We start from the raw sequence: 144,179 nt of genomic DNA, 5'->3' as shown, positions 1-144,179 counted from the left end.
ATAAACGGTACTTTTTGGCCAGAAAGGGATTTTTTTCTACCGGAAAAAAAATACTTTTAGTTACTCCAATGCGCCCTCTACCGATATTGCCCAGAGAACTGCCTCATAGAGAATATTTTTCCTCCGGTGAAAAAAAATCCCTTTCTGGCCAAAAAGTACCGTTTATACGTGTGGTGGGGGGCTCAGAGTGCGTCCACTAAGGAAAGTAGGCTTTCTAATGACACAACCCGCCTTTGTTTTGGTGAGTAGCAAAAACGTTCTTTTAAAATACGCTAAAGAGGAGAGGCTGGTCTGATTTCGATTTGAGATTTAAAACCGAAAGTCCCATAGCCTTATACTGCAGGGCAGAATCGTAGAAGCAGTAGAAGGCTATGGACCAGAGCTAGACAGGGAGGCAACATTTTTCAGTTTTATACCAATTCAGCTTGACTGAGTTTATTTTCATAAAAATGTAAAGTACAAAAAAAGTCAAATACAATATGAATCAACTGAACCCTGACCTCCCAGTCAGGTCGGACACTCTAACGACAAGGCCACTGAGCTTGTACTTGTGTTTGCGTGTTGGCGCATTCGTGCGCACGTGTGTGTGTGTGCGTGCGTATGTCCACTGTATGTTTTTGAGGGCGCTAGCCCCTCCTATATACAGCTTTAATGTTTGTTTTTGATGCTTGTTTAAGAAAACGCCATAAACAATAAAGAGAAATTCAATGTTTGTTTTGAGGACTAAAACAAACATTAGCACCCATTGCTTAAACAAACATTATGTTGTTAATTGATGTTGTAAGATGATAAGAGCGCCCCTCACTTCACACAGGTGTGATTTTTAAATATTGAACTTTATTTGTATGATGGAATGGAGGTCAATGGCAGTGCATGGTCTGGAACGCAAGTCCAAATATGGATAGTCATAGATCATGCAGTAGATATGTCATACATGACTGACATCATAGATGACTGATGTCATTGACTGGACAAATCCAAGATCCACTTTGGGGGCGGGAACCCCTTTTGGTGTTTTTTTTAAGCATTAGGTTATACTTTAGCTGTTGAAAAATAGCAGATCTACAAGCTCATAGCACCGAGTGCCGTGCTACGAGCTTGTAGGTCAGCTATTTTTGAAAAATCGTGAAAATGTGCCACAAACCATTGAATATATATTCTTTCAGAGCCAGTTTTTAACTCAAATCTTTGCTTCTGGGTTGTCCCTGGAACATTATTTTCAGATGGGGGTCGGCGGCCAATTACACATAATCTTGGGGGTCCTTGACATGAAAATGTTTGAGAACGACTGACATAGAAACATGGGGTTTTTCAGAAAACTGTCAGGATTTAGAAGACATTTGTAGAATCGTTCCCAGGTCGAAATGGGTTAAATCCGGTTCAAAACCATTCCGCAATCAGGACGTGTGTCTCCTGTCCTGAAGTGTAATGGCGTGCGTGTGCATGTTGGCGTGCACGTGCTCGTGCAGCTGCCTCCATGTACGAGTCATAACTTCATTCCTCTCATCTCTGGACAGCAACCTTGAAGATAACAACACAAAAAGAAACAATATAGAGTTGAGAGCTACAGTATATCTGAACTGCAGTCACTGATCTGCCCGTCGTGTGAATGCAGCATGAGAACACCAACCTTTGCTGGAGGTGCAGATTGCATTCTTCCTCCAAGGAAACAAAGCTGCTTGCTTTCAGAGGACTTGGCAACGTGAGTTCATATGAATCAAAGATGGCTGCCTCTCCAAAATGGAATGCCAGGAGAAGACCGAGGCTGTCGTCTGTGGCAGCCTCACCTCGGCTGCAAAGCCGCTCACCTGAATGACAAACGGTTGGATGATTAGTAGAATGAAATGTGTAATGTGGATGAGGTGTGGATTTGTTCCGCGATCGTATTGCTTTATAGAGCGTCGCAGTCCCGCCCCCTTTCAGAACGACGAGTGGCCCAGGAAATTATTCCCCATTCATTTTCCCCATAGGCCGTTCAAAAAGTATTTATTTAAAGACTAGTTTACACCGCGGACAAAGCCAACTTGTGCAGCCCTGCTGAACTTGATTTGATAGGCAATGAAATGTCAGTGTCAAATGTTTTGTCACGGACTCACGGTACAGCCTTGCTGAAAGACAATCAGACACTGACAACACTGGCCACCTTACAGATTGCTGTACAAAACCTGTATATCCACACATTTTGGGGCTAAACAACTTAACGGATAAATGTAGGTCTGATAATGATATAGGCATACTGTACCATGCATGTTCAAATCATGGATACTTTACAGTATTCCCCACCATTACTTCATTATTGTTTTTAACACGTTGGAAACAAAATGACAACATTTAACATTGAGCTGGCCACCTGCAAAAAAGAAAAGAAGGAAATGGATATAACTGTATATTTCTGAATTACTGAAACATTGCACCTGGCTGCTATTGACAATGAATTGCAGAGCAGAGAAATTATCGACATCACAATGAATATACTGTACATGTCAATAGAGGGTATGCGCATGCATAAAGTCAATGCCAAATCGAGTGGCAAAGTGAGTTTAACATTGTTTAACATTGTTTAATACAATCAGATAGGACTTTTCAGTTTGGATGTATGGGCTGTCAAGGCCAGAATGTAGTTTTTGCCACTCAGTAGGCGTTCCTGCATAACTTCCGGGTATGATGATGATGATGTCACGCGCATACCCTCTATACAGTTTCTTACTGCTGTTAAAGATGGAGTGCCAATGTGCAATGGTATTAACTTTGTATTTAGGGTTTCTTCCTGGAGGCTGAACCCTTGACAGTCAAACAGGCCAATGAAATAAACAATAATATAGTGACACCACACTATCAGCCCCTCCCCCTTTATCATACAACTATAGCTGTGGGTGCGGCTTCAGTTCAGGTGGATCACCAACCAGACAAACCAGGCATACTTAATGAACTGGTGGGCGTGTCCACATAAAAGCATGATTTTAACAAATACTGTACACTTTTTGGAACAAGTTCTTCCTCCTTATATTATAATAATACCTGATGATCATGTTTTAGGGTGGAAGAAAATCGTGGCACTCCATCTTTAAAACATTCTCTTCTAACCTATATGAATCCTTTATACTTGGAGTTGAAATGAATAAATACCAGAAAACGAGTTACATTTATTTTGTAACATTTGAGATACTATGTGTATATGTGCAAGTTGCTACTGCAATGACAATAAATGTTCTACATATTGTGAAGCCCTATAGTATAGATTAGATAGTGTACCTCTTATGAAGACAGTTTGGTGTTTAACATCTAGAGTGATGACAGGGTTCCATGGGTTTGCGATCATATGACTCTTTGGAGGAATCAAAAGGCACACCAAGGTTTTGTTGATGACATCTTGAAGGATAATTCTTCCATTTTTCTGCACCAAGAGCACCTGTTGATAAACCCATGATGTTAGTTGTCTTTTAGCTGTTATACAGTGTGCGGACTGTCTTCCTTTTCCCTGTTCTGTCTACACACAGTTTTGAAGCTTTGGTGTGGTGTGAACATTGAACAACAGCTAACAGGGATCTTTTTCAAATAAACGACTCATATGATGCAACGAACGAGTCACTGATTAAAATGTAGATACTGTAGATGCACTGTAGATAACTAGAACTGCACTCTGTCGAGTGCCAACTTGCGCGTTGCACACAAGTAGTGCGCAAGCAGAGCGTGCAAGTACTACTGACCTCTACAAACTTACTATCACCCCCTCTATAAAATATTAAAATAAAATACTAAAACAGCAAATAAACCTTTAAACAAATCCGACCTTAATATAAAATACTATTCTTTTGCTACAACAAAACATTAGAGAGATAATACATATGACATTTCATTTCTATAAAATATCATGATATATATATATTAAAAAGATATGCTTTTTAGATGATATAATTTCTCCTCTTTAAAACGATTAATAATTTATCTTTAATTCAATGTAACCTGATCTGAAAAATGTATACGGATTGTTCAGAATTAAATATTCTATTCTACAAAATAAACAATGGAGGTATCTGCAGATATATTCGTATGTATGTATACTGTATGGTAGGCGTGGTAGGTATATTCTATGTAAGGGATAATATCTGGCTAGGTGGTCATTGTCGGGAGATAATTCACCGACAGGGAGTTTAACCACCGAGGCGAAGCCGAGGTGGTTACACTCCCTGAAGGTGAATTATATGCCGACAATGACCACCTAGCCAGATATTATCCCGCTTATTACATGGCTAACTAACATAAATTAATACATTGACCCAAAACGCAACAAAAAAAGTATTCCATAAGTTCGCGCTGGCTGCGTCTGCCCAGCTGCAGGGCTGCAGCACTGTCAGAAAACAAGGAAGTGAGTTGATCAAATAGAATCCATTTTCGGGTCCTGCTTCGTCTATTTCTCGCTCAAATGTTTTCAAAAACATTTTTAAGAGCAATGTTTAGCTGTAAATTACATTGTGTGTCACTAGTGTGTGTGTTTACATGGCTGTTATGTTGGAAACGGAAGTAAATCAAGCGGGGCGCAGCCACGCAGCTGGTGGTGCTCAGAGGGTTTGATTAGGCAGCGGTCATTATACAGCGGAGCGGTCATTATCATGAGATAACTCACCGCTGAATTAAGCGATTGACCAATCAGAATCAAGCATTCAACCAAGCCATGTAATAAAACTTTATAATTGGCTGTTGATGGTGACGTAATTAAGATATGTTTCAATGTCGGGTGGGTAAAAGGTAATGTATGTATGTATACATGTATGTAATCTGAAACCTATCTTAATTACATCAACAGCCAATTATAAGTTGGTAAATATACCTACCATACCATACATACATACCACTACTGGTCCAGCCGACCACAATACTTGTGCACTCTGCTTGCGCACGTAATTACATCAGTGTGTCTTACCAGCCCTTGGAGAAATGGTACTGATGCTATGAGAGACGGGACTGCTGCAGGGTCTTTAGGCCTAAAAGGTATAGGAGAAGAGAATATCTGAATATACTAATGTAAAAACTATCGATAATTTCATTAATTTGGTTCTCGGGTGATGCCCGGCCACAAAACGGCCTGGCCAATCAGCAGCAGCTAGAAGCTAGAAGCTGCTGCTAGAAGCTGCTAGAAGCTGCTGCTGATTGGCCAGGCCGTTTTGTGGCCGGGCATCAAGTCTGCCTGAGAGTTCCCAGATGGGAGCAGGAGGGGGGAACCCAGTGTACTCTCTGCTGCCCCATCTGGCGGAGTCAGGTTAGTAGCTAAATGCTCCTTCACCAAATCATTCTGGTAATCATGTTGATTCGTTGATAAGAAACTCAACTCGGATAACCTTTCGGGGAGATGAACATCCCAGGACTGTGACCCTCGTCCCGCGGTGATGACATGGGTTGCTCGGCTCTTACAAACCACCAGAAGGTGTATTTTAGTGTCCGCCAGACCCCAGAAGGAGCATGGGGAAACCTCACAATGTGCAGGCCTGTAGCGACATTATTAGAGTGAATATTAATATGCAATGTTATTTGCATTAGTGGTTCTCAAACAGTTTCATGTCAAGAACCCCTAAATTGATAACTTATTTTGCCGTGGACCCCCATTTAAATTAATTTTGTGCCAAGGACCCCCATAAAGAGAAGATTTGGCTTACATTATATTTGAATTTGATATTGTGTCAATATTTCATCACATCGCCACAGATAACTAAACTAACAATAAACTAAAATGATTTTTAGAAGAAGAAAAAAAGAAATAAAAAAATACAAATAAATGCTGGTCTTATATACAATTTACAATTTACAATTTAGGCATTTAGCAGACGCTCTTAATCCAGAGCGACTTACATTAAGCAATAACAAAAAGCATGGCATACATCACATGTATAAAAAGTAGTTATCATGAATCATGCGTAAACTAAGAACGTAACAGTGGAGTATCTATGTAAACTATACATACTATACTATATAATATATTATACATGTGTACTATAAAGTGCTATGACTACATAAAGTGCAATTCTAGAGCTGTCTACATAACAAGCTATAAGTCTGTTTAAAATACTATCTACAGTAAGTCTACATAATGTGCTATCTAAGGGGGTAGGCTAGGGCAAGTGCTACGGGCCATGGTGGAGTCTGAAGAGGTGGGTTTTCAGACTACGGCGGAAGATTGGGAGTGAGGCTGCAGTTCTGACTGCAATGGGAAGTGCATTCCATAGTTTTGGAGCCAGAAGGGAGAAGAGTTTGGGACGTGTGGAGCGTTGTCCCGGTGTTTTTAGTGAAGGTACCTCCAGCTTCCCTGCGTTGGCTGATCTGAGTGAGCGGGAGGGTTTGTAGGGTACGATCATACTTGTGAGATATGGGGGGGCCATGCCTTTGGTTGCTTTGAATGCCAGCATCAGAGTTTTGTATTCTGTGCGGGCAGCGACCGGGAGCCAATGGAGCGAGCGGAGAAGGGGGGAGACGTGTGAGAATTTTGGCTGGTTGAAGACCAAGCGTGCTGCGGCATTTTGGATCAGTTGGAGGGGCTTAAGTGCACATGCCGGTAGGCCAGTAAGGAGGGAGTTGCAATAGTCAAGTTTTGACAAGACTGTTGTCTGGATTAGGAGCTGGGCTGACTCCTGGGTGAGGAACGGTCTAATTCGTCGTATGTTGTAGAGTGTAAACCTACAGGATCTAGTGACAGCTGTGATGTGTGTTTTGAACGAGAGCTGACTGTCCAGGACAACACCAAGGTTCCTGGCTGTCGGGACAGACTTTACCAGGGCGTTGTCTACGGAGATAGTTAGCTCCCGCATAGGGCAGGACTTAGCTGGGAAGAACAGAAGCTCAGTCTTGTCTGGGTTCAGCTTGAGGTGGTTGGAAGACATCCACTGTGAGATGTCAGCCAGGCTGACGTAAGTAAACCTCAAACTAAAACCAATATGAACTAAACCTAATCTAAGCCTGTTCACAACTATAGCAAAACTCTAAAAAAAAAAAAAAAAAAAAAAAAATCTATAATAACCTTGAGTTGTAACCCATAAACAGTATTCTGGTGAACACATCTTGTTCTGCAGCAGAGACCAAGATAACAGATAGCGGAGCTCCTGAAACAAATAGACAACATAACATTTTATAATAATAATAATAATAATAATAATAATAATAATAACAACAACAATAACAATAATAAAGGAGAACAGGCAGTGGAGCTCCAAAACAAAGAGAAGAGATTCAACTACAATTCCAACAACCCAATAGAGCGTCGCAGTCACAAACAATATTTTGGACCAAACAAATAATTAGAAAGAAGAAAAAAACTGCACTTTTTTTGTTGTTTTTCTTCTTTGTAATTATTTGTTTGGTCCAAAATATTGTTTGTGTTGTCATGAGTTGTCACGACTCGAGTTGGCTTTGTCCGCGGCGTAACCGTCTTTAAATAAATACTTTAAGAAATGTCTATGGGAAAAATGCATTGGGTTTCATTTCCTGGTCCAGGGTAGGAGGCGGGACTGCGACGCTCGATTAACTTTAGCCGCATGAACCCTACAGTACCATCCATATACTGAGCATGGCATGACTCATAATAGGCAAATATTTGGCTAGAATAAGTGGCAATAGCAGATTTAGCAAAAAATAAAACATTTTTCATAAATAAAAACCCATTTTCAAAAGCATTTCATGAATAAAATAAAAACAATCAAAGAAATGCCATACTGTAATAATATAGCGAAACTAGCAGATCCACAAGCTCACAACATGCTGCATCACTTTCACTATTGGGTCCCAAGCTGCAGGGACATACACATTTCTCTTTTGGGTCTCGAGCTACAAAGTTTAAGAGGGAGTGCCACAATTTGTGTATTTTTCCAGTTTTTCATGTGTCTATGAGGTGACAGTACTTCATTAGACACCCTGGAGTCGTTTGTATGTGCAGTGGTGTATTAACTTTGTATTTAGGGTTTCTTCCTGGAGGCTGAACCCTTGACAGTCAAACGGGCCAATGAAATAAACAGTAATATAGTGACATCACACTATCAGCCCCTCCCCTAACCCCTCCCTCTTTATCATACAACTACAGCTGTGGGTGCGGCTTCATTCATTTGGATCACCACCCATCACCACCCACCAGGCAAACCAGGCATACTTAATGAACTGGTGGGCGTGCCCACATAAAAACAACATTTTAACAAATACTGTACACTTTTTGAAAAAAATATACCTCCTTATATGACAATAAGACCTGATGATCATGTTTTAGGGTGGAAAAGAATCACGGCACTCCATCTTTTAGGAAGCAAGTGATTTCTAGAGTTCCTCATCTCACCCAACAGCCTGTCCCAGACAGTGACCAGAGCGTTGTCCAGGCCCACAGCCACGTGGCGGTTACAGTCACTGACGGCAGAACACACGATCTGATGGGCGTTCTGCCACGACACATCTGCCTCGCGTTCCACCTCTGTTACATATGCAAAGAAACACATTTATTTGACATTTTACTGTCAGGTGTAAAGGAGCAACTTGGACACTCAGACATGAGTTCAAGTCCGTTGCTCTCCCCATGTCCCCCATATATGGGGACTAGGTTGGCAGAGGGTGTGTAGAGCCCAGGATCACATTAGATAATTGACACAGGGCCCGGGGTGAAAAATGGGTTACAAAATCGTGGGATAAAAATCATATAAAAGAAAAAACACATTTATGAAAACAGGGATTCAAGCTAAAACTAATCTCCCCCACAGAAAACAGATTACACAATACACACTGGCCTTTACAGGATGCTGATAACAAGGCACACCAGCCAGATCATATCATATATATTGATATACGGTAGTTTATGTAATGAGAATTCTGCATAATAAATTAATAATCCCTTGAATGAAATTAACAAAAAATAACAATTTAAGTGGTCATGTATATCTCTGCTGTGAAATGAAAAATATAAATTTTTCAGGAAATTAAGAAAACATTATATTTTGAAAACAAAGCAATACAGAGCCTAGTCATTCCACACGCCAGATTGATCTACTTCACAGTCCCGGCAGAGTAGTTCCGGAGCAACGGATTGTGTGGCCCTGGTCTTTCCCTAATGGGACTGATCGACGGTAGCTACTGGGACCTGAGTGAGAGGTATGATGTTCAAGAGACCCGAAACCCTGATGACCTTGGGATACATCATATACGTCCCAGGTGCATTCATGCAATGTTTTTTTCAATTACTTGCAGAGGGGGAGAGAAGGTGGAGTTAGTTGCTTTAGCAGACATAGTTTGAGGGTCCAATGGCGTTATAAGAGGTTTTACCCGAAGCGCTTTTTACTACTTTTCAACGGTTCAATATTTTTTTAACCAACACATGTAAAGGGTGTTCAATAGCATTGATTTATGGAAAAAAAGGTGAGTTAGGTGACCCCCCCCCCCCAACAGCAACGTGGTTGCTGTTGTTTTTGTGAAAAGAGTCAAAGCTTTTCTATGTTTTTTTTATAGCTAGATCTATGCAACGTGTTGTGAGCTATTTTCAAATAGCTAAAGTATAAATCAGGGTTAAAGTGGTTAAATTATTCCTCATTTTGCTGGGGACCCCATGGATCTGCTTCAAGGACACATGGGGGGGCTCCCGTACTAACTTTGAGAATCAGTGATATAGAGGATATATAGATGTATAGTATATTGGATGAGAACTTTCAAAATAAATTGTCTACCCAGTTTGTCCTTAGGTGCTCTGCAGAGCCAGTAGTGAAGAAGATCATGAGTGCTGCTCCACCACAAGCACAAAGAGACAGAAGACCCTGCTGAGAGAAGATCACGTTAACAATGAAATCCTTTTCAATTAAATCAAATTGTTTTGTTGTTATATTTCATGTCAATACATTGACAGGCATATTAAGTATTATCCTACATTAAAATTGGTCGTAAAAAGAAAAAGAAAAAACGGAACATCCTCACATCCGATCTGCACCAAACATATGACACAAACACTGTTCCAGGGGTCTTCCATGACAAAAGCTACAACGGGGGAAAAAAACTAAATTGCTTAATGCGCCCAAACAATTTGGTGGTCAAAGAAATAACGTTTCCGTTAATACTTCAAATGGCCATAACAGTGAGTAGGCCTATTATTCTGTTCAGTTGTGCAATAGGACTAGATTTTAAGGCCCTGTGACGGCCTGTAAATCGAGTTGATAAATACAGCCCTTCAGGCCCCTCTACATTGCATTGGGTTCTAATCACCTTCAAGGGTTTACATGTAGGCCTATACTGAGCAGCTGACTGTTCATTATCACTTGCGTGGTTCATATTTAGTCCTGTATATGATTCAGATTCAAGCTATCACAGCCACAGGCTGCAATCACACTGTGCATGAAATCTTATAGAGAAACATCAGTAAAAATGTGATGCTGCTATAGCCTATAAATATTTGAAGTTTTTCAGAAAACTTAGGTCAGGATTGGCATATTTAGAATCGGCCTCAGGCCAAACCTGAATGAGTCGATCCATTAAGTCCAGGCAATGCAGCACAGGGCATCAGGAAGTGCATGGTGCCGCTTCTGAAAAACAAAACCAAACACTGCTGAAAGTTTTCGATATGGTACAATAGGCCTATCTCACAGCCCGCTTTCCACGCCCACTTCCGGTAAATAGTGGTGTCTTTAACATTAGCATTTACACGTTTTTTTCTCTGGAGAATCTAAGTACATTTTCTAATGTAAAAATGTGACCAATATTATTATGAAGCAAACAAGATGGTAAATCAGCTCGAACAGATAGAACAAACCTTACCTTGAGAAAACAAAAGTTGTGGACTTCTTAAATTAGCTCTGTTAACATGTAGCGTCTATGGAGTGACGTCACGCTATCACCACTAACCCCGAAAGGGGGCGTATTAAGGGGGGCGGGGAAATTCTGTGAGATAGGCTTATTATGACCTAAAGATGATTTGAATAGCTAGCAATACACAGTGTTGAACCTCAGCATTGTACTCAAATATAAACCTGAATGCAGCATCCTGTCCCGTGCTGGTCGAGTGGTGGTGTGCAGGGTCCAGGGTGTTTGGGGGTTTGATTTTCATCATTACAGTAACAGGAGACCATTTCACATCTGTAACTCCAGACGGATTATGATGTGCCTGATGAGAGAAGACAACACGTCTTATTCAATTAAAACCGGGAAAGCGTGGCCTTTTATCTAATATTTATATTAGGGCTGGGACTCGATTAAACATTTTAATCTAATTAATTAGAGGCTTTGTAATTCATTAATCTTGATTAATCGCATTTTAATCGCATATCAATATTAGACCTGGGAAAAGTGAGAAACTTTTTTTTCAAATGGATTTTGGCATACGATACGAGTGAATCAATGAATTGTGACTGTATAGGTTTAATCGATAAAACTTTTTTTTTTGCGTATTACTAATAATAATAATATCTCGAATTTATATAGCGCTTTTCTGCATACCTAAAGATGCTTTACAAGGGGGACATGAGAAAACAAAAAAAAACTTTATTAGGGGAAAAACATTAAGACTATAGGAATAAAATCAATTAAAACAGTGGAGATAGCTGGGGAAAGCAACATTGAAGAGTTGGGTTTGAAGGGCGGTGGCATGTCTTTTGGGAAGTGCATTCCAGTCTCCCCGAACGCGTGCCTATGTCAGACCAGCTGACACGAAGAGCATCCACTCTGGTCTGGAAACGGCACTTTTTTGACCTGTGACCCCAGTAAAAAGCCTGTCACTTTTTATTTTACACCTCTCCCGCTTAGCGGAGTGTGGCGTTGTAGATGAGGTCTCCCCGAACGCGTGCATATGTCCAGAGGCGGACTTACCGTTGGGCTAGGGTGGGCTGCAAAATATATTTAAAAAAAAAAGGTTATTGTATTTAGTTGTATTATAGTTAAACTATTGAGAGCTCCTGCCTGCCTGCCTGCCTCTCTTTTTAGGGGCCTGGGTACCCCAAAATGAAAACAAAATAGCCCAATTTGCCCCCGCGCGCCCCAAGGGGGGCCCTCAAATTTGCTCTAGCCCGGGGGCCCTCAGCATGGTAAATCCGGCTCTGCATATGTCAGACCAGCTGACACAAAGAGCCGTTTAGATGTGTTTTAGTGTGCAAATAAACAGTTTTTCAATTGATTCAGAGGGTACTCTTATTTTGAAGAGATCGTCCACCGGAAGTCTTATATTCGCTAGCTTAGATTCGCCAAAAAAACACTGGTGTGCATTCCACAGGGTTGGTACGCAAACTCCGTTCACTTCATGGGGCCAGTCATATACTCTATGGGCCAGTCCAATGGCAGCTCTCCTACAAGATCGTTGTGTAGTAATCGTACAACATAAACATTACAGAGACTTTAGTTGTTACTGTACAATACTTTAAAACAGTTGGCATGTTGCACACATGCCTAATTAGCCATTTAAAATTTGCTCTTATTTGCGCCGCCCTCGTTGAAAACAATGTATGTCCAGCTTGTCCCAGTTCAGGCTGCATGAACAGCGCTCGAGCGCTCGGTTTCTGCCCCCTCAATATCGTAACATTAGATGGCTCAGCCTCTGAGTGGGTTGGGGCTGCAAGGATATTTCAAAACAGACTACTAAACACGGGCAGAGCCGCGGCGCAGACGCAGTCTAGCATTCATTGTTAATGTAAGCCAGCGACATGACGATGCAAAGACGCAGCTAGACGATCCTTAGCTCTAGTACTTGGTCCTCTCTCACCAAGTCACCGAAGCAAGGTAGGTAAACCAGCGAGACAATATTAATATGCTATAACTTATATAAACTTAAACGTTCTGCAAACGAGTCTTATTTATTAACAGGATGCACTGTACATTGGCTAACTGGCTCTGGCCAATGTGTAGCTTAAGATTTAGACTCTCGTATAGCCCGTCTCCGGACCCCCCGGGTTGAGCTCCTTTGGACCCTAAAGTCAACAAAATGTCAGAAACTTTAACGTAGGGTTCCGAAAGGAGCTAACTCTCGTAGAGGTAAGAATCGAAAAATACCTCTACGAGTCTAAATCTTAGGCTAGCCAATGTGCATGTCAGACATAAAGAGTTTACATCGACATGTAAATATGAAATACATGTTTAAACAGTAGCTAAAGTGTAAGGCTATTCATTAGCAACCGCTAGCATGGCTGCATACAACACCAGAAGTTCCCTCCAAAGTTGTGCAAATTCGCGCTTATCCCGAATTTCTACCCGTATCGTTTTGAAAGCTAGCACTAGTCTGTTGGCTTGTGTCTAATTTAAATCTCACAGAAAGATCTATTAACAATGATCTTTTGTAAAAACTGTCTGTCTGTGCTATGTCAAGTTGTTTAGAGATAGTGCTCCAGCAGACCAGTGTCGAGTGAGCTAAGATAAGACTTCCGGTAGACTCCAGCAGAGGTAGTGGCGAACACCCATTGACTTCAGTTGTATAAACTGTAGTTTCAAAAATCTAATTAACCATTATATCGTTATTTTAAACCAATACAACATTATTTTGCTATGCTTCTTTCATGTGACATGATGACATGAAAAAAAGCCAAGATTTACCAAGGATTTGGAATTGGAAAGTTACAACATGTGAGCTACATTGAGTTATCTATTCTAGCTAAACACACACTGCCAGGTATGAATCAATTAATACTAATTATTTAGCAATCAGCCATAAATAAAGCTTGTAATGTAATTATCTACCATGATAGATTAATTGCAAACACACATCCTTGCTTCTGGTGACAGATGTTTTTAAAAATAATTCCTGTTATTGGTGTATGCCTGTCTACAGATGCAGATTATCTACCTTATCTGCTCTGCAAATTCAGTGTAATTGTTACTGTAAAATAGTCTTTTGTTTCTTTTTTAACAGATGCATCATTCCATATTGACCGCCACTAAGTCTGTACAGCTCAGCAAATGTACAACCTGCTGTACGCTGTACCACTGCTGTTGGTGTGGACACTTCAAACCAGCCAGACTTGGAGCATTGCAGAAGCATATAAATGCTCATATTAGAACTGCACTCACTTTTGAAGGTATGTATAAGGTATTTTCTTTAGAGAGTGAAGACAATGTATGTCAGAGTGTACTGGAGGCATTCCCATTATCTGTCAAATTGACATTGGGACTCATTCAGTATTCAGACTGTTTGCATTGGCCCTGCAGGGTGTGTTATTCATGCACTCATTTCATCCAGATTGAACTGTAACTGTAACTCTCTTTATATTGGCATTGATAAATCACTGCTTCAGCACTTGGAGCTAATCAATACATTTTGAGTTGAGTCCACGTTTCCCAGGTTCCATCCCTGCAACGCATGCAATTTGTGTTGTTCAGATTGCCAGTAGTCTATGACAGATGGCTTGCCCCTTAACCCATTCTGGGCGGGAACCCCTTTTGGTGTTAGCGTTATGTTATGCTTTAGCTATTGAAAAAGAGCAGATCTACAAGCTTGTAGGTCTGCTATTTTTGAAAAATCGAAGAACGACTCACTGACATAGCTTTTTCAGAAAACTGTCAGGATGTAGAAGACATTTTTAGAATCTGATCTCAGGTCAAAATGGGTTATGTACATTTGAAATGTAAGAACGCTTCATGAGTTGGTGCTGTGTGTGTGTATATACTGTATATGTATTTATGTCATAATATTGTATGTCTCTCCCCCCCCCCCCCCCCAATCTCCTAGATCATTGCATCATTAGATGCGGTCTTGATTGCAGATCAGCGGCACACTATCATTGTCCCTGGTGTGAGAATACCCTTTTAAGGTCTGATGCGATGAAAAAACACCTTCTGAATTGCAAACTCCAATCAGGTCAGCTGTTCAGCCCTCCTCAGTCGCCCAGCCCTGCGATGCACAGCGGTCAGTCCCCCAGCCCTGCGATGCACATCGGTCAGTCCCCCAGCCCTGCGATGCACATCGGTCAGTCCCCCAGCCCTGCGATGCACATCGGTCAGTCCCCCAGCCCTGCGATGCACATCGGTCAGTCCCCCAGCCCTGCGATGCACATCGGTCAGTCCCCCAGCCCTGCGATGCACATCGGTCAGTCCCCCAGCCCTGCGATGCACAGTGGTCAGTCCCCCAGCCCTGCGATGCACAGTGGTCAGTCGCCCAGCCCTGTGATGCACATCGGTCAGTCGCCCAGCCCTGTGATGCACATCGGTCAGTCCCCCAGCCCTGCGATGCACAGTGGTCAGTCTGACCACTGTTATGGCATGCACAGTGGTCAGTCGCCCAGCCCTGTGATGCACAGCGGTCAGTCCCCCAGCCCTGCGATGCACATCGGTCAGTCCCCCAGCCCTGCGATGCACATCGGTCAGTCCGCCAGCCCTGCCATGCACAGTGGTCAGTCGCCCATCCCTGTGATTCACATCGGTCAGTCCCCCAGCCCTGCGATGCACAGTGGTCAGTCGCCCAGCCCTGTGATGCACAGTGGTCAGTCCGCCAGCCCTGCCATGCACAGTGGTCAGTCGCCCATCCCTGTGATTCACATCGGTCAGTCCCCCAGCCCTGCGATGCACAGTGGACAGTCGCCCAGCCCTGTGATGCACATCGGTCAGTCCCCCAGCCCTGCGATGCACATCGGTCAGTCCCCCAGCCCTGCGATGCACATCGGTCAGTCCCCCAGCCCTGCGATGCACATCGGTCAGTCCCCCAGCCCTGCCATGCACATCGGTCAGTCCCCCAGCCCTGCCATGCACAGTGGTCAGTCCTCTAGCCCTGCGATGCACAGTGGTCAGTCCGTCAGCCTTGCGATGCACAGCGGTCAGTCCTCTAGCCCTGCGATGCACAGTGGTCAGTCCTCTAGCCCTGCGATGCACAGTGGTCAGTCCGTCAGCCTTGCGATGCACAGCGGTCAGTCGCCCAGCCCTGTGATGCATAGTGGTCAGTCCGTCAGCCCTGCGATGCACAGCGGTCAGTCCCCCAGCCCTGTGATGCACAGCGGTCAGTCCGTCAGCCCTGCGATGCACATAGGTCAGTCCACCAGCTCTTCAGGTCAGCTGTTCAGCCCTCCTCAGTCCCCCAGCCCTGCGATGCACAGCGGTCAGTCCACCAGCCCTGTGATGCACAGCAGTGGTCAGGTGCTCAGCTCAGCTCTGCCCTCCAGCAGTGGTCAGGCGCCCAGCCATGGTGACCCCTCTACCCATTCCAGTGCTGCCAATTCCAAAATCCAATGCCTGCACTGCTCAAAACTAATGTACCGGAAGAATCTCCGTCTTCACATTGCACGCGCACATTCAAAAACGGACAAGGACATAACTGCCGTAAGCCACCTTGCAGGTGTATGTGTAGATGCAAAGAATGGCATTTCAGCTGTCCAGAGAACTGGCCGTGGCTTTTCTACGCCGATACATGTCCAACGGAAATGGTGGGGGGAAATACAGACAACACGGTGTGAATTGGATGAATGCCTGAACTACCTTGATCTGTGTGAACACATCCGTTCACTAGATTACTGTGATCGCATAGCTACTGAGGAACCTCTGGACAAGTCAATCCTGGACAACATGGTTGCTGGTCAATTCTTTGGAGAAGGGAAAAAGGCGACATGCATAAAAAGGCAACAAGATGCACTGAGCGGTGGTGTCCCTTTCTCTGTTTTGGTTGAACTTGGTCACTCCTCACGCCGCATCCATCTGTCTATCCATGAGCCTGAAGTTACACAGCATAGTAAACTTGGCAGGATCATGGTGACGTACAACAAAGCCGACAATACTTGGCATTGTCCATGTGCCAAGCCACGGATGTCCTGCGCCCACCAGAACATTGCCAAATGGCACTTATTTCAATTCAACGGTGAACTGTTCATCACAACACCACCAAGTTCTCCAACAAAGCAGCCAGAAGAATCTGACTGTGATGCCTATCCTCGTCCAAAAGACTTGCGACGCATGACAGAATACATATTGTCAAGAAAGAAGATTCCGTTCAATCTCCCAGACGAAGTCATCCTTAAACGCCCAACCGAGTATCCCACTTACTTATATCCGGCTGAGACCAAATGCCTTCTGTGTCCAGACCAGCCACAGCTTGAAAGTCCAGTGGAAATCACCAGAAAGGCAAAAATAGTCACCATGGGTGGAATAATCGCCAGTAAGTGGGCAAATCATTTTGACATCATCTTTTGACATGTCGCTTGAAGTATGAGATTGATTGTATATCGGTGCAAGAGTTGTCTAAATGGTGTGTTATATACCGTGACAGATGTGTCGACCTTTACCCGAAGATGTGCAGTGTGCCAGATGTTCTACAGATACCAGGAGTGGGAGCATGGGCTACATAATTTCAACGACCACATTCTTCTCAGTCTGGAACTGTGCGTGTATCTCAGACACAATTTGCAGGTGCGTATGGAAAAACTGTTCAGTCTGTTAAACACAATGGGCTGTATTTTGCCTGGAGGCGTGGTCAATGCTCTTTGGCCACTCAGAATAGCCAAATGGCATTGATCACGCCTCCAGGTCTTAAGTTAAGTAATAAGACCTGGTACTTAAGACACGCAAAATACAGCCCATTGTGTGCCCACACAACACTTCTTTTTTTTTTGCAACAACGTCCACAGACGTCTTGGGCACCCCATATGGGGAATTCCCAGGACGTCTGTGGACGTCTTGGGCACACAAGCTGTTTTAAGTTAGTCTTTAAACATTATATAAATGAATATCCAAGTATGCTTATGTGACAACGTTCTTAATTCCCACCTGGTAATCTACCATTACACCCCACTCCCCAGAGTCATGTGTCAGTGTCTAGGGTCATAGACACCTTGGAGAGGTTAAGAAAAGTGTCATTCCCACCCAGAGACACAATGCTTCATGCCTACTGTCACTTTGAAACCTTGTCAGACATCGATTACACATATTCTTGTGTGGCGTGTGGCGACCACCCTCCTGTTGTCATCATGGACCTCCACAATAAAGGGATTTTCACTATGGCTGGTAGGTCATAATGTAATGTTTTGATTTGAATCCAAAGACAATGTTGTTTTGGTGTTAACATTCAGTCAATTTGCTTTGGGTTTTACAGTGAGTGAAATAAAAAACCCTTCTGATGACTACAATGGGGAGCAGAACATCACAGAGTTTTGGAACTCTGTGGAGATGGAGTTGATCTGCCGTGGCTTTGTTCCCAGTAAGTAAACCCTAGTAATTTCCTGTCTGAAGCTCTTTGGACAAATAATAGTGATGTTGTAAATCAGTGCTTCTCAACCTGTGTGGTCAGGACCCCAAAGGATTTTGTCGGATCCTCTGATGATTAGCATAATGTGCAACATTGTTTTCTCACTCAACAGCAAATAAACCAACATACAGTATAAGACCTTTTTTTGAAAGAGTCAAAAGTAATCAACAAGCCATACTATTAAAAAAAATTGCACTTGTGTGAAGTGAGGGGTGCTCTTATCATCATACATCACATTCCGTGCTCAGCCAATCAAATCATCACATTCCGTGGTACAAACACACAAAGCTGTACATAAAAGAGGCTAGTGCCACTCAAAAAGGTCAAACATATGAAAGAGCCAAAAATGTTGACATTTTGTGAGGATTTGAGCTTGTAGATCTGTTATTTTCACAATATGTATCTGTAGAACCGAGTCAAACTAAATGGAATACCTCAACTCCTACATTCACTCCACTCCTACAGTGTTTATCAGGTTGGGGGTCTCCAGTTCTAATAGAATTATTTTGGGGGTCACGACCTGAAAGATTTGAGAAACGCTGCTCTACATTACCCATATACTAATACGTGACACATTTTAATCTATTTTGTAAAACACCCACTTTGTTTAGCATGTTGAATTGCAACCACATTTATTTGTTTGTCCTGGTATGTATCTTGCTCTTTTGAAACATCGAATTTTAAAGTAAACTAATGAGCATTTGTAATCCTTTTTTTTTTTTTTTTTTTTTGCAGGCCATGCTAAGAATCCGCTGGCAGTTCATCCCAACTCCGAGCACTGGGCACCGTGGATAGGCCAACAAACAAGGAAGAGTGACGTAGTGCCGAACACTGAGTATGAGAAGATGTCTTCTGTAAAATCTGGAGTTGAGGCTGAACTCCAGAGTATTACAGAAGAACGTCTGGTAGATGAACTCATGAAGCAGAAGGTACGTGTTTGCTTTTGCCCAATACATTCAGTTTATGTTAAATTCAGAGTTTGTGTCAAAGTGTCCTTGAGCATTAGTCGCAAGACCCATTGCTCCCAATGTTCAGGTTGGTGCCTCGTCTGGTTTCCTCGGCCATTGGTGTATGTATGTGTAAATGTAAAGCGCCTTGGATAAAGGCGCTATATAAATGCACCATTTAACATTTAACTTGTGCTGGTGTGACACAGTAAAAAAAAAAAGAAAAGGGTGAACTTACAGTTGTTTTTAATCGATGCACACGCTCCTAAACAATCTACAGACCCCCCCCCCCCCCCCCCGCCGCAGAGGCATGGGAGGGTCATGACTGCGCACACCATGTATGTAGTGTAGGCCCAGGGCCACCTTGTATTGTCATTGAACACATCATTGTTACATCTTTCAGGTTGGAATTGTGCGGAAACTGTGTAAAGCATGTAAAGTGGATGACAAGGGAGCGAGAATAGACCTCATTTTAAGGCTGAGGAAGGGGATGAAGAGCAGAGAGACGTATGACAAGGTCTTCCAGCAGATCTGGGGTGCTTCCGGTAAGGACTAGTTTTTGAAGGGCAATATGTGAATATCTGCTAGTACATTCTTAAACGGTTGTACGGTGTAAAGGGGCACGGTGGCACAGTCTGTAGTGCTGTCGCCTCACAGCACTACAGACTCCTGGGTCCTGGTTTCGATTCCCGCTGTGGGCGCTGGGGGCGTGTTCCCTCCTCCGTGTCATCAGTTTGCATGTTCTCCCCGTGTCCCCTAGGGTAGGTACCCTCACAAAAACATGCAGTAATCCTGGTCTCTAAACTACCTCCCCCTGGCCAGCCGGGGCATTTGATGGAGGGGAAAGGAACTGGTCGGAATAACGTGTTCCTTCCACGCGCTACGTCCGGCCAGGGAAATTCCCCCCTGTCAGGTGAAAAGAAGCAGCTTGGACTCCTCATGCATAGAAGGAGGCATGATGTCAGTCCGCTGCCCCCCAGGTTGGCAGAGGAAGTGTAGCGCCCAGGATTACATTAGATAATTGGCACTGGGTGAAAAAAACTGGGTTGCAAAATCGTGGGATAAAAAAAAAAAACATTAAAATAAAAAATCCCCATCTTGACATGTCCTCTTCAGACATTCAACTGATACAGAATGAAGGACTAAAAGTAAACCGTGAATATGAATGTTTTACCCAGGTGGGTGGTCCGTCATCCTCTGCCCTCACGGCGTTGCCTACAGCGTCAAGTTCAACCCGAGAGCAGAGAGCCCCAGAGACCTGCTCTTCTCTTGGAAGCACTTCCCAAACGTTGTCATGTATGACTTCGCCCGTGGTTTGGCCACACATGCCGACCAGCAGCGCAAATCGAGTTCCCTGCAGTTCCACCCGCCATTCCAACCTACGGCTGACACCCACGAGGCTGCAAAGAAGAAGAAGAAGTTGACTGTGTCCCTTGATCCATGGCTTCTTAATACGAACAACTCCGACCCTAATGCTCATCCAGTTCCGGAGCTCCAGGGTTCACTTAATAGTCGGTTGGCTGAGCAGTTCTTTAGAAGCATGAAAAAAAACAACTACTTCCTGAACAATATGGCACCATCGACTCATGTGTTCGTCATGAGGAACATCGTTCAACACCACAACACGGAGACCAATGCCAAACTGCAAACCCTAAGTCTAGTATCAAGCCATTCAAGAACCTGGTGATGCATGACCATTAGAGTTGTCCCGATACTGTGTCGGTATCGGAAAAGTATCGGAACGGCCCTCATTTGATCATATCGGGTCATATCGGTATCTGCAAATATGCCAGTCTAACCACCGATCCGACACCGGGGTAAGCGGTTGACACTATGGCAGGTAAATACAATGTTGGGGCATGTGGAGTTTGCTTTCGAGTTGCCCAAACTGCAAGTGCACATTTGAGTGAGGAGTCTGCTATAAACACAACACGAGATATATAGCTAGATAGCTATAGACACTATTCCTGGTCGGTGGACTTCAAAATAAGATCTTTATTCTTTTTCTATTATTTAAATATTATTCTCTGGTATCGGCTAACACAAATGATTAAAAAAAAAATCAAGAGTGTCTCCCTTGTCTTTTTTTACCTATTTATTTTACATAAGTGATGCCAATTATGCTAATGAAGAAAGGTAGCATGAGTTCACCAGTTGATAATAGATGGATTACTGGATATCACAAACAAAGTTAACTGGATGCAAAATGATAGCCATTTCCAGTTATAGGCCGCTTAAATTTTAAATTTGTTCTGCGCTGTGAGCTAGTATATCTGATATTATATATATTTTTTTAGATTTGTTTTTGTCTTTTTTGATAGTATCAAGTGAAGATGGACAGGAAAGAGGGAGAGAGACATGCAGCAAATGTTGTCATGAATAGGACTCGAACACGTGGTGCGCTGTCAGGCCAAAGTCTGTGGCATGCGGCTGGACCACTTGGCCAGCGGGCGCCCCTGAAAAATCTTGAAAGTGTTTGAACACTGGCACAAAACATTTTCAGATGGGGTTCCACGGCCAAATTAATCCTTCTTTCGATACTTAAAGGTTTAGGTTTGAGAACAAACTGATTTAGAAGGCAACATCGGCCTCACAATCAGGTCTTACACACACACTGTAACCGTATATAAAATGCATGATTACGGTAATGATAGTTGATTGACTAGTGACAAACATGTATATTAGTAATTACATGCTGTATCTAATTCAAGCTCGGGTTCAAACGCACTGGGCCGATTGAACGATCATACCTGTTTTGGTGATGTCATCAGCTGTAAATCTTTCATCCATGCTTCCAATGGGAACTGATAAACCTGCAGCCAAACTGCTCCATTACCTGACCGCATGGATGAAATTATTATTACATAATATAGAAGCGTGTTTCTGCGTGGTGTATGCCATCTACGTTAACAATCTATTTGTGATTATCATGTTGTAGATAATCAAGTCTTTCGTTTTGTTCTAGACTTCTTTATACTATGCAATCATGCTATCTGTTAATATGTATATTGCATTCAAATCCTGTTTTGTTCTTGTACACAGGTCATCTCATAATAGTAGGGATGTTATTGTTAACAATTAATAGAACATTCATTAATAGGCGTTAAGAAATTCTTCAATTAAACTTAACAGTTAACAATTAATTGCAGTTCTATCATTGGGTGGTTTTCTGTGAATGTAATGCTGCCTGCGCACGCACACGGCAGAGGAACGCAATGGGTCTGAGCACACTTTAGATTCCATGCGCGGACAGAAGAAGCTGTGTTTTACGTCATTTCCAGCTGGTAGATGCGTCGGCCAGATTCCCGGAAAAGCTTGGCCCAGCGGCAGAATGCCGCGTGGGTGGAGCTTCCTTTCCATCCACCAGCTGTCTAAAAAAAACGCAAATGACGCAAAACACAGCTTCTTCTGTCGGCGCATGCCCAGGCTGATTGTGGGCCGGCTAAAAAAAAGGTTCCCTCCCCACCTTGGTAGAGAAACGTCTCTGCTTTTGCATGTGATGTGACAGACAAGACACTTTTCATTATTTTATTCCTCATAAAAGATGCTATTGCCTGCCCCTGTATCTCAAATAGTCAAATGAATATTTGATTAAGGAATATAATATGCCTTTTGTATTCTTTGTAACATAAAAATGTAGATTTAGATTATTGAGTCTCAGATAAAAAATTGAATAAATGCTGCTTAACAACTAACCGGTTAATCGATTGATAAGGTTATCAATTATCAATTAATGAATTAATCGATAATTTGAATCTCAACATAATATGCCAACATCCAGTGAAGATTGCTGATCTACAAGTTCTTGTGCAGATAGGGTGACAGAAATGACAGGTCTTACAGCTCATAGACGCAGCTCCAAACTCTCCTCCTTTAGAGAGTTCAAACGTTGTGCAAATACTCCTCTTATTAACATCCTCCTGGTAATTAAAAGGGACAGTGTTTTATCATGAATTGCTTCAGTCTATCTTTTAATTAAATATTAAAATATAACAAGACATAAATGCATATAATGTCACGGCAGACGGCATACATTTGCACAAACAATATTGTTCATCCCATAAAGGTCAATTTAGTTCCAGTTGCACACTACAATGAATAAATTATAGTGTTTTTACTGTGCATGTTCAAATATCATTTTAATAACAAGATAACGATACGCACCAGCTCATTAATAACTCGGATTAGGTGGATGGTTTCATCGTGATATGCAAACACCCTCGCAACACCTGCAATGGCAAAGAGTTGAATAACACTAAGCTTTGTGGCTTTAGAACAGTGGTTCTCAATCTGTGAGACCTGAGGATGTTGCGTGGGCTGTCAAATAATTGGCAACGACACTACAATTTTAACGATAATTTGATATTCAGTGATACCAATAAATAAGAATTTAAAGTATACTGCATTAGTTCCATCAATCTACTCTGAAACACAATCGATGAAAGAGATATTTCACTTTTGGCAGCCAAAAAAGGCTGCCGTATTAACTGGTCAGATGGGTGAGCCACGGACAATATACACTATTTGTTACAGTACAGATATAATCTGGAATCGCATCAAATAACCGTGCTTTTGTAGGCCTAATAATAATAATCCAGGTCTACACTATAATGCAATGTAATGCAAGTATCGAAGACATCTTAAATACCCAGGTCAAATAATAGTACGTCAAAACAGTATACTTGGAGTAAATAGTTACCTCCTCACGCTCATAACACAGCATAACATGAAAAGCAGAATGTTATGTCAACCTACCCATGTCATCGACGGTGGCCAGCAGATAGGTGTTGTCATTGTCACCCACGCAAGTGACGTGGATGTGGGTGACATCCGTGCCGTCCTGCAGCCATGCTGTCACAAAGCTGAAGGATGTGATAGAGGTGACAGACAGGCCCCGAGCGTGACCCACGAAGATGACCCCGCCGTCCGGCGAGCACGCCATGCAACTGGTGCTCCCAGGCAGCTGAACAGGAAGTGACAACATAACTGTAAATAAAATGGTTGATTTGCTAAAAGTATACGTTTGGTTACAACAATGGCTTCTATTTCAGCATGCTAACTTTCTATAGGAAGGGAAAGGCTGTAACCTAGTTTGTATTATACTGTAGCTTGGAATCCCCACGATGACATTGGGTTGGCATGTTTCTGTGCTGTGACAGCACACACAGTGTATGTGTACACACACACTGTGTGTGTACACACACAGTGTATGTGTACATACAAGGCAGCATACAAGGCAGCATTAATTGTGTCATCTTATAATGCACTTTAAGACCAATACATATATAAATGCAATGGAAATGCACCATTTACAAGCAGGGCATGTTTGGAAACAAGTGTAATTAAATAAACAAACATTGAACAAGAACATTTTCACACAAAAGGAAAGTGATTGAAGTTGGGGCATGGTGTTTAGTATAATTATTTTTTGTCTAGTAGGTCTATAGAGAAAGAGTGTGGTGGGGCTCCTCCCTCTAACTCCGCCCACATTTGGCCAAGTACGGAGCCATGTTGTTTGTTGACACTGTAGTCATAGCTTGAGCTTCTAGTCGAGCAAGTGCTGAACTCGGGCTGTGTATACCATCTTCCATCTCTCTACTATCTTTGACGTCTCTGTTTAGAAGATATGCTGTGTGACCGTTTAGACAGTGTCATGGTACAGTATAGGTGGCCTATGTTAAAGTAGGTCTATACCTGTGTGACAGGGGTACATGTGTTTGGTCCGACGATTCATTGATCCGATACCCCTCACCCCTAACCTAACCATAACCGCAAGCACGGGAGCAGGCGCTAGTCCGAGGTGCGGACGCATATCGAACCAATGCTCCGTCGGACCATAGTATGCCTCCCGTGTGACAGCAGACAGAGTCATGGTAGGAGGCCTATGTTAAAGTAGGCCTATACCTGTGTGACAGCAGACAGAGTCATGGTAGGAGGCCTATGTTAAAGTAGGCCTATACATGTGTGACAGCAGACAGAGTCATGGTAGGTGGCCTATGTTAAAGTAGGCATATACCTGTGTGACAGCAGACAGAGTCATGGTAGGTGGCCTATGTTAAAGTAGGCCTATACCTGTGTGACAGCAGACAGTCATGGTAGGTGGCGTATGTTAAAGTAGGCCTATACCTGTGTGACAGCAGACAGAGTCATGGTAGGTGGCCTATGTTAAAGTAGGCCTATACCTGTGTGACAGCAGACAGAGTCATGGTAGGTGGCCTATGTTAAAGTAGGCCTATACCTGTGTGACAGCAGACAGAGTCATGGTAGGTGGCGTATGTTAAAGTAGGCCTATACCTGTGTGACAGCAGACAGAGTCATGGTAGGTGGCCTATGTTAAAGTATGCCTATACCTGTGTGACAGCAGACAGAATCATGGTAGGTGGCGTATGTTAAAGTAGGCCTATACCTGTGTGACAGCAGACAGTCATGGTAGGTGGCGTATGTTAAAGTAGGCCTATACCTGTGTGACAGCAGACAGAGTCATGGTAGGTGGCCTATGTTAAAGTAGGCCTATACCTGTGTGACAGCAGACAGAGTCATGGTAGGTGGCCTATGTTAAAGTAGGCCTATACCTGTGTGACAGCAGACAGAGTCATGGTAGGTGGCGTATGTTAAAGTAACCCTATACCTGTGTGACAGCAGACAGAGTCATGGTAGGTGGCGTATGCTTGGACGTCTCTGCGTTCCGGACGCTTTCTCTCTGGGAGATGACCTCCCAGGTCCTATCCAGCAGTCTGTCCACAACCTTATCAATAATTAGCCATTGGTTAATGTATATGTTTGTATCAGGCTACCTTATATTTACCTAAACATTGTTGCTGCATGTCGGGTACCTCATATGTCCAAAACTGTTACTTTTCAGGAGAAAAAATAAAAAAAGAACAAAAACATTTATAGCAGATCTACAAGCTCAAAATGCACTGCGGCATTGTAGATCTGCTATGTTTTCAGACAAATTACAAAGTAGGGCAAAAGACATAAAAATCAACATCATATTTATTTATATTTATTTGGTAGGCTATTTACCTTATATTAAAGGGATATTTCACTTTCAAAAAACCTTTTGGTCATTTCATCATCTACTCAGGCTTATGTGAACACCCCAGACAGTTTTTAAGTTGCCTCAGTCACTATTTATATATTTGATATTCATTTTAGGTGCCCCGCCCCCTTCCTATACAAACCAATTATAACTTAAAACTCCATTTTAACCATGATAGATTCATCGAAAACACCCGACCTATTTTCTGTTGACTGATAATGTCCTTCTAATACGTGAGGGGGGCGTGGTTTGTCATTTTACTGTTTTAATTTATTTTTAATTATTCATTTTGATTTTTTTTGAGGAGCTGGAGCTGCAGGAGGTTCTTTTCCAAAATAATTACTAAAAATAAATGAAAACAGTCAATGAAAAACCACGGCCCCCTCACGTATTAGAAGGACAATATCAGTCAACAGAAAAAAGGTTTAGGTGTGTTTGATGAATCTATCATGGTTGTAATGGGTTTGTATAGGAAGGGCGCGGGGCAGCTAAAATGAATATCAAATATCTAATTACTGAATCAAGCAACTTAAGAACTGCCCGGGGTGTTCACATAAGCCTGAGTAGACGTTAAAAGGACCAAAAGTTTTTTTTTAAAGTGAAATATCCCTTTAACGGTACCCATTTAGTCCTGACGTCGAAATAAAAAAACGTTCGCCCTGAAAGAATATATATTCAAAGATTTTTTGCCGCATTCTTACGATTTTTTCAAAAATAGCAGACCTATACAAGCTCATAGCGCACCACTCGGTGGCGCGCTATGAGCTTGTATGAGCTTGTATGACTGAGCTGCTATTTTTCAATAACTAAAGTACAACATAATGCTTAGTTAAAACAGGGGGTTCCCGTCCAGAATGGGTTAATTTCAATATAATACTATATTTATATGTATGTGGTATATGTTTACCTTATGGATCATGCGGTATGGCTGGGGCAGCCTATCTCTGAGCTGATCAGGATCCATAAGGTAGCTGCCTTCATCATCATCATCATCATCATGATCCTCACCCCGGCCATGAACTGACATGACTGAGATAACATTCGTTATTAATTGATTTATTTTGAACAATATATCAATAATCGTTAATATATTTTAATTTAATTTATTAAACTAATTATTAAAAAAATCTATTCGATGGGCTGAACAATTAGGCCAATTGAAAAATAATCCAAATCACAATATGAACTAGGCCTACTGCAATTTCCAAATAGCAAAGGCTAGAATTAATGATATTAAAGAGATGGGAGTTCAAAGTAGACTATGAATAATTTTCTTTATTTTATTTTATTTTTTAGCTCACTCATCTAGAAGTCTTATAGCCTAGTGTATAGTCCTATAGAATTGCAGGTTTCCATTAATTTCAGAGTGGTACTGTATGTAAATTGTATGCAATGGGCTAAATAACAATAAATTGTTCCTTTACATACCGGTATCCTTTTATTTCTGTTGACAATTACATTATGTCATAATGTGGAGGTAAGCAGTAGGCTATATAGCCTACTGCATGTTAGCAGTAAACGGAACAGAACTTTGAGTTCAAAAAGATAATTGTAAATTGAATCACAAATCGAATCACTAACGAACGAACACTATAAAAGAGGTTTTGAACATTACCGTGCTTGCTGAAGTTAACAGCGTTGTTTATAGAGTCGTCATGACAACGGAGCTTCCTCCTCTCAAAGCAGGTCTTCCATAGAGCTAAGAGATCTGCCAATCGGCCACAGGGGGGCGCCAGAGATCTTTGCTGATCAAGACACGTCTTTGCTCTCCATTTATCTCCTTTTGCTCTCGTGTTTATCAACAGATTATACAATACATCATTATACTAAATGTTGTTGAAACATCCCAGAACCAGGATATGTTCTGTATAAGGTGGCAATGAATAGTGGTCCCCAACTGAAGACCCTGCAGAAAAACTTTCTTTTTTGGTATGCAGTCAGGTAGGCCTAGCTATATTCAGTGGCAGCGGTGGCCGAACGGATTGCGGAGCGGTCTTGATACCGGAAGGTCGCCAGTTCGAATCAGCGGTCCGACACGTTAAAATTACCACCGCTGAAGTGCCCTTGAACAAGGCATTGAACCACTACGATGAAATGTTCTATGAGCAGGGCCTGGCTGGAAACAAGTTATTGAGCTTAGCCCAGATACCCTGGGTAAATATAGTAATCATTTCATTTCATTTCATAGCTCAGGGAAGAGGACGCCCCTCTGCCATGCATAGTCCACCATGGGCACTGTTGGAGGTGCGACAGGCCTATCACTAGCAGGAAGACAATCCTTCTGTATGAAATTGTTGTTGTTGTGCTAACCCGGTCAGACCAAGTGCAGGTGTCTTATGTCAGACTTTAAGTTACACATGTAGCCTATGTTAATCTTTATATTCCAATAGGGGTCCTGCACGTCTCTCCTGCACTTTAGTAAACAGAAAATACATTTTCAGGTCGGGATACCTATTTCAGTACAGAGAGAGAATCCCAGAAAGAAAATGTATCATCACCATCATTTTATTGTAGTTTATTCTGTATCCTGTCTTGTACTTCTCTCTTCTGATTTAATTTAATTGGTATCTGTAACAGAGTGGTCCTCTGTTGCTTATTTTGCACAGCATATTGTCACTTTTTTTTAACATGATTTCATGATTAAAAAAGTGTTTTTATTGGGGGGGTTTTAATTGTTGAATACTGTTTCCTGTTTAGCTGAAGATGGTCACTCAGCCAACTAATTCCACCTGTGGAAATGCTTGGTGATTAACAAACGGGGCAAGTGCAATGTGGGTTATAGGTGCAATATATTTTTGGGAAGTGCAATAATGTGGGACCATGTCAGGATAGCAGGGGGGGTTAAGAAGTGCTGTTGTGATTGCGTATTTATGTTGTAGTGTGAAGGACTAATTATATAACTTGTATAGTTCATGTAGTTCAGGGGTTCTCAACGTTTTAGGCTGGGGACCCCCGGAAATGCTTTGGCCATGTCTCGCATTTATTGTATGCTTATTTATGTATTTATGGTATGTTCTCATTTGAAGACACCCTGGTGAAATGAAATGATGAAATGATTACTATATTTACCCAGGGTATCTGGGCTAAGCTCAAGAACTTGTTTCCAGCCAGGCCCTGCTCATAGAACACATTTCATCGTAGTGGTTCAATGCCTTGTTCAAGGGCACTTCAGTGGTGGTAATTTTAACGTGTCGGACCGCTGATTCGAACTGGCGACCTTCCGGTATCAAGACCGCTCCGCTATCCGTTCGGACCACTTGGTAAAATGGTATAGTCCAGGCTCATTATCTCCAGCTGGGTATAAAAGGCTTTTTTCCCCCCAAAGTTATTAGTGCAGCTAGAGTTCTCAACAGGCCCGAAAATTAAGATCTTACCCCCCATGCCAAAGCACCAGCACTCGCCCAGCAGTCTGCTGTCACCCAGGCGGATATGTTAATCTGACCCCCCCATTCCAAAGCGCCAGCGCTCACCCAGCAGTCTGCTGTCACCCAGGCGGATGCGTGCACATGTCTTGCCCTCAGGCATCTTACTGGTTATTATTATTATATGACTGTAATTGGGACTATACATGAAAACACCCTGTTAAACTTTGAATCCTGTTAGGTCTCTGTAGGTGCTTTCTTGACCCATAACGCCTTACAATCCGAATACTGTGTCTGCTTGTCTAACCAACTGACCAGAATTGTAGTATAATCGGTCCCTGGTCCGGGTACCTCCAGGGATCCTTGGAGGTTTTCCAGTGGGGGCAGCGGCGCAAACGCTAGAGGCGAAACTTCGTCCCCCTGTCCCCCCGTCCCCGCAGGGGACAAACCCCCAAAACGTGCGGCTATGGTTAGGGTTTGGGGTCGGACTAAAGAGACGTTGGAACAGTGCCACCACGCTACCCAAACCCCCCTGCAATGCACATACAAAACTGCATTTTGGCACAGTTATTATTATTATGAATTGGGTCCAGAAAACCATGCCCACTGCTATGCAGTATCATCATTGGTAAAACCTGTTGCATGATAGAATGCAGATAGTAAGGAAGGCCCAATGTTTGGACAATATGGCTGCACATGTATAGAAGCCATTAGCCACATGGCCACCGCCACATGAATGTACAAGAGAAAACATGAAATAAAAGTTACAGGGCACAGAAGGGCCAAGCCACAGCGGCCTTGTCATTGCACATCTTCCACTGAAGAGTGAAGATTTTACCAGTGTGTCTAACAGCCTGCGGACTGTGTTTATTGGGCTACTGGCGACAGAAGCAAACCAAAGCTTGTCTGCTCTGCACTCCGCACGTGCACGCACGCACGCACGCACGCACACACACAGCTGTTTTCAATGAGCATGTCCTGCTTAAGCTATTTGTGTCTCCCAGTGCAATTATCACCACCTGCTAATCCTGACACTTCTGACCACTTCTGCTCCAGACACTTTTAATAAAGGCTAAAGCTGTCCTAAGTTATAACGGAGTATGGTTGCTGAAAACCTCATAAGTGACTTTTTGCAAAATGGAAGAAAGAACCTTTGTTTTCCGTCTAGTAACCATGAAGCTCCCGAGTTCCGGCCCCAGTCTACATGTCGAAGTGTGGTCAGATTAGTGCAATTTAAGTCTACATTGGTAGCCTTGAATAAAAATGTAATATGTAATAATAAACAAAATATATATTTTGTCTCATCAATGTAGTTTAAAAACTACATAAAAGTGTTTCTGTAAATGGAAGCATACAGTATAGGGTATGCGCGTGACACCATCAAACCCGGAAGTTATGCGAGAAAAAAAACTACTGTCTGGCCTTGACAGTCCTTGATTGCATTAACCCATTTTGACCTGAGATCAGATTCTAAAAATGTCTTCTAAATCCTGACAGTTTTCTGAAAAAGCTGTTTCTATGTCAGTCGTTCTTCGATTTTTCAATAGCTAAAGCATAACATAATGCTAACACCAAAAGGTGTTCCCGCCCAAAATGGGTTTTAAACAACGTTAAACCCACTTGCCACTCGATTTGCCAGAACCTCGAAAAACAAACACAAAGAAAATGCTCAGGCTATGCTTTTCCAAAACCAATAAAACAGACTTAATGGGAAGGATACCCATTTTTCTTTTTTCAGTTGCCGGTGTTGGACCCCCTCACCCCTTTCCTGTGACCCCATTTGGGGGTCCCGACCCATAGTTTAAGAACCACTGTTAGCTCATCCATCGCCAAGGACTTATTTAACTTCTTTTTCATGATGTCCTGGAGCGCCAAGGACGTGTTTTTCGTGTTTTATAACATGGTAAAAAAAAAAAGACTTTTTTTTGAAAAAAATAAAAATATATAAAATAAAATAAAAGATATATGGTGGCGGTCAGGGCCTTTTGGCGCCCCCTAGTGGCGATGGATGAGTTAGTTTGGTCTGGTTCATAGTTTAAGAACCAGACGTCTAGACTCCTGCCACGCCATCATGTTGTAAGGATGCGAAGATGTGTGCATCGCATTGTGCTTCCCTCCTTCCACATTAGCCAAAAAGATCTCATAACCTTTATAGATGCTCCTATGGGAACAACCTGTAGGGTTATGCAACCACAGACAGTTCTGTGTTTCACTGGGTGTGTGTGTCATAGCCTACTCACAACAACGCAAAGCTTGGAACAATATAGACGCACCACACAAAGCTTGTAACAATTAGATGCGGCTCACATTGTAAAGGCTAGCATCAAAGTAGGTTAATGTGTTACAGAGAGATATCACAAACTGGGGCATGCTATAGGATGATAATGAGCTGTTTCATGATAGTTTAAAAAGCAGGTGGCTTTGCGCACATCCAGTTCCTCGCTGGTGCTGGACTGTCACCTGATGAAGGCCGCTCACGGCCGAAATGTTGTGTCCTGAATACTGTCGGTGTTAAATAAACACTGTTGGAGCAAAGACTGCACGGACTTCTCCTTCTCTGTGTGTTTCATGTTAGGACACTAGAGCCAAGTTCCAAAACACTAACTTAAACTGCTAACACTGGTAGTCCCGCCTCCAAGCGAGGAGGAGAAACGAGGAGGTGAGAATTCGATACCTTTAGATATACAAAAACATTTGATTCTGTGAAAAAAAGAAGAAAACCACAAAAGAGAGGGTATTTATGAATTATAGTATATCATAGAATTAAATATTCTTCTTATTATTATTTTCTTTCTTTCTTCTCCTCCAAAAGTAAATTACCATTTGGGACGCAAACGATTTCCGGGTCAAGCTGAAGGACTATGAGTCCGGACTGAGGAGTGAGCGAGTGAGCAGAGATTTGGCTTAGAAGGTTTGTGCCACTTAAACCACACACATCTTCATATAACCCAGGGGTTCTCAACGTTTTTGGCCGGGGACCCCCGAAAATGCTTTGGCAACGTCTCGGGACCCTCGCCCCGCCCCCTCCCGACCCCCAATATAAATTGACTGCTACAATAACCTTAAACCATTTTGGGCGGGAACCCCTTTTGGTGTTTTAAGCATTGTTATAATTTAGCTATTGAAAAATAGCAGATCTACAAGCTCATAGCGCGCCACCGAGTGGCGCGCTACGAGCTTGTAGGTCTGCTATTTTTGAAAAATCGTGAAAATATATATATTTTTTAAATAATTTGGGGACCCCCTAAAATAATTTGGCGACCCCCCGAGGGGTCGCGACCCACGGGTTGAGAACCCCTGATATAACCTACCATGTTATGTGACTGTGAAACAACACAAAACACTGGCATGCATGGACCACCCTGCATTCTTTCGCAACCCAATTAAACGTTGCGCCCTGGTCAAAATACTCAGAGAGGCGCTTCTATGTTAATATTTGTCCTAGTCCAAGTTTTTCCCAACGTGCACCTTAAAGAAATCGCTTCGACCTTTGCGTCGCATAATGGAAAGCGACTGAAAAAGTTCTGTTTCTTACTTTAGAACGAAAGACATGATTCCCATGACATGAGCATAGCGGAGAATGACTGATTTAAATGACTGGACTCGCGTAGGAACTCAAAAACATAAACACATATTAGACATATTTATATATTTGTGTGTCAAATGTCAATACATTGTTATTCATTGATCATTGGACCAATATGCAAGAGACAAGAAAAGCTCCAGCTTAACAGGAAGAAACCTTGACTAGGAAAAAACACATCTTATCTATGAATTCCATGAAACTTTGTGAGGGAGTATGTCTGGCTTCGCATATCTGCAAAACTGTCTGACCAATGGCCTTCACATATTTGGTGTGTGTGTATTAGTGACATCCCAAGGGAGTGTATTGTCGGATTTGAAGTTGGCCTGATCAGCGGTTCTCCGGAAAAAGCGTGCAACACAACAATTATATTCAAAGTCAATGCAAACAAGAATAACAGGCATCGCCCGATGGGTTACAAATGTCAACCAATCAGGAGGATTTAGGAACCCTAAATTAGAAAGATAATTTATCAGCACGTGTTCCAGTTCCAATTTTGTCTGCTTACTTCTTGTTTTGTCACATCCAGTTCCACTTCATCCTGATTCCCTGTATGAGTTCTCTCTCCTGGATGGATGCAGTTGGTATCACAGAGAGACAGAGAGACACCTGTTACTGAACAAACATACTATAGCATTATAGCTATGGGAATATAAGGATAGAACTATACACAAAATGTAATTTTCACACAGCACCTTTAATGCACAAATCTGAAGCATGTCATGTGTAATGTATTTGTCTACAGTCTACACTATACAGTATTAGAGCCACAGACCCTTGGGAAGCAGAACTAGAATGAACCAGAACACAGTGGTGGACTCCACCCTTCATAATTGTCATTGCGTCTCAGCCTGTGGGGAAAAAGCACTGAGGATATTTGTTACACATTGGATGAGCGACCAATGGGCATTAAGCCTTGTTTATACCTTTACTGTCATACGATTGTGCCGCACACCGAAAACAGGCGACCTATACAAGCCGGCGACACGTCGCAATGCGACACGTCGCAATGCGACACACCAGCAAGTATAGATCGCGTCATTTCAGCGAGTGACAACATACGACAGAATATAAATGAACCATTAGTCTGCAGATTTAGTCTCGTCTCCTGTCTCTCCCCTGCCTCCCTCGTGTCCCACAGAGGCCTCTCTGCCCCCTCTAGACAACCGTCTAGAGGGGTCCCTCGTGTTCTAGCGCTCTGCTAATTAAGGCCCAGCGAAGCCCACGTTACCATGGCAGAGGGCCCCACACCTGGGATGCTATTTTTAGTGTCATCGTTCCAGGAATATTGACAAAGTACTGCTGCTCAACCTCTTACTGTAAGCTCATGACCGGATCCTAAATCACATCAGTGTTTTTTAGATGAATTGCTTTTTGTACACCAACAGACACCAACACCAATGAACCTTTCGTACAGAGCTCTACTAGTGCTTAAGTGCTAGATGAAATGCACATATAGTACAGGACATAAAATAAATTAAAAAAAGACATGGGAGAGGAAATTACAGTATAAGCAAAGACATTGTAACTGTGGTGTTGTTGATGTGTCCAGTCTATGTCGGTCATCATCACTGTGTCTTGACAGCAAACAAGTATTTTATTGCGAGTAGGCTAACGTTTCGGTCCAACTGACCTTCATCAGGTAGGGTCAAATAAGCAACATAATGGAATAGAGGGTATGCATGCACGTGACATCATCATCATACCCGGAAGTTATGCGGGAACGTGGCCGCCTACTGAGTGGCAAAAACTACTTTCTGGCCTTCACAGCCCCTACATCCAAACAGATCATGTCCTATCTGATTGTATTAAACAACGTTAAATTACCTTAAACTCACTTTGCCACTCACTTTGCCACGTGATTTGCCATTCACTTTATGCATGCGCATACCCTCTATATATGGAAGCGTTTAGAGAGGCGAGGTCCAATCAGGGAACCACGCCAATTTGTTACCATGGAGATTTTTTTTTTTATTGGCGGTCAGACCAATCATTACATATACTAGACCTGTACGTGCCTGTCGGCCATTGGCCTACTTGAGAACCAGCGTTGTCAATTTGTCATAGCACTCATTTTGCAAACTGACTGTGAAAAGTGGACTGGTTATATTGGCTGAGGCAGAGTAGAGAGGCTAGAAATTGCACAGGTGAGGGGACTTGGGCTCATTAGGTCCACTGGCAGAGCCTAGCTGACCAGAGCCTTTTGTGGTGTTTCTGGACAACGGTGTATGCCACGGACTCGAGGCCGGGCACTGCACTCCTTGTGGTGGTGTGGAACGCGTGTATCAGATTTGAAGTCGTGGGGCAAACGGTTCTCGAGTTACGTGCATTACAACCGCACGCACACACACACACACACACACACACACACACACACACACACACACACACGCACACGCACACGCACGCAACACACACACACACACACACACACACACACACACACACACACACACACACACACACACACACACACACACACACACATCATCATCATCATTTTTCGACCGCGGTCGAGATTGTGGATTTCACAATATCACGCCAGACTTCCCGGTCCTTCATTGCCATCCCCATGCAGTTCCTGCTTACTGGTGCCTGTGTCCCTAGCGATGACATCAGGGAACGGCAGTTTTCTACCTCTGGTCTGCTTTGAGGCACTGCTCTGTAGCAGTGGCCGGAAAACTGTGTTCTTCTGGATCGGACTAGTGAAGAAACACGGGGAAGGTTGCCACACACACACACACACACACACACACACACACACACACACACACACACACACACACACACACACACACACACACACACACACACACACACACACACACACACACACACACACACACACACACACACACACACACACACACACACACAGAGAGACACACAGAGACGTGGCACATTTATAGTTAGATAGGGGCCTTGATATAAAAATCAAGGCCTGTTGAGTAAGGATAAATAACAACAATCACATGCAATGGCTGCCTCTGCCTGCTCCTACGCACCTGTCCCAGTTGGTCGTGTGCAATTTTCACAAAGTCGTCAATGACAATCACTGTAAAAATGACACAGCTAAAAACACCAAAAACACCAAACACACACACACGCACGCACGCACGCACGCACGCACGCACGCACGCACGCATACACACATTAATACAGGTCAATTCTTTCCACCTGACTACCCTCTAGCGCCATAATGTCTGTGTTAGGGTTACAGGTGTCCTGGCCCTGGCAGTGTTTGACCTCAGGTGTGAAGCGTCGTTCCCTGGGGTCAGAGTGCATCAGCAAACAGATGGCGTCGTGCACACTGAGGGTGAGACATGGTCGAAGGTGAGATGGGGGAGAGAGAGGGAAGTAGGCTAATCCTCCCCCATTACTTGGACTACTAGAAGAACATGCACGCACACACGCACACACATACATTTGTATAACTATACTTGTGAGGACATCAACATATACAATTTCAGATTTTTCCATTTTTAACCAAGCTCACAACGCGCCGCAGCGTCGCACATTGTGAACTTGTAGATCTGCTCGTGTTGGTGCACGACACCAGGGCATTAACCTCAACCTAACCTCTGAATGCCTTATCCTAACCCTGACCACAACCTGAATATTTTCCTACAGAACTATTTTGAAATATATGATATTGAAACTTTACGTTGATAGTATGATTAGGCTATTATGATTATTACAATTGTATGATTGGGCATTATAATATACTGGCCCTTCAAAAACGTCTGATTCATGAAATCAAGGCATGACATGTAAGGATTCACACAGCCACCTGTTCTCTGTTAACCTGCATTAACCAGAGCCCCCCCCCCCCCCCACATCCATCCACTCTCATACAGTCAAGGAGTAGCTTAAGTAGGCTTAACTAGTCAGACGCATCTTCGCATTATCTCGTACCTCATACAAACACTGCAATCAGGCTGTACTGTAGGACAGGGGTTCTCAACCCGTGGGTCGCGACCCCTCGGGGGGTCGCCAAATTATTTTAGGGGGTCCCCAAATTATTTTTAAAAAAAAAGAAAAAGATTTTTTTTAAATTTGTATTTTCACAATTTTTCAAAAATAGCAGACCTACAAGCTCGTAGCGCGCCACTCGGTGGCGCGCTATGAGCTTGTAGATCTGCTATTTTTCAATAGCTAAATTATAACAATGCTTAAAACACCAAAAGGGGTTCCCGCCCAAAATGGTTTAAGGTTATTGTAGCAGTCAATTTATATTGGGGGGGGGGGTCCCGAGACATTGCCAAAGCATTTCCGGGGGTCCCCGGCCAAAAACGTTGAGAACCCCTGCTGTAGGAAATACTTTGAGGAAGGTCACCTTTCCTATCACCTTTAAATTAAAATAAAAGACTTAAATGTCTGATCTGCTCCAGTGTCCTATCCTTCTTCACCAAAATATGCTGTTCAGTGGTTCTCAAAATGGGGTCCAGGGACCTTTACAGGCCGGTAACTCTGAGAGAGTCCAAATTGGATTCTTTCCGAGTTATACTCGAACTCGTACTTGACATTAAAAAGGTTAGAGAAGCACTGGTTTAGTTTAATATCAGATTTCGCTGTCCCAGTTCTCAGGAAATGTCTTACTTTCAAAGAGTATATCGTCGGGTGGAACTGGACGCCTCATATGTCCAAAACTGTTACTTTTCAGGATTCAAATTCAAAAACAGAAGTACAAGAGTAGCAGATCTACAAGCTCGAGAACGAGTCGCTTTGCACCGTGTTTTGATCTGGGGGATCTGCTACTTTTTATATTTTTGTGTGACACTATAGTTTGATCATGTTAGGACACAGAACGTTTGAATACGGAGATGAGAGGTTAGTTTCTGCCCGACAGCAACGATATGAGATGAGTGTCAGAAAAGTGGATAACTAATCCCATTAACAATCAGGATAAGTATCTTTGCTCTCTGGGATTATACTGCTTGTAAACTGACCCACTTTTCCCCCTTGGCATTGCCCTTTAATTTCTGCTTTGACTGTCTCTGTTAACTTATTACTATAGGCATTGATTTACTCAACTCACGATAAGATTCCAATCACGATACTATAGGTTCATGATACGACTTCTCACGATTCTTTAAACACACAATTATTTTCCAGACAAAAATCCAATATTTTCTTTCTCTTTTAATTTTCTTCTCCTCTTTTCAATACAAAAAACTCATTTTTTAATTAATTATCTTACAAAGATCCTGTATTTTCTTCTCTCTTTTTTAACGTGCCCTCTGCCGTTTGCGTCACAATTCAAATTGCGATTTAATCGCAATTTAAATTGTCACCAGTTTGAATCGATTTAAAATTTGCATGCCTACTTATTATTGATTAGCATCATAAGCTGCTACTCACATAACATACAGTTGGTGTAAGTATCCCATGTATGTTTTGTAATGAAACCATGTTGTCAGAAGCCATGTGGTATCTTCACAATGTAGGCCAGTGGCTCTCAAAGTGGGTGGTCCAGGGACCGCCAGGGGTCCCCAGCAAAATTATAATGTAAAAATCAGTTGCACCACTTTAACCCTATCCATTGGCTATTTGAAAAGTAGCCTCGGAAACCCAGACGTTTTTATTTCCTGCAGGGACGATCTACACGCTCACAACACATTGCATCGTGTTGTGAACTTGTAGATCTGCTATTCAAACAATCTTGGGGAAAAACTTAAAAATGTGGAATATTTTTGAAACATTTAACCTATAAATATTTTCAGATGGGGGGGTCCGCGGCCAAATCTAAAGAATACCGGTATAATTGTATTGTAATTGTAATTGCAAATACAGCTGTGTCGCAAGTTCAGCATGTATTCTGTACCTGTGAAAACCGCACTTTTAAGGCATATTGCACATCCTTGTATACTGCTCATTTTGTGGTGTCGGTATAAGCAAGAGGGCATGAGAAAAATCAAGGTGGCGTATAATGATAGTATGAGGCTGCTGCTAGGAGCTCCAAGAAGCTCCAGTGCTATAGCCATTATGTTTGTAAGTGTCGGGGTTCCAACTTGCCCTGAAGTTTTAAGAAACTTGATGTATTAATGTATGTGCAGAGCAACTGAGTCAGAAAATGATGTCATTGCTGCTGTGACTATAACCATGTAGGCCTATACAGTTCGTATAGATTATATTCCAAATTGTGGAACTTAAGCACTGGCGGACCTGTCTGCATGTTAGACACTGAAAAACTGTATTTGTATTTATTTTTTTGTACTGTGTACTTTGTGTGATTTGTACTGTTTTATATGTATTTGTACTCTTCTGTGATATGGATCTCCCTGGGTCTGAAATAAAGCATTGATTGATTGATTGATTGATTGAATCTGTGTATCTGTGTGTCACACAAACATTACCCCGACCGTTCGCTCTCAAATTTGGCGTGTCTAGACTGTGTCTCATATAACCCCGAGATGGGCATGAGCCAAATAACAATTCATACAGACCAACGGTTTCGGAGGACCAAAAGATCACGAACATCTGTATCTGCCGGCCCACAGGTCTGAGAAAGAGGCAGAAGTTATCTGTGTGTTCGGGGGATTGTTTTATTGGCTTCCCCTGGTAACTGGTAACCCAAACCTCACGGATTGGCGTCACGTCACGTTTGTGCAGCTACAGTTGGGTGCCACCGATATTGTCCCTTATCATTTGACCCATTTAGGCCTGACCTCAATTTTTTTTTAAATCCTTCTAAATCCTCCAGTTTTCTGAAATAAATATTTTCACGATTTTTCAAAAATAGCAGATCTACAAGCTCATAGCGCGCCACCGAGTGGCGTGCTATGAGCTTGTAGATCTGCTATTTTTCAATAGCTAAATTATAACATAATGTTTAAAACACCAAAAGGGGTTCCCGCCCAAAATGGGTTAACTGTGCTTTTGCGCAGATCACGCAAACCTCAGCAAAAAGAAAAGGACAATATCGATGGCCTCCAACTGTACGCCAGTATGTCCCTGATTGGCTAACCCGACCTGTCGGCTTAACTGATTGGCAGAGATTCAAATAACATTGTGCCATGAAGCAGTAGGCTACATGGAATGACTTGCATCGTTCGCGACATGGTTGGACGACCCCATAGAACTAGTACATTTGGGGATCCTTGACATGAAAAGGTTTGAAAAAGAGTTACTGCACTACAGTAGTAGTGTTTTCAGACCTTTTCATGCCACAGATCGCCAATCTCCAAACCTACTCCATCAGGACGGGCCCCCCATTTCAAATGATTCTATCATAGGACATGAAAATACGTTTTTGTTTAAATTACATTGAATTGCCATAATTGTGCGTGAATTGATTAATCTTGGTGATTTTTTAACATTATTTATAGGCTACTATCTATGGTGGTTCGGGCATCGTGGTTATAGGATGCCTCTCGAGCGTCTCCCTAGGGAGGTCCTCAATGCACGCCCCACTGGAAGGAGAGGAGACCCCCGGGCAGACCAAGTGTGAGATGGAGGAATTATATTTCCAAAATCTGCAGGGAACGCCTCAGGATCCCCCAGAATGAAGTTACTATAATGGTGCAGTGGAGAGGTACTCTGGATCTCTCTGGTGGAGCTGTTGCCCCGGCGACCCGACTATGGATAAGCGGTTGAAGATGAATGGACTATTGATTTTGAATAGTGCACTGACTCAATAGTCGCACTTTGGAAACCCTAATGGGGTTCCCCCTTGGAAACCACAGGCAGCTGGGCACGCAGCCCCGCCCACCAGTCCGTGACGTAATGTCGTGGTCTGTCTGAGCTCTGAGCTGTGCGCTGTAGTGTACTACTAATCATTAGACACAAAGTGGTGGTGGTGATGGTGGTGATGATGATGATGGCTTCACTCACACAGCAGCACCGTTATGGCTTAAAGAACAACCAAGAAAACAACGGCAACAGCAACACGCTATTTCACGTCAAACTCACCGACAGCGCCCTGCGCTCCCTGGAAGCCTTCCAGAACCTCAAGGTAAAAAGATCCGTATTTTTGCTTCATATTGGCTTGTTGTTAACGGTTTATTATAGTCTAATTGTCAAAGTTGTTGCCCTGTTTTTATGTTTTAAGGTTGAATGTAACTTATGACGCTGTGTTGTTGTTGTTATCGTGATTGCAGTTTTTTTTTATATTTTGTTCGGTTTTTTTTATTGGCGTGCTGCTGTGTTAAGTTGCTGTCTTGCTCACTGTCGCTCCAACAAGTTTTGCCACAGCAGCTCTTCAGTGCGTTAAGTCCGATCTGCAAGCCCACAGTGGCTTGAAGGAGCATTTCGTTTTCTGTACAGTGAAAGAAACGGTTGTGTATTTTAAGGCTACAATGTATAGGCATTTAGACGCTCTTGTGACTTGTCCAGAGAAACGTGCACGTGTGAGATCAGAATAAGCCGCGAGTGTTTATTTACGGCTACGTAAACATAAACGGTAGTCGGTAATCAATAAACAACAAGGTAATAAGTGCAGAGACTCTGTTTGCTGTTTGTTTGGACATAGCCTATAGCTATAAGAGGCATGCTACTACTAAAGTATTACAAATTACGAATTACACTTTTCTTATATGGCCAATGCTTTGCCCTACCAACAGTCATTAAGACATGCAAATCCCTTGACTCCTTCAAAACCGCTCTCAAAGGGCACCTATACGGACGGCTGCAATTCGAAACTGGCCCCCGTAAAAATCTGAATCGGAATTCCTGTTCTGTTCTTTGACTATATAGAAGTGTCTATTTGTATGTCTCTAAATGTTTTGATGAATTGAACATGGTGGACCCTCTTGTAAACAAGTGTAATGCTTAATTGGGTCGTCCACTCACAGTTAACAGTCTTTGTATTGAGTTTGTGCTTGAAATGTACTGTAATTCTGCAAACTGTTAATACATATTTCAATCAATCAATCAAAAGTGTGGAAATGTAGAAAATAGTGAATATCATATCTGCAATTGGGCTCACAATGCGTTAGATCAGCAGCTATCTCACTTTGATATAGGGCTGAAGTGCAACATTTTATTGTAGAGTGAAACAAAAAAGAAGAAAAAAAATCAAGTATGTACTTAGTTAGTAGGCCTACATGTCCACCACTGGTTCATATAAGTTAGGCTATGAACATTAGAACATTTGAGGGTGCTTGGTGTGATTTAACCTAACCCCCATGCACTTTAAAGTCTATTCCAGGGACTATTGGACCTGCACGTATATAGTAGACAGTATTTACCTTGTATCCGCATAATCCATATTTCAACTTTCTATGTTTATTGTTTTTCTTAAATGAATAAGTAGACGACCTACAAGCTCTGTTGCAATGCAATGTTTTTAAGTGAAAGTTGAATAACGGCACCATATAAACACACCATTGGCTCAGGGGTAGAGTGACTGGATGGGAACCGCAAGGTTCTCAGTTCGAACCTGGGCTCCTCCCGAGTTGGTGTCAAAGTGTCCTTGAGCAAGACTCTGAACTCCTAATTGCTCCTGATGTGCAGGTTGGTGCTTTGCATGGTTTTCTCCGGCATCAGTGTGTATATGAATGGGCGAACGTAATGCACAATCTCTGTAAAGTGCCTTAATTGGATAAAGGCAATAAATGCACCATTTAAAGTGTTTGTTTTTTTTACATTTCCTGAAAAGTTCCACCTGACAGCAACAATTTATTCTACAGCACTATAATACCCTCTGCTTCCACATGAAAGATAAAAACTCATGTTTGAAAAGTTGACTTATTTATATATGAATCTTGTGCTGAAACGTGTCTCTCTCTTCTTGTCTCTGCAGGGATCCTTACCAGGTCAACCCTCTATTTGTTTCAAAGGAAACCAAGGGGTAAGTTCAAGGGAAAAGGGGGTCTTTATTATTGTTTCCACAAGTGTTACAACACTGCTGCTACTTGGCTGTTTTTTGACAGATACTGTACATACATGGCACTGCACATTATCTTTACTGTCTGTCTGTCTATATGTGTCTGTCCGTCTACTGTATAAAAACGTACAATTATGTGCAGTTAAAACTTTTTGAAATGCTTAAAGCCAATGTTTTTGTTGAACCAGATATTTGTTGAAACTGGACCAGTGGTGTTGACATTAATGAATCCTCTCTGGCACTCCCTCTGAATTGAAGGAGGTATTTTCAGCCCGAGACCCAAAAGAGGTGTTTGTCAAATGTACAAAAATACATTATTATTATTTTAAAACAATAGTGAAAATAGCCAATCTACAAGCATACCAATTTTTTAATGTTTTTTTTTGTAGGAAAGAAAAAAATAAAGATTTGCTACACATATACAAATTGCTCAACAACCGTGTGTGTGTGTGTGTGTGTGTGTGTGTGTGTGTGTGTGTGTGTGTGTGTGTGTGTGTGTGTGTGTGTGTGTGTGTGTGTGTGTGTGTGTGGGGCGCGTGCGTGCGTGCGCAGGTTAGTGGGTCAGGGTCATCCTGCAGGCTGTGAAGAGGCTTTGTTAGATGAGCGAGCAGCGCTGCCTGGGAAAATGAGACTGGAGGGGGCAGGGTGGAGAGACAGACAGAGAGAGAGAGACAGACAGACAGACTGATATACATGCAGAGAGAGAGAGAGAGAGAGAGAGAGAGACAGAGACAGAGTGGCTGGTGTTGTCAGAGAATAGTCTATCTATAGTACACAGTATGGTGGGGTTTGTGATGTGGACCCTATATGTAACCTAATCTGTACACAGACATAACCCAGATCATCTGCAAGGCTAAAGGCCTGAACAGTAAAATCCAATTGGAATGAGTTCACTTTTGTCTCATAATTGGACAATAATATTATTGACTGAGTAGATGGAAGCTTTATGAGTGGACTGCTGTCATTTATAGAGCAGTGTTTCCCAAACACTGGTTGGGTTGGGACCCACTGTAGATATATTTTCACTATTGTAGGTAATTATATTGTCATAATTTTTCTTTTTAAGTTTGGTTCCCGCGGGAAGACGAAAACTATTTATTTTGGGTGCATTTCTTCCTCAGCCTAGTGGGAATATACTGTACATGCACACTGAATATACTGTACATGCACACTTGCACAGTTTGTTCTGCAAACATTGGAAGGCAAGCTTAGCCATCGGGATGGAGTATGAAACATTTGAAACACTCGTTTAATGTGTGCACAGTTTGGCTGCGATAAAGCCAACAGTGCCAAACCTCCTCCTCACCTCCTGCACCCTGCTAAACCTCCTCCTCACCTCCTCCACCCTGCTAAACCTCCTCCTCACCTAGCTCCTCCACCCTGCTAAACCTCCTCCTCACCTCCTCCACCCTGCTAAACCTCCTCCTCACCTCCTCCACCCTGCTAAACCTCCTCCTCACCTAGCTCCTCCACCCTGCTAAACCTCCTCCTCACCCCCACCACCCTGCTAAACCTCCTCCTCACCTAGCTCCTCCACCCTGCTAAACCTCCTCCTCACCTAGCTCCTCCACCCTGCTAAACCTCCTCCTCACCCCCACCACCCTGCTAAACCTCCTCCTCACCTAGCTCCTGCACCCTGCTAAACCTCCTCCTCAACTCCTCCACACTGCTAAACCTCCTCCTCACCTATCTCCTCCACCCTGCTAAACCTCCTCCTCACCTCCTCCACCCTGCTAAACCTCCTCCTCACCTAGCTCCTCCACCCTGCTAAACCTCCTCCTCACCTAGCTCCTCCACCCTGCTAAACCTCCTCCTCACCTAGCTCCTCCACCCTGCTAAACCTCCTCCTCACCCCCACCACCCTGCTAAACCTCCTCCTCACCTAGCTCCTGCACCCTGCTAAACCTCCTCCTCAACTCCTCCACCCTGCTAAACCTCCTCCTCAACTCCTCCACCCTGCTAAACCTCCTCCTCACCTCCCCCACCCTGCTAAACCTCCTCCTCACCTCCCCCACCCTGCTAAACCTCCTCCTCAACTCCTCCACCCTGCTAAACCTCCTCCTCAACTCCTCCACCCTGCTAAACCTCCTCCTCAACTCCTGCACCCTGCTAAACCTCCTCCTCAACTCCTCCACCCTGCTAAACCTTCTCCTCACCTCCTCCACCCTGCTAAACCTCCTCCTCAACTCCTCCACACTGCTAAACCTCCTCCTCAACTCCTCCACCCTGCTAAACCTCCTCCTCACCTCCCCCACCCTGCTAAACCTCCTCCTCAACTCCTCCACCCTGCTAAACCTCCTCCTCACCTCCTCCACCCTGCTAAACCTCCTCCTCAACTCCTCCACCCTGCTAAACCTCCTCCTCAACTCCTCCACCCTGCTAAACCTCCTCCTCACCTCCCCCACCCTGCTAAACCTCCTCCTCACCTCCCCCACCCTGCTAAACCTCCTCCTCAACTCCTCCACCCTGCTAAACCTCCTCCTCAACTCCTCCACCCTGCTAAACCTCCTCCTCAACTCCTGCACCCTGCTAAACCTCCTCCTCAACTCCTCCACCCTGCTAAACCTTCTCCTCACCTCCTCCACCCTGCTAAACCTCCTCCTCAACTCCTCCACACTGCTAAACCTCCTCCTCAACTCCTCCACCCTGCTAAACCTCCTCCTCACCTCCCCCACCCTGCTAAACCTCCTCCTCAACTCCTCCACCCTGCTAAACCTCCTCCTCACCTCCTCCACCCTGCTAAACCTCCTCCTCAACTCCTCCACCCTGCTAAACCTCCTCCTCAACTCCTCCACCCTGCTAAACCTCCTCCTCAACTCCTCCACCCTGCTAAACCTCCTCCTCAACTCCTCCACCCTGCTAAACCTCCTCCTCAACTCCTCCACCCTGCTAAACCTCCTCCTCAACTCCTCCACCCTGCTAAACCTCCTCCTCAACTCCTCCACCCTGCTAAACCTCCTCCTCACCTCCTCCACCCTGCTAAACCTCCTCTTCACCCCCTGCTAAACCTCCTCCTCAACTCCTCCACCCTGCTAAACCTCCTCACCTCCTCCACCCTGCTAAACCTCCTCCTCACCTCCTCCACCCTGCTAAACCTCCTCCTCAACTCCTCCACCCTGCTAAACCTCCTCAACTCCTGCAAACTGCTAAACCTCCTCCTCAACTCCTGCACCCTGCTAAACCTCCTCCACAACTCCTCCACCCTGCTAAACCTCCTCCTCACCTAGCTCCTCCACCCTGCTAAACCTCCTCCTCACCTCCTCCACCCTGCTAAACCTCCTCCTCACCTCCTCCACCCTGCTAAACCTCCTCCTCAACTCCTCCACCCTGCTAAACCTCCTCCTCACCTCCACCCTGCTTAACCTCCTCCTCACCTCCTCCACCCTGCTAAACCTCCTCCTCACCTCCTCCACCCTGCTAATCCTCCTCCTCAACTCCTCCACCCTGCTAAACCTCCTCCTCAACTCCTGCACCCTGCTAAACCTCCTCCTCACCTCCTCCACCCTGCTAAACCTCCTCCTCAACTCCTCCACCCTGCTAAACCTCCTCCTCAACTCCTCCACACTGCTAAACCTCCTCCTCACCTCCTCCACCCTGCTAAACCTCCTCTTCACCCCCTGCTAAACCTCCTCCTCAACTCCTCCACCCTGCTAAACCTCCTCCTCACCTCCTCCACCCTGCTAAACCTCCTCCTCACCTCCTCCACCCTGCTAAACCTCCTCCTCAACTCCTCCACCCTGCTAAACCTCCTCCTCAACTCCTGCACCCTGCTAAACCTCCTCCTCAACTCCTGCACCCTGCTAAACCTCCTCCTCAACTCCTCCACCCTGCTAAACCTCCTCCTCACCTAGCTCCTCCACCCTGCTAAACCTCCTCCTCACCTCCTCCACCCTGCTAAACCTCCTCCTCACCTCCTCCACCCTGCTAAACCTCCTCCTCAACTCCTCCACCCTGCTAAACCTCCTCCTCAACTCCTCCACCCTGCTAAACCTCCTCCTCACCTAGCTCCTCCACCCTGCTAAACCTCCTCCTCACCTCCTCCACCCTGCTAAACCTCCTCCTCACCTCCTCCACCCTGCTAAACCTCCTCCTCAACTCCTCCACCCTGCTAAACCTCCTCCTCACCTCCTCCACCCTGCTAAACCTCCTCCTCACCTCCTCCACCCTGCTAAACCTCCTTCCTCAACTCCTCCACCCTGCTAAACCTCCTCCTCACCTAGCTCCTCCACCCTGCTAAACCTCCTCCTCACCTAGCTCCTCCACCCTGCTAAACCACCTCCTCACCTCCTCCACCCTGCTAAACCTCCTCCTCACCTCCTCCACCCTGCTAAACCTCCTCCTCAACTCCTCCAAGCAAGCTTATTATTTATAGCCTAGTTTTACATTGTTGGTAAAAAAAATAATCATTTTCAGTTTAGTTTTAATTTGTTTTTAAAGTGAGTTGGCTTAGTTTCTTTTTCGAAAGACACATCAGCGCTGGAAGGGGGGTGCGCAGGGTGCGCCAGCACCCCCTGCTGGTGGAGAGGAGAATTATTTGACATGTCTATCAGAGCGTGCAGATTGCACAGCGAGTGAGTTGACAGACACAACAACATGACGAGACGCTAAATGTATTGTAGTTTTACTTTCACCTGCACCAAGTGGTTTAAAGAAATCTAACCCAAACAACAACACAATAAGAGTCACATACTGTTATTATGATTAACTCGGTTACTCGGAGGAGGTGGAAATAACAACACAACGACAACTAATAGTAAGTATAACAGGTGTGTGTGTGTTAGAGATGTTTGTCGAGTGTTTGTGTTGGAACGCTCAGTGCGGCCGCACAGTTCATATACAGCTTCTTCCAGAGAGAGATCATATATGGAGAGTGGAGAGTCGAGACACTACACTGCTGTGTGCGCGTGTGTATACTAGTCTCTCTCTCTCTCTCTCTCTCTCTCTCTCTCTCCCTCTCTCTCTCTCTCTCGTAGGCTACATGATGCTGCGGTGCTAGGTCCTAAATAAGTCATTATTAGGCCATATATACCCGAATAAGACCCGAAATTTTGAGCTTGTAGGTCTGCTATTTTTAAAAAATAGTGAAAATGTGGCGCAAATCTTTGAATATATATTCTTTCAGAGCAAACGTTTTTAACTGAAATATTTGCTTCTGGAGGGTCCCTGGAACAACATATTTTCAAATGGGGGTCGGCGGCCAATTATAAATATTTTTTGGGGTCCTTGACATGAAATATTGAGCACTATAGAAACATAGGTATTTCAGAAAACTGCCAGGATTTAGAAGACATATTTTAAATTTCGACTTCAGGCCTAAATGTGTTAAAGAACAGTTGCAGTTAACTCTCGTTTTGTTTGTCAGTTAACTTTAATGTTTTTGAGCAGTGTACACCACTCCAATGACTGGCTTTGTGTGTCCCTATGTGTCTATATGTAACAGTCTGTCTGTTTGGGGTATGCACAGCTGCAATACCGCTGGGTGACCTAAAGTGGCACTGTTGAGCAGCCTACAGGCCCATTCACACTGAGCACTATAACAATAAAAGTAATATAGCTGCAAGCAGCGATAAGGCGGGACCAAGAAAAAAGAGAATAAGCAATAAGAACAATAGTACAAATAAGACTCATGGGCTGAGTTGTCAGTACCCAGATTTGAACACACAAACTTGTGATCCAAGGGCAAGAGCTCTACTGGCTGAGCTACACTGACACAATCAGTTGTTCCATTGTAAACAGCAAAATCATTCAGTGTTTTTGATAACAATCATCATTGTCCATTACTGCAGTGTGTTCGATGTTCATGTTTTCACGTACAAACTTCTCTTCAACCGGGATTTCAGATAATGGTCCATAGATTGTGTGTAGGATATTTCACGCAAATTGCTCAAAAATCCAGGCAGAAAATCAGGTACAGTATAAGCATTTTTCAAACTGCTCAAAATGGCGGAAAATCTGAGGGCGGAGCCTACGGACATGTTCGTATATGGAAGCGGTGACCGTCAATTTACCTTTTAGCATTGCTCCGGTTGCTATGGAGAGTCTTTTTTTTTATATTCTTCTTCTTTTTTTTTATTCCATATTTTGAAAATTCCTCTAATCCGGTGTGCAGGTGATGACATGCACAATATAATTTAAATGTCTTTCTTTTATTTATAATGGGCTTCGGTGGCAACGAGGGCCAAAACTGGTGTCCACCAGGTGGCACTGAATGTTAAGCTGTTTATAAGTGCATTGAGTATTCGCACCTTAATATTCCATTCAGCCAAGACCGGTACATGCATCTGCTTCTGCTAAAACTCTGATGATTGTTTGTAAAAAACAAACCGTTTGGTTAATTTGAAATGCACGCACACTGAAGGGACGAGGAGAGACGAGACTTTTTTTTCCTCTCTCACCCTCTACTGCACCGCGCAGCCTGCAGGGAACCTCTCTCTCTGTCTGTCTGTGTCTCTCTCTCTTTCTCTCTCTCGCGCTTTAATCATAAAATGGTAATTGGTCAATACGTTTATATTATTTCTATATAGTCTACATGTATGTCTGCCTGGCTGGGTCGGGTCTCTCGGAATGTCGGAAATAAATAAAATGTCACAGGTTAATTTCGGATTTCAGAACCATTTTTTTGGACCCGTGAAGAGCTCTACTGTGTAGTGTGTGTCAGCTAGCTAGCTAACGTTAGCTATGTTTTTTGTCTTTTAACCTGTATAGCACTAGCTAGCTATACTCAGGCAAATATTGTTTTGTATAAGTTATTAAAAAAGAAGCCTATCCATCATTGCCGTAGGGAAAACAAATATATATATATATAATAAAAACGACTCATCCCAAAAATGACAGCCAACCGGAGACCAAACTATTATTTTGTTAGGCCTTAGGGGCAGAAGAAGAATTTTCACAAAACAGCAATTTTCATTGGCTTATAAAAATTTCATTTGTTCACTTCAAAAAAGATTTCATATCCGTATGGGTCCAAAGTTCACGTGTAGAAGTTTTCGTGCTTTTTGATCAAAGATCCTGGGAGGAGATAACCTGACTCCGCCAGATTGCGGCAGTACTGAGTTCACAAGTTCCCTCCTCCTGCCTGCATCTAGGATCTCTCAGGCAGCAACGATGAACCCGGAAGCAGCGGGACAAAAATCTGATATCTCCATAATAATTTCGAGTTGTAGTCTTGTTAGGTTGTGTTTACATTGTGCTGTGGCACAGCTTCAATATATCATAAGTTTCGCGTTGATCCCGCCTCTAGCGGCCCCGTACAGCCGCATATCGCTCCGGCCAGAATTGGTCCAGAGTACATCGTCTCTGCCTGAGAGATCCCAGACTCACCCTTAGCTGGCAGAATGCAAATGTTGTCCAGCAGGGGGAGTGGTTCTACCAGGCTAGGGAGGGATAGTTTTTCAAATAATTCAAAATGGCAGGTGTTCTAAATGTCAGAGGTCAAAAGTCAGAACACGAAAGTTGTTCGGCATGAGGAGACACATATGTGTATCAAAGTTACATTGCCAACGGTCAAATGGTTCATGAGCTATGCGCGTTCAAAGTTTGCATTTTCAATTGAGTGCTATAGGGCCACCCTTTGGCCAATGGTCATGGGCTTCGTATAGTCACCGTTTGGCATGGCCCTCTACCAGATTCCCACGTTTCGCGGAAACCGACTGCACGGTTCAGCCAGAACTTCTATTTTTGGCGGAAGAAGAAGAAGGAGGAGAAGAAGAAAAAAAGACAAAAACATCAAGTGACCAAAGTCCCTTCGGGACTTCTTGGTCCCTTAATAACTTAACAATGAAAAGAGTAGTCTATACACTCTACAGTACAGTAACCATCACAATAAAAATATAGTTGCACCTCTCAGTTCACACAGGTGTGTTTTTTTTCTTCTCTTTTCATCAATTTCAGTTTCGGCAATGTTGTTAGTTTTAGTCAGCTACAATAACGTTGAATATGTGACGCGAGCTGGCTTCAGTCCGAGCTCAAGCTGTTATGTTGCAGCGGGGCAGTCGTGCTTTTGGAGGGTGTGTGTGTTTACTTGTATTACACGTGTACACACACACGCATAGTACACAAGTATAGTAGAATTGAAATAGACATTGTGAGGACAATTTCCCTGTCCCATTTAGGCCTGACGTCGAAATAAAAAAAAAGTTTTCTGAAATTTTCTGAAATACCTATGTTTCTGTATCAGTGGTTCTCAAACATTTTCATGTCAAGGACCCCCCCAAAAATATATGTAATTGGCCGACCCCCATCTGAGAATATGTTGTTCCAGGGAGTGGGACCCCCCACCAGAAGCAATGCTTTGAAAGAATATATAATCAAATATTTGCGCCATATTTGCGCCAGTTTAAAAAAAATAGCAGACCTACAAGTTCATAGCGTGGCACTCGGTGCCGCGCTATGAGCTTGTAGATCTGCTATTTTTCAATAGCTAAAGTATAACATAATGCTTTAAAACACCAAAACAATATTTTTAGAGTTATTACATTTAGGAAACTGGCTAGGATTAGGCATTCATGCGTTAGGTTTAGATGTTAGTTTAGGGACATGTCTAGTTTGTAAATTACAGTGGAAATGGCCAACAACAATGAAGACAGCACTTCAGCTTTTTCCACTTTTTTTTTCAAGAGCTGGCGTTTCACTTTTACTCTCTGTAGAGTTCTCAAATTCTGCACAAACCCGAGCAGGCCCGACCCGACGTTTTAGGGCCAGGTAGTCGGGCCGGGCCGGGCCTCGGGCCTGATCAGTTAGGGCCGGGCCTTAATTTTCGGGCCCGATGAGAACTCTAATGTATGGGGATTAAGCTACTAATTTAGTTAATTAAAGTGGGTCATGTTTGCATGTTTGGAATTGTAACAGCTGAAATCAATAAAAGGAGACTTTTACAGGAAAAAAACCGTTTCTGCTTACCTAATCATTAAGGGAACTCTCCTGCCTACCAGTAACATAACATTGTCAGGCTCCCCCTTTTTCCCTTTTTTTCATTAACACCTTGGAGGCCCGGGGCGGAGTTCTCCGTCAAGTTCAAGGTCATGGTCAAGTGCCCAAGCCGGAGATTGATAAATAGGACGGAGATTAATGATAACAAAACCGTTCGCATCGCTCTAGAGCCTAGGAGCGCTTGTTGCCCTATCCGATGACGTGTCAAAAAGTGACACGTCATCGAAAATGTCCCCTGCCTGTTTAGCTGACGAAAACGAAAATCTTAAAACGATCATAACTCCCGATCTAAATCATCCCGTCTAATTCTGAAAAAAGATCCTGTGTTTGACGGCCTTCCACGGTCCAGTCGCTAGTCACGATAGATTTATTATTACCTCCCGTTGTTGTCGATCGACTCTAGAGTGGTGTGGCTATTGTTAGCTGCTAGACAGACATGCACACCAGCTTCCGGTGCGCCGGTAAAAGTGGTCCGTGCGCTATAAATGAAATGGATTAAATAGTTCCGGGCCTCCAAGGTGTTAATAACATGTTAACTTCTGAACTGTCCACAGCCTCCATGGTTGAGTGGGGAACATAGAACCTTTTATAGAACCTTTTCTTAGTTATGTGGGGAACATAGAACCTTTTTTGAGTGGGGAACATAGAACCTCTTTTTGGTTGAGCGGGGAACATAGAACCTTTTTTGGGGGGCCGGGTGAGTGGGGAACATAGAACCTGGGGAACATAGGGATGACCCCCTTTGAAAGCATAAAACAGGGCTTAAGTTGTAGATACACACTACACATCATCGTTGTAGTGCTCTTTTCTGTCTTTCTAACAACTGAGGTCTTCGGACCTCAGTTCTTGACCAAATTACTGTCTAGAGCTAATTACAGGATTGTGTAATCCTGTGATTATACTATCCTAACTACAGGATACTGTAATCCTCTGATTATAGTATCCTAACTATACAGTCTGCACTCAGCAGCAGCTTTCACTGTCTGCCTGACTCATAAATATCATATACTGTAAGTCTGACCTGCTGCTTCCACATTGCATTGTGTGTGTGTGTGTGTGTGTGTGTGTGTGCGCGCGTGTGCGTGCGTGGGTGCGTGCGTGCGTGCGTGTGTATGCGCATACACTTGTATCAATATACTGTACATGTGAGCGCCCCACAGGTATATTCGAGGATTAGACATGTTGAGGAACGATTTCCTGGTCCTCACAAGAGAAATGGTTGTTTTTATGGTAAAAAAAATATTTGTATTTTCCTGATTTATAGGCTACTTAGTTGCACACCAATGACGTGCCCTGGAAATAACAGATCTAGAAGCTCACTGTGTGCTTGTAGATCTATTTCAGGCTATTCCAGCGGTAAAAATGGCATTAATGAAAATCGGAATCCAAAGGCACGTGCGTGCGTGTGGTTGTTGTTGACACTTTAGTTTGTGTGTGACTTGTGTATTTAGCCTGCCTGCTATCTCCCTACAGTGCAGTGAACTGTGTCTCTGGCCTACCCCCGTCAGGTCTCCTTTCCACTTCAATAAGTGTGTGTGTGTGTGTGTGTGTGTGTGTGTGTGTGTGTGTGTGTGTGTGTGTGTGTGTGTGTGTGTGTGTGTGTGTGTGTGTGTGTGTGTGTGTGTGTGTGTGTGTGTTTTTGCGCGGGAGTGTGCGTGTGTGTGTGCGTGTGTAACTTGTGTGGGGTGGTGAGGGTCACAATGTGGACTCTTAAGTCAAAGTCGTGTATTCAACATTTACTTGGGTGAATATTGGCATCAAAATATACTTAATCCATTTTGGGCGGGAACCCCTTTTGGTGTTTTAAAGCATTATGTTATACTTTAGCTATTGAAAAATAGCAGATCTACAAGCTCAACAAGCTCAGCTATGAACTTGTAGGTCTGCTATTTTTTATTCTTAAAAAAAAAGAATCTGCTATTTTTGATTCTTGAAAATGTGGTGCAAAATCTTTGAATATATATTCTTTCAGAGCGAACGTATTTTAGTCACATTTTTGACAGAAAAAGGTTTTTCAGAAAACTGTCAGAATTTAGTAGAATCGTTCTCAGGTCTAAATGGGTTAAAGTGCCTGTCCCATTCCACAGAGCTTTGTAGATCTATGCTATTTTTAGTAGTATTGTAGTGGAGTGGAAGGTGCAATATTTGCCTATATGAGATGTAGCATAGTATTAGTAAGTACTGAAAATGGAAATACTCAAGTAAACGCACCCCAGAATTGTACTTAACCCATTTAGACCTGAGGACGATTCTACAAATGCCTTCTAAATGCTGACAGTTATCTGAGAAACCTCATGTTTCTATGTCAGTGGTTCTCAAACAGTTTCAGGTCAAGGACCCCCAAAAATATATGTATTTGGCCGCCGACACCCATCGGAAAATATGTTGTTCCAGCGACCCCTCAGAAGCAAAGATTTGAGTTAAAAACGTTCGCTCTGAAATAATATATATTCAAAGATTTGTGCCACATTTTCACGATTTTTCAAAAATGGCAGACCTACAAGTTCTATGAGCTTGTAGATCTGCTATTTTTCAATAGCTAAATTATAACATAATGTTTAAAACACCAAAAGGGGTTCCCGCCCAAAATGGGTTAAGTGCAGTAATTGAGTATGTAGTATGTACTAACTTTACCTTCCACCACTGCTTGTCACCCTCCTTGCATCACCCAAATTGATAAAAAATAAATGGTAGGTGCATAAGAAAAAGAGGTTGCATCAGCAACGGTTTTCAGTGGAGTGCTAGACCCAAACTCCAGTATGTTTTGGTAGGGTTTTTGTCCATTTAGGTCCGGATGTGTAAAGGTCCGTAATCCATATACAACTGGGAGCGTTTATTTTGTGTGATTATTTTTGCATGATTATTTTGCATGAATTGAACCCATTTGGTTTTCTGAAAAAGCTGTTTCTATGTCAGTCGTTCTTCGATTTTTCAAAAATAGCAGACCTACAAGCTCGTAGCACGCCACTTGGTGGCGCGCTATGAGCTTGTAGATCTGCTATTTTTCAATAGCTAAAGCATAACATAATGCTAACACCAAAAGGGGTTCCCGCCCAGAATGGGTTAACAGAGACCCTAAAAATAGAGAATACATCATCATCATCATTTTTTGACCGCGGTCGAGATCGTGGATTTCACAATATCACGCCCGACTTCCCGGTCCTTCATTGCCATCCCCAGTTCCTGCTTACCTGATGCCTGTGTCCCTAGCGATGACATCAGGGAACGACAGTTTTCTACCTCTGGTCTGCTTTGAGGCAGGACTCCAGAGAAGAAGGGAAGATATAACCTCATTGTCAGTTCTGTAGCAGTGGCCGGCAAACTGTGTTCTTCTGGATCGGACTAGTGAAGAAACACAGGGAAGGTTGCCGTATATTAGATTAGTTGATGGGTGTCTCTTCCAAGACAGATGTTGCGCTCTCATTAGAAGGCGGGTGTAAGTGCCATCCAACCGTTTCTCTTGTTTCTTTGAAAGTGTCTCTGAGCCATAGAGTAGAATCGGCTCAACGGTCGTCCTAAATATTTTAAGCTGGGATGACCAGATCTTATGCATGTCATTGCAGGCTGACCAGGCCATACCCTTAAAAATAGCAGATCTACAAGCTCATAGCGTGCCACCGAGTGGCGCGCTATGAGCTTGTAGATCTGCTATTTTTTAAATAGCTAAAGCATAACATAATGCTAACACCAAAAGGGGTTCCCGCCCAAAATGGGTTAAGCTACTATTTGTGATTGTGAGTATACATTACGGGCACACAAGCGCCAATATAAGGAGGCGATGAAGCGACGCCATAATCTTTTGAAACCAGGACGATTTTTTTTTACACACTTTTAAATTATTTCGATTTCCTGCACACCACACCATCGTAGGGCTTGTCCTGTAGCACATTGTGTTTCAGCTTTGGTTGTGTTTTTGAAAACCAAATCTATTTTTTCCCCCCTTTTTCCCCCACTCCATGGAGACCGAGTGTCCTGTGCTGTCAGACAGTATTATGTTGGGATCCTGCCTGTGTCACTGTTTTGTTTACTGTAAACATAGGCTACAGTGATAAGCAATCCACGTTAATCACAACGGCATTCCATATTGTCAGGATAAAGGGAAACTGTTGAGGGATTACACTCCTCTGTGCTTCAGTGGGCAGAGCTAGCTGCTAGGTTGTTGTCAGGCAGAAACCTTGCATCTCCATTTTATTGATGTTGTAAATCTTCATGCAGAAGTGGCCAAAATATCAAATAAGACGATATACAAGCTCACATTGCGTCGTACATCGGCTATTTTTGTGACAAATTCTTAAAGTGCAGGTGACTTTCACACATTTCTTGTGTGTGTGTGTGTGTGTGTGTGTGTGTGTGTGTGTGTGTGTGTGTGTGTGTGTGTGTGTGTGTGTGTGTGTGTGTGTGTGTGTGTGTGTGTGTGTGTGAGTGTGTGTATGTGTGTGTGTGTGTGTGTGTGTTGAATACTGAATGAATAAATTAAGCTTGGAAACAGTACGGCAGTACAGTTGCAAAGGTTATGCTAAAAAGAGGAGGCTGGTGGTCAGCAACAACACTACAAGCAATACTAGATATATTTACAGAACAGAGGGTGGTGGGGGAGAGGGGCAGAAGATGGCACTCTCACAGGACTCCTTCGGTGGAGCTCGATGAGGGAGTACATGGCTTGTACTCTCTGTGGGCAAGATAGTTTGGACCATGGGTATTCAACTAGATTAGGTCGGGGGCCACAACTGTAGAATGATTGTGTGTGGAGGGCCGCATGGCGTGCGCGCACATTTTTTTGGATTCTACAAATGCATTTTGTGTTCACACACAAAGATTTATGTAGGCTAATACATTTGTGCACAGTATGAGCACAGGGTGATATGTCTATACAAGTATATGCTATACCTTAGAATAGACCTATTTGACAGAACGAGCGTCAACGAGCACTAGCTGAAAATACACACACACACACACACACACACACACACACACACACACACACACACACACACACACACACACACACTGGCCTTTAGGCCAGTCAATCTATCTAAGCTAAAAAGGGGAGTGACCCAAAATTGCAATAGTAATCATTCAAGGTTTTTTTCATGATCCTTACGGTCACCCAAATAACATTCAAAATTGTTGCATTGAAAAATTGTAGATCATGGTAAATGCAGGGGTTGAAAGTTGGGGTACCATTAAAAACCTATATAAGGCAAACATAATTCATTTTTAATCATGCTTTAAGTAGCATGTGAGTTTGTTTTCATGATTCTGAACCCATTCCAAACATTAGTTTTGCACGAAAAACACTCCTTGGGTTAAATTCGGCCATAGCCACTTGCCCAAATGTGATGACCTCATCAAATTTGTGATGACCTCATCAAATTTGTGATGACCTCATCAAATTTGTGATGACGGCTATGGCTGTTTTTTGTGCAAAACTATTATTTGGATGACCCTAAGGATCATAATCGATTACTATTGCAATTTATTTTGGGTCAAACCTTAGATTGACTAGCCTACTTGGACCCACAGAAATTTCCACCACTAATCCGAATGAAATAAACTATGTCTAAAAAATAGTCAAAATGAGTTTTATTGTTGGTGAGAATGCAGCTGGAAAGTGCAAGTGTGTGTAATGCAGCAACAATGTGCTCGATTGGCTGTTGTTCAAGGTGGGTGGGTGGGTCAGTTGGAGAGGTGATTCTGGTGGAATAAAAGGCGTCCGCCATCCAGCATGGCTTTGTTTACATTCTGCACACATCACGTCAGGTGGCTCGACAAAAAAAGGTCAAAACACTGAAATACAGCAATGGCGGATTCTCTCACCCATTTGCTTACAATGTGGGTCAAATATAAATAATGTATTTGTTACTGCCTGGCTGTCACTCTGAGGCGGCTGGGAATAGTCCGAAATAACCCCATAAATACGCACAAAACCGCCAAAATCTTGCGAGCACGAGGGGGGGACCCATTGAGCTTCAGTGCCCAGGGGCCCTCAAAGGTGCAAATCCAGCCCTGCACACACACACACACACACACACACACACACACACACACACACACACACACACACACACACACACACACACACGAACAATCTGTTGTTTTGTCTCTTGCCCATCACTCTTTGTCTCCGCCAGGCTGGATACTATGTTTTCGCCTCTGTGTGTCTGTGTGAGCAGCTAATCTCCTGCACCGTTCAACTGAACTGTGTGAAACAGCAGAACCTCTGCCTCAAAATGTTTACAACGGCACACCATTACTGTGCATTAATGTGATAAAGACGTATGTGTCTGATTTAGCATATTCCAATTCTGATTGGCTTCCAAAGTTTGCGGGAGTGATGCATAAGTCCAATTTATCAGATCCCATTCCAATTGCCTATATGACTGCCTTCCAACGTTTGCAAGTCCTGGACTAGGCAACCTGGCCCGGCGAAGACGTGTCCTCCGAGGAACATGCCCCCCTCTCTCTCTTCATGTCACAGACAGACACATTGTGCGTTCCATTGTGGTGGTTGGTGGTTGGGGACACTCCATTGTGGATCAGCTTTTAATGTCATGTTGAGGCCTGGTGGCTCTGGGAACCAACACAGCTCTGTCTGCTTTGGTCTGCCATGATGACACGGAAGACAATTACTACTTGGTGTGTGTGTGTGTGTGTGTGTGTGTGTGTGTGTGTGTGTGTGTGTGTGTGTGTGTGTGTGTGTGTGTGTGTGTGTGTGTGTGTGTGTGTGTGTGTGTGTGTGTGTGTGTGTGTGTGCGTGTATGCGTGCGTGCGTGCAGTTGCACCCAGTTTTAGCCCTTGCCCGCTGCTGAAAGACTTACCGAAAAATAAAATAATAACGTCTCTGCTCAACGATAGATGGACAGGTCAGCAGATTACCTTCCCCCAACAACTCCAAATGTCTCCGTGCTGTTGGAGCATCACAAACTGCATGCTAAGTTCTCTTGAGTGCTGCCGCGGTGATTAATGGGCCTTTGCTAAACAAAAGATCACTGGGAATGTGGGCAGCAATTAATTCACGCCCTCAACACCACCTTCATCAGAATCAGGCCACACAAAACTAAAAGTCAGTCACCAAAAAAAGGTTCCCCCCCCCCAATCCCCCATGTCCTTTCATATTATTTAATTACACTAGTACCAATGACAGATGTGTTGATGTGTGTTAATTGCTCTTGGACTGTTAAAGGGATAGTTCAGATTTTTTTTACTTAAGTTTTATGAAATACTAATATGCCATTAATATAGTGGTTGCAACTGTATTAATTGATTGCCAGAGTCCTGTGGTGGGAGTTCTGCTCTGGTTTTGGTGAAATATCAAGTAGTTCCGGTCATTTTGTGGGGGGCACTGGGGGCCACGCAGTAAAAGTAAATGAATCCACAAAACTAACGTAATTTGTATTGTTGACAAGTATTTCATACAACTTAAGTTCAAAAAATCTGAACTATCCCTATTGTGTCTATTGTTTTTGCGCTTTGTGGATTAGCCTGTTATGGAGGGTACGTGCATGCTTAAAGTGAATGGCACATCGAGTGGCAAATCGAGTGGAAAAGCAACAGGCAAAGTGAGTTTAACATTGTTTAACGTTGTTTAATGCAATCAGATAGGACTTCTCTGTTTGGATGCATGGGTTGGCCAGAAAGTAGTTTTTTGCCACTCAGTAGGCATTTCTGCATAACTTCCGGGTTTGATGATGATGTCACACGCATACCCTCTATTGTTCTTTTGTACTAGCTGTTACTCTGACATATTTCTTTTAGTGAGGCTGTCGGGGAATACTATTCAGGATTAATCAAGATGAACAACATTAGACATGCTTGAATTTGGTCGGTACTCACCATTAAGTTAAGCTGTCTTTTTGTGCACCTGCACCTTAATTAGGTGTTGTGTATATGAAGGAACGTGTGCACTTTTCCCATGAGGCTGCCATAGGCCGGTGTTGCGCCCCCTGGGGGCGGGAGTTTGCATGCCATGCCAAAATGTTAATCCTAGCTACTCCCCTGTCGTGCGTGCGTGTCTGAGATGTTTTAGACCCCTCACACATGGCCCGACGTCAGTGTGTGTGTGTGTGTATGTGTGTGTGTGTGTGTGTCCAAAAAAAGGTGATTGCTGCAAATCATTTCAAATAAATTATAATGGTAAAATCGTACATGCAGTGCAACTTTTACCATTGAAAGTGTGTTTGGAGGTGTGCTCTAAGAGGAGAAACATGATATTCCAATTACAGTTAGAGTGCATCAAAATAAAACAAAACACAACAAGACAGCGTCTGATAACGCTACAGCTTCCCCATGGATTGGGAGCGATGAGGGGACGGTGAATGTGAGATTATGAATAAACAAAATGTGAAAGATGTTTTGGAATCCTCTTCCATGGCCTGTTGGCAGCAGCGTGCACAAGACATTGACACTGATCAGTGTGGTTAGGGTTGTGTGTGTGTGTGTGTGTGTGTGTGTGTGTGTGTGTGTGTGTGTGTGTGTGTGTGTGGGGGTGGGTGGGTGGGTGCCGGGGGTGGGTGGGTGTGTGTGTGGGGGTGTGTGTGTTTTGCCGGGGGTGGGTGTACATGTTTGTGTGTGTGTGTGGGTGGGTGTGTGTGTGTGGGTGTGTGGGTCTCAAACAACTGAAGACATTCACTTCATAATGTACGCATGCAGCTTTACATCCTTAGTTTCGCTTTTGTTTTCACTGTGGCAAGCCCGAGGGAATTGAGCGTGCCAACATGTTCACGACATGTTTGTTAAAAAACATTAAAAAGGAACTAACATCAACCTCTGTTTAGCGCCATCGACATTCGCATTCAACAACTTTTTCACCTTCACGATTTAGTGAACGTTGACAGTACTATGGACAAAACAAAATTGTCTGCTTTAGGTTCATAGCTAAATTTCGAAAGTCCTCCTCACTCCCCATGACACACGCACGCACGCACGCACGCACGCACGTACGCACGCACACACGCGCGCACGCACACACGCACGCACGTACGTCGCACGCACACGCACACTAATGCAATCCCCATGCAGAGTGACTCAGGGGGGTTCAGAGTGACTAGACTAAGCCCCCCTGTTGTTAGCAGGCAGCGGTCGTGGTGATGACGACAGCCATGGCAGACAGAGCAGGATGTCATGGCACTGCTCCTTTCCACTTTCTGCGAGGAGACAGGAGGGAGGGGGCTAGAACAAAAGACAGACTGTTTGCAGAAGGCCATTTAGTCAGTCTGCTGAGGGTGTGGAAACAATATATGATGCACGACATGTTACACCAGTGTCTCCCAAACAATGGGTTGCGGACCCATTTCCATGGGTCATGAGTATAGTATACATATTTTCAAAAATAGATTTTGTTAGGAATTAGGATTTGTTTTTTTAAAGATTGTAGACTGTAGCTTGTAGATGGCCTGTTTTTGAAAAATGTCTTGAAAACGTTTGAAATCGCAATGACATAATTATGCAAAATAGGGAACTTGGGAAGGCAGGTTGAAATCATAATCATTGGCTGCATAACTGCCAATACCCATGGCATGTCGTCAAAAAGACAAATAATGGCCAATATATACCGGCTAAACCTATGGTGGTTGTCGGGAAGAAACCTTTGTGTCATATGAGGGTTCCACCCAACAGTGACAATATGCATGGGTTTGGCTGCTCTAACCAATATTACTAACCCTAACCCTAAAAACAGTACGCGGATTCCAGGGGTGAGTCTTAACCGGCCACGCCGGACTAACGGGACGTGGGACTAGCGCACCCCCCCCCCCCCCCACACACACACACACACACACACACACCACCCACACTGACGGCACTCTCTCCATTTTTGTTCAATTGCCTTTATGGTTCGATGAAGGTCGGGGAAAGTGACCCCTGTGTTCCCTGTCCCGTCTCATAAACACTTGAAGGTATTTATGACATTTCTGGGCTTGTGAGCCCTGGCTCGTTCATGAATAGTCACCACCACTCACCAGTCACCGGGACCGCATGCTGTTGTACACCTAGAAAGGCAACAAAAAAATAATTATCAATCAACATTTTGAAAACATTCCAGAGATGCAGTAGTGGCTCAGGTCAGGAGGTAGAGAGGTCGCTTGGATATCGGAAGTTTCCCGGTTCAGGGAATTTTTTACGAAGGACCCCAATGGAAACAAGCTATAGGCTTTCTTGGGTTATTAATCTTCTAGCAGACCATGTATTGAACTGTACTTTCCTGTGCTTTTTTCCCCCTTTTATTTTTTTTATTTTTTTTACAAACTGTTAATAAAGTAATCAATCAATCAGTCAATCAATTTACCATTTATGAAATTTCAGCGATTTTGTGTCAACCTTCCCAGTTCTAGATTCATACCCTCTCTTCTTTGGATTGTAATTGGTTGGTTTTTGGCATCATTACACAGGATATGGCACAAGATGTGGCCTTAATGAGGAAATTAGATCTGTCTTTCTGAAGGTGTGACTGTGTGCGCGTGTGCAATGTGTGTGTGAATTAGTTTTTTCCTGTCTCCCACAAAGTGACAGTAATTAATATCTACTCTCAAACTCAACTGCCACATTTACACCTAAACGTTGCATTTCTTGTGGTCTCTTTGTTTAACAGAGGGACACTGTCATTATTGATGACATTACTGATTTTTTTGTGGCGTAGACCGTATGTGGGGCAGCATTATATGAGGTCAGGTGTTACTGTCAGGTGTTACTAAAGCCCTAACAGCTAGGGCACATTTGGGTAAGTGTCTATGGCCGTTTTAGCCCAAGGAGTGTTTTTCGTGCAAAACTAATGCTTGGAATGGATTCAGAATGATGAAAACCCCCTAGTTTGACACGCCACATGCGCGGGGGGGGGGGGGGGGGGGGGGACCCACAGGAACGCACCCAGGGTGCCGGACCGATTCCGGCGAGCCACCCCGCGTCCGAAACGGTTGAGAAATGGCAGAGTTACCGTGTGGGGGTCCCTCTACTGTACCCTCTACTGCACTGTACTGTCACTGGCACACCCAAAATCACCATATATACAGTTAATATGTGCGTGTGTGTTAGGTTGCGCACAGGTGGTGAAAAACAAACATGCTGTTTTCGTGCTGAGACGCACCCACCCACCCACCCAGCCAGCCAGCCAGCCAGCCAGCCACCCACCCACACACTCCGTAAGGGAGTGGTTGCACCACTCAAAAAGTGTCCCTGACTAAGATACTTAACCCCTAACTGCTCCCCCGAGGACTCAATCATAACCAGCTAGGTGGGAAAAAAATCTAGTGTGTCCTCCGAGAGTGTACAAAATGGAACCATATGGACCCGTAACTTTCTATAATGTGAGTTAAATGAACACTGAGGACTTGTCAGAGAAGCCCATGCATGCCATGCGTCCCTATCACTGTTGCCAACTCTCGTGAGAGAAATAAGCCAACCCACCTCCAAAAACAAGCCAAAAACAAGTCAATTCTTGCGAGAGAAATAAGCCAAATCTCCCCTTGAACAACAAGCCAAACAAGGCCAATAATATGACCATATAATCCTAATAAAAAAGATTTGATGCCTTATTATAGAGGCTATGTATGTCTATAATAATTAATGTTTTGGTCATTTTTTATACTATTACACACATACTTTACTTTAGCCAGGGCTTACTAGAGACATCAGACACCAGCTTCTGTCACTCAATGTGATTCAGACTTCCCCAAACCAATGGGTATTTTATTTATAGTATACATATATAAAAAACAAATTGGCTAAAAGTTGTGGGAAATAAGCGGACTTGGCAACCCTGGCACCTATGACATCTGCCGGTGACGAGGATGGAGCCACCAGCCAGGACCGGCCTAACCTCCAGTGACATTGATTACAATGTGAATGGAGAGCCAGAGAGAGAGAGAGAGACGGGTCGAGGTCGCTGACGGCTCCCGTCTGGGAGCGGATGTGTAGTCACTAGTCAGTGTGTGGGCGTAAGAGGGGTCAACGTTTATCTTAAAAGAACGACTCGGTCTGCGGTCACCTCCAACCCTGCCTCTTTCAGCTTTACTCCTGACCTCTCTGCGGGGGAGAGGGGGGGGGGATCACTGAGCATTATTGAGGTGTTAGGGTCATTCCCAAGTCTAGGGGAATAAGCTCTGGTCAAACAGCAGTTCTACACCTACAAGCTACAATAAGTGAGCTTGTAGATCGACTATCTTTGACGAAGACATTTGGTGTAGACTCATTTGGTGTAGACTAGTCTATACCAAATGTCTTCGCCAAAGATTCCTGCAACTACAGTAGCATCTCCAGTCCGTTTCACTAAGACTAGAGGGTTAAATAAATAAATATGCGTTTCAAACTATTTAAAAAAAATATTTTCGTCGCCCATTTTCTTTTTCCAAAATTCCATTCCAAAAATCATCAAAGATCAAAAGCGAACCGCAGATTCCCTGAATATTTCACTCGAAAGGCAATAAATGTTTAATTATTCATGGTCAGTCGGATTCTTTTAAGTGCCAAGTCCTTTTGTTGAGAGCGCCTGGTCGTCTTGCGTTCAGAGTTGCAGTGTTGTTGTTTCTCTCAGGAGAATCACACTCAGGGGCCCTCATTGCCGCCGGGGGCCCCGATGGCTGGGAATGAGACACGCTCGGAGGCTTTAGGTCTGCTAGGGCCCCCGATGGCTGGGAATGAGACACGCTCGGAGGATTTAGGTCTGCTAGGGCCCCCGATGGCTGGGAATGAGAGAGAGAGAGACAGACAGCCCAGTGGGGGGTCCCGACTGGAGGGGTCTGCCCGCCTGTGGATTTGGAAGTCTCCCTTCTGGCTTCACTGCATGACCAGGCCACACAGCGAAATCCTCAGTGTTTTATATATACTTTATTTTTTATTCTTTTGATTTTGAGAATAGGCAGGTTCAGTCAGGACAACTCAAGAATGGATGGAATATATATTTATTGAATATAAGATATAAGATATAAGAGCAATATATTTATTATGGTTTGGCGATGTATTGGATCTGCTTTTTAGGTACTCAGATCAAGCTCATCAGTCCCGACCATAGGGACTCCGAATCCCCCGTACCTAAACAGTAGATCCAAAACGACAGGTGGTAGCTGGGGTGGAGGTGGGTGAGCAGCAGGTTTGTATACAGCAGCGCGCTGATACAGCAGCAGCAAGCAAGGAAGGAAGCAGGAGGAGGAATGCAAACCTCCGGTTAAAGTAGCCGGTATGAAGATGGAGTGATTGGCTGAGTGAATCATGTGAATGAGAGCGTGATGCTGAGGCGGCCCAATTAACGGCCGGCAGCGACTGCACTGAGGTTCCCTGTCGTAGACTTGCTCTGCGCATGTCTACGACAGGCACAAATGCTCATTTATCTCGGGCACCACAGTTCAATATAGATGTTACATTTCAGTTGTTATTTGTTATACGAGTCATCCAGTCCAAAAAGCGTGCAGGGTCCTATATATACTAAGGTGGCTTCAGTCCTTCACAAAGTTCTCAGATGATCATTTAGAACGGTAAAGTCCATGGTTTTTACACATTGATATCATATGTCGTAGATTCATTTCCATTATTATCATCAAGATGATCAGATTTTCATGTGTAACGGGAAAGAAAAGTATTAACAATAATAGCATTACGCAAACGTTACATCAACAGCAATAACAACACGAGTAATTACAGAAAGCCAAATGGATACACGAACAGGAGCACACCCGACCCGTGTACCCCCGCCCGTGTCCCCATCCGGCTCTACAGCATACACCCATATGTCATCATCATTGGAATGCCTTCATACAAAGTTCGGTTTCACCTGTTTTCTTTTACACAGCTATCTTCTCACTTATATCCATTATCCATACACTGAGGTCCTTCACTAGCCCGTTAACATTGAGTGTAATTATACTAATATTTTCATTGTGAACCCAAGTAGACCATCATTTCTCACCTTATGTCCAATAATATAAAGCTTTGAAATACAAAATAAAGTCTAAACATGTAAACACAGAAACATATAAACAAAGACAAGACTTCCAACATTGAGGTTTCTTTTGTAAAGCAATACCTCAGATGGAAAGGAAATCTTCTGCTTTACAGGAGGCCCTTCCACCACCAAGTATCTGCTAAAAAACAGAATCTTGGTGTCAGTGACATGACACCAGGTGGGACCTGTGGTCCCCCAGAAAAATGGTTTGTACTATATTCAATTGTTTGAATTGGAACCGATCTCTCAACCGAGTGACTCAATTATTCAATCAGGTGTATTTTTTTTTTTTTTACAAAAAACAACTTCTGAAAGTGTTATATAATTCAAAATAGAGTTCTCAAAATATTACCAATATTAATCCTTGTATAGATCCTAATAAACGTAATAGCACTTATTCAGTCAGGTATAAATCCAAATAAGATTATCAACGTGTTACTGATATTCAGGTATAAATCCAGATGTACTTAATACTGTAGAATAAAGTTAAGAAAAATAAAATAAAAACATTTCCAAGTCCCCATTTCCACGCACGCACACACACACACACACACACACACACACACACACACACACACACACACACACACACACACACACACACACACACACACACACACACACACACACACACACATTTTAACCATTTATTTATGTCCACACAAAGGATATGCATACAAGGACACAAATATTATAGGTGCATTAAAGTTACATCTGCAAAGTCATGCCATGTGTTTTCATGATACAACAGGCATGTCACACAGTACTCTATGGGTATAAGTAACAGCGTCTCCGCCATATATGACGGCTGCCAATTATAGCAGAGACACCACAATACTTTGCCAGCCTTTTTGCCTCCTTTTTGGGCATCCCAAGTTGTTGGAACCCTCTAACAACCAGTCTGTGCATATGCCCTAGGCTGCCAAATATAAAGACAAATAGTCTGCACCTACTGTATAGCCCAGCTCTGAGATGTTATGTAGAAGTGGTTGGTATTTTATGACCTTGGTCATAAAGGCTTCCTCTAGGCTGTGGTCAAAGGTGCAGGCTATCTCTAATACAGACACTTCTCTGGACTCTTCATCAACCACAACAATATCTGGTGTATTAGCTGCTAGAGATGTAAAGGTATCCGAGTTATCACTGAGTTGGAACATGGATGGAATGACCCTGGAATGTTTGTACATTCTCACTGAAGATGCATGGTATTTTGATATATCCTTTGCTATGAGTTCCACTATTCTATCATGGCGTGCTATGTACATTCCTTTGTATGCATAACACCCATTCAAGATGTGTGACAGTGTTTCAGTGATCTGTTCTGTGGTGTGGTGCAAGCAATGAGGGACCTGAGTGGTGGGGAACCAGATGGATAGATTGAGTCTGGTGGGAAGGACTTGTAGTCTGGCCTTAACTGTGAATGTGATAATGTCCTCATTGAGTGCAGTGTTCTTGATGAATGCGTGTGAAACGGAGTGATCAGCATGGGGAAGACATGCAAGCTTCCCTTGGAGTTTTAGTCCAGTCCAGTGTTGTTGTTGTTGTTGGTGCTGGTGTACATCCATGAGGACTCGTCTGGCACCTGTAGCTGTTAGCAGGTGACTGTGTCCAGCATAGGTGACCGTTGCCCTGACCTGGGTGAGGGGGTCAGTTATGATATCCTCGGAGACCCTCACAGTCAGTGAGTCAGACCGCACCCACTCCAGGGACACTCCAGTACGGACACAGAGGTCATTTAGGTCTGGCCAGTCCGACCAAACCCCAAAGCCAGCGGAACAGGTGTCCAGTTTCCCGTTGGGTTTCCTCCGGAAGCCAAGGAAGTGTGGCTCTAACTCCCTGGCCAGTGGGACCTTACGCCTCCTTAGGTCCAGGAACAGGGAGGATCGAGCCAGCTCCCTAACATCCTTGTCGTCGTTGTTTAACATTTTTAAGAGGTGAGAAATCCTCATGCTGGTATAGATCCATTCCACGTTTGGGACTCCCAGCCCTCCCTCCCACTGTGGATGAAAAATGATGTCGCGGGTGCTGTGTGAGTTTAGTCCAAAATGTTTTCGCACTAGGCTCACTGTCTTGTCATTCATCTCACACAGACCTTTCTGTTGAATGTGGACATTAGAGAACAGGTGTTGAACTTTGGAGAGCGCCACCACACACACACACACACACACACACACACACACACACACACACACACACACACACACACACACACACACACACACACACACACACACACACACACACACACACACACACACCCTCACACACACCCACCGCGTTCCCTCCAAGTATTACCCAGCCAAGGTCCAAACATGAATCAACATACACATACAGTATATAATCAAAGTATGTCGAATGGATAGACCTGTATGTACCGACAGTTATTGACATGTTGACTAATTCTCACTAAGATCCATTATTTGCATCCACAAGACACTTATCCATCCTTCCTGAGTTTACTTATTAGCCTGTTCATTGTCCGTTCTTTGATGGTATGGGCTGGTTACCAATTGTATGATTCAGTGATAAATAGCATTACTGTCTCTATGTCTGGCGACATTTGTGTGGTGTTGGTGCGACGCGGTGGAATCCTCTGAGTTTTCCTGCCATTCTCTCTCGTTATGCGCCCTGGGTTCGAGGCATCATGATGGTCGTTTTCCAAGGTATTCTTTTCAGCCTCTCCAGGTTATCTGCGGCTGTAGGTACTGGTTGACGAAGGTCCCCGTCGTCCTCTGAGCGCACCACCCTCCTCCTCCTCATGTCCTCCGTGGCTTCTTCTGCACTGTTATAGGTGACGCTGGGGTGCCCAATTCCATCGTAGAGTACTCGTAGTTTTGTCGGTGGAGGAGTATGGAAGGCGAGTTCCTTGGTCTTTTCTTTGAAGCAAGTTGGGGGTGGTTTGGGGCCTAGCGATCTGTTAGCCTGGCTAATAAGCCAGACTAATATCACACAACACTGTCGCGGTATATCAGTCTGGGCTGGCTCCACTTGGATTTCATTTCCCGGGGAACATTTTCTCTTTGACGCAATTGGTCAGAGCTACTGTCAGTCAAAGGTCTCAAGCATTGAACGTCACTGTACCAAAGCCCGCCTATATTGCATACCGTGTCCCGATTGGTCCGACCTGTTCTCTGCTGTAGGAAAGAGGCGTGCTACTGAGCCTCGCCAGACCGTAATCCGCTGGTAGGCAACTTTTTTTTGCCAACGGCTGATTCGGTCTGGTTTATTAACCAGGCTAGCGATCTGTAGCAACGCTGCAAGCCGAGATCGATCTCGATGGCCAACTCTGCTTCAATGAAGTCATTAATAAACTCTGTAATGTTGTTTCTTTCACGTTCTTTAGGGACCTCGTATAAACTTAGTTTGCGTGAGTTTATCTCTAAACTTAAGAGCTTTGACTGCATTCTTTCTTGTTCTTGTAAGACTAGTTTGCAGAAGGTGTCCTTAGCTTCGGTGCCCCCCTCCTCCATGTGCGCCACTCCCTTCTCTGTCTTCTCAATGGCGTCCGTCGTGTCTTACAGGTCAGAGACGAGTCTGGTTGGCTTGCTGTTAACGTCGGCTCGGATATCTGCTACTTCTTTGCTCACCCGTCTGAAAAGGGAATCTTTGAAGTCGTCCAGTTCGCTTTTAACGTCGGCTCGCATGGCTTTTATGTCGGAGTGTATCGTGTTCATGGTGGTTACAATCCCCCGCCGTCGTCGTGTTTCTTAATCTTTTCGGGTCGTTTTTCTTTCTTTTCTTGTCTGGTAGTTGTTCCTTTAGTCTTTTGTTTTAATTCCCCTTCCATTTTTGTGGTTTTAAACTTCGGTATATATTAAATAATAGGGGAACAAATAATCTGGGAGCTGATGTGAAACAGCTTCCCCTGCTGGTGTCAAACCGGAAGTCATCGAAATCCTCAGTGTTTGTTTAGAAAACACTTAAAGGTGGTGTAAGAGACATTATTTTGTTAAAATAAGTGCTAAAGCGGCACAACTTTTCTTTTATTCATAAAAAAAGAATTGAGACATTTACATTGTGTCAAAGGTAATGTTTCACCAAGGCACAGGATCTGACACAAATTTTGACCTGATGTTCAAGAGTCAATGCCCTGAGCAAGCTCTATTAGTTCACAGGTAAAAATGTCAGAACTTCTGCAGGAGACCAGGTTCAAATCAACAGATTTGAGTGAAAATCAACCGATAATTCACAGTAGGTTACTTATCAAGCCCATCTTATCGACCTACTGCATGTAGTCTGGGATCCTACTGGCTGCGATTGGCATGGAAAATCAACCGATAATTCGCAGTAGGTTACTTATCAAGCCGATCTTATCGGTCTACTGCACATGCTGGGAGCCTACTGAAAACGACAAGCCTCTTCATACCCTAACCTAAACCACAAGCACGTAGCAGCGCGTGTTCGCCAACCTTAATCCTGTCGTTTTGGTCTACTGCCTACTGAGAAACGACAAGCCTCCTCATACCCTAACCTAAACATAACCGCAAGCACAGAGCAGCGCGGTCCCAACCTTAATTGTCGTTTTCGTTTTATCAATGCCAATCGTAGCCAGTAGGCTCCCAGACTACATGCAGTAGGTCGATGTGTGGAAGTTACATAGTGCAGCTTTAAATAGCACTGAATTGTGATTTTTTTTAAACAGGAGTTCTTCAGTAAACATAAAATACATGCTATTTTCGATTAAAGTATAAAATAGGGCTTCATACTGGTTAATGTATGTTTTGTAATTATCAACATTTAAATGGATGATTTGTAACTAAGATTTTCTAATAATTGTAGTAAGTAAAAAATACATTTGCGTCTGAGACGAAGTGGTAACTGTACGTATAAAGTAAAAAAATAGGAATTTTAACCAAAAAGGAACGCTTACGCGTTTCGGCTATGCAGCCTTCATCAGAGCATAGCCTATTCATAGGCTGCATAGCCAAAACGCGTAAGCGTTCCTTTTTGGTGTGTGCCAATAAAGAAATGGAAATGTGAGTACTTTGTCCGCCGGATGTGCTACCTTTTTGGATTTTTTTTAAATTCCTATTTTATTGATGTATATTGGATTTGGGTTTGGCACTCCACTGAAAACCATTGCTGATGCGCAACCTCTTTTTCTCATGTAGGGGAGAACGGGGTAAGATGAACCACTTTTTGCTTAAGTTGTCCTGGAAGCAAGGCAAAATGAGATGGCAGTAAAATCTAATGATCTACCCATATTTCAGGATGTCTTCTATCAATTGAAATGATGACTAAGCATCTATGACAAAGGGCCATGAAAATATGACCTTTTAAAAAAAAGTGGTCATGTGGCTCAATTTGCCCCAGGTAAGGGGTAAGTTGATCCAAGTCGAGGGTAGCAAGTCGAACCACATGATATTTGAATGTTAAAAGCTTAAACTTGAACAAATAATGTATTCACTTATAATATAATAACAGTTTTCTTATTTATTTGTTTATTTATTATTTAAACAATATTAAGACAATTAAATAAAGTTTGTTATTCAGAATCTTATATTTGCAATATTGTTAATACAATATTGCAAACTTATCTTAAATGAGTATGTACATGCAAATTAAAGGTCATTCAGTATAATTTGAGTAGCAAAGACTTAATATATATATATATATATATGAATAGTGATTCCCATTGACTCAATTTACCCCCGGACATTGGCTCATCTTACCCATAGCCACCATTTTAGAAAACAATGACTAGAATAAGCTACTTCAGACAATTGAATTGCTAAATGATTCACATGGTTCTATCCATTGACAAATCATCAACATGTATGATATTACATTTTAGACCTAGGTACATTTTACATGATGTGTCGAAATTTTACTTTGACCGACAAAAACAGTTTTTTGTGTAAAATAATGTTTTCTACTTTCCCCATGTGCTTCCCAACTTCACAGCCAGGTGTAAATTATGGATGCTTACTAGATTTAAGGTCACATGGCAACACAGGTTTCTAGTTTTCTAGATAAAGGGGGTGGTTCAACTTAAACGCTGGCTCATCTTACCCCGTTCTCCCCCTACGTATAAAGTATTGGAAAACAATGAACATACTCGAGTAAAGTAAAAATCAAATAAAAAAATCAAACCTATTCTTGAGTAAATGTACTTTCCACCATCCACCATGGGCACTCGCCCCATGGCACCATCCTCCTGTGAACATGAGGTCCATCAATCATGCATTGTGCTTGGTGAAGAGGAAGCAAGTGAAATATGGTGAAATATCTCCTGAATGCTTTCATGCCCGACTGAATCCTGTCCTTTGTTGTTTTTAAATCGATGCTGGAGGATGATGCCAGCGCTACACATCAAATATTTACGCTGGCGTCTGTCAGCAGAGAGAGAGCGTTCCCTTTGCACAGCTCGTTAAATGTCTCAAATTAACTATTTCATTGAGCCGCTGATTTAAATACAGAATTTTCTGAATCCGACTCAACTTTATTATCACATCTCAGGTTTACAGGTGTAAAGATGAAGTGTGTGTGTGTGTGTGTGTGTGTGTGTGTGTGTGTGTGTGTGTGTGTGTGCGCGTGCGCGTGTGCGTGCGTGCGTGCGTGTGCGCCATAGCTGCATCAGCTATGTACATGATAGTACCAGCACTTTGTGAGCAGGTTCAACTTCAGAAGTAATTACTGTGGTTTCCCAACCATTTTTCACAAAAGCTGAGACCCCCCCCCCCCCTCACACACACACACACACACACACACACACACACACACACACACACACACACACACACACACACACACACACACGTTTATAATAAGCCCTATATACCTTTTTTTTCTTTTTTACTTTTTTAAAGATTTACATTTTTCTTTTCTATAAGACAAGTTGGATTGATATCACATTGAGAACGTACAGGCAGCAGTTATGCTACCCCAGGTTGGAAAACACTGCGGCAGAGTTGTCAGGATTCCCCACGTCAGCAGCTCAGGGGCCCTATGGGGCCCTCAACACTAAAATGCACTAATGCATCTCCAGCTGAGAGGTGGCCTCATTCTTACAGTTAGTGTAAACTGTGAGGGCCATTCTTTTCTTCATGTTTGCGTTTGAACAAGACCTTTGTAGTTTTATGACTGTGTTGAGTTGGCTCTTAAATGTTTACAGATCGGCTACCATACGTGGTTGCCGTGAGAGTGAGATGGTGTGTGTCATGAGATCACTTGGGTTTTAAGTGAGATGGTGTTAATTAAGTTCAGGTGGCTTTTAAGTGAGAGACACGGCCGCCCATTTCCTCTGCTTTTTCCTCAAGAAATATGGACCTTCAAATGGGTCTCATCATTGCTGCTTAGTGCTTACCCACTTAAAGCTCTTTTGTGTAATGTGGGGTCATTTTCATATAGACAGATTCTGATTCATTTTTTAACCCGGTACAGGCTTTAGTTTAGACATACTATTGGTCTGACTGTCATTAGACCGACAACCTACCTCAAACCCTAACCTAACCGCAAGCACGGGATCAGCGCATGTTCGACCGCATGTCCGACTGTTGTTTCCGCATGTCAGTCCGTTGGTGTGTCTAATCTGCGTGTGCATCCCTTCGTTTGTATATATGACTCGTCCATGCACTTTTTATATGATGTAGTACAAACACGGAGCCATTCCGATTTTTAATTATATGCATCCCAGTAGTGATTTCCGTTATGAGCAAATTATGTAGGCTACTGTTGCCCCCTTATGCGTAGATTAAATGACCTCCTTTCGAGAGAGGGGTGGACTTTAATTGAGTTTTTGAGACGAGAGGCCTTAAGACACGCCCTCTTTTAAAACCTTAAAATGTTTTTGCTAGTGGGTTTTGTTGCTCTACCTTTCTTTTCTACTAAGAATAAGCCTGTTTGTAGCCTCTTTGGCACCTCATGTGTGTATACTAGTTGTAAAGTGTATTTTTCTGAGTACTTAACCCCCTCCTCTTTAAGGACTCAGCCAGTGATGCCCTGTGAGCCTATGTAATAATGTTGGATATATATTATGTATTTGTAACATGGACCAAAAAATTTATACCAGCAGTTGGTGCCTTATGAATTACCGAAGTCTTATGGACATACTGACTTTTTTGTTAATCATTTATTTTCTGAATATGTAAATTAATTGTGTTTGCACTTTCGTTGTGTTGCTGCTTGCAGCTTATATACTTAATACTGAAGGGGTTTAGCTGGTTGTGGTGTGTATCTACCCGGACAGGGGAGGATGTCGCACTGTCTGACAGTATAAATGTGACACACTGCTTTGTTTATAGCATTTACAACGCTGACGAAGGCCCCTGGCCGAAACGCGTTCGTTGTGTTGCTGCTTGCAGCATACCTTCCCTTGTAAAGATGAAACAATAAAGTGCCTTAAAGGACTACTCTGTGAGTGCTGGATTCTCCTTCTTCTAAAATGTGTTTCCTGACCGTGCACCCGGTAAAATGTTCCAAGAGCTGAGATAGCTGGAGTTGTGCGTGCTTCTTCCTTTCGAAAACATCCCTTCGTTTGGAACATATTTTTTAATGGGTGTGGCTAGCGATTCAGGGGCTGAAGCCTAGACTGTCACTGTTGACATTATTTTCAAATGCTTCTGACTAACATTCTGTGCAACGCAAGCAGAGCGCTGAAAATTCATGGATCATAAATCAGATGTCCTGTCTCGCCCCACCTCCTTTCGCCTTTGCAGTCGCATAAATAAGATGTCGATTTTGGAAAGACAAACCAACAACATATTTAACAATGCCGGTTTTATTGCAATTATTTCATTTAGACAGGACACAAACATGGCCGCTTCCCTTCCTGAATTGGCAGGGTTGAAAGGCAGTTGACCCTGACTCTCTTATGAGACATCCTACTTTACTCCATAAACAATTTATTCCAAACCTCAGTTTATAGGGAGTGGAGAGAGAATAATGAAAGAAAAAAACCTTTTAATAAAAACCATTGGTGCCAGCTGTTCTTCTAGTTTCATGAGTGTTTGCACAACGAGGAACATGAGATTGCTTTGACATATTTCGTAGGTGTTTTAAGATGGGTGGCACCAAACAGAAAGGGAAATGGTTTTTTTTTAGTGTTCCATTTCTTTTGTCAGAGCGCTTGTTGAAATGTCAATGTTGTGAACCTTGTTTTACAGCTGTTATGCTAAATGATTTAGCATATTCTTTAATCTTTATTGACAATATGTGCATCCATTGATGTTAGGACATCTCCAAAGTGTAAAAATTGTTGATGACCAAAATATGTCAGAGACAAATTAAATGAATGTGAATTTGTCCATTTGCAATAAGAGAGTGAGTGTACAAATGTAACCAAATGGATCATTAAGGGTTCAATTTGGTTACATTTGAACATGCTCAGAGTCAACACTGAGGATTTCCCGTGCAGAAAATCAAGCCACCTGTGCAGACACAATGAAGGCACCCTTCAGTACTATCAGGGCATAGAAAGGGTTTTTATTTAGTGTTGTCTCCTGCGGAGAAGGCCTGCATGCACAGACATGTGCTGTGGTGTGATAGGAGAATACAGTCGACTAGGCGTGTCTCTGCTGCTCTGTTGCCACTGCTGCAAGCCTGAGAACAAACACCTGAATCTGAAATATACCACTCTGGAAGACGGTGTCCTGGTCAACACATGTTGCATTATAGTGTTGCGTGTAGTGTTGTTTTGTGTCATTTTTTTGTGTTAAGGTGCTATATTAATGTACCGTTTATTTTTCCCTGTACACCAAGTATCTTCCCAGAAGATAGGTAATCTACAAGCTCACAATGTGTTGCGAGTGTGACACGTGTGTGCGTGCGTTTGTGTGTGTGTGTTCGGCCCACTGGCCCTGGAGGTTGTGCCGTGCTCCAGTGTGTCTGCCAGGGGATCTGAGGCACGCCTCACTGGAGCAGCCTCTTCAAAACACTGTTTACCCAGGGGGATTTATTTAAAGATGTACTCGTGTGTGTTTGCGCGTGCGTGTGTGCGTGTGTGTGTGTGTGTGTGTGTGTGTGTGTGTGTGTGTGTGTGTGTGTGTGTGTGTGTGTGTGTGTGTGAAAGTTCAAAACACACCAGCCTATGGTGCATATTCTACGAACTTAGAGAAATGGTCTCTTTCTCAACGCCTAACATTAAAATAGAAGCAGTATTTATCAATGTGTGGCTCCCACACTGGGCTATATGATCCATTGATCTGTGCATTACAACAGCTATGATGCAGCTGGCAGCAGAGAGCCAGCAGCGTCTCACATTATGCTGACTAGGTCATTTCTTTCCCTCTGATGAGATGAAGACAGTGAAAACCAAAGTAACAGATGCATGGTGCTGTCACATCACTCACTGACCAGTTAAAGGAGCATTCAGTGATTTGGATGATTTGGAAAACCATTCAGTCCGCCCCGGTAACAAAATGTGCACATGCACGCTCTACAGTGGGGGGAAGTGCAACAGGCCAACAGCATGTGCACCAAGGCCCGCCCCCAGTCGATCATGATTGGAGGAAGGCCCCTCTCATCCTGATTGGATGAAGGCTTTGCCACCCGCCACCAAAACTGAAACTAGGGTTTTTTGACCCCAGTGGCTCACTGGGGACAGGGAGGAACTCCTTATATAGTCAGCACACTCTATAGTAGGGAGGATTATCCAGAAAAAAAGAAAAAATAAGTGATATTTGAATTAAGTCAAATCACTGAATATACCTTTAAAGGTGTAGTGAAATGAAAGACCATATCCATGGTCATCATATGGTCATACCTAACAATGGATGCCAAAAAAAAAAAAATCTCATTTTTGTGTGTTTTTATATCAAACGTCCATAAAAATATATTTTTTATTACTTCCTGAAAACGAAAACGTGCTGCGTGATGACGTGTCGAGGCCAACATCGATAAAAGCCAATAAAAATGAAGCTCACCAGTTTAATTCCCCATATCTCCGCATCCGTCCAGCACAGGCTGCACAGCTGCTACTGATTACAGAAATCTTCAGTTTTTATTCCCATTCAAGATAACATCCAGAGAGTGTATTACTCGGTTTCAACTTAATCATCACGCTAAAAATGTATCTGAAAACATTATAGGGTAGAAATAAGCCACATTAAGAGTAAACTGGTAAAGCTGGACGACTATCTGATTTGTAAACAAACATCCACACGCTGTCCTGCGTAGCATAGCTACACGTCCCTAGCTACCGTCCCATCCCCTGAAGGGATGCGACGCTCTGATTGGTTCAGAAACTTCATAGCGGTGTTTCAACTTGAGACCGTCTGAAACTTCAAAATAAAATGTCCACCATTTCCGTTTCACTACGCCTTTAAAGACTTGAAACCAAACACTGGCTGCTGTTCAAACTGTACACAATGGGATCTGTTTTCCTACTGCTTCTCAACATCTGATACCATACCATACCATACCATACCATACCATACCATACCATACCATACCATACCATACCATAGGAAAAAAATAAAGTCTGCAACATTGGTATGAAAACTCAGCTCCACTGGTTTATTTGACTCAACGTTTCGATCCCTTAGGATCTTCTTCAGGAATAGTGTGACAGGGAATGGGTGTGCACCTTTATACAGGAAGGGGTACAACAGATTGGCTCTAACGATGGGTGGTGACTAATGCCACCTAAGCCCAAACCAATTATCCAATTTCCAATATCACAATAATAATAATAAACATGACAGGTTTAAATATACAAAGATACGACAGGTACAGAATGTGTACACAATATGCAATATTTAAGCACAATAATACACAGGCTAAATTCAGGATAGGACACAAAACATGCATGTCATGGATAACACAAATCTAATTTAAAATTCCAGATGACTCATTTATTTATTGTTTGGTGTTGAAAATAAAATCCCAAAGCTCCTAGTAAGGAAGCTGAGACCATTACTTTAATTATCACCAATTGTGTCCGATGCTGAGAACAAATGAGGATGAGGACTAGTAGTTCTTCAGGAGGGGCACTCCATCATCAGAGTCCATCATCTGACAACCTACAGATAGTAGAGAAGAGAACATGTGAGATACAAATAGTACATCAGGTGAGTACCTAAACATAATAAAGTATAGGGCATACACACTGTACTACTGCAAGAGTTAAAATCAAGTTAAAAACCATCAAGTAAAAGGGGATAAATTCATCACAAATGTACTCAAAAGTATACTGGATTGAGAGACTCATAATCAATGTACAATTATAGGAATGGTCTGATATCGAAAGACTCATTCAAGCCCTTATTCACAGTATTGAGGGTTGACATCCAAAAAGTTTCAGAGTAAAACATCAATGTCTCCACCCCTAGGTGGCAGTTGGACCCTTTCAATACCAATATACCTCAAGGAGGAAATACAATGTTGGGCTTGGTGGAAATGTAGGGCTACAGGATTTTTGAATTTTTTGTTTCTTATGTCACTCCTATGTTCCGAAATTCTGGTTTTAAGGGGTCTTAGAGTTTTGCCTATGTAGGCAAGCCCACACACACACTTAAGCATATAGACCACATTATTTGTCGTACAGCTGATAATGCCCTTGACTTTTAAAGTCTTGCCTGTAGTGGGGTGATTAAATGTATGACATTTTGATGTGAAACCACATTGTGCACATCTGCCACACTTGTAATTACCATCTGGAATATCAGACAAAAAATGTGTGGGTGTCTCCTGACGTAAATGTGACCTGACCAAGAGGTTCTTAAGATTTTGCGAGGAGGGGCAGAGAAGGTTCTTCCTAGGGTGGGATCTGACCTCAAGATATGCCAGTGCTTTCTGATCGTTGCTTCGAATTGTCTACCTAATGGAGAATACTGTGTATAACAGTTAATTTGTTGTTCTTTATCAGTCTTCTCCTTTGTTTTAAGACACTCTAATTGGGTACATCCACTGAATTTGTCTATGGCAGGTCTGATCCATTCATCTGGGTACCCACGTTGTTCAAAACGATTTTGGAGGTCATTTGCATGTGTAGTGAATGATTGATCTGAGCTGCAGATCCTACGTACCCGTTTGAACTGACCCATAGGGATGCCCTTCTTCAATGGGGTCGGATGATAACTTTCACCATGCAACAGGGCATTTCGGTCTGTCGGTTTCCTATACAGATCCATGTTTAGTTGTTTTCTTTAATGACAAGAATGTCAAGAAAATTCATTCGGCAACGATCAGAGGCCATGGTGTCCTATCCTGAATTTAGCCTGTGTATTATTGTGCTTAAATATTGCATATTGTGTACACATTCTGTACCTGTTGTATTTTTGTATATTTAAACCTGTCATGTTTATTATTATTATTGTGATATTGGAAATTGGATAATTGGTTTGGGCTTAGGTGGCATTAGTCACCACCCATCGTTAGAGCCAATCTGTTGTACCCCTTCCTGTATAAAGGTGCACACCCATTCCCTGTCACACTATTCCTGAAGAAGATCCTAAGTGATCGAAACGTTGAGTCAAATAAACCAGTGGAGCTGAGTTTTCATACCAGTGTTGCAGACTTTATTTTTCCTCTTGTACTGCCTTTTGTCCAGCACCTGGGCTAGAGTGGAGGTGCATGCTCTATTACCTTTACCTTTACCATACCATACCATACCATACCATACCATACCATACCATACCATACCATACCATACCATACCATACCATACCATACCATACCATACCATACCATACCATCTTTATTTATATAGCACATTTAAATAACAACGTTGTACCAAAGTGCTTTACAGTAAAACATTGGAAAAAAAACCACAACTTCATTAAAAAACATACAAATACACAGTGTCACTTTAAACATCAGAAAACAACTCATGCTGTGCTTGGAAATGCCAAAGAATAATGATACAACTTGAGGCGTGATTTAAACACCTGAAGGGTGGGGGCTTTACTTTTAGCTTGGGAGCTGCCACTGCAAAAGCCCGGTTCCCTCTGAGCTTCAGCCTGGTTTTTGGCACCTCCAGGAGAAGCTGGTCAGAGGAGCTAAGGGTCCGTGTGGGAACATAGGGTTTCAGCAATTCAGAGAGATAAATGGGTGCTAAGCCGTTTAGACACTTAAAAACGAAGAGCAGGATTTTGTTGTGATGTTGAGAACAACTGTTTTAGACTACATATACTAGTCAGTACTCATATGACAGCCATTGTTTGAACCATTTTCAGACAAAAATGATCACACATTTAGCAAAATTACACGTGAGCTATGTTTGCAGAGGAATTATAAAATAGGGAATAAGTGGTTGACATGTATTTGCATATTCTGATCTTAAATGTTCCTGTATACACATGAATATTGCCAACCCTAAATAAATCTCTTAGCTGCCGCTGACTGTACATCTCCAAACACAGGCCTGTACTGGGCCATGGCTCAATGGTCCAGGCACCTTGGCTGGTAATCCAGTCTGGCAGTGTGCCGTGGGTTCGACTCCCGATCCTGACGGCCTTCACTGCATGTCTTCCCCCCCATTTCCTGTCAGCCTACTGTCTGTCCCTCCATAAAAAATAAAGGCGAAAGCCACAAAAAAACACAGGCCTGTTTTAGTCTGGAGTTATTCAGTCCACAGCCTAATGTATATTGTTCTTCTTTTTTTGTTGTTGTTGGTGTACATAACGCAATGTAACATTTGTGTGTTTGTGTGTAGGCCTACACCATGTGTGTGTTTTTAATTTATCCGATAACTAATTGTGTTTGTTTTCCTCTCACAGTACATAAAGATCCCAGTGTCTGCGGGCGTCGCTGATACGTCATCTACTGTACGTGTGTTCTCCTTCTACTTGTCCACTGACAGCAAGGACCAGCCTCAGGCTAGCTTCGACTGTGTCCACCAGCATGTCACCAGGTAAGAAGATGACCACTATGTCCAAGGAAGAAAGAGACTTCCACATTCAGATTCAAATACTTTCTAAAAAAAATTAAGTATAAAGTTATTAGGTCAACCATTTCTTTGTATGTTTAACCCATTTTGGGGCGGGAACCGCTTTTGGTGTTTTAAACATTATGTTATAATTTAGCTATTGAAAAATAGCAGATCTACAAGCTCATAGCTTGTAGGTCTGCTATTTTTGAAAAATCGTGAAAATATTTATTTCAGAAAACTGGAGGATTTAGAAGATTGCTTTTTAATTTTGAGGTTAAGTTATTTGTCCTATCTGCCCAGCGGAACTTTTGTGTAGGAAGCCTACAAGACATCGTTGTCTTCTTGTTTTGTCAGCCTGTAGTCAGGGATCATGTTAATCCCAGTTGGTTTTCCACACATTAAATCCTGCATTGAACCCGTCTAGCGTGAGAGCTATATCTGTACAGTGACATAACATACACACAGGACCACAAAGCCACATGATTGACACTCTGTTGGCCTTGGTTTATGGCAGCTATATAGGTTGAGATGGTTGCACGCTGTCCTCAGCTGGCCCCAGTAAAAGTTGCAATTGGATTGCGTTTTAATCTAGCACTGCATCTATCTATTTATTTATTTATTTATTTATTTATTTATTTATTTATTTATTTATTTATTTATTTATTTATTTATTTATTTATTTATTTATTTATTTATTTATTTATTTATTTATTTATTTATTTATTTATTTATTTATTTATTTATTTATTTTTAAATAAATACATTTAGACTAGCCAATTATTATTGAAGCATTATAAGTGCATTATAATGCATTATAAATGTTAGACCCTGTTACCTGGTATTTATAATGTGCTGAGTTTGCATTATTACCAGCACTTATAAATTGTATAATTATAATGTATAGTACAGTACTTCATAAACCCTGTTATAAGTTGTTAATGCATAACAATAATGCATTATAAATGTGGTTTTAACGCATTATAGCCACGACCTTAAAGGTCTTATACCAACATTTTTATAATAATGGATGAATGAATGATTAAATTGATTACTTTGATGAAGTGCTCATGGATGAAGGTTCATGTCATAATAACTATATCAGAGACAGTACGATCATTGTTTAGGTGGAGTCATGCCTTGCTCCTTTGTTTTCAGCAGGGTCTGTAACAACAGGTGGCTAATTTGTAGTCCATTTATTTTGAACTTTACATAAAGGAACCGATAGGCTGTCTGTAGCAGATAGGTTGTAGGTTGCTGTAGGGACAGTTAATTTACTAATAATACACTGCTTGTTGTTTCCTGTGCTTATTAGTGTATCCAAAGTACTTATCAGCAAACATTCAACAGCCTTACAGCAGCTTTCAATGTCCTGTGTCACAGCCTGATACAAAATGAAGCATATGGACTGGCACACATTCACAGTGAGGACAGTAAACATCAGGGAAACACCATTTTATAGTCATGGTCATGGAGAACAGGGAGCCAGTTTAGTTGCACCACCTCACACTAAGTTTAAACTTAGCCTAGTTATAGCTTAAATGGCTTTTAAAGGTATAGTAAGCGATATTTTTTGGTTAAAACAAAAGGTATTTTGTTAAAAGGTTAAATCACTATATAGAGGGTATGCGCATGCTTAAAGTGAATGGCACATCGAGTGGAAAATCGAGTGGCAAAGTGAGTTTAACATTGTTTAATGTTGTTTAATGCAATCAGATCAGATGTATGGGCTGTCAAGGCCAGAAAGTAGTTTTTTGCCACTCATTAGGCATTCCTGCATAACTTCCGGGTTTGATGATGATGTCACGCACATACCCTCCATAGAGACACACGGGGACTACAAATGTCACGCCCCCAAATGAGACAGCGGCCCCAATTCTGGTCCGTTTCAACGGTGTACTGCAGCTGCCAATGCAATCCCTATGAGAGGCATCATGAAATACCCTAATTTCACTGGTTCATTACTGAGGCTGTAGCGATATTTTTTGTGTTCTAATAAAGTGTCCCATATGTTTGATTTGTCCCTTTCAATGTCACATACCTGCCATCTCAATATACATCCCACAATGTACTATAATATACTCCATCAGTTTGTGAAAAGTGCTAGCATTGTAAATCTCAAGTCAAAGTGGTCGCACGGTATATATGTCACGATTGCATCCCTTGAGGTTGTCAATACCCAGATATATTTGTTGTATTTCGTTTTATATGCTATGTATTTGTTGAAAATGATCTAAACAGCATCTTGCAAGATCTGGAGAATTCACTAGGTAGTTGAAAATGTCAGGATGTCACTCCTCCATTTAGCTGGGTTATTTTCCAATGCAACTTATTCAGCCAAGTTCATTATTAGTTGACAGCGGTAAAACACACCGTCGGAGCTCCGCGGTAGGTAGAACATAATTATATAGTAAGCCTGTGACATGTTCAAAATATAGACATGAATAACAAAGTCAGTCGGGATCGGGATGTATATCGAGAATTTGACTCTTCAAAGTCGGTGCTCGTAGCCTCGTAAAGGCAGTGACGTCCCTTAAAAGCGACAGGTTCTCTGTCTGCCGTCTCCCCCTCTGCTCTGTATATAAAAATACACCATTTAACAATATGGGTAACTCATTCAAGTGGTAAATTAAATGTGAAATACATCCTCTATTGAGAAAACAACAATATATGTTGACAAAGACACTTCATACATTTGGAAACATATTTTTATTCAAATCAATATAGTCTTCAGTTAATTTCATATTATTTTAAAAGTAGGCTAACTACAGTTGAATTTCAATGGACTTCTATGGGCTGGCCTGCAGTACAAAGTGGGGACGCTGTCTCATTTGGGGGCGTGGCATTTGTAGTCCCCGTGTGTCTCTATTCTGATAGTAATCATTGCTATAGAGTGTTTGTTCAGTAACAGGAGTCTCCCCGTCTCTCCAGCTTGTTAATAAACACCTGCATTTTCATGTAGGTGACAAAGTTTCAGCCAATCAGGAGAGAGTAAAGGCCCTTAAAACCAGGCTCCAGACTTCCCAAAACAAACTGGTCAGGCTCCTACTTGACCTAGCCCCCCGAACCCACCTCACCCCTGCCCACTTCGACAGACTGGAATGGCTTAGGGTCGACGACAGAGTACAGCATCTTGCAATGGGTCTGGTCCACAAGATTCGATACACCACCAAGATACCCATGTACCTGTCTAGATACTTCCTTAATGTTAACGAAGTCCACACCCACAACACCAGAGGGAGTGCAACGAACCATGTACAACCCAGATTCGGCACAAACAAGGGACTAAATTCTTTTCGCTCCTATGCCACCAAAATGTGGAACGCCCTACCAACTGTCATTAAGACATGCGAATCCCTTGACTCCTTCAAAACCGCTCTCAAAGGGCACCTACGGATGGCTGCAATTCGAAACTGGCCCCCGTAAAATCTGAATCCCCCCCCACCGCCCCCCCCTCTTTCCCCTCACTGTATATGTTTCTTTTCCCTTTTTACCTCCTTTATGATGAATTTTACCTCCCTTATGATGAATTCCTGTTCTGTCTATAGAAGTGTCTATTTGTACGTCTCTAAATGTTTTGATGATTTGAACATGGTGGACCCTATTGGAAACAAGTGTAATGCTTAATTGGGTCGTCCACTCACAGTTAACAGCCTTTGTATTGAGTTTGTGCTTGAAATGTACTGTAATTCTGCAAACTGTTAATAAATTCTTCAATCAATCAATCAATCAGTAGCCATTTATCAGCTTAGTTTCCAGTTCCAATTTTGTTCCAACTTTGTGTCATCACTTCCAATTCCACTTGTTTAATCGGTATCCTGACTGCGTTCTACATCCTGATTGGATAAAATTGGTATCCCGACCTGAAAATGCATTTTCTGTATAATAAAAAGCTGGAGAGACATGGGGACTCCTGTTACTGAACAAACACTCTAGCAATGGGTACTATTTACAATTTAGGCATTTAGCAGACGCTACAGTAAGAGCAATTTACAGTAAGCAAGAACAAAAACATGGTAATACATCATGTACATAAAAATAGTCATCATGAATCATACGTAAGCTAAGAACCGTGGAATATGAAACTACCGGTATGCATTTATACTATAGAGTGCTATGTCTACATAAACATGCTATCTAAGTTACATTAGTTGAGCCTTTGCATACGCCTGTAAGGTCGTCGAGGCTAGGGCTAGTTCTAAGGCAAGTGCTACGGGCTGGAGAGGAGTCTGAAGAGGTGGGTTTTCACACTATACTATCACAATATAGAGCTTTTTAACACTTATTTTAACCAAAGAAAATCACTTACACTACCTATTTAAGTCAAGAAAGACTTATGCATTACTAAAAGCCATTTAAGCCATAACTAGGTTAAGTGTGAGGTGGTCCAACCCCCTACAGATGTCAATAGCCTAACCATGTGGTATTCCCACACCAAAAAGTGGTGCACGCGCTTGCCGCGCACCCTGTTCTTTCTTGGTTTCAGATGTTTTCTCTTATAGGGGATTCACACTGAGACGGACTGAGTCAGTTTGATTCGAAGTTTTGCGAACCGTTCCCGAATACGGTTGCCTGATCCCCGCTGGCCATGATTCACATTGGCAGAGATTCAAGAGCGCACGCGGGTACACTTCATTCAACGTATGTGCCTCAGAGGGGTGCTGTGGACTATGGGGCTTTGAGAGACAAAGTTATAATAATAACATAACAACAATACACAACCAAAGCGGTGTGCGCTGATGGTCTTAAACAGCGCGATGTAACATTGTCTCTCGTCTGTATGACGGTGACATCATGTACTTATCCTTGGTATGTTAACAGTGACGTCACTGACTAAACCGTATGTTTGTCCTAGCTGCAGCACATGCCATGTGTTTCTTTGTTTATGGGTTTTTTTCCACGGCTCGTGCTGTGCTACTCAAACACTAGCGGATTATCAATCATTCTTTGTCAACATTCAAGTACCAGAAGTACAACCCAGGTAAAATAATGTGTCATTATAAAAAAATATAAATTATGATTATAGTCCACTTCCTCCTTTTAGTACGAATGGCTTTCACATTGCAGCAAAACGTATCCAAGACTTGACTGATTGCGATCCCAGGTACGGTTGGGAATGGTACGCATCATTCACACTACCACAACATCTGCAAAGTGGTCCCGAGTGCGCACCCGGGACCATAGTGTGAATCCCCTATAAGATACACTTTTATCTGTGTTTAGGAAACGGAACGCTAGAGTTTCCTTTCATGCCATTTCACAAATCACTGATTGGGACTCTGGACATTTTGCTTTGATTCCTTGGACTGCTTCACCCCTATTTTGTTTTCACAGCGATGGTCGGGACCGTCTGGAAGGCCAGGGCAGCATCCAGGACAAGATCACAGTGTGCGCCACTGACGACTCCTACCAGATGACCCGGGAGAGGATGAGCCAGGTGGAGAAGGACAGCTGGAGCCGCGCTGCCATTGAGATCAAACCGGGGGCCACGCATCCAAGTAAGACCACTCTACTACTTAACTTAAACCCTATCAAACCAGGGGCCACGCATCCAAGTAAGACCACTCTACTACTTAACTAAACCAGGGGCCACGCATCCAAGTAAGACCACTCTACTGCTTAACTAAACCAGGGGCCACACATCCAAGTAAGACCACTCTACTGCTTAACTAAACCAGGGGCCACACATCCAAGTAAGACCACTCTACTGCTTAACTAAACCAGGGGCCACACATCCAAGCAGTGTTGTAACTAACGCCCTTACATCACGTTACGTTACCTAACGGCGCTACTTTTTGCAGTAACTTGTAACGGAGGCTTTACATTTCCCTATTCCATAACGGCCTTATAGTTATTGTCCGAGCGTTACCCGCGTTATAGCGTTATTATGTCAACGTATGATCCAAGTGAAAAGTTTCCCCATACAGCGCCGTGAGTCTGTCATACAGGCTCTGTGCTGACTGCTGCTGAGAGAGCGCGCCGCTCTCTGTGTTGTACTGTGTTGACAGTTTTGTTTGTGCTCTCATACTAGCCTCTGAGCCTACATGGCTACGCACCCTAACTTGAACAAAGCATGTCGCAGAAGAGGTCATTGATTGGCTAACGTAGGGACAGATTTCAGGGTAAGCCAATCAGAGACAGTCTGACAGAGTAGGGCGGGTCTTTCGTATGGCTGTGGTAAACAGTTCTAAACTCAGACACACAAACCCTCGTAACGCATAAACAGAAAACGCCGGTTGAACGAACATTATTACCACACGCTACAATGGCAAATACGGATGACAGCGAGATCGGATGCTTTGTGGGTTGGAAATACAAGCATTATCTGAGTACTTGCGGGTCAAGGAAATGTTTTAACATGCCATGGAGTGTCCCCGCTGTGTGATTCGATTCCCCGTACTGCCTTTATTATTACTGCTGTGTCCCTCCTGCGCAGCACAGTGCCTGACGTTAGCCGTGCGTTAGCCTTGCACACCGTTGCATGCAACCGGGGACCCGTGGCCACCTCCCCGGGCACAGTGATAGGGCTGTCCTCTCCCCCCCAGAAAAGCATTGAGGTGAAAATGCTAATTATGTGGCGGACAGAAAGCATTGTCCACAATGCAAATCTAAGAAAGCATCTTAAATCAGTCCATGACCTACGCTGCCTCACATCACCAAAACAGACAAAGATCGATTTTAAATCGCCACAGAGGCATGTCACCAAGAGTCAACTTGACAAAATTATTGCCACTTGCCAGGTATGTTGTTGAGGAAATGCTTCCCCTCAACGGTGGAGTCTGTTCCTTTCAGAGCACTGGTCAGCAAAATACTAGTGAAAGCAGGGCCAATGTGCAGAAATACATTTTCCAAATACCTGAACAGTGAATATTCTAAAATGGAAGATGAGCTCAAAAATACATTTGATGAATTAGAATATCTCTCTACCACTGCAAATAGGCCTATATGGACTCATTTTTTATTTTATTTTTTTCATATTGCAAATTTGCACAGCACCATTTGTTTTGAAGGCAAGTTGAGGCTACAATGCCTGTCAAAATTTCTGAACATGTTTTATTGTTCCACTACATTTCATAATGTTAGGGAGTTGTCTTTTCTCTTACTGTGCGGCAGAACAAAAAACCTTCTTTTAAATCGTTTTTTATATTATTATTTTTTTAAAGTAAAGTAAAGTAACTTTTCAAGTTACTTTCATAAAGTAAAGTAAAGTAAAGTAACTTATCTAAAAAAAGTTACTTTTTTAGATAAGTAACTATAACTATAACTCTTTACTTTTTAAAAGTAACTTGAACAACACTGCATCCAAGTAAGACCACTCTACTACTTAACTAAACCAGGGGCCACACATCCAAGTAAGACCACTCTACTGCTTAAACTAAACCCTATCAAACCGTCATAAATGAAAGAAGAATGAAAGATTTTCCATAAATCTTACCTGTCGCGAGCTTGTAGATAGGCTATTTTCACTATTTGAGTTCCGAGGAGATAGCAACTTCCTGAAAATGCTTTGTTTATGTTTGTTTGTTTCACTGTGCAATAAGTCAATGAAGAGAATATTTTGGAACATCTATTTCTAAATAACTATTGAAGATATCTTACCAGTATGTATTTGTAGCTGCATCATGACAAGTTAATTATCTTGTCTACTGTCATGTTGTATGTTATGTGTGGACCCCAGGAATATTAACTGATGTTAGGCATCAGCTAGCCTCGGAAACCCAGACATTTTTATTTAGGCATCAGCTAATAAGGATCCTAATGAACTCTATAAACAAAATTAGTTAACTACTACACAACCCAAACCGCTACCAAAGTGTCATTTTGCATTAAGTGGTTGAGACTTAAGAGCACTGTTTGCTCAATGGGCCCCAAATGAACCCTAAACTCTGAAATAATTAACCACTGAGGATTTTAAATTGCAGTTTGTGTCAAAATAGGGGGTCCGTGGTGTAATGCATATCAAAGTGGGGGTCCTTGAAATTAAAAAAGAAGGAACACTGGACAACACAACCAGAACCTCTACTTTAAAGTACAGTGGTACAGTGGGATACATGCACTGACAAGCCTTCAGTTCACGTTATTATGCAATACTGTTACTTGTTATAATTCTAGCTCTCGCTCGGGGCAGTTTGGGCCGGTTCTAGACCGACTGTGTGCGTAACATCAGGTCCTGAGGTGATGAGGAGTTTGCAACAGATGTCACAATAAAGACACATTTGAAGCTACTGTCTGCAACTTATTTGAATGAATGGAACATTATTTTAAGTATCCCAGGGTTATTGTGTAATTCAGTGTATGTTTTACGAGGTGTATAATGACAGCTACTGTAGGCATTATTTTATCTGCTGCCAATGGATTCTCTCTCCTCTCTCGTTTGCTCTACTGTTAGAAGTAATCAGATTGTATTTCACTTTTATGTTTGGTAATTTGAGTTTCACTTTATTGTACTTTTTTATAAATAATTATATTTGGAATAAAAATTCGTACCAAATGTGGCATCAACCTTGATTGGCCTCGCTCTGCATTCGCCTTTCCTGGCCTTTGGGAAGGTCAGCTTCCATTGTGGCTGCCCATCTGGACCAATCTTCTGAGGCCGGCCCGCATTTTCATTATTTGCATTTCGTCCAGCAAGGTAGAGTCTGTAAGCAGATTCAAACTAAAACATAGAAGGTCAGAAAAAAATATGTTCCCTATTTTCTTTTCTACAAGTGTCAAGAAGTGTCAGACATATAAAGTATCCAAAAATGTACACACTCAGGTAAAGTAAAAGTACAAAGTAAAATTGTGTTTAAGTACAGTACTCGAAACAATTGTACTTTCCACCACTGCCATAGGTTAATTGTCTCCACCAGGCCGAAGGCATGGGGAGAGAGTATGTTTTGCACTCCGTCCGTGTGTGTGTGTGTCCGTCCGTCCGTGTGTGTGTGTGTCCGTCCGTCCGTCCTTCCTTCCGTCCGTCTGTGTACAGCTAATCTCCGGCACCGTTAACCCGGTCGATGCCACACTTTGCACACACACTCCCTGGATGCCAACGATGAACCTCTGCCCCCCATTTTCCAGAACGGCCTGTTATAGCGCCACCATGAGGCAGCTTTTCACATTTTTTACCTAAAACTGCACCATCTGCGTGAAACGTTGCATGCACACTCCCTAGAGGCCAAGGACAAACCTTTGACCTGCATTTTCCGCATCTGCCTTTTATAACGCCACCAGGAGGCCGACTTTTGAAAAACACATTTTTTGATATTACTCCTCCAGATTCTGTCCAAAAATCTCACAAATCGTTACACAGTATCTCTATGGTCATGTGCTCAAGTCGGATCTGTCCGATATTTCATATTCCATCCTAATTGGCTATAATTGGCTTTCACAGTTTGCAAGATTGCCCCGTTTTGAACAAAAGCCTCAAATCATGAACGCAGCATGCAATTTACGTGAAATCTTTCACACATTTTCTTACTAGGCTGAGGAATATATCCCACCCTTTTCACATTGGCCTGTTATAGCGCCACCAACAGGTTGATTTTTGAAAAACACATTTTTGGAACAAAATGCCTCAAGTCATCCAATTGCCATCAAAGGCAAACATGTTTATATTACTCCTAAACATTTTGCCAAACATCTCACACAGTCCTATCCTCCTGGTGGAGACCTGTGCCCAGAAGGGCACTTTTTCTAGTTTAATCCATGTGCCACACTTGTGCTCTAGTCTGACCTCCAAAGCAGATCTTAATGTAATGGGATTACATGGGAACCTCTTGATTACTCCCTGCTCCCACACACCCTAATTTGCTGAGAGAGCTGAAGCAGAGACCCCCACTACATACAGTATATTGTATAAAATAGTAGATTCATCATTTTTCATAGATCTCATTGTCATTGATAGCTTCATAGACCAGTACTCTCATCAGTGTTGGGAACAACTGTACATTCATGTTTTTTATTTGTTGGTTCTTTTGTTTACACATTATATTTTAGTGATTCATGTTAATGTGTATTTATTTTCATATATTTAACCACTTAAACCCTCAAACCGTAGTAAACTTAACTTGACCTTTGGCTCTGTAGGCTACTTGGTCTGCTCTTTTGTCCCTCTACAGTCTACACCAAACCTCTTCGTGGGAAAATAGCAGATCTACAAGCTCACAATGCGTCGCAGATCTTTTCGGCTGCTAAATCATTGGCAAAACACTTGGATTTGAATTTGGCCCTGATGCAGAAAGGGTTGAGAAGCACTGGCCTAAACTATGCTTCTCTTGATGATATTATGATCCTGTTACTGTGAACGTTGGCCAGAAAATCTGTAAAAATGACAAATAAAGGAATCTATCAATTTGTTTTTTTCTCCAGGTAAATGTGCAAAGTTTCAGAAGAGACCCGGAGCCCTTCTGTCCGACAGCTGCGTACAGAGGCACTCGCCCAGCACACGGAGGACCACCCCCCAGGGCTCGCTGGCCAATCAGAGGTCTTTGAGAGAACGCATCATCCACCTGCTGGCTGTCAAACCTTACAGGAAAGCAGAACTTGTGTTGTGGTTGGAGAGAGAGAGAGCCACGCCCAAAGATAAGGCTGACCTGGGATCAGTGCTAGACGAGGTACACATATACTCTGCTGAAATACATGTTAATCGTTAAAAACTGTTGCTTTTCAAGTTTTCAGGTGATACATTTTTGAGCGGCACAGCTTTGTGTGTATGCAGTGCTTAATTTGTGCCGGAGCTTGCCGGAGCTCAGCTCCGAAACTTCCCTCCTGTGCTCCGGTACCTGTAGAGTGTTAGATCTCCATATATGGATATATGTCAGAAAGAACCTAGCTGTACTGACATTCCATATGTTGATCTTTCCCCACCCATCCTTCCGTCTCCCTTTTGACTGATAACTGTCCATTCAAACTCTAGACGTGCCTTCCCCTAAGTTATTAGTGTAGCCGCACCCGGCAGCCGGCGGAAACTAGAGTTCTCAACAGGCCTGAAAATTAAGGCCCGGCCCTACCTGGGCCCTCATCAAACCCTGTACACGTGCATGTCGCCGCTACCACTCTTAGGGGCAATTCACACTATGGTCCCGGGTTCGGACTCGGGACCACTTGTCAGATGTTGTGGTAATGTGAATGATGCGTACCGTTCCCGGGAGCGGATCTCCCAACCGTCCCCGAGACCACATGGGGGGCGGGTCTCTGGACCGTTGAAGTGTATTCAGATACGGATCGTTCCAATGTGAATGCACGCGTACCTAAAGAAGGAAGTGGACTGTTTTTTTTTAGAACGTGACATGATCTATATTCGAATCAGCGGTCCGACACGTTAAAATTACCACCGCTGAAGTGCCCTTGAACAAGGCATTGAACCACTACGATGAAATGTTCTATGAGCAGGGCCTGGCTGGAAACAAGTTCTTGAGCTTAGCCCAGATACCCTGGGTAAATATAGTAATCATTTAATTTCATTTAATTTCATTTAATTTCATTTAATTTATTATTATCTCTAGTCGACGAGCCAAGCGTCAACAAAAAAAAACACAGACGCTGCACGAAGCGTAACACCAGCTCATTTCTCAACGCCGCCCGCTGCCGATCTACAAGCTCACAACGCGTCGCAGCGCGACGCTTTGTGAGCTTTGTTGAATATGTTCAATGTTGCTATGTTGAATCTGCTATACACGCAGCACCGGATGTACGCGCTGATCTTGGACTACACGTGGCTCTTGGGCTTTGCTTGGCATAGTTTCCAAAGTAAAACAAAATAATAATAATGCTAAAGTAGAATCCATTAAACTAATATCAAACACGACACTGGAGCACAGAACTGACTGACACAGTGAATAGCAGGCAGGCTGACAGTGACGTAGTATAACGGCAAAGAGCCAAAAGAGGCAATGCAATGCAGTGTCTGTATTTATTGGAGACAATGTCGCAGAGTTGATGGTCAGTGTCCGTGCGCACCAGTCATCAAGCACACCACCATCTGGAGGATCAAAGTGTGTTATGCAAGTGTACCCGGGTGCGCTGTTGAATCTCGGGCAATGTGAATCATGGCCATCGAGGACCAGGCAACCGTATTCGGAAACGGTTCCAATGAAACGGATTCAGTCCCTCTCAGTGTGAATTGCCTATTAGATCTCCATATATGGAGCTGACCTGTTCTGACATTCCATATGTTGATCTGACCTCAAAAGCCCTGTACACTCAAGGCATGCTCCTTATATGGTCAGTACAGATACAGAATTAATTCCATGTTGATTTAATCCCCCATGCCAAAGCCTTGGGGACAGCATGGATTTAACCATTTTGTTTTCAAAACAAATCAAATGGTTAGTTATGAACAGAACTCATGGTCAACATGGTGGCAGCGGTGGCCGAACGGATTGCGGAGCGGTCTTGATACCGGAAGGTCGCCAGTTCGAATCAGCGGTCCGACATGTTAAAATTACCACCGCTGAAGTGCCCTTGAACAAGGCATTGAACCACTACGATGAAATGTTCTATGAGCAGGGCCTGGCTGGAAACAAGTTCTTGAGCTTAGCCCAGATACCCTGGGTAAATATAGTAATCATTTCATTTCATTTCATTTCAAATTGCCGACCGACTTTACAGCATGAAACCCGGTTTTACAGCATGGCTCAGAAACGAATGAATATCTGATTGCTTTGGTGTGGCCAAAAAAAATAAAAAAGACTAGTAGAGAATTAAGTAGTATAGTAGTGTTGATGAGGGAATTGTCACGACGTGTTGTCATCGGAGGACGACGCCGCCGTGCAGGTAATAGCATTGATTTACTGTTCATGGCACTGTATTTTATACAGTATATAAAATGTTATACTGTATTCTCAGTTGAGCCGCTGTGCCGACTGAACTGCAAATGTCATATATGCCTACTGTATTGTGTTCTTATGGCCTGTGCAGTGTGCAAACTGCTGCTGCAAATGCTATGCCTGTACTCTATTGTGTTCTGCCCGCCGATCCGTCACTGGCTGTTGGTTGTGTTAAATTTAGGTGAAAAAGATAATAATAGTAATACAAAAAAACAAATTTAGGATTAGGTGCGCGCATCCGGCACCTAATCATTTACAAATTAAGCACTGTGTCCGTATGAGCACGGAATGTGCTCAGCTGATTGGCTGAGCACGGAATGTGATGTATGATGAAGTTCTCATCATCATCATCATCATCATCATCATGATGAAAGGCTCCGCTCACTACACACGAGTCAGTGTGATTTATTTTTATTTTATTTTTAAGAACGAATCCAATGGATCCAAATTGTGAGCTTGTAGATCTGCTATTTCTGCTACTTTTTGTGACACACACAGCACGTGGTACAGTAATACATTAAGGCTAAATGGCAGAGATGGGATTATTCGCCTCTTTATTGAACAAATCAGAATATTATGGAACACAAAGAGCAATTATTTGACAATTATGATGACAGCCCAATATAGCCCTGTGTCAAGTGGTTCTGAAGGTGTGCTGTGTCCAGGTGGCCAGGGTGAATGTTAAGGACGGCAGCTACGTGTTGAAGGACGAGTTGCACAGCCAGCTGCAGAGAGACAGGCCTGGATATGCAGAGGAGGAGAGACTTCTGACCAGCAACAAGACAGACGGCAAGGAAGACAGACAGCTGATGGGCAGGATGCTGACCAGGTGGGTGTCTATATCCTTTTTATTAATAACAAGGGTGTTTATTGAAAATGAGATGTTGACACTGTTATTTACGTTATTTTTTGTTGCTGTTGTTAATGTGTGTTATAGCTCTATATCTCATCATAATCACTGCTATAGAATGTTTGTTCGGTATACAGGTGTCTCCCCGTCTCTCCCGCTCTTTAGTAAATAGAAAAGGCATTTTCTGTGAAATGTGAAATAATTAAACAATAAAAGATGTAAAAGCCCCCACCATCTATGTATAAAGATCTACAAGCTCACAACATGTTGTGTATGCGCCACATTGTGAGCATGTACAAAGGTATTAATTGTCTCCACCAGGCCGAAGGCATGGGGAGAGATATGTTTTGCACTCCGTGTGTGAGTCCGTCCACATTTTCAGTGTTGGGTAATACACACTACGTAATTTAATATATTACGTAATATATTACTGAAATGCGGTAACTTGTAATATAATACATTACTTAACAAAAAATCCGACCAGTCTGAAGCGAGTGGTGCAACAGCACCCCCTATTGGTACTCTAAACATCGGGACATAGGTTAGGACAGTGATTCCCAACCTGTGTGCCGCGGCACTTTAGTGTGCCGTCTGAAATGCCCAAGTGTGCCGGCAAAGAAATGGAATGTAACACCTCCCCGGACAACAATAGCTACGCTGCATTCCATTGACAACTCGTCCATCACGGACACACAGACAATCGCCTGTCCATTTAGTGAAGCTACCCTCGGCCGTAGAAATGCTAATACTGTATATGGCTTTGTATGATTAAAAAACACCGCTTCATGCCTCTGCAACGCGCTCCGGTTCAGAGCAACCTGCTGCTTTTTCTCGTGTAGATTACAGCTCAGCTGACCTATAAACCCACACAGTGTTGCAACAGTGACGTGAGGTGGATTTGTAAATCGTCTGGGGGCGGAGCTACAGCGCTTGCACTCGACTCGACTGCATGTTTGAAGGCACACAGGCGACAGATACATGCCACGCAGAGAAGAGCCAGATCCTTCATGTTAGGAAAACGTTCGCTGTTGTCACAATTATTTAAGTTTGCCAAACTTAACTTTCAAGTGAAGTTTATCTTATGGAAAGGAGTCCTGCCTGACTGTGCTGAACCAACGGTTTACTTCACCGCGTGTGATTCAGCGTGGCCAGATTGCTACACAGGCACACACAGTTAAAACACACACACACACACACGTTCTTAATTTTCTGTGTGTGCAGTGCATGCACTCAAACTTTATTATTGATCATGTGCGACGTGATGAAAGCATTGGTAGGTCAGACAGGCCTAATAATCCAACTAGATTCCTTGCATTTCTTTATTACATCTTGTGTAGGCCTACATGTGAGTACATTTTTTTGTTCTGGTGTGGATATGGTTTAAATAATAAATTAATTAATTAATACATTAATGAATGAATGAATGTATTTGTTTATTTATTTAATTTAATTTAAAAAAAAATATATATATATATATATATATATTTATTTATATATATATTTATATATATATTTATATTTATATATATTTATTTATATATGTGCGCACGCACACACACCGTATATCTAGGTGTGCCCTGGGATATTTTGGCTATGAAAAGTGTGCCCTGGCCGAAAAAAGGTTGGGAAACACTGGGTTTAGGACATAGTGACATAGGGACTATGGGCTGTTCCTTGGAGTGGTTGCACCACTCAAAAATTGTAATATATTATAAAAATCTTTCTGTATTACTGCATTACTTTCTGTCTGTCTGTCTCATTGCCCGTGGCTCTGTCTTGTGACATTATGTGACAACTGCATTAGTTAAAGAATTACCTATTGTCATCAAATTATTTATTGGCTTCCATGAATTCCATGAATTCAAGGAATACATTTAGCTCCTGTGTTAACTGTCCATATAGCTGAGTAGGATGGGGTAGGAATTACATTTTGGGCAGGCAAGATGTGTCGTCCCACTCGGTGGCGCGCTATGAGCTTGTAGATCTGCTATTTTTAAATAGCTAAAGTAAGACGTAATGCTTAAAACACCAAAAGGGGTTCCCGCCCAAAATGGGTTAAATGGATTTGGCTAGGCGGCCGTTTGGCCTCGCCTTATTGTAGATACGCCACTGGTCTACGCAATATATAATTTATATATGTTCAATTTGAGCATTTTTTTAAAGGTAATATGTAATAGTAATATTAATATATTACTCTTGCTCAGACAGTAATATGTAATACAATATATTACTTTAAAATTAAGGTAATAAGTAATAAGAAATATAAAGTATAAAGTAATATACCCAACACTGCAAATTTTGCATACGCACGCCCTGGATGCCAACATGAACCTCTGTCCCAAATTTTACCCAGAACGGCCCGTTATAGCACCACCAGGAGGCCGACTTTTGAAAAACACATTTTTTAATATTACTCCTCCAGATTCTGTCCAAAAATTCCGCAAATCGTTACACATTATCTCTTATGTTATGTATTCAAGACGGATCTGTCCGATATTTCATATTCCATCCTAATTAGCTAACATTGGCTTTAAAAGTTTGCAGGATTAGCCCGTTCTGAACAAAAAGCCTCAAATCATGAACGCAGCATGCAATTTACGTGAAATCTTTCACAGACTTTCCTACTAGGCTGAGGAATATATCCCACCCTTTTCACATTGGCCTGTTATAGCGCCACCAACAGGTGGATTTTTGCAAAACACACTTTTGGAACAAAATGCCTCAAATCATGCAATTGCCATCCTAGGCGTGAGAAGAAATGGCACACTTTTCACATTGGCGTATTATAGCGCCAGACCTGTGCCCCGAGGGGCACTTTATCTAGTTACATCTGCTATTTTAGGGGTGCAACACTGTTGTATTACAGAGCATAAATGAGGCATAACAGTGTCCAGGTGTTCCTCAACACAGCGCCTGCCTCAGCCTGCCAGCTGTAGAGCGTTTAACATTCTTAACAGTTTGGCCCGTTCGGCTGTAAAGTGAGCCCCATACGTTATAAACGCTACACTGTTATTTCTTCCATATAGTTAAAGTTGAAAACAGCTATTTGCCCAGTCTCCTGATTGGCATTTTCTTTCTTTCTGTTTTGCAGGAAGCTGCAGGTCCACAGCAGTGGCGGTCAGTCGCGGGGCGTCCACAGCAACCTGTCCATCCACAAGCTGTCAGGGGAATCACCGTCTCATCAGTGCACAGTCAGGAACCCTACCATGGTAAAAACAAACGTCATTGCTAGCTATATAATTCAACATTTTATGTTTTGTTTTTTTTGGGGGGGGGGGATAAATTAATGGCCTGTTGCAAAAGTAGTGAAGTAGCGAAAATAGTCAATCTTGTACTGAGCTTGTATAAATATTGAACCAGAGTAGCAAGAACTTGTGACCAAAGAATAACTACATTGGATCCATTGGAATGGATAGTTATTTTTTGCATCTTCTAAAAAGTAACTGTTTTGAATATACACCCGACATCGTTTTATTTCAAACATGAACATCTGCTAAAAGTAAACAATTGTAATGAAGTTCCACTTTTTCAATTGTAATAATTTCATCTCCCAGAAACGGCCAGTGCATTCAGACAGCCTTCAGGACAGCCTGGCCGCTAAGAGACAGCGACCAGCGAACCCGCCCTGCACCAACCAACCGTTGATCTCCAAAGGCGGGCTGGAACCCGCGATGGCCACGTCCATTCCCACTCCCCTCAACCCCAGTTTCCTCACAAACACTGCATTTCAGAGGACCAGTAACCACACTGGCAGCCAAGATGGCGGCTCCCCACCACCTACGCACAAACTGTCTTGTTCCCCGGACACAGCGCTCTGCGCGCCAGACAGCGCTGGGCGAGGAGGCCCCACCACGGGCGCACAGAAGAGGGTGCCGCCGGGCGACTCGGAACACAGGAAGAGGAAATCCAAAAGGCACAAAGACAAAGAGAGAGAAAAGTTAAAAAACAACGATGGATGCTTAGAGAGCAGCCCTGAACTTAAGCACAACCCTGACAAACTGGACAGTAAGAGTTATTTGTTTGTTTGTTTGTTTGTTTGTTTCAGTGGTTCTAAGACTTTTTTTAAATTGTATTTCAAGGACCCCATAACTCAAGTTACAGACCTGTAAGGATCTGTAACTACAATGTAGCCTGTAACTAAAGTTTTCAAATAATTGTAGTGGAGTAAAAGGTACAATATTTCTCTCTGAGGTGGAGTAGGATTGGAGGATAGGATACTATACTACTCAAATTTGTACTCAAGTGTGTATACATAGTTACTAGCCCCTCTCGGGACCCCCGTAAAGGTTTCTGACATTTGGATGTTTATGTCTTTACGGAGGGTCCCTCTCCAGTTCGTAAGCCCACAATAGGACGCAGCTGTACATAACCTCCGTTGCGGCCGTGCTGCGCTTTTTTGATGGGGGTTAGATGTTTCAAAAGAAGCATAAGCTATAGGAGACAACGGAAACGTCAGAGAATTTTCCTTTGGCGCAGAAGCTTTGTTTGACCGTTTTGGCAGCTCTGAAATTCTCTCTTCCTTCCTTCCTTGACTTCCTTATTGACATCCCATTGTATCGCCTCCAGCACCGACACTGGCTACCTGCGATCAGAGGCAGGAACGTAGGGACGTGCAGGTAGCCAGTGTCGGTGCTGGAGGCGGTACAATGGGATGTCAATAAGGAAGTCAAGGAAGGAAGGAAGAGAGAATTTCAGAGCTGCCAAAACGGTCAAACGGCTTCTGCGCCAAAGGAAAATTCTCTGACGTTTCCGTTGTCTCCTATAGCTCCTATATGCTTATTTTGAAACATCTAACCCCCATCAAAAAAGCGCAGCACGGCCGCAACGGAGGTTATGTACAGCTGCGTCCTATTGTGGGCTTACGAACTGGAGAGGGACCCTCGGTAAAGACATAAACATCCAAATGTCAGAAACCTTTACGGGGGTCCCGAGAGGGGCTAACATAGTTACCACCTCCCACTGAAAACTCTGCTGTGAAATGACTCATGACACGCCTGAGTCTCATTGCGCACAAAAATAACACATTACCACAAAATAACACATTACCACAGCTTGTTCTAAGCTGTTGACCAATCAGCTGTATATGTGGTCTCTGAGTGAGTGTTTATTTGCTGTCTGTACACTTAATACCCATAAGTCCTGTCTGGTGGAAACCATTACATTACAGACAATAAGAGAGAGAAACTAGAAAAAGTGCCCTTCTGGGCACAGGTCTCCACCAGGAGGATAGGAGTGTGAGTGTTTGGCAAAATGTTTAGGAACAATATAAACGTGTGTGTGCGTGTGCGCGTGCGTACATGCGTGCGTGTGTGTGACGTGGCTTGGCCTGTTGTAGCGCCACCATGAGGCTGATTTGAAAACTGTCAAGTGGCATTTCTTCCAAAGCCTAGTGGGAATATGCATGCACAGTTTCACCACAATCGGACGCTGTGTTGAGTAGTTGTGGCGATTTGTACAAAACGGGTACAAAGGGGGCCACTCCTGAAAAGTTTAGAAGCCAATCGTAGCCAATGAGGGTGGATTATGAGAAATCAAACAAACCCGTCTTGATCACATGACTATGGAGAGCATGTGTACCGATTTGCGTGAAATTTGGATACAAGGAGTAATATTAGAAAATGTGTTTTACATATGTCGGCCTCCTGGTGGCGCTATAAAGAGCAGATGTGAAAAATTCCAGGCAAAGGTTTTTCCTTGGCCTCTAGGGAGTTAGCATACAACGTTATCCACAGATCCGTGCAGTTAGAGGTAAAAACACGCCACCATGAGGCTGAATTGAAAATGTTCATATGGCATTTCTTCCTCGGCCTAGTGGGAATGTGCGTGCACAATTTCACGGAAATCACACGATGTGTTCATGATTTGCAGCATTTTGTTTGAAACTGAGCACTCCTGCTTGCTTTGGAAGCCAATCTTAGCCAATCAGGATGGAGTCTGAGAAATGTGAAAGACCCGTTTCGTTGAATGGCTCTAGAGAGACTGTGTACCAATTTGCGTGATGTTTGGACAAAATCTGTAGGTGTACTGTCCAAAAACTTGTTTTGCACAAAGCGGCCTCCTGGTGGCGCTATAACAGGCCGTTCTGGAAATGTTGGGGCAGAGGTTCATCGTTGGCATCCAGGGAGTGTGTGTGCAAAATGTGGCATCGACCGGGTTAACGGTGCCGGAGATTAGCTGATCACAGAAGGACGGACGGACGGACACACGGACACACGGACGGACGGACGGACGGACGGACGGACGGACGGACGGACAGAGTGCAAAACATACTCTCCTCATGCCTTCGGCCTGGTGGAGACAAAAATAACACAAATAAAACTGCCCAGTGCAACCACAGTGTCACACAGTGACAACTGGTGGCTGCCCTGTACAACCGCAGTCTCATTGTCATTCTCCGCCTGGTCATAGGGTGTGTGTTTTTATTCCTGGTTGTTTAAATAACACCTCCAGCAGTACATTTAGTATCTAAAGCCTTGTGTTGGTAATGTGAAAATAAAGCTATACTTAACTTAGCTAACAGAGCATTTAGCCTTGTTTTAATAGTGTGGGATTAATAGCTAAGTGAGTGTTTAGTAGATGAAAATAAAGCTATCTTTAGCTATTTGACAAAGTGTAATTCGTCATCACACAGGAGTTAGCTTACATCATTATCTGTGTGTTATTCCAGATCCCAACAACACAAACTGTATGAGCTCACCACTCCAAGGCAAGCCAGATTACCTGCTGTGAGTATAAACAGGATGGATGGATGGATGGTAGCTCTGGTCCATAGCTCTAATGCGTTGCATTTAGAACTATGTTACTCTCGACTTCCGCCGCTCGCATGAATGCAGACCAGCCTCTCGTCTTTAGCGTAAATAAAAATAACGTTTTTGCTACTCACCAAAACAAAGGCGGGTTGTGTCATTAGAAAGCCTACTTTCCTTAGTGGGAGCACTCTGAGCCCCCCACCACACGTATAAACGGTACTTAAAAAAAAAAAACTTTGTTACTCCACTGCGCCTTCTACCGATATTGCCCAGAGAGAAAAGAAAATCCCTTTCTGGCCAAAAAGCACCGTTTATGACACAACCCACCTTTGTTTTGGTGAGTAGCAAAAACGTTCTTTTTATTTACACTAAAGACGAGAGGCTGGTCTGCATTCATGTGAGCGGCGGAAGTAACATAGCTCTAAATGCAACGCATTAGAGCTATGGATCAGAGCTAGATGGATGGATGGATGGATGTTTCATGTTGTGTCACATTTAATGATGTTGATGACAAATCTTATCTCTAGGCATAGCAAAGAAACACTATACAGGCACCATACTGCCATCTTCAGGATGAAAGGAGAAACAGCCATCAGACAATAGAATCAGAACTTTCTTGTCACATCATGTTCCATGTCGCCCACTATAGGACATATCTGACCATCACCAGCGTGGAGCAGCGGCAGTGCTACCAGGACGACTTCTGTGCAGAATATGACGAGTACAAAGACCTGCACTCCAGAATCGCCACCATCACACACCTGTTTGTTCAGCTGGGACACAAAATCAAAACGCTGTCCCCGGGAACGCAAGAATATAAGGTACACAGTAGAAATAATACTGTATATAACTCATATACTGTCCCCTGTGGACACAAGAATGTATGGTGTGCATGTACACACTATAGAAAGAATACATATACTGTCCTCTGAACACAAGAATATAAGGTACGCACACTATATAAATAAATAATACTTACTGTCCCCTGACCACAAGAATATATGGTACACACACACTATATAAATAAATAATACTTACTGTCCCCTGACCACAAGAATATATGGTACACACACACTATATAAATAAATAATACTTACTGTCCCCTGACCACAAGAATATATGGTACACACATACAAAAACTGACCACAAGAGTATATGGTAGGCCTACACACGTTAGGGCTTTCACTTCTAGTCATTTTTACTAGTTGACTAGTTGCCTATAGTTTACTAGTCGAGTTGTTTAACTACCTATTATGTGTGCATTGGTGACTAAGACTATAATCTAGCTGATCTTGAGGCCTACAAAATCGGGGGGGAAAAAACTTATTTTTACTAGTCAGCTAGTCCTACCAACAAGGTCGACTAGTGGATTTACCAGTCGACTAGTTGAATAGTCGACTAGTTGCTTAAAGCCCTAACACACGTACAAAAATATTAAGGGCTGTGACTGTCCACAAAAGTGTTCTTTGAGTGTTGAAAGCACCCACTTTGGACATCAGACAGACAATTTACAATTTAGGCATTTAGCAGACGCTCTTAATCCAGAGCGACTTACATTAAGCAAGAACAAAAAGCATGGGAATACATCACATATATAAACAGCATTTATCAAGAAACATGCGTAAGCTAAGAACGTAACTAGAACATATCTATATATAATGACACTATACATATAAGCTATACATATATATTATACTATGCTGTACTGTTATTGTGCTGTCTACATGACATGCTATAAGTCTGTTTCAAATGCTATCTAAGTCTAAAAAAGTGCTGTCTAAGGGGGTAGGGTAAGTGCTATGGGCCATGGTCTGAAAAGGTGGGTTTTCAAACTACGGCGGAAGATCGGGAGTGATGCTGCAGTTCTGATTGCAACGGGAAGTGCGTTCCACAGTTCCACAGACAGAGCTACATCATGTGCACTGAGCCAGACGCCTCTGCTCAGTGACTGCGGGCGTGTTTCTCCAACCCTCCAAAGTGACATTGATGAGCGGCGCTCCTCTCCCAAAAGTTCCACTGGTTTCAGCTTGAGTGATCCGCAAAGATAGCGCTGAGATGCTGAATCATGAGAAGCGATTGGAGTGAATAATAACAATTGTTTGTTTTAATGTTTTGTGCCATCTAGATACTAGAAGACCAAATACTGGAAAAGTACACAAAGTATAGACAGGTATGTCTATGTCTATGTTCTCTTTGAATTTGAATAAACACACAAATACACATTAAGATAATTAAGATAATAAGATGAACCTTTATGGATGCCTGGAGGGACATTCAGATATCCTAGCATACACGCACGCACGCACGCACGCACGCACGCACGCACTCACTCACTCACTCACTCACTCACTCACTCACTCACTCACTCACTCACTCACTCACTCACTCACTCACTCACTCACTCACACACACACACACACACACACAAGCACAGAGGGATCAAGGTATGTTGAAAACCTCCGTTTTCCCTCATCCGTACAGACGTTCCCAGACGCGCGGGCAGAGAAGAGGCACTGCGAGTACCTCCACGAAAAGCTGTCCCACATCAAACGCCTCATCACAGATTATGATGTTCTGCACAACGCCTCCTAGCGAGTACCTCATGAAAAACTGTCCTGCATCCACATAAAATGTATCATCACAGATTACTACCCTTACCTCTGGGTGTACAATCGGAGCCAGATGGAGCCTTATGAGTCCATTTGGTGTGATGTTCTACTGATACGCAAAGCTTATTATTATTTATTTTTTTAAAGAATACAGTAGCTATCGGACCACAGAGTGTGAAGTATAGGCATTGTCTCTAATGAGGGACAAAAAAATGTTAAAGGGTTATTCCAGTTACTGGGGCCATAGCCTCGGAAACCCAGACGTTTTTATTTCCACGGGGAAAAACAAAGTCTGGGGCCCAGTTCACTTCAATTCGGCATACAGTAGCGCAAACGTCGCTCACTCTCTGCTGATTTCTGATCGCCTGCACCTTTGTTAAATTGATGAACACACACACACACACTCCTCTCTCTCTCTCTCTCTGTCGCTCTAATTAATTAGTCTCATGTCGCACAGCTGCGTGTAGTTTCTCCCGGCGGATCCTGCCGGGAGCTGCCTATGCCATAGAAAGCATAGGTCGGGTTCCAGTCTACTGGGGCCATGCCTTGACGCTCCGTTCAGCCTTGGAGCCAGACCTTGGTTCAGGTCATTCATTGTTGCAAGTCTTGCATGTCCAAAAGTGTTACTTTTCAGGAAATGGAAAAAAGCTCACAGTGGTTGTGGATCATCTATTGGCTATTATATGTTGGAAGAAGTACTGTAGGTTGTAGTGCATGAAAGCAGCACTATGTAACTTTATTTTATGAATAAAATGTAATCTTGTCCAATCCGTATTATCGAGTATGGTAATTCAATATAATTGGCGTGGTTGTATCTTGTCTCCCTGCTCTTCTATTGAGACATTTAGATCAGGGCTGGGCAACTGGCGGCCCGGGGGCCACATGCGGCCCCCACCTTCACTTAATGTGGCCCTCAGGTTAATGTCAGAATACTGATATATTATTGGTTTCACCTGTTTTACAATTCTACGACATGCAAAACATGACCCCTGTCTAAATTAGTAGCTCAATGCTCAACACAAGTATGATTAAAGGAATTTGAAATTACATAAAAAATTTAATTTTCAGGATTCCAATTCAAAAATAGCAAAAATTCAAGATTTTAATTCGAATATAGCAAAAATAGCCGACCTACAAGCTCAAAACGCGTCGCAGCACAACGCGTTTTGAGCTTGTAGATCGGCTATTTTTGCTACTACAGTAATATATGGCCCTAGGGAGTGAGTGTGGAAATATAGTGGCCCTCTCCATCGTCAAAGTTGCCCAGCCCTGATTTAGATCGTGTCTCATGTCATGTCTCACTTGGTATTTTTTTGTGGCTTTCGCCTTTATTTTATATTTTTTTATGGAGGGACAGACAGTATAGGCTGACAGGAAATGGGGGGAAGACATGCAGCAAAGGCCGTCGGGATCGGGAGTCGAACCCACGGCACACTGACTGGACTGGACCACCAGCCAAGGTGCCTGGACCACTGAGCCACGGCCCAGTTGGATACAGGTTCTGACACAAATATTGACCTGATGGTCAAGATTCTATTTATTCCTAATTTATCCCCATCATTGTATAATTGTACCACTGCAATATTTTACAAACAGTTAAAATATTATTTTATTATATTCAAGTATCCAATCAATTAATCAATAAAAGAAAACCCCTGAGCGAGCTTGTAGGCTCTATCTCAATGGCAAAAGTTTCTGCACACATTTCACATTTCATGAACCAGGTTCAAATCTGAAGTAGAAGAGCAAAGTTACATACAGTAGTGCAGCTTTAAGTCATGAAAAAACATTACAATGTAAAATATGGAGACCAGGTTTCTACCCAACAAGATCAAAGTATGAAAGATGTATAAAATATGACTTGTCCTCTTCAAGTTATAGACACCCAGAAAAAACTCTCATAAGTTCATTATCAACGTCATGCCAAAGGGGGAGAGATGTTTTCACTTTTCACCCCTGTGTACGTGCACTGCTGGTAGAAATTTGGAGCTGCTCAGTCAATTATGATTACAATTGTAATTGACCAATCTGCTCCATTTATTTTCTGATTTTTTTTTCTCCACATTATGTTTTCTACTTTTTTTGCTTTCATAATGGAAGACAAATATAATCGGTTATATTGAAAAAATAAAACGAAACGACACATTTACTACTGATGTATTTATTATGAGACATGCCCTTTTGTTCCTTTTTCTTTCTTTTTTTCATGATGTGTTCCTCTGTCCTCGGCCTGAAGTCTGATGTCATATTAGTAAAGTGTTTGTAAGCAGGAAGAGATGACAGGTTCCCAAGTCTGACGTCACTCCCAACTTCCGTTACCCCCAGGGTCACAGAGTTGTTTTCCCTATTCTAAATCCTATATACTTTTTCTTAACATCACATCATATAAGAAGTAAGAACTGTTCCAAAATCGAATTAAAAAAAATATCGTATCGTAAAATAAAGGACTGCCTACAAATCGACTACAATTCTCAGGCTTACATTCTGGCTAGGGAGGGGTGTTTTGCATTAATCTAGAGACTGTTAAAAGAAAAAGCTGACTACTTAGCCTTCCAGATTTTACCTGCTTGCTGATTGTCTACCCCGTGTTCATCAGTTAACGACAGAAGCCATAAAGAGAAGCAAGACGTGAATTTCTAAGCACTATTTTTGAAAAGTTATGAAAACGTGAAAATTTGATTAAGAAACTTTCACTTCAGAAACTGTATTGGGGTTGAGTATACTTTGTCCACCACTGGAGGGGGGGTTACAGAATGTGGAGACCCAGCAGTGTGTTTAATTATATTCAAGTGCCTTTTGTCATGGCTGATAAAAGAACCACCGGTCTTTGAGTCCAATAAAAAGGACATATCTACAAGTGAAAATCAAAGATTACATTCATCAGTGAAAGTCTTCTAATCATTGTATAATAATGATTAATCAAGGATACGAGTCAAGGATCAAGGTCGGATACTTATAGCTCCCTAGTGTCTGCCCCCAGTGTCCCCCCAGTGCCTCCCCAGTGTCCCCCCCAGTGCCTCCATAGTGTCTGCCCAGTGCCTCCCTAGTGTCTGCCCAGTGCCTCCCTAGTGGTTTAAACATGCCAAAATATTAGACAAGTTGTTTTGATTTTGTACCAAAACTCCACAGCCACATAGATGCTAAACAAAACACTCAATGGAAATCAGACTTTGAATATGGGACAAATTAGCACATTCCACACCAAACCAACCTAGGACAAGAAGCAAAGAGGTGTCACTGACACCAAATGGGCCATTAGACACCGAGCCCAGGAAACAAAAGAGAAACACATGACAGGGACATCTTGAAATATAAATGTAAATTTTTATTTTTTGAAATGGAGCCATACGCGGGTGAATTAACCCCAATAAGGCTAAATAAACCAAAAATCCTACAACAATAGGGTAAACTTAAACTCAGGGATAAACTGGAGAAAATCTAAGAGTGATTGGATTAGGCTTCCTTCAAGTACATGGCGAATGCACTCATTCCTTGCACTGTACTTACATACACTTACATATGGTCGCACTGAAGTCCCCAGGTCCCCCCAGTGCCTCCCTATTGTCTGCCCAGTGCCTCCCTAGTGTCTGCCCAGTGCCTCCCTAGTGTCTGCCCAGTATTATGGAGTTGGTTACCTTTATATAATGAGTCACATTTATGTACATAATTATTGTGAACATGGTTGGTTGGAAAAATATTAACCAAAAATGTCAATTTTCTAAAAAGCAGTTTTAATCAGTTTACTCACACTTGATTTCAAATCAGAATATTGAATTGGATTCCCCATAATGAAACCATAAAAAGGGACACGTGACTTCAGTCTATTACTCTATTTTCTACCTTGTTTAGTAAAAAAATATAGGCGTTTTATTATGTTTCAGCATAGTGGTGGCCGCCGTCTTTAAATGGTCAATTTTGAGGGCTTAGCGGACGTTTTTGAGCTTGGCATACAGCAGATTTGGATTCAGCACACCTTAATACCCCTAAAAACATGTATGCCATAAATTAACACGATTTGCCTTCCGCACTTTAAATAAGCACATTTTTTCCTGCCGTTATTTTGCCGATGTGATTCTTCTCAGATTTCTGCATGAATGATGTGAAGATTCAGATGATGACCACTTCCCCATTGCAGCCGCAGATCTCTTACAGATATCAGTGGAAAAAACAAAATATGTTGTCTTCGGGAATAAGAGAAACAAGGGAGATGGCCTGTGTATGTATGGGCAGGAAATAGAGAGGGTCAAGGAGTTCAAACTGCTAGGAGTTCACTTTGATGAAAGGCTGACTTGGAAAAAGCATATAGACAGCATTGTATGCAAATGTGAAAAGGTGATCAATGTGATGAGGTGTATCTCTGGGAGCTCGTGGGGAGCAGACCAACTAACACAAATAATGATATATAGAGCAATGGTCAGGTCAAAGATAGACTATGGATGTCTGTGCTATGGAACAGCAGCCAAGAGTCACCTTGATTGATTGATTGATTGAAAATTGTATTAACAGTTTGCAGAATTACAGTACATTTCAAGCACAAACTCAATACAAAGGCTGTTAACTGTGAGTGGACGACCCAATTAAGCATTACACTTGTTTACAACAGGGTCCACCATGTTCAATTCATCAAAACATTTAGAGACGTACAAATAGACACTTCTATATAGACAAAGAACAGTACAGGAATTCATCATAATGGAGGTAAAAAGGGAAAAGAAACATATACAGTGAGGGGAAAAAGGGGGGGGGGGTGGGGGGGGATTCAGATTTTACGGGGACCTGAATAAGTTAGAGGTAGTACAGGCAAAGGCTTTGAGAGTGTGTTGTGGAGCCCGCCGCACAACCCCAATACCAGCGTTACAAATTGAGATGGGAGAGACTCCACTAGAGATGCGAAGGACAAAGCTGGCTATGCAATACATAAGTAAACTCAGGGGACACCTAGGGGAAAACCCAGCTAAAGCAGTGCTGCAAGACGCATGGGAGTGGGGAGGGGCTAAAGGCAAGCAAGAGTGTTTGATATGATATGATATGATATAGTACTTTATTGTCAGTTCACACTGAAATTTGTCTTGCGACACAGCAGCCTTTTGACATAACACAAAGAACAAGACAATTTACATACATAAAGACATGAAGACAAGAGCAATATCCACCGCTTAGATTATCCTGTGGCTACTACGACTCCTGATTAAGCCTCAAGGTCGACTGGTGGACAAAGGACCTCTTTAGTCTGACCTTATTGTATGCTGGTACACCATATCTCCTTCCTGAAGGTAGCAACCTATATTCTCCATACAACACATGCTTAGTATTAGAGGTGATATTCCTTGCTAACCTTAGGATGCTGTTATCATACGTGGATGTATAAAGTTTCTGAAGTTGTTGTCCAACAATCTTTGAACAAATGACTTTAGGGCTGCAGACAAACATCCATACCAGGTGGTACTACAGTACTGAAGAACACTCATAATAACAGAAGTGAAAAACAAAAGAAGAATCCGTCTACTAGCACCGAAGGATCTTAGACGGCGAAGAAAGTAGATTCTTTGCTTTGTTTTCTTACACACTGAATCAATCTGATCGTTCCATGACAATAGATGGTCTATTACTACTCCTAGGTATTTGTACGAACATACCTGGTTGATCGGTTCACCATGAATAGTATAATGGGGGATCGGTGTATCTCTGGTGGTGTACCAAAAACAATCTCTTCTGTCTTTTTTGTGTTAATGATGAGAGCGTTGTTATCACTCCATTCAACCACCTTATTTACTCTGTGTTGGTGCAGTCCAGGATCACTGGAACTATCTAGGAGAGAAATCAAAACTGTATCATCTGAGTATTTTAGAATGTATTGGTCTGGTGTGTCAGACCAATACAGGCATTCCTCAATACGACAGCTGTCAGTATAATGGGTGAAAAGTACAGCTGAGCTCACACACCCCTGGGGGGCACCAACATTGGTAGTTAATGCTGATGAGAGGGTTGTGTTCACTTTCACCTTCTGTACTCTGTTAGTAAGAAAAGAAGCATCTTCAAAAAGAATAAGGAGATGGAGAAGCTGGAGTTGGGAGCGGTGGGGCTGGCCCCTATAGTGCACTGGCCAGTGGTACCGACGTGGTTATTACCGACACCAGTAATAGACCTAAGCCTACTCGAGGCAATAAAAGAGCAGGGCAGCACGTACTGTACTACAGTGACATGGTAGCTAGAAGGCTAGAAAGCACCTTCAAATATACACGGATGGGTCCAAAGATCCTAAGTCAGGGAAGGCGGGGTTTGCGTATGCAATCCCTAAGATAGAGGTCAGTGGCGTGCACAGACATTTAGAGGGGCAGGTGCTCAAGTTAAAAAAGGGCACCTTGTGCAGCGCGTGGAACCGGCCGGTTGCCTTAATCCATTTTGGGCGGGAACCCCTTTTGGTGTTAGCATTATGTTATGCTTTAGCTATTGAAAAATAGCAGATCTACAAGCTCATAGCGCGCCACCGAGTGGCGCGCTATGAGCTTGTAGGTCTGCTATTTTTGAAAAATCAAAAAAAAAAAGAGAAAAAAATGTTTTTTTTTTTCTTTCTTTTTTCAAAAGGGCACATTGCCAAAAGGGCAGGGGGTGCTCTAGCACCCCCTAGTGTCTATCTGTGCACGCCACTGCCTAAGATAGAGGTGACTGTAAATAAGAGGCTGTCCGAGGGGGTGTCAGTATTTACAACAGAGCTGATGGCAATAATCTGGGCATTGAAGTGGGTGGAGGAGGTGAAGCCTAGACCGGTGGTCATATGCTCGGACTCTGCCTCTGTGCTCATGAACATGGGGGAAGGAAAGCTGGGAGCTCGGTCAGACCTGATGGTGGAGCTGTTGGTCCACCTTTACAAGACTGAGAAAGTAGGAGGGGAAGTAGGTTTCCTCTGGGTACCGGGGGGTGGAAGGGAATGAGATGGCAGATAGGGCAGCGAAAAAAATCATTATTTAGGGAAGTAGATCTATAATCAAAAGGGAAATAACAGCAGGCTGGCAGGAACAGTGGGAAAGGGGAAAGAAAGGAAGACATTACTTCAAGATCCAGAACAGTGTCAAAAAAGGGGCATATGCTACCTTGGGGAAGAGAGAAGGCAGACCGTGACAATGACAAGACTCAGGTTGGGACACTGTGGACTGGCATGGGACCTGTCAAAAATGGGGAAGCACCCAGATGGACTGTGCAGCACATGCAAAAAAGATCAAACAGTGGAGCACGTGCTTATGGAGTGCACCCGGTACTCTGAAGAAAGAGAGCTGCTGTATGCATCAGTGGCAAGTGACCACACAAACAATGTGACGCTCAAGAGTCTCCTCAACCCAACAGAGAACCAGGCAAAGACTGTAGAAGCGGTGCTTAATTTCATGGCAGCAACACGACTGCTACCATAGAGTTAGAATGGACAGAAAGGAGGTATACTCCCGACCAGTGGGAGGCAGCAATGTGCCGGAAAGCATCTAGTCTGCCGGAAATCACAAGAAGAAGAAGAAGAAGCCGCAGATCTCGCGAGATGATATCATTCACCCTCCCGGCCTCCAATCTATGCCTCCAATGCATTGAGTTGACGCACCGAAGACCAACTGATTCTGAAGAGGAGTCTGAGGAGAGGAGCACGACAAACCACCAGGGAGAGAGCGGCCCTTTGCTGGGATTACAACCGACAACCTTACCAAAACAACTGCACAAAATGACGAGTGAGTACCATATGTTTTTATATCGCGAAGGGATTTGCTTGTTGTCGTTTTTTAATCGATTTTTATCACCAGATTCACCACTACCGCGTCGGCAGCAATAGTTAACATGGCGCCCGTCTATTTGCTGGAATGGGCAGATCTACAAGCTCACGGTGCGTCACGGTCGCGACGTGCTGTGAACTTGTAGATCTGCTATGTATATTACCGTCGTACGACGGCCCCTAACTACAAGCAATAATGTGTTATTTTCTTCACTGAACGCACCGTTTAAAAGCGAGTTAATTGTTTTGATTTATTTATTCTAATATAATCGGACATGGTCAAATAAATATTTACATGGATTTAAAAAAGAATGAAATGGTTTCACCACATAAGGCGATATGGTTAAAGACAGTTGTAACGCAGAATGTTACGTGTAGTAGCCCACATTAGGCTTTCTGAACACTGCCCGATTAAAACCATTGCAGGGAGACGATGATGCATCCACACACACACACACACACACACACACACACACACACACACACACACACACACACACACACACACACACACACGATACGTCCATATCATCGGGTGGCATACAGGCGCTGTTGTTCAGTTTGACATAGTGTTTATTTCGTGTCTGCAGTGTTATTGTTTGAGCTGCTCAACAGCGCCCCTCTGCCACGTCCACTGTTGTTGTCACCAGTGCTCATCATAAACGTTTAGCATTTCTACTGTCTAAAATATTATGATGAGATGGTAGTATGTAGGTGACTTTAACACCATATAAGGTATTTGATTGATCACTGGTAGATTATTTTATTTGAATGCCTCCAACAGTTTTTGTTTTTTTGTGAGTGCTTGCCGTTTTGTTAAAGCTCTATTAAAAAAAAAAAAATCGCCATTAAGAAATTAGTCTGTTAAACTCAAGTTAATAACTAATCGAAACATCTCTGCTTTGCATGTGATGTGCACTTTACATTTATTCTATTTCTCATAGAAAGATGCCATTGCCTGGCCCTGTATTGCAAATTGTCAAATAACTATTTGATTAAAGAATATAATATGCCTTTTGTATTCTTTCTGTATATCAGCAAAGTCTAGATTTTTATGTTAGACATTGAGGGAAATTAAGATTCCATTGTTCCATTGTTTTACTTGTTTATTGACTCTACTAGTCAAAGTCAGAGTTAATATTTACTTTGCTTATTCCAATCTTGCCCTTGTAAGTCCCTGTGGATAAGTGTCTAATATTCCTATAGTATAAATAAATTGTAGTTTTAAATTGTAAAATGATTTGACTTATTGTAGATATTGCCCTTTTTAATTGAATAACTTCTCTATTTTAGCTTTGTGTTGTTGGGTTGTTGTGGGAAATATGTATAGTATATTGTTCCATGCTAGTCTGTCTGGTCGTGTCTGTGAGCAACGACACCAGCCTGTCTTAATCCAATCAACCCTTTGATCAAGCTGTATGTAAAAGACCATGTCACACCTATTGTTTGTTATGAGACCCTGCTGGGCCTGAATAGCTATCACTAGGTAGTTCCTGTCTCAGGAGGGGGGCGGACAGCCAAGACAGTCAGGGCGTCTCTGTATTGTATTGTACCTTTGTGAAGGTCATGTTTATCTGTGGACTTGCTTCTGGGGTATAAGAGAGGACTTACGGAGAAGCTGGAGAGGCTAGTGGGATGGAGACGACGAGAGAGAGATGTACTGAGAGAGAAAGTTTGAGTGATACAGGCTAAGCCTGGTAGACTGAGAGATGTTGTTTGCTCGTTGCTGTTCTTCTGAATAAACTTCTAAGATATACATTCACCCGGATGGACATATATTATTTCCATAACAGGGTTACTTATTGTTTTTTTTGTGTTGTGTAGGAGGAAACCAGCGTGAACTTGCACGTGCCAAGAATGCCAAGAAACAAGGTGCAGACTCGAGTAAAAAGAAGAAGGAAGAGGATGGCCTGTCCGCTGCTGCTCGTAAAACGAGGTACTGTAGATGTAGAGCAGTGGTTCCCAAACCTTTTTGTCCATGCACCCCCTGTTACCTCCTGACCTAGCTGACACACCCCCCACATGGAAATAAAAATTGCATAAGCTATATTTCCTATATATACACACATGCACATATATGAACCTGAATATGGCATATATATGCCGCATAGGCTATATTCTGCATATACTTGCCATATATTGGCATAATACAGTATGTTAATATATTTACTGTATAATAAATCCATAGCACCACCATTAGCCTTTTCATGTCGCGCACCCCCTAGAAGGCGCTCGCACACCACAAGGGGTGCACGCACCACAGTTTGGGAAACACTGATGTAGAGGAACATGTTATTTATTTGTCAAAGAGATGTACAACAGTGGTTCCCAAAGTGGGGTCCGGGGACCCCCAGGGGTCCTTGAGGGAGTTCCAAGGGGTCGCCAGCTAAATGATAGTTAGGAACCAAATGGACCCTTATGGGTCTGTAACTCTGAGAGTGTACAAATGGAACCAAATGGACCCTAACGGCTCCATTTGGTTCCATTTGTACACTCGGAGTTAAATTAACAGTGATTTTGCAATGTATATTGGGGTGCCAGAGATAGAAACGCCATTAAATGGGGCGCCGTAGCCTAATTCAGGTCAACCCGGGGACCCTTGAAATTAAAAACCTTCTCTCATAGGGGTCTTTGGCATATATTTTCAAATGGGGGGTCTGCAGACCTAACCTGACTCCGCCAGATGGGGCAGCAGAGAGTACACTGGGTTCCCCCCTCCTGCTCCCATCTGGGAACTCTCAGGCAGACTTGATGCCCGGCCACAAAACGGCCTGGCCAATCAGCAGCAGCTAGAAGCTAGAAGCTGCTGCTGATTGGCCAGGCCGTTTTGTGGCCGGGCATCAAGTCTGCCTGAGAGTTCCCAGATGGGAGCAGGAGGGGGGAACCCAGTGTACTCTCTGCTGCCCCATCTGGCGGAGTCAGGTTAGGTCTGCAGGCCAATGAGTATCATTTTGGGGGTCCTTGACATGAAAAGGTTTGGGAACCACTGATGTACAATACATTTATTACACCAGAAACAGCTAGGAGTTAACAGGCTCTGTGCATAACTGTAGTCCCGGGTTTCCAGGCGGGTTTCCTGTTCCAGTTCATTTTCCCACGGCTTAATTTGATTGGCTCCGTAGCAGATTTGAACTGGAAACGCATGAAGGTGTCCAGATCAATTTGGTTCTATTTGTATTTAAATTAACACAGCATTTTGCAGTGTCACACTGTGGTTCCTTGAATTAATACGTTTGACAATTAATTACTTAAACATTTAAGTCTTAAACATTTTTCAGGCCAAGGGCCCTTTAGCTGATAGAGATGAAGCAGGGACCCCCACTATATAGTTTATATAACACCCCGAACTCCCAGGGTTATTTAAATCATTAAATCATAGCGCCCAGCGATTTATAGCAGCGGAGCACATTTAGCGACGGACCGGATGTTAGTTAGATGTAGCCAATACACTCTTGATCGACAACAACGGGAGGTATGATTAATTCTATCGCGACTAGTGACGGGACCTCGGTGGGCTGTCTTAGCACATAATCTTTTCTTAGAATTGGACGGAATGATTTAGATCGAGTTATTCACGTTTTAATATTTTCCATCTCGTCGGCTAAACGGGGTGGAACATTTTCGATGACGTCCCACTGATGCGCAACATCGAATGTTGCGCAACAGACACTCCCAGCCTGTGGAGCGATGCGATCGTTTTGATATCAATAATCTTTGTCCTTTTGATCAATCTCCGTCTTGAGCGCTGTGCGTTACTAATTGATAGGGCGGAGAACTCCATCCTGTGCACTCGGGGTGATAATTATGTTGCATTTTAAACAGCTGTATAGGCCTACTTTGTTTATTCTGTAGCTCAAACTGCCCCTTTTCCTGTATGCTTTTCTTTAAAGGGATGCAGAGGTGATGCGACAGAAGCAAAAAAAGGCAGGTGAAGGAGGGGGCAAGGGCCCAGAGGAGACGACGACGACGACAATGACAAAATAACATGGAAGAAACCGCGAGGACTGCATCATGGTCCAGTGTACAACCCTTCGTTCCACATTCTTCTCAATTGTCGGAACTGACCTCCCATTTTTGTCTAGGCTCAAGAAATCTAGGATTCCCAATGGAAAATGAAATTATTATGAAATTGTGTTCAGTTTGGGCCCTGCTCATGAGGTGGTACTAACCATTATATTTTCACTATACTATACTTTCAAAATGTTACTAAAATAGTGAAACTTGCCTATTTACATACTCACACAATGTGTGTGGTGAGCTTGTAGATTGACTATTTTCACTTTGATGAGTTTTCTTTTTTTATGTCAGGGGTAGTTCTGGTTATGGAAACCGGTTCTGGAAAGTTTCAGGTTAAGGACGGTTCTGGATTAGCCCTTCGTAGTCTAAAAAAGCCAATTTCGAGGAGATTTCAGTGTAGCAGCAGGTCGAAGGAAGAACAATTTTCAGCACAAAACATCTGGTCTATGTAACAATTATGTATTTTTGTATCAAAGTGTCCCCGCTGGTTCCAAATAAAGTGTATGTTTTTAGTTCATGCTTACTTGATTTATTTTGTATATTGGCCTAAAAATCTAATTTCTAATCACTTACCTTACAGATGATGACAAACGGTTGGCTTTGATTTGTTTTTGTGTTTCATGTTAAGTACCAAGTTACATCATGTCATGAAGCTTGAATCGGGGGATGGAGAAATGACAATGTAATAAAACAAGCATTTTCTCAAGGTAGTCTGGACTTTTATGTATAATTTATTTTTTGTTCATGAGTAAATCAACTTTACACAGCTTGCAGGTGGATTGTTTACCTAACCATATTAACCGATATATTGGGTGGAAACCTTGTAGGCCTATGTCTAAAACCACTATTTTTAAAACATACAAGCATACATACAAGCTCACATAACGTGCCGTGATGTAAATCGTTGTGAGCTTGTAGATTTTTCAATATGTTGAACGGTTTCCTTTATGGAGATTTTCACCTGTAATGACATCAAAATAGATATATAGGTAGGTTAATGTGGTTAAGACTAAATCTTTCACTAGATTGATTTGGGTAGATTAAATGTTTAAGAACAGTTGGATAAAGTCAAAGTGTAAGCCCTATTATTTAAAGGTCAGTGGTTCTCAACCTTTTCAGGCTGCGATCCCACCCCCCCCCAAAACAAAAAAACAATCATGTTTGAACTGGGGACCCCCCCCCCCCAGCCTGACAATCATTCGTAGCCATTGTAGTTTGACTGTTCCATAAATAAATATTGTCAAAATGGCAGTTCTGCAAGCTGTGACTGTGAGCTTGTGGATCGGCTTTCTAATTATTTGGCCAATGTTTGACCAGTAGTATGGTTTGATTATACTTTCGATGCAGTGATGTTATTTGTTTTTGGGACTCGAACCCACTGCCAAGTGATATATTTTTTTGTTAATTTTTAAAGTTAAAGCTCTATATTTTGATAGTTAAAATAGCTAATTTGCTATAAAGTGTATGTTCTGTAACAGGAGTCTCCCTGACTCTCCAGCTCTTTACCAAACAAAATTCATTTCCAGGTGGGTTAACAGTTCCATCCAATCAGGAGAGAATACCCATTTATCAACTTAAAATGTATATTGTTCCAGTTCCAGTCAAATTGGTATTCTGACCTGAAAATGCATTTTCTGTTTTCTAATTAGCTGGAGAGAAAGTAACCCTGTTACTGAACAAATATTATACGTAACTGAATATAGAAGTATTGAACACCTATTTTAACCAAACCACCAAGCATCTTCAACTGAGCAGCAGCATGTGTAGTGTTGTAGTGTTACATTTGTTATTTAAATAAATGTGATTGTGTGACTAGATATAACATTAACTTTGTTGACCCCGTCACCAAGGTCAGGTTCTGCTCCTTTTTACTGTACACCAACATAATCTCACAATGCGTTATCGATCGCCTCTTTCTGTTGAATGTTGGCCCCACAGTAGGGCAATAGGGATGTTAGGATGCATTATGGTAGGTTGTTATGTACAGTCTAGGCGCACAGTCTTTCAACACAAAAAATCACACCCGTGTGAAGTGAGTGGTGCAACTCCGTGTGGGGGTCCCCGGAAGTTCCAGAGCCACAGGACCACGGCCAGGGTGGGTCGGCCCGGTTCCGGCGAGCCGCCCCACGTCCGAAACGGTAGAGAAATGAGAGAGTTACCATGTGGGGGTCCCCGGGGAGTCCCCGGGGGGGTCCCCGGAACATTCAGACCCCCAGGAACGCTCTCAGGGGGCCGGGCCGATTCCGGCGAGCCGCCCCATGTCCGAAACGGTTGAGAAATGACAGTTACCGTGTGGGGGTCCCTCTACTGTACCCTCTACTGTACTGTACTGTACTGTCACTGTACTGTACTGGCACACCCAAAATCATCATATACAGTTAATATGTGCGTGTGTGTTTGTTAGGTTGCGCACAGGTGGTGAAAAACAACCATGCTATTTCCGTGCTCATGGGCACCCACCCAGCCAGGCAGGAACCCACACAGATAGCTCCGTAAGGGCCACTCAAAAAGTGTGAAGTGAGGGGCACTCTTATCATCTTACACCATGATGATGTACAACAAACATTGAGACAAAACAAACATTGCATTCTCTTTTATTGTCAATGGCGTTTTTAAAGCAAACATTGAACTAAAAACAAACATTAAACCTGTATATATAGGAAGGGCTAGCACCCCTCAACAATACAGGAAGTTGTGCAAGAAGAATAGAGGTATTAGTATGTACTTATTGACTAAGACGAAGATGAAGTAATGATAAATAAATAAATAAATAGAATGAATGCTGAGTTCTAGTGGGATTATAGACGCTACCACAACATGTGCAAACAGCACGATCATTTATTAGCCAATAAATGGTGGAATGACAGATCATTGTGACTCAATATGTGACTCACCCTGGGATTCACTAGCAGATCAGGTGATTGCAATACATTAGGCCTACATCTAATTTCTTTTTTTAAAGTGGAGAAAAAAAGAAACACTATAAAATTAGGCATAAAGAACATGATATTTATTACAGTGTAGTGCATATATCATGTTCTTTTATAGGTTGCAGATGGATTTTCACCTACTGGTACTCATATTAACCACATAAGCCATGTATTGTTCACTGGGCTTATATCATTGTTTGCTGATTGAATGTGTCTGAGATGCATAATGTCTGTGTAATGATGACACTACACACAGTATGTCAAAACATTACAACTGTATACTATTTTAGTTTTGTATCACTAATCAGAGCACTACATCATGCAATGCTTGGTCACACACACACCCACACACCCACCCACCCACACACACACACATACACCCCCAGTCAGCTACCGGCCAGTGTTCACGGGCAGCTGTGCGCTCAAACTGCTCAATATAAGATTCGACGTCATCGGTGGGGCATAGTTTGGTCAATACATCGCCCGGTGCTCTAGTGGCGTTTCGTTTCTCTCTCTGACTGCGTGGTGGGCCAACTCTTGTACGACGGCTTGTATGAATTAATTAATTAATTTTATTTATATAGCAGCATAAAGAACATCAAGAACATCAGAAATAACACAAAGCATAACATCACATCAAAACACATCACGGATAGAAAGAAAGGTAAATAAATGAAAATATACATGTAGCTCAGCCTGGCTCTTTAGAAGAGCGGTGAGCGCTTGAGCGTATTCCATTATCATTTTTTCTTTGCTGTTGTGTTGGTTAGGATCAGTGTAGTACCCACATGTTCAAAGTCAAAGTCGTACGATTTGTCACACACGTTACCGCAGTGAAATTTGTTCTCCGCATTTGACCCATCTCTTGGAGCGGTGAGCCGCAGCCAAGGAGCGGTGAGCTGCAGCCGTGCCGTGCTCGGGAATCATTTGATTAGTTGATTTGACCCCACAATCCAACCCATGGATGCTGAGTGCCAAGCAGGGAGGCATTGGGTCCCATTTTTACATTCTTTGGTATGACCAGGCTTTCCTTTAATTATTCGGTCTCGCCCGAGACCATGTCGAGCCAGGAGAATGCCTGCGGGAGGGCGAGAGAGTCATAATTACACGGAGTCACAATACATGGCATTATTTAGAGAGGGAATCATATGTGAGATCTCTTACCGCCAGACGCCTATATACGTGCACACACAGAGAGGGCAAGCGGTGAATGGAGAGAGGCGGCCACTTTTATACCCTGCAGCCGCAGGTGTCTGCCGCAGGTGGGAAGGAATCGGCTTGATTCAGAATGCAGACAGGTACGTAGCGGTCCGCTATGATTCGTCCCAGCGGCTGACGCGGCGCCCCGCCTCCCTCTACCTGCCTCTCTCCAGTGTGGAGGCGCCTACCTGGCTGGCGGGCCCGTACAGAGACCCCACAATATATACACATATATACATATATATATATATAGACCCGAAACCCTGTTGACCTCAGGAAACATCACTGAAGATACGTCCCAGGTGCATCCATGCGATGTATTATTTAGTAATAGTTATTCTATTTATAGTGACTCATAGGAATAGACTATGTGACAACCAGGTATAGTCTGGTGACCACCGGAGAGACGGGTGACAGCCGGAATCTAGACGGCACCCGGGTGAGCAGTATGGGTTAGCGCCCCAGCCTGTGTCCTCCATGAGGAGGGGAGCAGTATGGGTTAGCGCCCCAGCCTGCGTCCTCCATGAGGAGGGGAGCAGTATGGGTTAGCGCCCCAGCCTGTGTCCTCCATGAGGAGGGGAGCAGTATGGGTTAGCGCCCCAGCCTGCGTCCTCCATGAGGAGGGGAGCAGTATGGGTTAGCGCCCCAGCCTGTGTCCTCCATGAGGAGGGGAGCAGTATGGGTTAGCACCCCAGCCTGTGTCCTCCGTGAGGAGGGGAGCAGTATGGGTTAGCGCCCCAGCCTGTGTCCTCCGTGAGGAGGGGAGCAGTATGGGTTAGCACCCCAGCCTGTGTCCTCCGTGAGGAGGGGAGCAGTATGGGTTAGCGCCCCAGCCTGTGTCCTCCGTGAGGAGGAAGCCCAACAAACCTTGGTGAGGCCTTTAGGAGGGCCATTATAATCCACCACTCCTGAATGCAGTGCCTGGTACTGGGAGTCTGGTGCAACGCACAGGTCCTGGGCCTGGTGAGAGCAGGAGTGAACCTGGTGAGACCTAGGAGGGGCCCGGTCAGGAGTCAACCCACAGAGCCTAGTCCTTCCACGCGCCAGATTGAGTAACGCTTTATGCAACGTGTCTGTCTATTCCACCACCTGTTAAAGGCTGCTAGCAGTATATATCTATGGGACGGAGAAACTGGCTTTCTCCTTATGTAATTGCAGATCCATGAGGAATTGAAGTGGACGTATGGTTCTGATTCAACTTTCTGATGCTGGACTATCTGGAGGGCCCTCTCTGCTAACGGAAACTGTCTAACCTAACGCACTTTAGCACACTTTTGTAGTTTTTAAGGATTTTGTTATTTTGTTAGTTTTGCTACTGCATTTTAGGATTAATAAATATTGTGTTTTAAAGGCATTTTAGTGGCCCATGTATAGGAAGAATAAACTTTTGTTATATTTTGGATTCATGATTCAGTGTCAGTCTCTCTCCACCTTGTTATGGTTGTTGCTCTCTTACCTGGTAAAACGTGAACCTGTGTGTGTCCTTGAACAAACTGAAGTTAAGAGTAATAATGACAAAAGAGTTTCCGTTTCTCTTCAATTAAATAACGGATGGCGTAGTCTAGGATTGTTTATTAGGGTATACAACTTTGATATCTCTAGCACCTTAAATGGCGCAACTCTAATAATTAAAGGTTGTATGTCTTATAAAATAATAATTATAAATAATATTCTATTGCCCAAATTCTGTGTGGCTGATTCGGCCTTGGTCACATATATACACACACACACACACACACACGGTAATACCGGTAGCTCATAACATGTCTATGGTGGATTTTTATGCAACAAACACTTTGCAGATAGTAAGACAATAATTCAAGCTTTTCGTACAGCTGCAATGTTGGTGAGTTTGACGTTATTTAATACAATTAGGAGTCTGTTTGGATGAATGGGCTGTCTATGGGAAGTTGCACCTAGGTAGCACCAAAGACATATATCTATGGGTAGCACCTTGCTGGCAAGATGGCAGCCGTGTTGCATATCATCAATAGATGGTATGCCGCATGACATCATCGTCGTATCCAGAACTTCCGGAAGTTATGTGGGAACACCTACTGAGTGGCTTGACAATACTGTTCTCCAAACATAAAAGTCCTATCTGATTGCATTAAACAATGTTAAACGAAGTTAAACTCACTTTGCCCCTCACTTTATGCATGCACATAAATCTCTATTTTCCTGTTCATAAGATTTGTCTCTGTATGTGGGGCCTTTTTGGTTCAACCTGAAATTCAGGGTAAGGCTCTGGAAGTGGGTTTAAGTCAACCCAATTTTATAGAGGGACTTTTGGGCCCCTGGGGACATGGATCCAGGAGTCTTCAGAAGCAATCAATTTTTTTATTTCAAAGCAGACAAATGAGGCAAGCTGCATTAGTAGATCCTGTTGTTTGAAAACTAAGGCCCAGGCCACACGTATACACTGACACCACGCTAGACAGGAACGCCCAAAAACGTCACATCCGGGGTAAGAATTTACCCCAGAATTTTCTATGGCTGCCAATGCAACTTTGTCCAATCCTTAATCACATACGGACAAACATCTATGCCGATGCTATCTAACTTGCAGAGGTAGCGTGCCTTGTCCACGGGCAAGCCCATACGACAGAGATATCTGAGTCCACACACAAACGCAGAAACGCATTGAACACAGGATAAAATCACTGCAGTAGCAGGTTTCAATTGTAGGCTATATTATACTTGATTTTATATTTACACTTATGAGGTGCCAATCATATTTTTAATTAAGTACCGCATTTTAAAAGCCACCTAAATTGTGAGTGGACGTGGAACATTTTCATTGTCTGTCAGCATGTCACACTATGTGCGTAAATCTCCAAATCCTGACTCTCGACTTTTCTCTCCATATAATTAAAAAATGATAGACACTTTAGACTTTACCATTGCTCTGGCGACTTGGCAAGTCCTGCACAGAAAATAATAGCAGAGTCAGACCTATAGAAGTGCATGTCCACAACCACTTGTGAGCTTGTAGAGTGGCAATATTTTATAGTTATAATGTAGGCTAATAAAAGTTCACACGCGCACTTGTCGGCATTCAGGCACAGTGACAAATGCAGTCAAGGGTGCGCCCTTTATTACCTAAACAGGAGAGAGCCATTATATGCGCACAACGACCCACTGTATACTTTCTTCTCACCATTCACACCTCTCTCTCTCTCTCCTCCATGAACATGAAATGGAGAGCAAAATACAGCACGAGAATATAGTTTCACATCACATGGCTATGCACACACCACGCATAGACTTGTTGTTGCAGGTGTAGCCTACTGCAATGGAATTTGGCCGGGGTTCTTATAGGTAGGTTAATATCCAGTTTATCTGTAGCGGTCCGCAATTAACCTCAAGCTTCGCACTCAGCACCAATACAAATGAAATCACCAGTCCGCACTGGACTAGTAGGCTGATATATTTATTATTGGATGCAGCAGAGCAGAGCCTTTGCTCGCTGCAGTTGATGCAACAGATACGTTAAACGATATACGATAAAGTTGTTAACAGTGATATACTGTATAAACATGAACAATTGGATAGATATCCGAGTTTCCGCATGCAGGCACAATTAAGCTGCATTTCTGACCTAATTATAGTAAAAACTAGAACTGCACTCTGTCGAGTGCCTACTTGCTTGCCATAAATGGCCTACAGCAAGCAGAGCGTGCAAGTACTGTAGACCGCTACAAACTTTCAAATCTCAGCCTCTCTGTGAAGGAACGTTTGCAATATTGAATTACTAGGTTTAGCTATTTTCTACGTACCTTGCTTTTGGAGGAGAAAAAGTAGTATTTTGAAGTATGGTAATGATTACTCACTAGGCGCAAACAAACTGCCTTCTTCAGGTTACAAGAACAATGATTTGTGTGCCATTAAATACCCGGATTGCACCTATTGCCGATCAGTTTGGGGGTGACACTCAATCAGCCCTGTGCGGGTGGGTTGAGATTGAGGTGGGTTGAGATGGAGCAGTGGTAAACAGTCGAATAAATACAGAAGATTAAGAAGAACAGAACCACAAAATAAAAAGAGAAGAAAACAAATAATACAATTCCAAATACACAAAAAAGAGAGCTATAGCCTACTATAGGGCATTTACACCAAAGCCTAAAGACAAGATGCTGTGGCAGGGCCGCCTATAAATTGGAAAGAACAGAGGCAAAAATAAAAACGTGCTAAAAAAAAGGGTCTATAGGAGGTCAAAGTCAATACTAAGACGATATACAATACAAATACAAAGACGCATACAGGTGACAAAGTTTTAAGATAATGATATTATCTTAAAACAGCAGTAAATGGTCATGGTCCATTCATTCACGTGCAGGTTTAGAGTTCAGATGTGTATATAAAGAGAACGGCTTCACCTCTCATCACATATCTACCTGATACCTGACATACCTAAACCCTCTCTCTCTCTCTCTCTCTCGCTCTCTCTCTCTCTCTTGTATTGCTATTATACTTCACATTAATGTTGTAATACAAGTGTTCTGTTGTCAGATGCAAGAAAAATACACTGGCTGCTTTGTCTTCTCTTTCATGTAAAGGAAAGTATCCATCCATATCATCTTCATCATGAAGTCTCTCCTCATCCTCAGTGTCCTGCTCTGTGTTGCTCTCTGTGTGAGCTCTGCAGCAAGTACATCTGAACTACTCACTTACAGCTTAGATGCAACACTGCTGGGTTTCAGTCCTAAATATATGTAAGAATTGTAATAAGAAACACTGCTTTCTTTTTACCTTTAGTTGAAACATTGGAAGCTACAGAAGAATACATTCAGCCTTATGTCTCTGATAAGTCTACTAACATGACATGTAATGTGATGAAATGTATTCATTGTATTGGAATCAAATGTCAAACTGCATTATCTGAACACTCACACATGTGAGTTATATTAAAGTCTACTCGTGAATCAATTCACTATGGGTTATGTGACACACACACACACACACACGCGCGCGCGCACGCACGCAATTTGTTTACCCGGTTGAACCAGCTAGCCTAGCTACAGTATACATATTGTTCAGGGCATGGACAATATGTACTTTAGCCTATATCCCTGAAGCCCCTTTTCCACCAGTTGGTTCCCAATGGGAACCGGTTCAGTTTTTTTTGGTTCTTCCATGAGCCTAGAGCTCCAAAATTGGAACGTTAATTATGAATTGAATGTGCAAAACCAAACCATACCTATATTAAATTGTTATCACCATGAAACTTCCCCAGTTGATTACTTACACAAAGACAATGATTTATTGTATTACAAATTTAATATATCCTATTTATATAGGAAAATATGCAAACAATTGAAAATGTGAAAAAGCTACTGTGGAAGGGTTATCATATGTTAATTTACTTATATTGATCCTATAAACAAGTGTATAGTTTAAAAAAAAACATCACATTCACAAGGTTCTGGAAAGTTTCGGTTCTGGGTTATAGCCTACCCTTCATAGTCAAAAAGAGCCATGCAGCCAAATGTCAACCCATTCATTAAGTTCCATTCATTCCATTTGTTTGAACTCTCTGAACTGCGAACGTGCATCTCCTTCTCACCAAGACACTAATGTGCAGTATATGTACTCATGCCAAGGCACCTCTCACACAACACATGAAAGATATGTACTATAGCATTTCAGACCAGAGTTCAGTAGTATGTAGGTGTTAATGCATGCATGATGCAAGTCCCAAGTCCGAGATGTTTTCTGTGAAAAAAAAAAAAAAAACATCAGGTTGAATGTGGTTTAAATTGTTATCACCATGAAACTTCCCCAGTTGATTACTTACACAAAGACAATGATTTATTGTATTACAAATTTAATATATCCTATTTATATAGGAAAATATGCAAACAATTGAAAATATGAAAAAGCTACTGTGGAAGGGTTATCATATGTTAATTTACTTATATTGATCCTATAAACAAGTGTATAGTTTAACCCACTCAATTCATAATTAACGTTCCAATTTTGGAGCTCTGGCTCATGGACTAAGAACCAAAAAGAACTGAACCGGTTCCCATTGGGTCTGGGCACACCTAAGATTCCATGCGCGGCCAAAGGAAGCTGTCTGCCGGGGTCTCTTCCAGGCCTTATTCCCGGAAAAGCTTGCCCCAGCGGCATTCTGCCACGTGGGTGGAGCTTCATTTCCATCCACCAGCTGTCTAAAAACCAGGAAGAGACCCCGGAAGACAGCTTCCTTTGGCCGCGCATGGAAGTTCAGATGTGCCCAGGCTGATAGGAGAAGCAACCGGTGGAAAGGGGGTCACAGTGTCATACTCATAAGCTATCGTATGTACATAACTTTATTTGTTACCTGTTCAACTTCAATTTCTATCTGTCTTTTCTCTCACTCTACCTACAAAACGATGGAGTGTGAAAAATAGGACTCTGAAGGTATCTGATTCTGATTTACATGACATCCAAGTAAATAAATGTAGGCCTATTTAAATAAATCGCTGTATAAATGCATCATTTACAGTGGCAGCTATGGGTTCCTATTTTCGCTCTTCTGCATACTGTATGTATGTCAAGTGAAGATGTATGTCAAGTGAAGACCAACAGTTTAGTTGTAGTGACGTAGAAGATTTGCTTTTCATGTCTTATGGTCAAAATAAGAAAACAAACAAACAAACAAAAACAACTGCACATACAGTACAATCCTAAAACTACCAGATACATTGCTATTATATATATATATTCTCATAGGCTGACTGAAAAGCTGCAGAGAAGCTAGTCTCTATTTCAGGCCTGTGAATACCAACCCATCTGCAGCAGAAGGTTAAATGCATGTGCATAAACTGAAGTATAATGAAGATTATCTGGCGGTATACAAGGAGACAGTATAAACACGTGTTGTTTTGTGATGCATTTGTCAGAAAATTATATTAATCCAATTCAGTCCAGACTTCATGTTGGAGGAAATGCTACACCTGTACACTGTGACATACACTGTGAAATGTGTATCATATTCTATAGTAATTAGTAATTACTGGTGGGTTTACGAGCTCAGCTCTTGACACATACATACTCAGCCATAAAATAAATATTTAAATGAATGACATAAAGCTGCACATCGGGAATCATAGGTCAGTTTCTGTCAGACCACAGCCTTGGTGAACGCTTCTCTGGTCAGTTTGTGTGTCTATATTGTAGAAATAGACCACCTGGGTTGGGTGCAGGCAGGCCCCAAAAACAAGGTTTTGGGGCCTAACATGTCCTAGCTAACATGTGCAATGTCAAGACTCTAGAGTCTAGACTACTGTTGTTGGGCACATTGTACCTGGGCCGTACTGGCAGAACATTTCATGAACCACTTCTGGCGCGGTAGCAGTTCTCTGGTCTGGAACTTCATCATGTTTCTGCATGGCCACTTGGTGAAATAGTCTATTGCTACTACGATGACATGTAGCGGTTCACCATGTTAGTGACAGGAAAGTGGCACAGGATGTTGACTCCCACACCTGCCACCCCGCCTTGTATATACCGTTGCCACGGGGAATAGTAGTAGGCCTAATATTCTGAAATTAAATTATAAATAGTTATTTATTTTGAGACAGTTTCTCATTATAATGACATTGGAGCTGCGTAGAGCTGGGTTTCCAGCCGGGGGGACAACCAGATTGATTCTAATAGAATAGAACAGTTCACACTATAGGGTGACCACCAGATTCAAACTGTTCATTTGAGGGACAGACGTTACGTATCACTTGTGTGGGACAGGGGGGACGGGACAGGGTTAACAACTTATTAAGTGCCTTGATTGTCATATTCGACCATAGGCCTAATATTGCCTACAATTTTGTTATTAAACCCCTCTGGCGTCTCACATTTTGTTTTAAAATGTAAATTTCGGGTGGTATGGCCGAGTTGGTACTGATATTTCTCGCAGGAAAAGAGACAATGACAGAGCTTTACAACAGAAAGCCAACTATTAGGGGAATAACTATAGAGGGTATGCGCATGCATAAAGTGAGTGGCAAATCGAGTGGCAAAGTGAGTTTAACGTCGTTTAACATCGTTTAATGTAGTCAGATAGGACTTTTCTGTTTGGATGTATGGGCTGTCAAGGTGTTGTATCTGGTCTATACCATACTGTTAAAACTGGGAGAGCACCGAAGAAAGTTTGTGAGACACGGCAGATGAGATGTTGTTGTTTATTTCAGCGAAGTACAGCACGGCACAGGTTAAGGCTCACGCCAGCAGACATGCTCCACACACAGGGCTCACGCCCAACTGACAAAGTGGTCGTATTCTAGTTAACCGTTTAAGCATTTTACATGTGTGGGGTGTCGACAGATGTTTTGTTTGTTGAACAAACTGTTGACCTTCAGGTCAACAAACTCCTTTGTCATACAAATAGCCACAGGAGAGGCTCCAGGGGTGTAAACAAACCATCACCCTGAGAAGAGAGTCTCAGGCCAACACCCACGTAGGTGACAACGGCTGAACACACATGCAGGAACACACATTACTTAGAATTATGGAATTCCAGATTCCACACATGAAAGTCGTTTAACTTGAAGGTATGATGTCCATTCTTGGACGTAAGACAGAAGAAATCTATACACTCACGTTCTAATGATATTAGAACGGGCTTTTACGTCATGACGCAGCGCAAGTCCCTCCCCAGAGGGCATAAATACCTGCGCTGTCGTCTAGGCGTCATTCGTTTCTTCTTCTGCGTTAAGACAGACAAGCTAAACCACTGCTAAGACCAACTTCTTGACATATCTCAACAGGACGAGTGGCCTCGGTTGCTCGGTACCACGAGGTGGAATTGGACTCTTTTCACAGTGCAAAAGCTACACTCACGAAGAAACCTTTTGCTGTTTTTGTTCCCGTGATAGCCTTAGACGCTCCGGATTAGACAACAACTCAGCTCTCCAAACACAGGTGGCGGAGCTAGGAGCAGCTAACCTGATAGCCAAACGCTAGCTTGTTCGCAACAGGCTAACGTTTAGCTCCCCTGTCGAGGCGCCAGAGGCCCACAGAAAACACTTCGCTGAGAACTAAGAGTTCCGTAAGTAAAGATGGCAGGAAAGACGGCAAAGTCCCGAGCGATGGCCCGTCGAGAACGGAGTGGAGCCGTTTCCCTGCCACAAAAACTATGCCGGGTGGCAGACTGTGGCAATAAGATGTCGGGGATGGACCCGCATCTCACGTGCGTCTACTGCCTGGGACTACAGCACGCCGAAGAGGCGCTGAGCACGCCAAACCAATGCCTGAAATGTGCCGCCATACAACGCTTCATGTTGTTCAGACGCCAGAGGCGGGCTCGAAAATACTTCCTCTCCCTGATCAACGAACCTTTCGAGGAAGGTGACGAAGACGAGGAGGATGAATATGAGGTGCGGGACGAACCTAGCGGCCGGGACGTTTATTCACGCCTGGGTGCCAGGCCTCGCGTTAGCCAGGCCCCAAGCCGGGGGGCCTCGGCGAGCGCGACGGCTCCTTCCTCGGCACCAGCAGTCACCTTTTCGGGACCGGCTGTGGCGCTGGAGGAACTGCCCTGGCCTCCAGCCCCCTCCGCCACGGAGGATCGTGCCTGGGCGCTACGGCGCTACGGCGACGGAGGAGTAAGAGACTCCGACTACGAGGACGGAGAGGAGGAGGAAGATCTCTTCGACTTCGGCCTCAACAACCCGCAGTACGGAGCGGAGGAGCAGGCTCCAGAAGCCCCCCCACTGGACGATGTGGCCGTGGCTGTGCTGATGGAGATCGCCCAAGGTCTCCCGCGGTTCAATCGGCTCCGATGGTCGGTCGCTGGTGCTCCACCGGCGATGATAGCGCCCGGCGGAATACCCCCCGTAGCCGCCGCTCCACCCGCTCTGCTTCCCCGAGACGAGACGGAGCGGTGCGGACGAGCGTGGCCCCGACCAGCGCCGGCTAACCCGGCACAAGCCCTGCCGTGGCAGGGCGTCGCGCCGGTCGCTGCTAGACTACCGGACAGACACATCCTGCCTCTGGCGGAGGGCGTCAGGGAGTTCCTCACGCTAACATGGGACCTTCCGAATGCCGCCGAACCACCCCGCAGCAGAGGCGTTTTCCCGATAGAGACTGAAACACCTGAGGCAGCGGGGCTAGCGGGCTTCCCCGACATCGATCGCCTGCTGGCGGGGTATCTGACCAATCCAACACGGCCCCAGTACGGACCTATTGGAAAAGCCCCCACTTTCCCAGATCCGAAGGACAAGATTGCCTCAGCCTCACTCAAACGCATCTACGGCCATCTCATAGCCGTAGCGAGGGCTCTGAATGCAGAGGCCCTCCTGCAGGGCTCCCTCACTGTGCTCCTGGAGACGGCAGGAGATGCCCCCACGGCGGCACAGCTAGCAGAGGTGAGGCGCCTGAACGACGAGGCAAAACTCCTGATGAGATCCGCCACGGAGTCCCTGGGTCGAGCCATGACTCTATGCTTCATGCAAGAACGCATCAGATGGAGAGACATCTATCCAGTGACTGGAACGCTCCGCATCACCCTGCTGGATCGGCCCGTCGTTGCGGAGGAAGGCACTGCGCCGACGGACTTGTTCCAAGGAGCACTGGTGGAGCTCATTACTGCTGGCGAAAACAGCAGGAGAAATGCAGAGGGACTGTGTCACCTACAAGAGCCGGCCAGACATGCTGCACCACCACACTGTCCGCCAACGGGGGGCCCAGCCCGCCCATCGGCTGACAGAGGCAGAGCACCTTGGAGGTTCCGTGCAGAGCGAGGACAGGCTCGCTGGCTGCGCTCGCAGCCAGCCGCGGGAATACGTCCCCCAGAGGGCTCCTCGCGGCAGAGGTGCTTACCACGGACGGGGACGCGCTAGATAGCGTGAGTGGACCTATCCCATGCCCGAGGGTTTGAGCCTGATTCCGACCGTAGAGGCCACGGGCCCCACGTCGGAACCAGTGGCGAAAAAGAGGAAACGATTAATGCATCCCGCAGAGAGCGGGAAAGTGACATTGAACATTCCTCTAAATGTTGTTGTGTTGAATGCTACTGTAAAAAAAGCCGTTACTGTATGCAAAATGTTTTCTACAAATGCAAAAGTGTGTTCAATAAAGCGCTTGATCACAATGCCTCATATGTTAAAACAAAACACAATAAAACAACAACATCGAACCCGTACGGGCATTATGAGCCCACTGCAGAAAGAGCCGCTAGGCCTCTCGACAGCGGTGGGACGGTACTTCAGCCCTGTAGCGAGCACAACGCTCGCCGCAGGCTGGGGTCCTCACGGTCACAATTCCTCCCCGCCGGCTCGATTAGGCGGGGAGGGGCTCCTAACACAGGAGCACCGCGACCGTTACGTCCCCAGGCCACTAGGGAGTGCTACCGCTCCACTGGTAATGAAACCCATGCTAGAAAACCCTCTGGCACGGTGCTTTCAACAGTGGAAGCTATGTGGCTATGTGGCCCTATAACCCCATGGGTTTTACGCACAGTAAAGACTACAAACTACAATTTGCACGACCACCACCCACATTCGGGAAGATAATTGTCTCTCAAGTGGGGGGGCAGGCAGCGGAAGTACTTCGGGCAGAAATCCTCGAATTACTAACCAAGAGAGCTGTCAGAGGGGGGGGGGGGGGGGGGCTACGACCGATCCTAGATCTAAGCGCTCTCAACAAATACCTCCAAATTTTCAAATTCAAAATGCTGACAGCAGCGACTCTACTGCGTTCTCTGCGCCAGGGCGACTGGTACACCAGTATCGATCTCAAAGACGCCTATTTCCATATACCGATCTATCCACCACACAGGAAATTCCTGCGCTTTGGATTCGAAGGGAGGATATACGAATATATGGTTCTCCCGTTCGGGATGTCACTATCCCCCAGGGTATTCGTGAAATGCACTCAAGCGGCGTTGGCTCCCCTGTGTCACCAAGGGACCCGCATTATATCCTACATAGACGATCTCCTGCTGTGCGCGAGCTCACCGACAGAGGCGCAGTTTCACACAAAACTTGTAGTGGATCAGCTAACCTCCCTGGGTTTTACTATAAATCATGCGAAGAGCACGATGACGCCTACCCAATCGATAGATTACATAGGCATAACGTTGAACTCCCTCTCATTCTCAGCCAGGCTGAGCCAGGAGAGAGTGGAACCAACCTGGCTAGTGTTCCAGTGGACCTGAGGTCATTCCATCCGCCCCATTCAGGATGGAGGAGGACAGGAGGCTGCATTGTCTATGCCCGGTACGAGCCCTACGTGTGTACATGGACAGGGTGGCTCTCTTCAGGAAGGGCAGCCAGCTGTTTGTGGCCTGGGGCGCTAGCACAAAGGGAAAACCGGTCACTAAGGTGCGGTTGTCCCAATGGATCGTGGAGGCCATACAGTTGGCCTACTCCACGGCTGGGGTGGTTCCTCCGGTGGGGTTAAGGGCACACTCCACTAGAGGTATCTCGGCATCTTGGGCACTCTACAAGGGTATCTCGATACAGGATGTCTGCACGGCGGCAAGTTGGTCCTCGCCGTCGACCTTTGCCAGGTTCTATAACCTGGACGTGACTGAACCAACTGTGGCGCATGCGGTCCTACAGGTTGCCCCCGCTGAGGCATGCCCCTTAAGGATGTTTATATATAAATGAGGGAAGTGAACATATGGTATATGTGTACATATATATATGTGTATACTGGATACATGAATGGATAAACAGTCGACCTAGCTCTATATACCGTGAAGGCCGTATATCGGGGGCTAGGATGGGACTTAGGCCAGCACTCATGGGACGATAGGGACCGTCAGTGGCTAGGCCTCGGAGCACATACAGTGACATGGTTCATCAGCTCCTTAAATAGGAACAGGGACCATTCTGACCGTAGGTCTTTTTGGTCTCACCTCTTATAAGTCATTAGGTCGGTGACCTTTTGACCTCAAAATTTGATGTCTCATAAGGGTTGTGCCCGTCACGCCTGTGGCGTCACAGCCCGGAGGGACACATGAGGACGGGTGCGTTCTTCAGTGATTTGAAGGGATTTTATTAGGTCTCCCATAGTGAATTGATTCACGAGTAGACTTTAATATAACTGGAGGTTATGCAATAACCATGGTTATATAAAGGATATGAGTGAATCAATTCACCAAAATGCCCTTCTAGCTTGTTAACGGCAGAAGGAGAAAGTATTACCGAATGACGCCTAGACGACAGCGCAGGTATTTATGCCCTCGGGGGAGGGACTTGCGCTGCATCATGACGTAAAAGCCCGTTCTAATATTAGTTTAATATTAGTTTATAGATTTCTTCTGTCTTACGTCCAAGAATGGACATAACCCATAGTGAATTGATTCACTCATATCCTTTATATAACCATGGTTATTGCATAACCTCCAGTTTTCGTATCTATTTATTTTTCTATCAGTGGGAGCTGAAAGTAGACCTATACAAAATCAAAGGTTTCCGTTCATACAGTATCTATTAAGAAAGTTTGTGTCATCATTGTGGTGAAGTATTAAAGCAATCTTAACAGGAACAGGAAACAGGACCTCAAGGTCTGTCTGTCATTTAAACATGTAATTATTGAATCACAACAATGTCTTAATGTGTGTCCAGGTCGTTTCTTCATGTGTCCCTCTGGTTGGACCAGATACAGCGGCAGCTGTTACATGTTTGTGAGCTCTAACAGAACCTAGTCCAGTGCAGAGGTAAAACCTATAAACGTTTATTGAGGGGCGCTAGCTGCTATGTCCAGCTTTGAGGGTGCGTGGAAACACAAACGTTGTCCTAACTCAAACATTGAATGCCATTGATAATGAATGGCCATTTTTACGTCATTGTCCCAACACAAACATTAAATGCCATTGACAGTGAATGGCCATTTTGTGTTTGTGTAAACACAGACATTATGTAAACACAAACATTGAAGACAAAAGTGAGGACGCAAATTGTGATTGGCCGGAATGAGATGATGTATGATGATGTATACGATGATGAGTGCGCCCCTCACTTCACACGGGTGTGATTTTTGTAAAAGTAATAAGTAAAAGCATGGTTGGAAAACCAAGAGTAACTAATTGACTTGAATAACTTTATGAAAATGATTTGTTAAAAGTTAAAACATTAACTTGAATGGCTTTTCATCATGAGGAATTTAATATTATGACCTTAATTACATTTTAGCCAATTAATGAGAAATTAAAGTGTGTGTCTCTCTCTCTCTCTCTCAGGCCTACTGTGCCAGTCTGGGTGCTTCTCTGCCATCTGTCCACAATATGTGGGACTACACCTTCCTCCAGGAATTCACTCAGAAATATGGATACAGCGCAGCCTGGATAGGTCTCTACTTCCAGGTCAGGCTCTATTAACTATACTCATTAAATCAAGGCCTACGTGAATTAATCATTGTCGCATTTAGTATGGTTTCCATGTTATCAAGTAGAATCTATATTATAATATAGATGAATATTTGTTCTTCCGTCTCTATCCCACATGGCAGTCTGTTCTTTGTATAAACATGTCCCCCAACTAAGTGACAAAGACGTTGTATTGACTTTACACTTTACCTGTGTGTGCAGAGCTGGAGGTGAGTGGACCAGCCCCGGTTTGACTACAGCAACTGGAACTCTCAAAACAGTGTCAGCTCATACCAGTGCATGTATCTCAACAGCCGGGGTAAGACACACAGTTCCACTGACCATGTCTGTAAAGTGTATTTAAACTGTGGGAGCTGCAGACTAGAAATACAATAGAATACTTGCATTGGCAATATTAAAATCAGTGAATCACAACAGTGTCACCATTCAAAAAATACCAACATGCATAATACGCAAAAGCTGAGGCTTGTTCCCATTGTTTGTGTGGTGCTGGTCTGCAGCCTACACTGACATTCAGAGGACTGGTAATCACAAAGCGTTTTGGACTATATGTTCTGCAGTAGTTTACATTGACCTGCTTATTGATTTATTCTTCTGTTGTTTTAGCGGGCTGGTCCAATCATAATTGTGGCAATGGTTGGCCTTCCATCTGCATGAGGAGTCCAGACACATGCTGATGATGAAGAATGGATACAAATACAATGTGTTTTATTGTGTGGTCTGTTGAACAGATCATTTTCAATACACATGTAGATATGTTGATAAACTACAATCATTACAGAGTCCTTACACATAGTGTACATATGCTTTTGTTGAAATTGTCTCGAGGACTCAACAATAAGTTGTTTTTTAACTGAATTTGTAATCACAGATTGTCATACAGTTAGTCAGTGTAAGGGTGTTTGAGTCGTTTTTAAAACCAACATGGTTAATCTCTGTAATACTGAAGCACTGAGAAAACTGTTGCGCCTTTCTTTGTCTTTTTTCTTTCCAAACTTGACTACGGTAGCGGTGGTCTCAAAAACATAAGGGAAACTTTGACAGGAAAAGACTCGCTCACCGTATAGAAAATAGAAGTAAAAACTCCCTAAACTGCACTTTGAGCACGAGCACTTTATGAGCATGTTAAAATAAAGAAAAAATATTTGACGCCGGTTAGGAGGAGGAGGAGGCGAAAAGAAAAAAAACACTGCCTAGCGCGAGGCCTCGCATGCGCGAGGCCCTGTGCGACGGCACCACTCGCACTACCCTTAAAGCGGCCCTGCGTCTACCCCATGAAAACATCCACATCCCAAGGCCACCATAGAGAAGCTGCGTCAGAGCTTTTGCGTTTTTGGTTTACCAAAAATGGCCGTTTCGGACAATGGCAGCTGTTTCACGAGTGCAGAATTTGAGTCATTCATGAAGAACAATGGCATTCAACATGTGAGGTCAGCCCCGTTTCACCCATCCTCTAATGGGCTGGCCGAGAGGGCCGTGCAGACTTTTAAAGGCGGCATGTTGAAGATCAAAGGTGAGACCATACAAACTCGAGTTTCGAGGTTTCTATTCAGTTATCGCATCACACCACATGCTACTACAGGTGTGTCACCCGCAGAGTTGATGATGGCTCGGAGGCCCCGGTCTCTATTCGACCTGCTCATGTCGGATGTAAAGGCAAAGGTGCAGCAAAAGCAGCTGAAACAAAAAGAGTACCATGACACAACCAAGGCCCTGAGATGTTTTGCACCTGGAGATAAAGTGTACATCAATAACTACTCCTATGGTCCTAAGTGGATCCCTGCAGTCATCCACAGCTCATCAGGCCCAGTGTCCTATACGGTCATTGTAGGAAATGGCCGTGTCATGAAGAGGCATGTGGATCAGGTCCGTGCAAGGCTGATGGACACGGTGCCCAGCGGGATACCGGAGGAGGGAGCGATGGTGTCATCGGACGCGGAGGTAGGCGCTGGGGGCCCCCTGCCTACGGTGATGGACGTCAGTGGACCTCAGCTTATTGACCCGATGGACTCACAGCCTACGCCAGAGGTTGCGGTTCAGCGGGACACCCCTGCGGTGACGGAGTTGAGGCGGTCGGAGCGGGAGAGGCGTGCACCAGCGCACTTCAGAGACTTTGTTGTTAGTTAAAGTGAGATCATTCCAGGAATAGAGCAACAATGCACTCTGATCTCACTGAAGGGCGTTTCCTTCCTATATATATATATATATATATATATATATATATATATATTAAAAAAAAATAATAAAAAAAAGGAGAAGGAGAAGGAGAACGGAGAGAGAATATGTGTTTATTGAAAAATATATTGTGTGTTATGGGCAAGAGGGTTTTATATTTTCTGCTTAGTTTAGGCTGTGAACTTAAAGGGGAGGAAATGTGATATATTGGGTTTTGGTTACTTTCCAAGAACTGCCAATGCAGCCTGGCCTTTAGAGGGCAGCAACGGACTATCTTTGTGGACTGTGGGTTACAGGTCAGAGTGTACTGTGTGCCCCGGATGTTCGGCATTCTTGATGATCATGTTGACCAAGCTTGTTGTTGTTACATGTGGAGTCGAAAGTAAAGTACTACTTGCCAACAACTGAGTGATTCTTTCAGAGACTATATAACAATTATAATAATGAGTTATTACTTTATTTTTTCGATGAGCATTCTTTTCTTCTTTCATTTTCCTGTTGGGAGTGTATAGTGTTGTTGTGCAACTAGCTGTTCCATAAAAAACATTACATTCACTAATAAAGTACTTACTTATTGTTCATTATCAGCTGTGTGACTATTGACTATATTTAATTTGGATGAGTGATGAGTGAGTCACTGCTCTCATGCATATTCATTATTAGCTCAGTTGTGGTGCCATGTGACTGTATACTGTAGTCCTGTACATACCAGTAAGGCGCCCTAAAGGGCGAGGTCGTGTGCACGCATCCGCATCGTTGACGGCAGACTGCTGGGCGAGCGCTGGTGCTTTGCCATGGGGGGTCAGATCAACATGGAATGAATTCTGTACTGGCCATGGAGCGTGTCTTGAGTGTACACTACAGGGTTTGATGAGGTCAGCTCCATATATGGAGATCTAACGGTGGTGGCGGGGATATTCTCTTGAGTGTACAGGGTTTGATGAGGGCCGGGCCTTAATTTTCGGGCCTGTTGGAGAACTCTAGTTTTCGCCGGCTTCCGGGTGCGGCTGCACTAATAACTTTTTGAGTGATACACTGACAAGAATTTCACGTTTTCATAGTAAATGTGACCTTCGGTCGCAATAAACGCCTCATCAGACGACCGCTCACTGATAAGCACCAGCATGCGAGTGCAGGCCGGCAGCACATGAACCACACCTCTCATAAGATGTAATGGAAAAGTTCTAACTGCACTCACGTGTAAAAATCACACTTTCAGATGCTGCTTTTTTCGCATTGTGGAGGAAGAATGATTAGGATATATTATTTATTGTGATCTCTCGCCCTTGAAAGATATAATCCTTGGTCTCTGTTGTGTGTGAACAATAATAACAATAATAGCAATTCAAAGCAGTTGTCCTCAAAACCACACCTCCTCCAGTCGCTGTCATAAGAACGCAGGGAGCGATCTATGATTACGGCAGCAGAGCCTGCTGGTGCGCCCACAGCTGCAGCCCGTCAGGTATAATTTATGCTCCGTCCTGCGATCGTGTCGCCCACGCAGACCTCTAAGCTCACAGCAGTGAGCTTGTATATCAGCTGTTCTCTGGCCCAGTACTGTTGCGCAATAAAGTATAAATGTCTCCTATAGGGAGCACCTCACTAGAAAACACACAAGAGGAGGTTGGATGAACAGAAACCAGCGATCCCCAAAACAGCAGGTTTGGAGATCTGTTCTATTCTGTTCTTTCAAATGTGATATAGCACAAACATGGTGCTAATTAATCACAACTATTTGAGATAACTGTTATTTTGTCATAATTGCTTCCATGTTGATAAATTACATCAAGTGTGAGCAACTGTGAATATTCTGTTTGATGTGTGTGTGCTGGTATTCAGACAGAACTACTCTATCGATGTGTTGGTATTCAGACAAACTACTCTATTGATGTGCTGGTATTCAGACAGTACTACTCTATTGCTGTGCTGGTATTCAGACAGAACTACTCTATTGATGTGCTGGTATTCAGACAGTACTACTCTATTGATGTGCTGGTATTCAGACAGAACTACTCTATTGATGTGCTGGTATTCAGACAGAACTACTCTATTGATGTGCTGGTATTCAGACAGAACTACTCTATTGATGTGCTGGTATTCAGACAGAACTACTCTATTGATGTGCTGGTATTCAGACAGTACTACTCTATTGATGCACTGGTATTCAGACAGAACTACTCTATTGATGTGCTGGTATTCAGACAAACTACTCTATTGATGTGCTGGTATTCAGACAGAACTACTCTATCGATGTGCTGGTATTCAGACAAACTACTCTATTGATGTGCTGGTATTCAGACAGTACTACTCTATTGATGTGCTGGTATTCAGACAGTACTACTCTATTGATGTGCTGGTATTCAGACAGAACTACTCTATTGATGTGCTGGTATTCAGACAAACTACTCTATAGATGTGCTGGTATTCAGACATAACTACTCTATTGATGTGCTGGTATTCAGACAAACTAGTACTACTCTATTGATGTGCTGGTATTCAGACAAACTACTCTATTGATGTGCTGGTATTCAGACAGAACTACTCTATTGATGTGCTGGTATTCAGACAGTACTACTCTATTGATGTGTGTGTGCTGGTATTCAGACAGTACTACTCTATTGATGTGTGTGTGCTGGTATTCAGACAGTACTACTCTATTGATGTGTGTGCTGGTATTCAGACAGTACTACTCTATTGATGTGCTGGTATTCAGACAGAACTACTCTATTGATGTGCTGGTATTCAGACATAACGACTCTATTGATGTGCTGGTATTCAGACAGAACTACTCTATTGATGTGCTGGTATTCAGACAGAACTACTCTATTGATGTGATGGTATTCAGACAAACTAGTACTACTCTATTGATGTGCTGGTATTCAGACAAACTACTCTATTGATGTGCTGGTATTCAGACAGAACTACCCTATTGATGTGCTGGTATTCAGACAGTACTACTCTATTGATGTGCTGGTATTCAGACAGTACTACTCTATTGATGTGTGTGTGTGCTGGTATTCAGACAGTACTACTCTATTGATGTGTGTGTGCTGGTATTCAGACAGTACTACTCTATTGATGTGCTGGTATTCAGACATAACTACTCTATTGATGTGCTGGTATTCAGACAAAACTACTCTATTGATGTGCTGGTATTCAGACAGTACTACTCTATTTGATGAGTGGGTGCTGGTATTCCGTCAAGTTGTGGCCAGTCCTGCGCAAAGTCCACAAACTGTTTATGAGTAACTGGTCTCTCATTGAGTCATAAAATGCCTCTCACGATGTAAAAAAAAAGAAGAAGAAAAACTCTCTGTGAGAGGAAGAGAGAGAGAGGGGGGGGGGGGGGGCATCAGATGACCCTATGGTATGAATACTGCATGGCGAGCAGTCCTGAGGTTCAGGTGAGATATCTGAGATATAATCAGCCCTGTGAAATGTAAAGTTTTCAATGCCCCAAAGTTAGTCCGTAATATAAAGAATATTTATGTTGTAACATATTTACATAGTTACGGTAATCACAATTATTTGTGTGACAAGTAACCCTAACCCTAAGGTAAGTGGGGAACATAGAACCCAGGGAACATAGTTATGACCCCAAGCTGACTTGCCCTTAAAGGGTTAGTTCAGATTTGTGGACTTGAGGCTGTAGGAAATACTTGCCATATAATATAGTGGTTGCAAAGTTATTAATTGATTGCCTGAGACCCGTGGTGGGAGTTCTGGTCTGGTTTTGGTGGACGTGGTCATGTTTCTGAGAGAGAGAGAGAGAAAGAGAGAGAGAGACTATGTCAGACTATTGGGGTGTTAGACCTGTTGGCATAACTTTTGTCTGACTAATGTGTTGTCGGACTAATGGCATCACAATGAGGAGTTTCTATGGTCTGAATATTGGATCGTCGGACTGTTAGTATGTCGGACCAAAGGCCTGCACCCGATTTGTCCCACAATATGAATACCTTTTAATAATATGTTGTTTTGTTGCTGTGCTGGGAAACGGCACTGGCTTTATGTGGTGTCGATGCCACAGCACAGCCATGTCAATAATTAACCACCATAATAGCACTTCCTCTAACATAGTATATTACATTATTACAGTGTCAGTGACATTCTTTGTGCAAAACACTTATAAATACACTAACATAAGTAAAGACATGAATAAATGAATCACCTTTCCATCTAATGATGAGGTAAGGAGACTCGTTGTGTCTCCTACTGGAATCACTGCTTCTCATCAACTTATTGGCTTAAAACAAATCCATACATTCAAGACTCCATGTGAATAAATGAGTAATCAATAGAAAATAAGTATTATTTTTTGGGGGGTGAACTATGCCTTTAAATAGACATCATGCTTTCCAGAACTCAATAAATTCCACACGTAGAAACACAACTTAAGTCGTCGTCCCCCCCCCCCCCCCCCCCCCCCCCGCTGCTATAGTGTTGTTGTGTTTGTGTAACTAGCTGTAATTGACTAAATGTATTGGCCAGTGCCTTATTTTTCATTATCAGCTGTGTGACTATTTTGCATTTCTGGATGAGTGATAGACTTATTACAGTGTTACAATTTACAATTTAGGCATTTAGCAGACGCTCTTAATCCAGAGCGATTTACATTAAGCAAGAAAAAAAAAGAAAAAAAACATGGGAATACATCACATAAAAAAGCATTTATCATGAAACATGCATACCGTAAGCTAAGAACGTATGAGTGGAATATCTATATAATGAAACTATACATATAAACTATACATATATACTATACTATGCTATACATGCAAGTTTGAACTGCATGTGTCCCTTTATTGCCTAACCTGACTCCGCCAGATTGCGGCAGTATTGAGATCACAAGTTCCCTCCTCCTGCCTTGATCTGCAGGTCTCTCTCAAGCAGAAACGATGAACCGGAAGCATCGGGACAAAAATTATGATATCTCCATAATAATTTCGAGTTGTAGTCTTGTTAGGTTGTGTTTACATTTGCACTGTGGCAGCGCTTCAATACGTCATCAGTATCGCGTTGATCCTGCCTCTAGCGGCCGCATACAGCCGTATATCTCTCCGGTCAGAAATGGCTTGGGAGCAGGAGGAGGAACTCACTGCTGCCACCAGCTGGCAGAGTCAGGTTATTTTATGCCCATATATGGAGTTCTTTGTCAGGCATGCCCAAATATGGAGTCTATGCAGACATCAGAATGATGTCAGAACAGGCCAGCTCCATATATGGACCCTGGGCAGGGGCCCTGTCCAGAGCCCGGGCAGAGACCTTTTGTGGCGGTTCTGGACAACCGTGGGTCCGACTGACTCGACACCAGGCACGGCACACCCTGTGAGGGTGTGGAACGCGTGTGTCTAATTTGACGTCGATGTGGATTACAGACGTACACACAGAGACTTGGTGCCTATATAGTTAGAAAGGATAGATGATACAATGGCATCAATGGCCCAAGGGCTATATATGAACATCTCTCAACACCTAAATTGTATACATTTTGATATACGAAACATCATAGCTTTCAGCACATGTAAAAACATGCCACGTCAGGTTTTGATAATCTGGTGGAGCCTTTATTGACCACATGTTAACTGTAGCATATTTCTATATTGACAATGACAAGTACATGTGGTGTAAAAATGAAGAAGAAGAAGAAGAAGCAGAAGAAGAAGAAGAAGAAGAAGATTGAACATTTTCATTAGGACATGTGAGATTTCCACTTGCTCACCAGCTTATGAGTAACTTCTGGTGAAATGACACAATAATATACAGTTAACATAGAAACGTTTGTACAGAGACAGAGACCTGCAAGTGTTCTTTACAAGACATCGGGTTGTGGTTGAAGGTTTCTATAGCCTTCTCTGTGACCACATGCTCTCCTCTAGTGCTGTTCTCCAAAATTGGACAGGGCCTGTGATGCCATGCAGTAGTTTTTATTTGTGTTGTTTGTATTCATTTGGTCATTAGAATGAGAGGCCTGCTCTGCCGGAAACATCGCAAAAAAAAGTTATGGCCATTTTTGTATAGGCATGACATCACAGGTAAATCCTTAACTGTTGAGCTTTTGGGCCTGTGGCTCCCCGGCTATCTACACGACATGAAAATGACGGGAACTCACTGCATGTTCAAACGTTAAATGTGTAGTCAGCTGACTGTCAGATCGACGTACAGCAGACAACCAAGCCATGCGCCGTAGACATATGGCCTGACTCACGCTGCTTCCATTTGGACCCAGGGGAGGGTTTCCCCGGCCAAGCGTAGGGCGTGGAAGGAACACGTTATTCCGAACAGTTCCTTTCCCCTCCATCGGGCGCCCCGGCTGGCCAGGGAGAAGGTAGTTTAGAGACCAGGATTACTGCATGTTTTTTGTGAGGGTAGCCTACCTACCCTGGGGGACACGGGGAGAACATGCAGGCTCAGAGGGGCCCTTTCGCCAACCCGCCTCGGGTATGGGCACTGATGGCGCGGAGGAGAGAGCACGCCCACAGTGCCCACGGCATCCCCAGTGGGAATCAAACCCAGGACCTTCTAGCAGCACTACCAACTGTGCCACTGTGTCCCAATGTGGTGAAATGTTAAGGTCCTTTCAGACGGGATGCGAGTGATGCAGGTGTTGTCGCCTGGATCAGCGACAGGTCTGCTCCAGGTGTGCTCATGAGGGGCGTGGGACGGTAGCGTGAAAAAAGAAGCTCACCACAATCCAGGTCTAGTCGCCCGCGGGCACGTGCACACATCGACAAAAGTGAAAATATTCAGCATTCAACTTCTCTGCACGTCTAAAATAAACGCACGCCTCTCATTGAGAATGAATTACTAGCACTGTTAGCTACATACAGCAACTAGTTAGCGGACTCCCATTCCAGCGAGATACGAGGGGATACCATGAGCTAGTATAGTACACATTCAAGATGGCGCTTGTATGCGTGTTAGCCTACCGGTGACTTCTTCCAATGTCCCAATGCTGGATTGCCTGGCTGACTCCCACTAATGCTTCCAAGCTGCTGCCAACCATGCATCTCTGGAGGCGTGATTTCTTTCTACGTCCGATTTTAGACAGAGACCCGCCCTTGGTGAAGCCCCGCGCGGCCCGCCTGCCTCTGATTGGCCGCGAACCCTCTTATTGGCTAGCTATGCTGCTGCTGTCAGAAGTAGAGTAGAGGAAGTAGGGAGAAGCTTAGCGATAATAATATTAAAACGTTAGCGATAATAATATTAAAACGCCAAAATGTATCTGTCGCCGTCCCCGATAAAAGGTAAGCCTTGTAACTGTATGAAGTAAGTAGGCTTAGTAATTGTCTCGTGAACACTTCTTTTTGTTGTAGTTTACACAGAACGAAAAGCCGCGGAAGCATAATAATAAATACTAATATTAAAACGCCAACATTTATCTGTCGCCGCAGATGTTATGTTATGAGTCTTTATGACAAAGTCAATAACAGTATCCATAAGAAAGCAATCTAGAGATGTCAACATAAACATGAAACATTATTGTACTGTAAAAAGGGACTTTTTTATACTATTCCCTTCAGCTTTATCCTTTGTAGTATTAGACCGAATACGGACACACGCTAATCAACACAAACACTGTATTTATTAGAACACCCAACATTGTGATCAAATCACAATTCAATCAAAGCAAACCGCGTAAACAATATTAGTAAATACGGAAACACGCTAATCACCACAAACACTTTATTTATTAGAACACCCAGATCGAATCACAATTCATTCAATCAAAGCAAACCGCATAAACAATATTCGTTTGCCTTTAATTCTGGAGCGTCATCTGTGCCTTTCGAATACTACGACATGCTGTCCCATTCTGTTCATTTTACAAATGTACACTGAAAGTTAGAAAGTAACGCTGCAAGTGTATCTGTCATCATCTGTCACAGGGCGCCGCCATCTCTGACCGTTTCTGACATTGACAACAACGAGCTCTGGCCAATCAGATGCACGGGGCGTCACCAAGGGCGGGTCTCTGTCTAAAATCGGACGTAGAAAGAAATCACGCTCTCTGGAGATGTCCTCAGAGGTGGAATTGAGCATCTCTTGTGCTGCCTTGTTGTAGGGGTGACGGGACTTGAGTCTGCTTGGAGGTGCTGGAGTTGTTGTCGGAGGCCGGCCGGTGCTATTCCTGCAAGGAATACCATTGACTTAATCCTAGCGCAGGAAACTGGTTTCAAATCCAGAGTAGAAGAGGAAGGTTACAT

At 43.2% G+C, this 144,179-nt stretch overlaps 2 protein-coding genes and 1 long non-coding RNA gene across 3 annotated transcripts; all 3 read left to right on the top strand.

Moving 5' to 3' along the window:
• Nucleotides 1-12,950: 12,950 nt before the first annotated feature.
• On the top strand, nt 12,951-21,160 carry LOC306920774 (uncharacterized protein). Its single transcript, XM_079497649.1, has 9 exons — nt 12,951-12,960; nt 13,832-13,997; nt 14,648-17,056; nt 17,168-17,307; nt 17,697-17,901; nt 17,990-18,094; nt 18,878-19,071; nt 19,493-19,634; nt 20,268-21,160. The coding sequence occupies exons 2-9, from the start codon at nt 13,832-13,834 to the stop codon at nt 20,774-20,776; spliced, it is 3,870 nt and encodes a 1,289-aa protein (XP_079353775.1). The 5' UTR covers nt 12,951-12,960; the 3' UTR covers nt 20,777-21,160.
• A 19,735-nt stretch (nt 21,161-40,895) lies between these two features.
• On the top strand, nt 40,896-104,342 carry LOC306920306 (RNA polymerase II elongation factor ELL2-like; the record flags this gene model as incomplete). Its single annotated transcript, XM_079497021.1, has 12 exons — nt 40,896-41,030; nt 42,819-42,866; nt 80,418-80,551; nt 85,901-86,064; nt 90,917-91,161; nt 94,041-94,204; nt 97,317-97,434; nt 97,780-98,230; nt 100,893-100,950; nt 101,624-101,795; nt 103,100-103,144; nt 103,456-104,342. The coding sequence occupies 12 exons, from the start codon at nt 40,896-40,898 to the stop codon at nt 103,564-103,566; spliced, it is 1,845 nt and encodes a 614-aa protein (XP_079353147.1). The 3' UTR covers nt 103,567-104,342.
• Nucleotides 104,343-111,133: 6,791 nt separating this feature from the next.
• On the top strand, nt 111,134-115,256 carry LOC306919978. The gene is made up of 3 exons (XR_013789593.1): nt 111,134-111,292; nt 113,158-113,269; nt 115,224-115,256. It is a non-coding gene; the product is annotated as an uncharacterized lncRNA (long non-coding RNA).
• Nucleotides 115,257-144,179: the final 28,923 nt, after the last annotated feature.

The sequence above is a fragment of the Electrona antarctica genome (assembly GCF_951216825.1).
Source record: "Electrona antarctica genome assembly, chromosome: 3".
Taxonomy (NCBI): domain Eukaryota; kingdom Metazoa; phylum Chordata; class Actinopteri; order Myctophiformes; family Myctophidae; genus Electrona; species Electrona antarctica.
This window is presented reverse-complemented; position numbering and strand designations above follow the sequence as displayed.

Bases quoted from the DNA above. Each gene is read 5' to 3' on its own strand.
- LOC306920774 (XM_079497649.1), top strand. From the start codon at position 13,832: ATGCATCATTCCATATTGACCGCCACTAAGTCTGTACAGCTCAGCAAA. The intron at 17,057-17,167 runs GTAAGTGGGCAA...ATACCGTGACAG, and splicing joins CATGGGTGGAATAATCGCCA to ATGTGTCGACCTTTACCCGA. The intron at 19,072-19,492 runs GTACGTGTTTGC...TACATCTTTCAG, and splicing joins ATGAACTCATGAAGCAGAAG to GTTGGAATTGTGCGGAAACT.